The sequence below is a fragment of the Sturnus vulgaris genome, chromosome 23 (genome assembly GCF_052056855.1).
Source record: "Sturnus vulgaris isolate bStuVul1 chromosome 23, bStuVul1.hap1, whole genome shotgun sequence".
Lineage (NCBI taxonomy): Eukaryota > Metazoa > Chordata > Aves > Passeriformes > Sturnidae > Sturnus > Sturnus vulgaris.
The window spans coordinates 6930914-7072760 of record NC_142265.1 but is presented as its reverse complement, the minus strand read 5'-3'; the positions used below and the strand labels follow the sequence as shown (position 1 = coordinate 7072760).

The 141847-nt window shown below is 51.1% G+C and overlaps 1 protein-coding gene across 4 annotated transcripts; it reads right to left on the bottom strand.

Moving 5' to 3' along the window:
• Positions 1–41163: 41163 nt before the first annotated feature.
• On the bottom strand, positions 41164–135737 carry NECTIN1 (nectin cell adhesion molecule 1). Of its 4 annotated transcripts, XM_088177783.1 has the most exons (10): positions 135402–135737; positions 95439–95789; positions 94407–94709; positions 93818–93935; positions 91923–92074; positions 63073–63220; positions 61144–61231; positions 60588–60698; positions 55553–55737; positions 45561–49512 (listed from the first exon to the last, which is right to left on the bottom strand). In XM_088177783.1, exons 1-9 carry the CDS (start codon positions 135481–135483, stop codon positions 55597–55599), a joined length of 1494 nt encoding a protein of 497 aa, XP_088033909.1. In that variant the 5' UTR covers positions 135484–135737; the 3' UTR covers positions 45561–49512; positions 55553–55596. The 4 variants fall into 4 exon arrangements, with proteins under 4 accessions (XP_088033910.1, XP_088033909.1, XP_088033908.1 ...); XM_088177784.1 differs by lacking the exons at positions 45561–49512; positions 55553–55737 and adding an exon at positions 41164–41318 and having other exon boundaries at positions 135402–135734; XM_088177782.1 differs by lacking the exon at positions 55553–55737.
• Positions 135738–141847: the final 6110 nt, after the last annotated feature.

Below are 141847 nucleotides of genomic sequence, written 5' to 3'. Positions count from 1 at the left end.
GGCAAAAGGAGCAAGGTGATTTTCTGCAGGAGCAAGGGGGAAATTTAATCCCTCTGGGATTTAATGAAAGTAAATCCCCCCAGGATTCCCAGAATCCTGGCTGGGAAGCCCACACCTAAAAAAGTGCATGGCCAGCTGTGTTGTTCTGATCCAGGTGAGCCCTTCCCTTCCTGCTCCCTTCCTTCACTGCACATCCTGGAGCCATCCCTGTGTGTTTTCTCTGCCACTTATTCTCCACACCAATATTTCTCTATCCATTACTGTTTACAGCCACGTATTATCCACCTTTGCCTGGGGAACTCAAGCAAATGATTGCATTGCTGGGATCCCCAGCCCTGCAGGTAAATACAAACACAGCTTCCAGCCATGACCCAGCATTCATCAATTCAAGGGGATCAGACTGATGGCTTCTTTTGGGGGGTGTTGCTTAAAATGCTCCAGGAGTGCTGTATGTCATGAAAATGTTCATAGCAGGTCCATATTTACTGTCAGATGGCCTAATGAGAAGTTAAATAATATCCTTTTTGCTTTCCCTCTTTTCCTTTCTGTATACAATACTATAGTATTGGCAGTGCTATAGGTGGGTGCAGTAAAAAAAAAAAGAAAAAAGGTGTTTCAGAAATGTATAAACTTTAGGAATCAGATCTCCTTGGAGAAAAGCGACCTGCTAAGGGACATCACTGCAGTGATGAAATCGATCTCCTGTCTGTCTTTCAAAAGAGTTTTTCAGATTTCCCAGACCCATCCAGCCAAGGAAGGCAGATGTTTAAACCCTGATTTTGCTTGCCTCTTGCTGCATTCCATATTTAGCCCCAGAAATATCTGAAGTGGTCATGCTGCCTATCTCAAGAGGGAAGGAAGAAAATAAATCAGACAAAATAGAAGCTGGGTTGTTTGCTGCAGGCATGTTAAAGAAGAGTGTGTGTGGCCTTCTGCCTCAGCTGCAGGGCAGTGCCATGGCTCATCTCTGTTCCTGGCTCCCATGTGCCACAGGGCCCTTGGGGACAGCCAGCTTGCACTGTCTGAGGTCACTGAAGAGCCCTGTGTCACTGGCATTTCACTCACAGATGCACCATATATAGATTTAAATAAAAATATAAATGTATATATACATTCCACACATATATATATGTATATATTCCACATATATAGATATAGAAATGTATATATACTTCCACACATACCTATGTGTAGAATTCTCTGCATGCTCTGTAGCTCTATCTCTCCCCAGGCACATGTGCCTGTCCCATCCCATTATCCCATCCCATCCACCCCTTCCTGTTGGGATCAATGCAAAGGATGTTCCCCTTTCCCAGAGCCTTTCCCCGTGCTCTGGGCTCCATCCTCGCTGGCTCACCTGGTGCCTTTGCTCTGGCCCCTTGCACAAACAGCCCTTTGCCCTGTGCCTTTCAGGAATGATGTTTATGGAGTCTCACACGCAGCCACTCTCCTGCATTTTTCATGGGGCTGCTCCCTGGGGGCAGCACAGGCTGATAATCAAACAGCACCGGAGCAGGGATTGCTGCAGCTCCCTGCTGCAGCTGGTGATTACCCTCCTGTCCCTGCCAGCTGCCACCCCCTTGGTCCCCAGCCACTGATTTAATTGACCTGTGCTCTGTTTGTGGGCTCACACAGGCTCTGAGTGTCCCTGCCTGTCTCTGAGCTGTGTGCTGCACCCAGGGATGTGCCTTTGCTGGGATGGACCAGTGCTGCAGACACCTCACTCCTTGTGTTCCATCCTGCTCTTCCTCTGGTCACCCCAGGGCCTGGATTTTTTATTGCTGATCTCAGATAGAGGTGGAACAATCAGAAATATAAAACAAACAGTGGTGCCTTAGGGCTGACAGTGCCCTAGAGTGCAGAGCTGATGGTTATTTCTTGGTGTGTTTTCCTAGAACAAGGCAAAGCTGGGTCCAAGAACTTCTCACTTTCCAATTCCCTCCAAAACCACCTTTCCCAGTCCTTGCTGTGCTCCAAGCACAAACTGACACGGAGCATTCCGTGGTGTCTGTGCCAGGAATGCTGCTTGAACTCCTTCATCCCATGGGATAGAGAGTTTCTGGAATGCTGTGGGAGATCCCTGGGGCTGTGGTGTGAAGGAAGAAAGGAGCAGGCTGTGAGCTCTGAGAGCATCTGGTTTTCCCACCCCTTGCTAGAGAGTTGCCCTTCACTTTTTTGCTTTATTTTGTGATGAATTGAATTCTCTGGATGTAAAGAAATGAGTTCCCCGCTATGGAAAAGTGGTGAAATCTGAAAAATTGTATTCTTGGTTCTCACCCTGCCTGAACAAGGCATGGACCTGCACACCATCAGGGCTCTTGGTCATATCCCATCTCCTCATTCCTCCCCTGAAATAAAACAGGCAGTGACAAAGAGAGGTAATTTATGAGCACTGAATAATTCAAGGGACTTCCATGGCCTGCTCCTTTTTTTGTTGTTGTCCCTTGAGAGAATCCACTCCCTGCCACACACATGGGGCCTGGGAGAGGGGGAGCCTCTCCTGGGACACACAAACATTACAAATTTTCTTTTCATCCCTCCTTCCCCCTGGCCATCTCTCCCTCTGTATAAACATCTCCCTTCCCAGCCAGCCCTTTCCATACTTTGTTTTCCCTGCCTTGCACACACACCTCAGCCTTCCTGTGCCATCCTCCAGCCTCCCTCAAGAGCACTCCATTTCAATAGGAGATGGGACCTGGGAATTTGGCTTTAATATTTCATAAGCTTCCTTCTAAAATGTAAAGCATATTTATGTTATTTGCATCAACCACTAAGAAAAATACTGCCTTCGATTTTGCAGGCAGATCCTAACCTGCTGCCCACTTTTCCAGGGCAGAGCATAAAAACCACAATTTATTCAAAGGAACCCTTTCTCCTATTTACATTTATATTGAATAATTTAAAACAACTTTCTCTACTTCCATAAATTCTCCCTTGTAGGATGGGAGAACCTGTCCATGTCTAAGGAACTCGTTCCTAAGGAAACCTAACAGCACAGCACACAGACATGTCTGCAAACCTGATGGCATCTAAGAGATCATCATGCTGGCCCAAAAATGACCTGTCTTTCTAAATTCTGTCCCTGCCTCTTTTGATGTGTCTGGAGATGAGGTAGAAAGAGATCAGCACATGCTGATGGGGGAAACAAACCCACTTTCAACAATTTTAACTCTGAAAAACACTGGCAGGGCTCTGCCTGAGGAGTGTTGGAGCTGAGCTCCTCCCAGCAGCATCCAGGGAGGCAGCTCATCAGCCGTGCCAATCTGTGATAATCAGGGAGTTCATTTAAACCCACTGAACACCACTTCCCAATTTTCATTTCCTCTCTCCTTGGGCATGTTTAGGCCCTTTGTCTCTTATCTCTTTCTAGTCATTTATATTTTCATCACTTTCCCTTTCTGAGGGTTTATTTGGCAGCGTTTTCCAAAGTTTGGTTTTGGTTTTTTTTTTGCTGGATCCAGAGTTGGTGTCGTTATTCTGCACTGGTGTCCAGGTGCATTGTCCATCACTTAGGCATGACAGCAGGGAATTGAGCCAAAAATGAATCAAGCTCTCACACCCCAATGGATGGGTGAACATCCCTTGGAAGCCCAAACAGGAATAACCAGAGAGGAGCATCTCCAGTGAATCTCAGTATAGCAGTGAATCCAGATTAATTACCAACAGAGAGAGTGGAAGCTTAAATAATGTCTAATTTCCTAATTTCAAAACTGTCTCAATCACTCTCAAGGCTCCACGTTCTTTCCCAGCACAGAGAATGACTCAAATCTTCCCATGTGCCTGGGACAGCTGTTTTGTTTTTTCTTTTTTGCCACCCTATTTTAACAGATTGTTACTCTTATTTCTTTAATCAATGCCAATCGCAGCCTCTGTGTGCTGTGGAGCAGTAGCTGCATCTTCTGTGGCTGGAAAAACCTCCTGTGCTGAGTGGTGATTGTTAATTTGGCCAGGGGAAGCCAAGGGAGTGGAGGAGGGTGCTTGGAGCAGATAAAAAGGGGAGGTAACTCAGCCATGCACGATCCACAGCTCCTCTGTGGCAGAACCTGCTGGTTTCAGGCAGATATTATGTGTTATATATATTCCATAATCCAGATAAACGGCGGGGAATGCCGTCCTCAAATTGCTGTGAATTAGGAGCCATTCAAATGCAGCCCAAAGCACTCGTGAACTATTTGGGTAAATACTCTTTTAATCTGGTGCTGACTCCATTAGAAACACAAGAACCTAATTTCTGCTTGCAGTGAAACCAGAGCAAGATGTTGGCAAATCAAAGCTGATGGAGTAACAGAAGTGTTCATGTTTTAATTGAATGTGGAATAAATCCACCTGCATATGATACCTCCCCAGAACATTCTCCCTCAAAGATAGCTGACTTTTTTTTTTTTTCCAATCATTACTAGAATTTCAAGGTTAGAGATTAATTATAATGGTAATATTGCCATTTATTTTACTGCCAGCTGTAGCAGAAGAATAAATCTAGCTTGAAAATAAATTGTGAGCACTGTGTCCACACTTAAAAGCTTGTGATGCAGCCTCTGTGTTAATGAAACATTATTGACTGATTCTATTGAATTTGGCAAAAACCCCTCCCTTGCTGCTCCTACTGCACTGAGGCACAAATCTTGGAAAAACAAGAGCTTGTTTAAACTAGAGTTCAGCTCCTGGCATCTATCAAAGTGGAGCATCAGGAAAGAAAATGAACATCCCTTCCTTCCTTTATCTTAATCCAAAATTTTTCCATTCTTCCTTTTTTTTTTTTTTTTTGCCTTCTTTGTTTCTCTGAAACCCAACGAATGCTGCAGGTACCTCCTGACTGTGTTTTATGTTTAAGGGCACAGATACCCATTTAATTAACTCTCTAATTGTGTGGTTACTGCTGGCCTTGGCATTGCACAGTAAGCAGCAGAGGTAGATTAAGGCAGTAATTTCATGGCTGTTTCTGTCTTTCTCCACTGCTGGTCTCTTAGGGACAGGTTTAGATGTCCTTTAGGAAGCTTAAAATTAGGGAAAGCCTTTTTTTATTTTTTGGATCAAGGAGAGATCCAGCACCAGTTCTCCTGATGGAGGTGCAGAGGCTGGAAGGTGCCTGGTGCTCCCACAGGGCACAGGGATGGAGGGATATATCAGAGAAAGTTGGCAGAAAACTCCCCCAGCAAACCTAGGCCTAGGAAAAGGAAAAATAAGCTCTTTATTCCCTGTCTTAGCACCTCTTCTGCTTCTTGCAGGATCCCTGCTTGCATAATTGCCTGCTCACAATAGGCTAAATGGAATTATCTTCATCTGAAGCCATTCTCAGAACTAGAAGGAAATCTTTCCCATGAGCTGCTGGCATTTGGAACTGGGGTCTACAGGCAAGCTCAGCCTTTCTGCAGTGAACAAATCCCACACAGAAGGGCTGCAGAGCATGAAACTCTTGGCTTTATTAATTCCAACTGCTGATATTTGATGCCCACAGAACAAATTGCCCATTAATTGGGTAAATTGTGGTGGGAAATGACAACTTCTCCTCTCCCAGCTCTCCTGGTCCACCTCAACTGGTGCATCAGGACCTTGCTTGAAGTTTAAGTGGTGTCAGGACTTCAACCATGAGATCAAAACAAAAAACCAGCATCACTTGGCAAACGCTGCTCTTTGGATGAACCTGCAGCAAACCCAGGATGAGATTCAAAGCTGAGACCCACTGGTGGTTTCCCCTGGCTCCTCACTCTCTCCTCACTTGTGAGAACATCTGGGATCCATATGGCACCAATGGCACTTGCCACAGAGCTGGAAATTCTGTTTCAGGAACCAACATAAAATCTTCTTGCTGGATACTCTTCTCAAAGGCCCAAACTGTGATATCCTTCAAGCACCAAAGTGGGGCCCATTAGAGTGCTTGTGTTTGAGCATTTGAAGCAATTATTCATGTTCACCCAGCTCCAAACAGCTACCAAACACCATGTGTTTTTCCTCAGTGTTAATAAAATCCTAAATGATTCTTCATTAAGAAGCCCATTAAGACAACTGCAGTTTCCTCGAAGCTCATTAGAGGATATTCTCACCACTAAATTATCACACTGGAGTTTTATAGGAGGCTGAGGAAAGATGCCCTATTGTGATTAATTCATGATAGATTTTCCTCTCCTCAGCTTGCAGTCTGCTCCCCAGGCTCAGCTTTGCTGGTTTCCCAACTTTGGGAGGATAAAACTGATCCTTCAGCTTGGCTTTGTGGGAGAAACTATCCAGAGCTGAGCCTGCCATCCATATTTGGGGAACTTTCCTTCATCTCATGGCCTGTCCTCTGCACAGAGAGTTCCTGCCAGTCTGAGCTAGGATTAGGATCAAGGGCAGCCCTTGCAAGGCAAAAATCTGAAGACAAAGTGGTAAAAACAACAGCAGAAAACAGAATCATTGAGCCCACGCTGCATCAGTGCTCCCACTCCAGGTTCTCCTGAGCCCAGTGGGAAGCTCCAAGAGCTGGGGATCACTCAAGTGTGGGAACAGAGGCTGCTGTGACAAAACAGAGCTGCTCAGATCTCCCACTGAGTATTAAAATCTCATTTTATGGTACATTATACACTTGGCCTTTCCAACAATCAGTGGCCATAAACGGTGTTTGCATCCCAGAGCCAAATCTGGGGAAAGAACAAGAGATAATCCGTCTGGCTGGGGAGGATGGGGTGGGAAGGGCCAGCTCTGCACAATTATTTATGTCCACTCAGAGACACAGGGAAATGAAATGCATTCAGAGGGCTGCCAGGCCCTCCTCAGAATGGGGCTTTAAATGATATTGATGTGGTGCTAATGGGTGCACAGTTTGTCTTCTCTCTATTACATCCCAGAGCTTGGAGCTGGCACTTGGAGAGCCAGCTTAGGCATAGTTGGTCTCTTTAGGAGGATTTATTTCTGGGGATTTGGAGTCTCAAAGAGCTGCAGAACTCGTTTGACCCAACAAGAGGATCAGGGAGGTGTCAGGGGTACCCAGCCACAGTGCCACTGCTTTCACTCATGCCTCATTCACCAGCCGAGGGTCAGGAATCCTTAAATCGGGATTTTTTTCCCTGAATAAGAAATGAAGAATGAATCTGAATAGTATCCCTGTCTGAGGATGACCCTTGGCAAGGGGCTCTGAGGCTGGCAGGGTGTCACACACTGCCCCAGCAAGACTTAAAATCCCCAGGGTTTTGATCCAGACCTGCTTTAAGAAGCCACTTTTTTTTTTTCAAGTGACAGAGGAAATTTTGTCCACTCCTCCAGCCTGTGTGGCTGCCTTGGAAATGTCTCCCACCTATGGATAAAAACTCCTCATATGTGGCCTATTCCTTTCAGCTTTAATCTCCTCCAGAATCAGCTATTAAACCGAGAGCATGTGCGATTATCTCTGGAGGAAAAGGTGCAGGGTGCAGGGTTTGAAGGCAAGAGCTGTTTATTCATTCCTCCTGCAGTTCCAGCAGGGACGCTGATCCTGGCATGGAATTAAGGCAGGAAGGGCAGAGCTGCGATTTGTTGCCTTGATCTGACAGCCAATTTTCAGATCTGGATCAGAAAGTTATAAAGGAAGTTTTAAAAGTGCCTGCATTTGGGTTTAGCTCTGTTGAGGAGAGTGTTATTTTTCACTCTGCTTTCAGAGAAGAGTTTTTAATGTGTCAGGGCAGTTTTTAAGGATTTCTTCAGTTCATTGTGCCACCAACTAAAGCCAGCTGAGAGCAGAGACAAGTGCTGTGAAAACACAGTCCTTCCCCAGAGGGTTCAGAGATTCTGAGTAATTATTAAGAATAACTGAGGAAATCATGGAATCCCAGGATGAAAACCTGGCCTTGGACACTGCCAGGGATGGGGAAGCCACAGCTTCTCTGGGTAACCCGTGCCAGGGAAGAATTTCTTCCCAACATCTGATGTAAATCTCTCCTCTTTCGGTTTAAAACTGCTCCCCGTTGTCCTATCACAGTCTGCCTGTGTGAGAAGTCTCTTTTATATGAACCTGTGAGTAATGATTCACAGCAATGGATGTGTGGAATGCCATTATTTTCTAACTCACTTCCTTCTGGTGCAAACTCACTGCTGAGATCAGCCGAGTGAAGCTGCTGAGGTGTCAGAGGAGTTGTTGAGGTTTCCCCAGTGCACTGGGTAAAGGAATGCACTCCACTTGTGCCTGGAGGAGTTTCCAGCCTCTGCTTCTTCAGAGGAATCTTCTTCCAGGTGTCCTGGGCAAAACACAGCCAAGACTATTCGATGGCAACTCAGAAATGCAGGCAGGAGCAATCTGGGCAGTGCTCACTGTGGGGTATTTTTCTATTTTTTCCCCCATCTCTCTCTCCCTACAAGCAGAGATAATTATTTCTGTGGCTCCAAAGTGAACGTCCCTGATAGGAGCTTTGCCTCTGATCCCGAGGCAGCTGCAAAATTGCTTTCAAATTGTCCCACAGTTGGGTTTTGCTCATGAACTCCTTGAGTAAGACATGGGAAAAACATTAGGGAAGGAGGGAGCAGAGGGGATGCCAAGGGGTTGGGACTGGGGACAATGAGGAGGTGAAGAGTGGGGTGAAATATCCCATTTTCAGCAGAAGGATGGGTCCTTTGGCCTTCCAGAGTGAGAAGCAGGGCCTGGCATGGGGATGTGAAGCTCTACAGGAAGGGCAAAACCTTCCACATTTATGGTTAAAATAAGAATTTTTTTTTGTGGGGGCACACCCAGCCTTGGTGTTTTTTTTCCAGAAGTGAGAGTAAAAGAGGAATCACAGCCACTGTGCAAGTGTGGAACGGAGTAAGAAATGAAACCCTCCAGGTGAAATTGTGTCCTCTGAGAAGTGAAAAGTAATTTTTCTACTGACTGCATCTGACCACAGCTCTACTCTCCCCCATCAGCTGCCAGGCCTTGGTTAACTCTGATGCCAAAGCATCTCCTTGCAGTGCAATGAAAATCAAATACTCTGATCCAGATTTCCTGATAGCAGTGACTTTGTTTAAGCAACTTTATAATGAGCCCTAGCTCTCCTCCCAATAGATGCCTTTGCTATAATATCCTGGAGTAACAATGGACTAAAATAAATCAGCTTTTACAAACTCATAAACACAAAGCAGGGAATGTAAACCAATTTCTGATCTAGTTGAGGTGCACTGAGATTTCACAGAGTGGCATGAAGCTTGAGTGGATTCTGAAATTGCTCTCGAGCCTGAGAATTCATCTCTCCTTTCTCTCCTCTGCCAGATGCTCTTAACCCCTTGAAGGCTGGCCTTGAATTCCCTTTTTTTCCTGGTGTCCCTACCTATCTAAAATTCATTTGTATATTTGTCTTCAGGTGCTTAATGCTCAGAGCCCTTCACTGACCAAAAATTTAGCAGTTCGTGGGAGAAAGGGGCATCTGGGACAGAGACATTGTCACTGGTGTGAAACACCTCACCCACTGTTGGTGTGAGCCACCCAGGGCTGGGGACACAGCTGGCAGCCAGAACAACTGCTGGTGGCACTAGAGCTTGGGGGAAAACTGTTGGAAAATCAGAATTATTTAAAAAAAAATTAGAATTATTGTGAAAACTGGTGGCACTGTCTGGAAAATACAGGAAAATGCAGGTTCCTGAGCCCTGCTGGGAAAAAAGAGACTCATCCTCACCATCCTCCCTTCAACAAATGCCCATCCACTGTGTAATTAACCCAGTTAGCAGAGACACTGATGCATGCTAACTCCATAAAACCATTATTATCTGCACTGCTAATTAGCCATGGGAAAACAGGCACGAGGTTTATGAATATCTATTTAAGGGGGAGGAGGAAAGGAAAACCTGTTGAAATGGATTTTTTAACTCTGTTATTCCTTTGCTTTTCAAAGAGGGATGAAAGCAGGAACAAATTCAAGTGCACACACGGAGGAGGGATTGGTGTGGCAGGCTTGGGCAGGGGACAGGATGGAGGGGGAGAGTGGTTTTGGGAGATCAGGGTGAAAAGCTGTGGGGAAATGGATTTTACCATCAATTCCTGTGCACATTGGGGCCAGGGTGAGCTCTCTGCCTGCCTGGCCATGTTAACCACGAGATCTATGGAGACTGTAGCCTCACCTGGCTGCAGTGAGGCTGGAAACAGCCCTGAGCAAGGGCTGGGGATAACAACAGCAGCACTGCAGCATCAGGGATGTGCATCCAGTGCTGGCTCACCCAGCAGAGCTGTCACTCTCCCAGGAAGCTCCTTCTGGAGTTTGCTGCTGCATTTGGTATTCGGAGAAGAGTCCAATTCTCTGATTGTGCTGATGGGATATGAAAGGCAGGATGGAGTTTTATTGCAGAGCAGTTGACCTTGCTCCAGAGATATTACTGATACACAGCTGCTATTCAGCGTGGCAAAACACTGGAGTCATTATGTGAATCTGGCTGCTAAGAGAAGCAATTAGACTTCAGAGCTTTAGGATTTGCTTTAAAAAAAAAAATAAAATAAAATTCAGGCGTGTTCAGGTGGAAGGATGGGGCAGCCCACTCTCTGTGTCAGGTGGTGGGGTTGCTCTGGAGGAACACAGGGGTGCCTTGTGCTGTCACCGAGGGTCCAAGCAATGACCCTTCTCCATTTTAAAATCAGCTGAAGGCAGGTGAGAGAGCTGCTCTGTGGGATTAGTGAGGCTTTTCTCAAAGGCTCTGAGATATCACAGAATCACTGAGGTTGGAAAAAACCTCCAGCATCATTGAGCCCAAGCTGTGACTGATCCCCTGAGTGCCACATCCCCTAATTCCTTGAACACCTCCAGGGATTGGCACTCCAATCCCCCTTTGGGCAGCCTTTCCATGAAGAAATTCCTCCTGACGTCCAAACTGAACCTCCCCTGGGGCAGCCTGGGGCTGTTTCCTCTCTCTGAGGACACAGGATCTATAAAATACAGGACAGCCCAGGCGAGGGAGGGAGGCAGGGAAGGTTTCTGTGCCTGCTGGTGAGTTGTAATTATGCTCAGAGCCTGTGTCAGCGATTACACTTGTTCCACTTGTACAGCACAGGGCTGGTGCCTTGTTTAACAATGCACAGCTCATTGTTCTCACTGCAGCCCTCAACGCCACCAAATTGATATTGCTTTTCCACGGGCAGGCAGATAAGACACGTGCCCAGCACACTGTGAGAGCCACGATAGCATCGCTGTGCATGGGGAAATGAAAAACCACCTCTGGCAGCACAGCCCCTCTTCCTGCCCCAACAAAACCCCTCTTCCTGCCCCAACAAAACCCCTCTTCCTGCCCCAACAAAACCCCTCTTCCTGCCCCAACAAAACCCCTCTTCCTGCAGCAATTCCCAGCTGGAATTACGAAGAGGAGGGCAGGTGAGAGGGATGTGCCACGCTGAGGCTGTGGAGAAGGGAGAAAATCCTGCTGTAGGGGATGGGAGATGAGAGCAAACACTGGGGAGGCTGAAGTCACACCTGAGGTTATCCCTGTAAATTTCGGCTGGGCCTTTGAAAGAACTGATGGTTTTAATGCCCTTCCCATGCCAAAATACACTGCCTTCAGCTGGGGCACAGGGAAGGGTTGTTTCTATGGCAGAGGGTGGGAATCTGTCCTAAATCTGTCCCAAATCTGTCCCAAATCTCTCCCATGTTGCATTTGGGAATGAGGAGAGATTAAGAAGCAGGAGAGAACTGGAAGGAGAATGGTGAGCATGAGATTGCCTCTGACAGGCAGACACAGTGGCAATTTTTTTCCCCAAGATGCATTTTTGTCCTCCACTGAAAAGTGCTCATTTGTTGTAGCAGAGCTATACAAGATTTGGAAGCGTTCACGAGGAATTTTCTGGGTTGGAAAAACACGGTTTGAAATTATCAAGGCACCCCAGTCTCATGCAATCAGGACATAAAGTCTGGGAAAGTCTGAGTCAAAATTTACCCTTTCACTTGAAGTTTAAACTTGAATGCTTTAAAATACCCTAAAGCTTAAAATCAAAATGGAACAATCTAAAGTTATTGGAGGAAAGGAATAACCCAATCTAAACTGTATTTCTACTGGTCATCTGGGGAAAATTGGCAACACATCGACTTTTTGCTTCAATTTGAGACAGATTTCTGCCAGTCAGAAAAAATAGTTTTCTGCCCCACGCTTTTTTCTCTCTCTGTTTGGTGCAATGTGAGCACGCTGAGGGATGTCTGCAGGACCTGGGTGTGTGGGACCCTGTGATCTCTGCACCCAGAACCTCTCAGGGGAATCTCTCCCTGTGCCAGGCTGGGCAGCAGCTCTGGTGCTGGGCTCTGCTCACTCCAAAGGGAGAAAATTATCATTTTCTCTTGTGCCATCCTCACAGGATATCAGTTTTCTCCTCTTTTGAATTAAATTTACTCGGGTTTTTTGCACCTCCATCTTTCCCCCAGCCTGGAGGAGCTCTGAGAGGGCAGTGGGAAGGGGAATCTCCAGCATGGGAATGTGGGATGCTGTCCTGGCTGGATATAGGGACAGTGTCAGAGCTTTCCTCTCCTCAACCCAAGCCTCTTGGACAAGACAAGCAGTTTTCCAGAGCTTCTGCTTTATGCCAGTAACGACCCTCTGGAGTATTCCCATTTCCATAGATTTACTGGCTTAATGCTTTGTTAGAATGATAAAAGCCAGTTAATTATCCCTTCTGAGATTCTGCCTCCCCACCTGCCTTCCTCGGCCCCCCCAGCCCGGCCTCCCCACGGCTGTGTATTTATCTTTTGTTCATCCATTTGATTTGGAGGCGAATAAATTGGCAAAGCTGGAGTGATTCATGTACTGTGGATTGCATATTGATCTGGCACGCTCTCCTCCTTAAAGCCCCCATTAGTCACGGGGATCAATGGCTCCTTCTGGATGGGAATCCGTGCTTCTGGAGCCACGGGAAGGTCTCTGCACTTCACAGCCCCTGCCCAGCCCCTTTTATTATTCTTTTTGTTGTTGTTCTTGCCAGAAATTCGGATGCTTACAAGTTGGCAGAGGCAGGATGGCTCTGCTGCACTCCCAGCCCCTTTAAGACCCTTCCTGATGCAGTTTCTGAACACTTCAGGAGCTGCTGGTGGTTGTTTCTCTGCCAGTAAACTTTTTTTTTTGATGGGTATTAAAAGCCAGGAGGTGAAGGAACATGTTGTTTTGCAGGCTGCTGGAGAAAGATTTCTTCCTACGTGGAACAAACACAGGGTTTTCCTTCAAGAACAGGGTGCTATCAAATCAGTGTCGCTCCACACGAGCCTGGCATTAGCTGATCTTCCAGCAGAGCTCATAAAACACTTTACTGAGGCACAGCAGCATCATCTTCCTTGGAATGAGACACAGCCAACACCTCCACAGCTAAACGGGGCTATTTAAACACCCATCAGAGAACCATCAGCACCACTAAATCCACATCTCAGCCCCTGACTCCCTGCTTGTTTCCTTTCCTTACTCACTCGCACACGGGACTGGGAAATTCCGTGCAGGAATGTGGATCCATAGCACATTTCCCACCCCCTAGTGCAGGGGAAGCAGTTTTAAGGCCGCTGCTGGGGTGACACACACCCCAAAATGCTGCAGGGTCAGTGGTTTCCAACCTGCACTTTGAAGAATTTTGGGGATTAGCAGATTAAGGAGCTGCAAGAAGAAACTCAGAGAAGCCAAGTTGTTGTCAGCGGGTTTAATGAAGGTCTTCAGGGCTCAGGGAAATGATTCCTCCACGAGAAACTGAAAGGGATCAGAAATGAAAAAAGGAACTGAAATCTCAGTGTATGACCGGGCTAAGCACTGGAACATGAGCATAAGGCAGGAGGGCCTTTGGGGCTGTTTAATTTTAAGGGTTTTGATATTTCTTCCAGGCTTGGTTCTCCTCAAGAGGTTTTGTGTCCTGTGTCAGAAACCCTTCTGAGCCAGGCAACACGGCTGGAAAGAGCTGGGACAACATTCCTGCTGTCCTGGGTGTGCCCTGGGAGAGGGACAGATGTCCCTCAGGCTCCTCCAGTTGTCCCATGGCTATTCCAGAAGCAGGAGCAGTTCACCCCAGGCTCAAAGCCACACTTCTGCCACCACTAACAAAGCAAAATCAATTATTTGCTTTGGGAACCCTTCCTCTGCTGGTTTGGTTGAGCCATAAATCAATCTCTCTGTTCAGGATTGGTCCCAGCCTGTCTCTGCTGGGAGCAGCATCCCTGGGAGCAGCCAGGAGCATTTGCTGTGCATCACCAGCTGGGTCTGGCTCAAAGATCTCCCTGCATCTCCCATTTTCCCAAACCCAAAGGAGCCTGAGGCTGCCTGGACCTGGCTGTGCCCTTTCCACAGGGTTCTGCAGCAGAACAGGAGGGGAGCAGGGAGAGCCTGGTGCTGTCAGTGCCTCCTGAGATGTTTTTAACACGTTCTGCCTGCCAGGCTCAGGCTGATGGGGGCTCCTGACAGGCAGCAGATTCCCTGGATGTTAAACATTAATGGCTTTCCAGCTTTGCCTCTGGATTTTCCGTGTCTGAGGTGTGACAGGACAATTACTGCCCGAGCTGCACGCTCCTGGAGAGCCCTCAGGAAATGGATTGTCTGGGAGGGATTAAGGGGACTCAGTCCAGAGGGTGTCACACAGCAGGGGCACAGGACTCTGCTGGGGTGTGCAATCCATCCCCACTGAGGAAGAGGAGTGCAGATGTTCTACCCAATATCCTGTTAAAAGCCAGAGCCACGGTCCAAATCCAGCACCATTTTCCTCTGCTCCTCTGATTTTGGATGCCTCTCCCAGTCCCCATCTGCATCCTCACCTGATGCATCTCTGCAGTTTTGGCTCTCTGCTCTCCCCAGCAGTGGCTGCTTTTCAGGGCAGCTGATCAATGGCAATGTTGTATAAAGTTTCAGCTGCTTTTTCTCCCCTTTCCTTCCTTTCTATGTGATCCACAATTTTGTCTTTCAGGAAAGCTCATGTCAGTGAAATATGTCTCCTCTGTGAAATTTCGCCAAGCTGAGGGTTTTTCCTACTGAAAATATCTGAAACTGCAAGTGTTAGAGGTTTTGGTAGAAATCTGCCTTCATGAGACTCACCACTTGGAACAGATTCAAGATTTCCTTCATGGCCACATGATCTTTCACATAGGCTAGATTTGAAAACAAACTCGTTTGCTCTGCCAAAAAGGGAGGAATCCTTTCATGAAAACAGGATGAGTTCCAATTCAGCAATGATCCATGTAAACACAAAAATATAGGGTGCCATCTTTCGTAAAACCCTAGGCATTAAAAGATCAGCTAACAGAAAATGGCATGATTGCTTTCAAACTCACATCATTTGTGCTGCTGGATGGAAAAACACGGACACAGGAAATAGAAACGGCAGGACACAAATGTTAATTACTGGAGAAACAGTCCTTTCCTAAATTGTGTGTGTGCCTCGTGTCTCTGCCTCTCACTCTCTTCTGGCTGGAGGACTCCAGCTCAGAGTTTGGCCCAGCCCCACATGGATTGGGAAGAGTAGACACAACCCAAGCTGCAGCTTCAGATTTTTTTTGTAGTCCCATCCTGCTTGTGAGCATCCTGTGCTGTGTCTGGGGTGCTGAGCATCCCCTCCCTGCTCACCACTGGGACTATGTGAGGAGAACATCCCCCCATGACCCAGGAGATGAGTGTGAAATGAAACCCTGAACGTTTCTGCAGCTTTTTTTTTTTTTTTTTTTTTGCAGAAGACGTTGGAGCAGGGAGCTTGGAGAGGCAGGGGAAGCAGCCTGCCTGTTGCAGGCCTGTTGCTTTAATCTTTAATCTGCCTCCACTCTTTTCCCCCATACACATTTTATTAAAGTGCAAATGAAAGTGTCTGTTCATTCCCCAGCTGGCTGTTCATGTGGTGGAAGTGTTGGAAGGGGAGAGAAGAGAAAAATTCTGTTGGGAAGGGAAGGGAAGGGAAGGGAAGGGAAGGGAAGGGAAGGGAAGGGAAGGGAAGGGAAGGGAAGGGAAGGGAAGGGAAGGGAAGGGAAGGGAAGGGAAGGGAAGGGAAGGGAGGAAGGAAAGAAGGAAAGCTTTGATCCCACCCCTGCATGAACTGGCTTTGCATGAACACCTTCCCTTTTTCCATGGTCTCAATTAACAACTTATTTAACCTTCTCTGGTGGAAATAGCTTGGAGGAGATGAGAGCAGAGGGACAAAGAAATAAGGTTACAAATTTACCAGCCTGTTAATATTTATGAGGGCTATGAACCAGATTAATCTCCATGCACCGTTTCACCTGCAATGCTTCCCTTCCATATTTATATGAGGGGAAAATAAATAAACAAACAAAAAGAAATCCAAATATCTACTTGCTTTTAAGCAGTGCATGAGCCACCTGTCATTCAAACAGGATAAAAGAGTTTTCCTCTGGCTGTTTTTGGCCAGTGAGATAATATTCCAAGTTTCAGGCCAAGGGATGGGGTCACTGCTCTGTAGGAATTCAGGATTTGCCTGGGGTGTAGGATCTGGGGAATGGTGCTGTGCAGGTGTGTGGGATATTCAGGAATGGGTGGGAAAGGGGCAGAGAAATGCCAAAACCAGGGCTGGGGCTGGAGCCAGTGCACAGACAGAGCCTGCACTGTCACTCACCTGCACTGTCACTCACCTGCACAGTCACTCACCTGCACTGTCACTCACCTGCACTGTCACTCACCTGCACAGTCACTCACCTGCACTGTCACTCACCTGCACTGTCACTCACCTGCACTGCTCACTCACCTGCACAGTCACTCACCTGCACTGCTCACTCACCTGCACTGTTCACTCACCTGCACTGTCACTCACCTGCACTGTTCACTCACCTGCACTGCCTCAGCCCCAATCCCAGGTGCCTCCAGCTCTGTTCTTCACAAACTGCTGTGTTTGGGCACTCCCAATCCCCCAGGGAAACATCCCTGCCTTGTCTCCAGGAGAAACACTCAGTCTGTTTATGAAACTACTTATGGGGATGAATTAACATTTAAAACCCTGCACAGTTTACATTTCCATTTATAAATTCTCCTGTTAGGATTATTTGATAATGCAAATTCTCATCTACTGTCTTAATAGACCCTTCAGTGTTGGGGTGGGTTTGGATTTCAATTGCTTTTTTTTTTTTTTTTCTCCTCCTAGTAATAGGATCTGCCTCACATATGACAGATTTGTCAGCGAAATTTTAACAAATAATATTAAACGAACTTTAAATGCCATTTGTATCATCAGGTTTTAATTTCAAAAGTGTCATCCCATTGCATTTGGGGAATATGTAAATGAACAGTTCACCTACTAAATTTTATGGCAGCCCAACGTGTCTGGAATACTTTCTGCTGATATTCCTGTTTATTTAATCCTTGCAATATAAGGGAAGGATTAGCTCTCCGTATTTTCTGTATTTGCTTCATAATGACTTTTTTTTTTCTTTCATTAATGAAATGATTTAGAGTGGTGCAAAACAAGATACAAATTATATTGGAAGTTGACTATGAAATAAACAATTCTAGGGGGAAAAAACCACCCAGATTAAGCAAAAAGAAGGATAGTCCTGTGCTAGTGCATGTGATGAAAATATTTAAACCCCTGTGTTCACCTGGATTTACAATGAGATATGACAGAAAAGTAAAATGTTACACCTGAAGTGGAAGAAGGAGCTAATTTGGACACTCAGACTGCTCTGCTGCAGAGCTTAAAGTCTTGGCCAGCCACTGCTCCTCCTTGAGAATGAGAAATTCTCACATGGTCAATGCTTAACTTGCTTTTTAGAAATGTTTGAGGACATTAAAATGATGTTGTAGGGATTAAAACCACTTTTTGGTGGAAAACTACATTTTTTGCTTAGAATTAGGAAAAGGGGATGGGAAGGAAGGTCCTTGGAGGTGACAGGAATGACACAGGAACTTCAACAGAGCTCTGAAGGGGGAGGTGGGGATGGAAGAATTTCTGTGTCTGAAATGTGGGTGAAGCCTGATGCTGCTCTGCAGGAACACAGCTCCTTTAGAGCAGGACAAATAACATCCTCTGGATCATTTCCCTGCACCTTTGCACCACCCGTGGTGTGCTCTGAGACAGAACCAAGTGCTAATTGCAATCCCCTCGTTAAGCAAAGCCATCAGCAGCCCAGTGCCCTGTGCTGTCACCAGCAGCTGCAGCCACCCCATGCCCAGGGAAGCCAGGATGTGGCAGGGACAGCTCTGGGCAAGGCTCAGGCCTCGAGTCATTGCTGGGGTTGGTGGTTCTGGCTGGGCCAGTGTTTAATGATGAAGGAGAACAAAACCCTCTCCTGCAAAACCCCCTTTGCTGCTTGTTCAACAAATCTCAGTTTCCTCCTCTCCCACTGATGCCTCCTGAGCCCATAAATTCCTCATCATTACTGCCCACTGCCACCCTTGGAAGTTTTCAGGACCAAACTGGATCAAGTTTTAAAATCCCAGGATGGTTTGGGTTAGGAGGGACCTTAAATTCCTCCCCTCCCACTCCCTACCCGGGACACCTCCCATTGTCCCAGGCTGCTCCAACCTGGCCTTGGACACTCCAGAGCAGCCACAGCTGCTCTGGGCAACCTCTGCCAGGACCTCACCACCCTCACAGAGGAGAATTTATTCTGGATATCCAACCTAAATTCCTCCTCCTGGGTGACCTGCTCTGACCCCACAAAGCTTTGAGCAGAAGGTTGGGTAGAGTAGCCCTGGGGTCCCTTCCCACTTGAACACAGCTACTGCCTGTGGCTGAAGATGAAAGAAAAAGAGCCACAAAACCAACAAAAATTTGTTGAAAAGAGCCACTCCAAGGCTGCTGCAAAAATCCTCATTTTTGGCTCAGTGTTTATTTTCTGTTGTTGTTTATCTCAGAAGAACCGGAGGGTTTATTTGAGTAGAAACACACGAGTGGGATGAATTACACTTGTCTGTGGTGTTTTCCCGCCCCAGCACTGGTTTGTGATGGGGGTGGCATTCCCAGGAGGATGATTTGACTCCTGTAGGCAGCTTTTGATGTGCTGTGCTGGAAGGAGGAGGAGGAGGAGGAGGAGGAGGAGGAGGATGGAGCCCAAGCAGCCGCCTGTGACTGAGGGAAGCTCGGGCTCTGCTCTGCACTGCTGAGCTCATTCATTCCCAGCCAACTCGGGGCTCTGGGAGTGACACTGATATTAAGTAAGCAAAGTGCTCTGCTTAATCACAGCCTGTGTGTGCTCCTGAGAGAGATGGAGCCAGCAGAATTCCCCCTCACTCTCAGCACAGAGCATCCAGAGCGAGATAACTCTGTCAGGATCCTGGTCACAGCTCGTCTGAAGAGGACAAGCTCTGAGAACTGCCCCAACACGTAGGTAAATTTTGAAGAGAACACCTCTTGTTAACACAAAACAGCCTCTTCCAGCCCCTAAGTGACTCAGCTGAGCCCGTTGTGGTACCTGCTGTCACCTCTCATGAGGAATTGCCACTGCAAGAGCACTCTGGGAGAAAATAATAATACAGATTATTTATCCAGAGAGATGCCCCACTCTTGTATGCTGGGCAGAATGGTGCTCAGATGAGTCCTCTGGGTTTCAGCCAGAAGCTCTGGTCGAAATCCTGCCTGTGGCACAGTGTTAAGTGTCAGAATTGCTGGGGAAGTGGCAGGGCCAGCTCAGCAAGGCTGCATTTCAGTGCTCTCTTCATCTCTCGGCTCTCCAAAAGCGGTGGCATCCCAGAGAGATGTAGGAGAGACAATTCCCTCCTCCCCTGGTCCTCCCCTGCTCTCCCTGCCCATTTCCACCTGCATTTCTTGGTTTCTCCTTCCCTCCAAACCTCCCTCGTGCTTTGTCTTTAAGGCACCGTGGCAGCAGTCGGGTTGTGGGAGCTTCAATTTCCTATTCAGTTCATCATGGAGCAGTAATTTTCTGCACTTCCATAATTAGGGGAATTTTAAGCAAACTACCCTGTGGATGATTACGAGCCGGATTCAATCTCGGTTGCTTTGATCACCAAGAGGATGAAGACACTGCTGGAATATTTGGTGGGGTGCTCTGCCTGAAGAACCTCGTGCCAGCTGCTTCCTCCCTCTCAGCCCCCTCCTCCCCTCCCTGCCAATCCAGGGATTGTCTTTTCAGCTCAAGTGGAAGAAATAAATGCCCCTTCCTGGAAGATGAGGCTCTGTTAAAATCAGTTTTCCCAGTGAAGAAGCAGCGTGGCCTGATTGTTGGGAGCAGGGCCTAAGGCAGAGTCAGGGAATTAAATTTCCAGGCCTGTGCCTCGGTTTCCTCATCTATAAAATGATGGAATAAGGGACAGGGCCATTAATTTGCTGTTTTGCTTTGTAAGAGCTCCTGTAAGCAGCGTTCCAAGGGCAAATGCCTGACTCTGTGGGTGTCCAAGATGCTTTGGGAAGATCTGTGATAGAATCACAGCATAGTTTGGGTGGAAATGATCTTTAAAACTCATCCAGTGCCACCCCCTGCCATGGGCAGGGACACTTCCACTATCCCACACTGCTCCAAGCCCTGTCCAGCCTGGACTTGGACACTCCCTGGCCTTGGATATCACGGTGCCTTTGAAGTGATAATTGGTTTTTCCAGCTTTTATCAGCTTTAACACCCAGCACTGAACACAAGACCTTTCCCCATCACCTTTTTGCTTGGGCTGTGCTTTATCTATCTCCCTGATTATCTCCTTTCTGCTCCAGGGCTGGGAATCCAGCCAGGAGGGAAGGGCCCAGTGCAGTTTAATCACTTGTGGTTCTGGAGAGGGGACAGGGACAGAACTGGGCTGAAGTGGCCCAGGACACCCTGAGCCTGCAGGGATGTCTGGTGAGGGCTGGAGCGAGTGAAAGGTGAATTTCAGGATTGAGGAAAAGGGCAGAACAAAAATTTGGATGATCAGCAGAAGAGCTGGACCACAGCAGCTTTATTCTGATTTATCCACAAAGATTGTGGCAGGAGCTGTCCCAGCACGGGGAAAGGGCAGGATTTACCTGCCACAGGAACCTCTGCTCAATGGGAGGTCACGGGAGGAGCTTCCTGTTCCCAAATGTGAGCATGATGGGCTGTCAGCCCCAGTGTATTAATAGACTATTAATGCTTCCAAGTTTCCTGAGCCACGTGCATGGGTTTTCGATAGGTTAATTAGGCCATATTTCAGGATAATTACAGCTGTATATTTCTACACTAATTAAGTGGCTTTAAAACATACCCACAATGTGGCTCAGTGAATCATAATTAAACTTCCTCTGCCTCCTGCTATACACTATGGAACTAATACCCATAAAAGACCCGAGCACTGCTCCTTGCCAGCAGCAAATTGGAACTCTCAAAAAAAAAAAAAATCTTATGGAATGTCTGCCTTTTTTTTTTTTTTTTTTAATAGAATCATGTACAAACTAATTTAAAATGAATATTACATGAGTCATCAAAATGCTGCAGCTTCCCTCTCTTTATTTTTATTTATATTTATCCTCCCACGTGAGCTGTCACCTGGAGGAGACGGCGACGCTCCAGGGTGAGGGGAGAGTGATTCATTCTTGTGAAGTCTCCAACAGAAAAGACTTTGCTTTCCCCTCCCTTCCAGCTGGGGAAGGCTTAAAATCCATGAGGAATGATGCTGGAATCTCCCACTTCTGATAATCTCTGGCTGGTGGGGAAAAGCAGACAATTCCTGGCTGCTGCCTGCCTGTCACTGCCCCCTCCTTGGTCCTGTTGAGCTGAAATTCCTTTTTTCCTCTGCTTTTTCCTCCTCTTTTTCCCCCTGCTCTTTTGGCATCTGACACCCTTTCAGCCTCCACTTGACAAAAATACCAGTGCCTTGTCTTGTACTTTTGTCATTCCCTGGATGATCCCAGAAATCCTTTCCCTTGCATCCTTCTCGAGCTGATCTATCACTTTTCCCTGGGCCTTGTCCCCAGGTGTTATCACACCTCCTGAGCTGAGCTGCTCCACTCTTCTCCCTGGCTGTCCTGACATTGTTCTGGAGGCTCACAAACTCTCCTACAATAAAAATAATCACCAAACTCTTCTCCTTTCCATCAGATTTTCTCGTTTCTAATGAAATTTTGTCTGAACAAACTTAAATGTCTATTTCTCACCCCTTCCTGGATATGTGAATGTCGTTCAAAAGTTTAAAAGGGCTTGGAAAACTGGGATTAAGTGTAGGGAAATTCAGACTATATCTTCAACTGATTTACTCCAGTTGTATCTCCAAGCTTTTGATGGGAGCTTGCAGCAAGCATTCCAGTGGAGGAATTAATAATTAGATGGAGTAGTGATGGGTGCTGTGGAAATAAAATGATACAGATGGACACAGAGATAGATCAGCCTGACTGAGAGAAGCGAATTTTTAAGCAATGTTTTAGCACATTTATGGAAATCCAGTGTGATATTCACCCAGGAAACTCATTCCAGGGGTTGAGTTCAGCTGCTCAGGAGACAGCCAGAGCCATGTGAGCAGCATAACCAACACCAAGCAGCTCTCATTTCCCTGCTGGAATTTTCCCAGCTAATTCCTGATGCAAAGCAAAGCCAATTCTAAACTTCCACTCGGAGCAGGGCTTCACACCCGGGGTCCTTCTGCCATTTTTATGAGTTAGCTCACCTAATGAACAGATTCTGGGAGAGACAGAGCTCCCAGACAGGCAGGGAAGCCAAATTTGGAGGATTATTGATGAATTATTCAGCCCTCTCTGCCCTAACACTGACATGTGAGCCGGAGCTTAATGCCCTGAGGCACCATTTCATTGTGGGAGGACAGATCCAGGTTTATAATCAACACACTGCATAAAAGCCCCTTATTTACATGTGCAAAGCAATTTTTTCTGTGTCTCAGGCCTTAATCTCAAGTGTCTCTTGTTTGGGAACAAAAAATTAAGTTCTGGGTGAGGTTCATTTTCTATGGACCATGTCAAAAGCTCTTATGGAGCAAGGGAGGCAGGAAAACTGCTTGGTTCATCACTTATTTATTCCTACTGAATGGGAGAGGAAAAATGCAGCAAGACAATCCAGGTGAAGTTTAAGGGAAAGGTTTTTAATGAGAGGAGTGAGGAACAAGTTATCCAGGAGAGTCATTGAATCCCCTCCCTCAGAGGCTTGCAGGAGGTGTTGGATATGTGTGATTCTGCTCCAGTGAAAGGCAGAGGGATGCAACTGCACGGGTCTAAGAGAGAAAGGAAGAAAATTAAATTACAGGTCAGCTGAGACAGTTGTGATGAAGACATTTCAGAAGCATCACTGAGCGTGGGAGCCTTGGCAATGTGCAGATTCCTCAGGATGGATTAAAAAAACCCTGATTTAATTCCAGCCACAGGCACCTTGTCCTGCCTCAGCCATCAGTGCTGAAGGTGACTTTCTGTTGAAAAGCAGCAGGGAGAGAAGAGGAGGGAGTTCAGCAGATCTTAGGAGGCTTTCCCCTCTCTCCTGTCCTTGGAGTTCAAGTTGCAGGTCCAGCAATTGCTTTAGGGGCTGCTTCTCCCCTCAGCCAAATTAAATCTGCCCCAAGCCTTCCCCAAAGCCTCCTGGAATTATCACAGCAATGCCTTTAAAAAAACCCCAAACCAAAGCACTGAATTTGTGTCACTTTCAGACCTGCAAGTGAGGATTTTAAAGCTGTTTGAAATGCTCTGTTCCAGCTCAGAGAGAAGGGAGTCAACCTTCCCCTGTGCTTGCCCTCCCAGGTCCTGGACAAAGCTTCCCACATGCCACTAGTCCAGCTCAGGTTGCCCAGGGGACTCTTTTCCTGGCTCTGGAGGGACCCAGGGGCTGTGTTTTGATGCAGCCCCCGAAGTGCCCTGCAACACTTAGACTGGAAAGGCTCTGTATAAAACCTTAACCACTGTCATTAATCGCTCTGCTGTGCTGCTGCTGGATTTTCTGTGGTAGGAACTGCAGCCTGGAACAAGCTGCTGCCACTGGAAAAACAGGGAAAATATCCCTGTTGGGGCTGAGCTGGAAGGCAGAGCAGAAGGAAAATGAGGATCTGCAGCTGAGAGGGATGAAGGGGAGAGTCAAGGCTGGGTGAATCCTTGGGATGCACCAGGCAGTGCTTCCAGAGCTGCATTTGCTGCAATAACTCCATCCCTGAGTGCAAACACGGCAGGGTTGGCCCTGAATACAGATGGGCTTGGTGGCTGTGTGGGCAGGCTGAGAAAAAACCATCCCACCTTCACCTGCAGAAATCACCTCAGTCCCCAGCAGGCACCACAGGCACCTGTGGTGACATCGAGATAAATTCTGGGCAGGAGGGTAAAAGCAGGTGTGGGATACTTGGGTTTGAGGGCTGAAGGAATGGTGCCACATGTCCCCTGTTCTAGGGGAGAGGGGCAGGGCTCTGGGGCTGGGGGTGACAAAATGAGGTGCAGGGGCCCTTTGGGGTGCAGAAGGCAGAGAGTCCCTGCCAGGCAGGCTGAAACAGAGAGTTTCAAGCAGTCCCTACACGCTGCCAAAGAGCTCTTCAGGATGCAGGTGAGCTGAACAAATGGAAATTGAGTGTGCCCAAGGCTGAGGAGAGTGTGACAGCTACAACTGCTTTTGGGGACAGCCCTTCCTGGCTCCTCTGAGCTGCACAGCACGGGACACTGGCTTGGCTGCATCCCTGTGATGAAAGGGGGCATGATCCCCCCAAAAAAAGCCACAGCCACTCGTGTTTGTCTTGCCTGCAGAGCTGGTAACAGATTAAAGGATTTGTTCGAGGAGAAACGCTCTCACCCCTGGCAGTTTTAATAAACCAATAATCAAATAAAGAAGCGACTACAATAAATTAACATCTTTTACCAGAAGCCAGGCAAGACTATCCTTTTAAAGCCATTGTCAGACTTGTAACTGGTGAGACAAGGGAGGGAGGGGAGAAGAAGGAGCAGCGAAGGGAAAAGCAGGGAAAAAAGGGAAAAAAAAGCGTTTAACCCCGGTTGTTAGACATGCGAATCCCACGTCTAATTTCCAGCGGCCTTACAGCGTGTGTGAGTGCTGATAAGGCCTCTGTGAAATTGCCAGCTCGGGCCGAGGCGTGGATGTGCCATAAACCATTTCTTTATTGAGCAGATAAAGGAGTGAGGCCGGCTGAGCATGACTGAGCCATTAAACTGTGCAGCTGAGCAGGAGGGGTGAAGAAAGACACCCATTCCTATTAGGGACACCATTAGTTAATGAGAATTTGTGTGTGTGATCAGAGAGGGTTTTCACACACACGGGGAAAGGCAGGAGGGGTGGGGGGGGGACACTGTGGGACCCCTCGGAGAGGTGTGCAAGGAACTGAGGGTGAGGAGCAGCTAAATAGGGAGAAATCCAGGTGAAAAGCACGTTCCAGGTGAGTCTGTGAGGAGCTGGGAGACTGGACTATAGTGCTGCTGCTGCTGCCTGGTGGAGTGTCCAGGTGAGCTGGGCTGTGCTTTAGGTGCAGCTTTTTCAGCTTTGCTGGGTGTTTTTCCAATGCCTGGTGTGCTTCCTGCGTGTGTTATCCCTGCAGTTGTGACCACAGAATTGTACAATTATGGCATTGATTGGGATGGCATTGGAAGGGACCTTAAAGTCCATCTCCTTCCAGGCCCTGGGACAGCTTCCATTAGACCAGGTGGCTCCTTGGTCACTTCCAGGGATGGGGCAATGCCTGGCCACCCTCACAATAAAGAATTTGTCCCTAATATCTCATCTAAACCCGCTCTGTCTCAGTTTGATGCTGCTTTACATGCAGCTCTACCCCTGGTGCACTCACTGGTGATCAGCAGGGCGAGGAAAGGAGAGAGATGTGCAGCCCTCAGGCTCTTCCAGCTATGGATTTCTATCCTTCCCCAGCCAGGGAAGGTCCCATCCCAGCTCCTGGCAGGGTCCAACGTGGCACTGACAGCTCCTGGCCCTGTCCTCACTGCTAATGGGAACAGAGCAGGGAATGAGCGGCCGCAGGGCTTGGGCTGGAGCAGCCCAGTGAAATCAGAGCAGATGGCCACATTAGCCCTGCAAAAGAGCAGCCTCTCACTCCCTCTGCTCATCACTGGCCCCCCATCCAGTCTCAGCCTTCCAATTTTCTCAGCGAGCCTTTGACAGCTGCTCCGGGGAAATTGCCGGGGTGAGAGGAGCGGAGCCCTCACCTCCTTTCATCACCCACGAGCACAACTCCCTTTGTCTTCCGAAGCAATTTCATAGCGGGTGCACAAACACGGAGCCATCAAAGGAGCCTTTCACAGGGCTGGCACGGGAGACAATGGGAAGCAGATACACCTCCATCAACAAAGGGCTGCATTTCCATTTTGATAACAAACGTGCTGGCTCCCTGTCGAACACCCCCGTCTTGTTTTCCCTCTGTTTTCCCTCTCCTTCCCCCAGTCAGCCCCAGGATGGGGTGTACAATAGCATTTCCCTTCCCTCCCCTTGCCACTTGTGTGACAGATCTGATAGTCCTGCATGCCACACTCTGCTTTTCCTTCCAAACAGCAGAGGCAGGGAACAGCAGGCCCTGTTTTCTTCTCTTCCAGCCTTATCTCCCTCTTTCATGTCCTCAGCACCATGCCACAGCAGTGATGGGGCAGCAGGGATTTAGGAGCTGCTAGAAGGATGTTTTCCTGTGTGTGTGTGTGTGTGTGTGTGTGTGTGTGTGTGTTCTTCTCCTGGGTGTGTGCATTGGAGCATTGCCAGGCTTGCACCAGAGCTGAGTGGGGCTGCCCAGGGTTGTTATTTTAGCAGGATGCACAGAGGGGAGGAAGGAGAGGGCTGAACTGACCACGGGGCTCCCAACCAGCTGACACCTGCCAGGTACAGGGATGCTGTTCCTTTAGGATCCCTAAACGTGGCCCTAACCAAAACAAGCAGTCCACTATCATAATTAGAGCACTCCACCCATTTCTAAATTATTCGTTTTACCTCTTTCCTAAACTGATTATCTCAGGCAGATCTCAGCCAGGTTGAGGAGATGAACAATGCTGGTTCCTCTTGATTTGGCAAGAACCAGGCACTGAGTTTCCACCCCTCTGCCCACCTTGCCCTGTTGCTGCCCTGTGGTTGAGGTGTCTCCACCAAGACCAGCCCCTTGTGCCGGTCTGCACTGGTGATACTGGTGTTGGATGTTGTGTTAGAGGGGACTTAGCAGGGACAGCCCCCCTGGTTCACTGCTGGCTCCCAGGACCTGCAATAATGGCCAGGGAAAACGTGAGCACCTTCCCCTGGGAGCAGCTCCCAGCTGGGGTCTCCTGGCACTGGAATTCACCAGAGAGAAACTCAAAGCCAGTGGGGACAGGAGGAGGAGAAATGTGAGAAATCCTGCTCTGAGCACTCAGGCTCCAATCCAGCCCAGGGCATCTCAGCCACTGGGGATCCCAGGAAAGGCAGGAGAGGAGCAGAGAGCTCCAGCTCCATGTCCTGAGGGGCCCTCTGTGCCAAAGCACAGCTGGGAGAGGATCCTGAAACTCCTGTGGCTGCACAGATGTGGCACAGGCTCCTCCCTTTGCTGCTATCCTGTGGCAGTCAGGGAAGGGCTGCAGTGCCAGGAGCTGTCCAGAGCCCTGGGGCTCCCTCTCCTTTGTCTCAGTCTTTAACAAAACCCAGCAGTAGCAACTCCCTCTGGTGATGGTGAACACCACAGGCACTCGCTGCTGGTCCTCAGATGTGGGTGGGCTTCACTCCCCAGAGGTTTTTAGGGTCATTATTTCATCCACCAGCAACTGGCAAAATTTTCAGCCTCAGCAGAGGAGCAGTTTCCTTATCGGGCTGATCCTGGGAGGATGAGCAGATGCCTGGATTGCAGGACCTCCTGGTGCCAAGGCACGGAGCAGGCACTGGGAGAGGAGCAGGGGTGAGAGGTGAGGCTGATCTGGAACAAAAAAGAGAAAAAGGGTGAAAGACAAGCCAAAGAAACACCAAGTGGGGTGTGAAGAGGGTGAGGAAATACACAGGAGGCCTTTTGAAAGGAATGGGAAACAGAAAAGGAAAGAAGCCTCACATACAGTGGATTGTTCACCCAGACCAAAATGCCAACTAAATTAGGATATTATAGGTCACTGAACAGGGATTGCACAATGGCCGAGTCTCTAACAAAGGTTAAAACACGGAACAAAGACAAATAATGACAGAACCCAGAGCCAGTGACCATAAACTCCAAACAAAAAGGAGGGCAGCAAGCAGAGGATGTGAAAGCAGAAGAAATCGTTGTTTGCAATCAGTGCTCAGTGGGTCAGACTGAAAATAAAATGGCTTTGCAGAGCCAGAATCCTAGATGGGGACACAGAGGCAGCTTTGACAAGGTCTTCCAATAAAATTAATACACTTCAAGGTAGGAATGAGAAGCTGCCATCAGCTCACAGACAGACAGGAACATGTTTAAAATGTGCAATATATAAATGTCAGAATGAAGGGAAGAAACCCTGGTTTCTTTGAGCAGTTCTGTACAGCTGTCTGAGAATTCTTCTGTGAAATCTTTGGTTGGAAAAGCACTATTTAGCTAAATTGTAGCTATTTGCATTGAAAAGGGCAGTTTTGCTAAACTTCTGGGTTTGGAAACATTCACAGAAAAGCACTGAAATGAGCTGAGTGTGCCAGTTCTTGCCCGATTTTCCAAGGAAATGGAGGTATGGGATCACACCACGTATGGCATCAGTGAGAAAAGGCTTTTCTGTGCCCTTCTACAACTCCTGAACCCTCTGAGAGATTTTATTCTACTGTAACAAAGGGACAGGGGCTCTCAGTGTCATTAAACTCTACATTAGAGGGACTCATGGAGGAAAGATGTTGGAGAAGCTGCTGGGTTGTGACAGGAAACACCAGCACCCATTTTCAGAGCTGATTCCTCTTTTCTGTTCCCCACTGTCCTGCTTTGGTCCCTGGGCTCTCACAACTGCCAGCTGAGCCCAGAATCCCAGAAATTTTGACTTCTCCCTGATCTCATACAGAAACCATCCCTGCTCTCCCAGACAGGCAGCCCTCTAGGTGACTTTTGGGGTTGCTATGGCAGCAAAATTGATAACTCCCATCTAAAAAGGCAATTCAGTGTTGCAGAGGATGATCAGCAGCATCCATCACGCCCATACCCCATCGGTGCTGGGGTAAATGACCATCACAGCTGCTCAGATGTATTTTTCACAAGTCCTTGTGGCTCTGTGCTGTCACTTGGGCCATCCCAGCACGTGGAAAGTGAGTGAAAGACATGTTTTTCTTGGCCACAGATGTTTCATTTCCCCTCAAATAGGTGTGGGGAGAGGGTGGCTGCTGCTCTTTGGGGGATGCTTTGGGTGCTGTGTGCTCTGATAGATGCTCCCTATCTTGTTTTGCTGCGAGGCTGAGATAGCAAAGTCTTTGCCAGATTTCTTTAGGATCCTCTTTTTAATACCTCAGATCTGCCTGGCAGCCAGGGAGGTTGTACAAATTGGAGGAATGTGGGGATGCAGAGGATGGAAAAGGCAGGGCTTGTGGTCTGTGACATCAAACCAGTCTGTTATCTCTGCCTCCAGACTGAGGGCAGAGCTGGGAGCAATCCATCCTGCAACTGTCTCCAGCAGCTGGCTTCAGATCTGAACCTCACAGCTCTCCCTGCTCCTGCAGGGACACGGAATTTGTCCCTTCAGGCTGTTCCTTTTTCCTTGGCCCTTCCCACAGCCTTGGATCTGGGAGGCAAAGGTATGAGCACATGGCAAAGCTGAGAGCACAGCCTGGCTGTGAAACCTCCTGGCTCCAAGGAGCTCAGGTGACAACAGCACGGGCAAGACCCTGTTACTGCTCCAGAAATTTCTAGGGTCACCACATCCCACCTTTTTTTTTTTTTTTTTTGACACAGTCATAGCCCTGTGAAATAATGTTCAAATGTTCATTTTTGACAATCATGTTCAAAGCAAACACTGCTCCTTTCTCCTCTGAAATCCCAGCAAAAGGACAAGGATGAGATCCAGCTGCTTGCACTGCAGCACTTAATAAACGCTGCCATTTTTACAGGGAGCACCAAGGATTTTGTTGGTGTTAATGTGACCTACACAGGGTTAACAGGACCCCCAAAATCGCTCCCTCACCATGCAAACAAAGGCAGATTTCCTCTTGATCTTATTTTATTATTGATTGCACCTCTCTTTTCCTTTGAGCCTGACATGTTGCAACAGAGAAGGGACCAGCCCTCTGCAGCCCCCAGATTTGGGGAGCCCCTGTCCCCCTCCCTGGCATCAGGGCAATCACAGCAGTCACTGCTTCTGAGCTCTGCTCTCCCTCCCTTTTGACCTGCCTTTTTTTTTTTCTCTCTTTTTTTCCGGGCTGTTTTTCAGAGCTCTCTGAGCCTCACATTTCCTCAGCTTTGATTGTAGTGGCTGAGGTAGCAATAGCAAGTGCAATTTTCGAGCTGTGCTTCATGGATGGCTTAGAATAAAACCCTGCATTAGCCTGAGCAGGCTCCAGAATGCTCTCAAAGCCACTGCTTGTCACACACACCGTGCCCTGCATTCTGTCCCCTGCTGACAGGAGTGACACCATCAGCAGCACTGGCCCGGGGCTGCTCCTTCCCACCCCCATCATCTTCCTCAGTGGCCCCCCAAAGTGACAAAACAATTGATTTGTTGCTCCAGCGATGGAGATGAAGGCTCCCGCTCTCTGGTCCTCCATCCCACGTGGATGTCACACCCCCAGGTCCCGTGTGCCAGGTGCTACAGACTCCCTCCAGTGAGGGCATGAGCTCTAAATCATCACTCATCCCTCCCAGGATTTTCCAGCCCTCCTTTCTGATGGGAGGATAAATAAGCAGGACAAGCCCCAGGATGTTAAAGGCAGGCTCCCCTTCCCTCCCAGGACTCATCCATGCAGCTGCTGTCACCTTGCCTGCATTAATCCCAGCACTGGGAAATCTCTGCCTGGCTCACAGCTGTTTCATTCCTGGTTGGAGCAGCTGGGATTTGCAGCTCCATAAACATCTCTGAGCACCCCCGGGGCCCTGAGCACCCTCATGAATAACAGCACTCAGTATGGAAATGATCTGCCTGGGCAGGGGAGCAGGCACAGCCCCTGGGCTGCCACTGCTGTCTGCTGGCTGAGCCACCTCATCCCCCTGCTGTCCCTGTCACCCTCACCAGCGATTCCTGGGTGGAAAAGCTTCACAGGGATGAAGGGCAAATGTCCAGGCTCATGACAGGGTGCAGAGGGAGGGGATAACACAGCCCCCAGTCCCTGACTTCACTGCCTGCCCACAGCCCTGAGATGTTTCTGTGCCAGCCCTGCTCCTCTCCTGCTGTTCCCAACACATCCAGCACAACTTGTGCTGTTCCCAGTGACTCACTACCAAGATATCTGGTGAATACACAAAAAAAACCCTCTTGTCTCCCTGTGTCACCCTGAGCCTGGGGGAAAAGCTCTGGGAGAGAGAAGTTCCAGTCCATTCCTTCCAACGTGTCCTTGCTTCAGCAACTCAAGTTTCCTCAGCATTCTCGAGTGGGTGAGCAGGGAAGGATTTTTCCAGGACCCTGTCAAAGCTGGAGTCGGGGAAGCAGCGAGGTCTGCACCTCATTAAATGGACTTGGGAGATGTGATGGTGCTGGGTGAGCAGGGAAGGGTTTATCCAGGACCCCATCAAAGCTGCAGCGAGGTCTGCACCTCATTAAATGGACTTAGGGAGTGTGATGGTGCTGCTGGACAGCTGTGGTCTGCAGAAGGAAAAGTCTTGGGAGCAGAGAGAGAAGGGCTTTGTGTTGAGGAGTAGCAACAAAACCCAGAAAAAGAGCAAGGCCAGCTCTATCCACGGCCTCCAAAGATCTCTGTGAAATTGAGACAGCTGGGAGACTCTGGTCACAAAGCCGTGGAGCCATCCCAGAGGGCTGGTCCCAGTATCAGAATGGTTTATCCAGGAACTCTGCCCGCCTCGGGATCAGGCAGCTGAGCCTGAGATTAACTGGCCCCAGGGCTGCCTGTGCCCATTGCAAGAGCCCTGGCACCACACCTGCCTGCCTTGGCACCTGGGACAGCAGCACGGGCTGCTGGTGGTGCCACCAGGTCACACGTTTTGTGCAGAAAGGGACCCACCAACTGGTGAGGGGTTTGGGCCAGATGGTGGCCAGGATTAGGGGGTTTTCAGGATGCATCAGAAACCTCGATGATCTAATATTGCTCCAGATGTGAAATGCCTTAATCCACAGGGAGGAGGTCTTTTTTTTTTTAGGGGGGGGAAGAGACAGCCCCTGCCAAATGCCTTCCTGGAAAGGAATTCTTTGCCTGGCAGGGGGTGGTGGTCTGGGAGTGTATTAAAAAATGACAGAACATAGCTGGCTCACCACTCTTCTGTGGCAAGCCACACACAGAACCTCCCTGCACAGCAGCTCCCATAGCCCTCCACGCAGTCATTCGGGCTAAGGGATTTTTTTTTAAAATGCCTTTATTACAGGGATTGTTATCGTAAGTAGGTTAAACCATCATTGACAATGCCAGCTACCCTGAGGAGAAAAAAAATAGTGACTTGGAGGCTGGTGATTTTAAGCAGCTGCCCACCTCCCCTCCCAACCCCACTCTGACTAATTCAGACCTCAGGCAGATGCCTTTTGGCTATGATCTCCAATGCAGAAAAAAAGCCTTATAAATAACCACCATTGTCCCGAGATTGCCATCTCTGCCTCTCCTTTGTCCCCTCTCCCCGAGGCAGAGTCGGAGGCTCCCATTTGTGCTGAGGAGAAGCAGGGCAGGGCTGCTCTGAGCTCTCCTCTCTGCTCTGAGCTCTCCTCCCTGGGCTCTGGGGTTGTTCTGCAGCACAGAAAGGGGGGCTCAGATTTGGGAATCTTCACTTCCCTCCTGCGTGAATTGGCCCCTTTAATTTTTCCATGCTGGTGTCACACCTGGGTTGGGTTCATCTCTGTGCTCCTGAACACTCCCGAGTGAAGGAGGATTTTACCATGCAGGAAAACACATTCCTGAGCAGGGTTGGTAAATAAGGACTGAGAGCCTCAGATTGACTTTGGGTTCCCAGCTGGACTCCCAGAGGTTTTCCATGTGCTCCCCTGCAGCCCTCAGGACATTGATGTCCCCTTTTAGGATAAAAATGGGCAAAATGGAAAAAAACCTAACCCTAACACGAATCCCAAATGGTGGATTTTGAGAGAAACTGAATGTAAAATTCTGTACCTGAGCAGGGTGACAGCCAACCCTCTCCTTCCCATTTATTTGTGAGAGATTAGGCTGGGGCAACATCCCTGATATAGAGGATTTCCTCTCTTAGATAATACACCCAACCAATTAATTATTCCAAATTAACTTCATCCCTTCTGGCCTGAGGGGTTTGACACAGATGGAGACCCTGATTCCCTCTGGAGCTGGGAGGGAGGATGGAGCTGGATTCCCCCTGTGTGAGCTCCTCCCAGCCTGATGGGGAAACACCAATGCCAGGGGGTATTTTCCAAGAATAGATAAGGGAAGCAGAGCGTTTCCTGGAGCTGGTTTATGGTAGTTTTCACACTTACCAGCTGTTTGCACATGAAATTGTTTCACACGATTAGGCAGGTAACAGCACCTCTAAGCCCTGTGTCAAATATTATTACGCAATAAAATAAAACCCTGAGGGAAATCGTCTTGACACACACCCCTGATTTACACCCTGCACCGTGAAGATAATTACATTTCAGTGTAATATATAAAAGGCAGCAGAGGAAGCTGGTGGGGAAGGTGCAGCTCTCTGCAGTACCTGCTCAGTCAGAAGTGTCTTGTTAATCATTGTTTTACAGGAATCACAAAACCAGCTGGAACAAAGAGGGACTAACAGGCCTGATCCCCAGGGTGCCTGTGAGGAGGGCTGGAATTAGGGCTGGAATTAGGGCTGGAATTAGGGCTGATTGGGGAAGACAGCTCTTGCTGAACAGGTAACAGGGAGGGGGAGCAGCGTGACCTTTTCCTGCCTCTTCATTTCCTAAACAAGTGTAAAACTCTTATTATTACAATCTTCTCATCCTTGTTCCCAACAAGAACAAAAACATGGCTGAGGGTGAAGCTGTAAATATATCTGGAGATGTATGGAGCTGGTAGAGAGAGGGTAGAGGATGGATTTGGGAGGGAGTTTAATATCAATGAAAAGGGAATGTATCCCTATTCCCCATTCCCTATTCCCAGGATAAGGGCACTGGGCTGTCTGGAAGCTTTGTTCTGCCTCTGACCTTTGCATGGGAAGAAGAATTGGATTCAGTAGTCACTAGAACTTATCTGCAGTCCATCTTCACCTTGCCTGAGTGCAGACAGATTGTCCTTCTTTCCCAGTTCAGGGGAAGGCACTTCATTGGGAAATCCCAGGAAGGAGTGAGATTTAACCTGTCTCATTGCCAAAGTGATCATGCTGTGAGTTCAAGAATTTTAACTTCTTTTTTCCTTCTCTTTCTTGGAGGACGGTGAGACCAATCCTTTCAGAGGGTGAAAAAGGGACCTGAAAGTCTCAATCTCCACCACCTTTCCTGGTAAGAGAAATTGTGGCCTGAAAGTGCAGCCCTGAAGGTCTGGTGAAGCAGTGATACAGGTGAATTTCCAGGTGAACAGTGGATAAGTTGAGGGGAGCAGGCTGGAAACTGGGATTTACTGGACTTTGCAGTGTTGAATTGAATTCTGAGCCACCCTCACATCTTTGCCTTTCTGCTTGTCTGAGCATAGGTGAAATCAACACTCAGTGATTAGAAAAAGAAAAGAAAGAAATTAATTACTCCTAACAAACTTTTAAGATCATGGGTTCTGGCTTCTGAAAAGTCTCCAAATCCCCCTGAAAAGCCTGGTCCATGCAGTGCACTTTGCATGCGAGCAGAGTCTAATTCTCTGCCTGATAAAAGCAGAAGGAAAGATAAAAAAGCCAGCAGGCAAATAGGATTAATTGTGTGTCAGAGGTGCCTAATTAGAAAGAATGATGGGCTGGAAGGCAACACACAGGAGGCACGAGCCAGCCCAAGCTGCTCTCAGTGGCCTCTTCTGTTTCCAGGAGCAGCAGCAGCTCTGGGCACTGTCAATGCCCCAGCATCAGCAAGTCCCATTTTCCAGCTGTTCCCTCCATCAGGGATCTGGGAAGCCCTTCCCTGGTACCTCTCATGTACCAGCATGACCTTGGGATGATTTCATCCATCCACATGTTGATTTACTCCATCTACCTTTGCCCTGAAGAATCAATGTGTTGAAGAACTCATGTTCCTTCTCCCCTCTCCATTTCAGGGCTTGTCCTTCTGAGCCTTCTCTCCCGCAAGGATTTTGAGCATCTGGAATGTTTGAGGCAAGTGTTTCTCCTCACTTTCAACCTCAGGGAGCCTCGGGGGCCCTGGACACAGAGTTGGCTTCGTTTGGATTTCTCTGTGCCCAGGGATGGAGCCTGGGTTGCCATCCTGAATGGAAATGAATGGTCAGCAGTGTTGCACTGGAATTTTCCATAAAGAAGAGCAGCTGGAGGGGATCTGGTTATTACACGTGATGGGAGGGTGCCAGTCTCCTCTCCTGCTTGGAGGCTCAGAGAGCTTGAGTGGGACTAATTTCATTTCACCTAAAGCATTCAGCGAATCCTTTTCACCATGTAAAATCCATTGCAGTTTTCTCATTAATCCTCCAAAGTACAGACACTTACTCCAGGCCTAATCCCACTCTGCTATTGTGTTTCTCTACTGCAGCCTTCCCTCATCAGCTTAACAAATTCCCTGATTTCAATAGAAGATCCAAAGCTGAACATGCTGGGCATTAAACTGAAACCTTCTCCCAAGGGCTGCTGCACCTTCCTCATTCCCCTGAGCAGGGATGAATCCTGAAAGAAGGCAGGAGAGGTGGAGGTCATGAGCTGTGACATTTAAAAATTGCTTCTCCGAGCCCCTGTCAGGTGAGACAAAAAAATGTAACGTGTCCCAGGCAAATTAGAATTGATCACAGCCGGGTTTGGGGGCGAGATTCTCCTCTTCCCTTTGTGTCTCTTCTGGGAATGATCCCAATTCATGCGGGGAAATAGATGGAGAGTCCATGCTGGTGATAAGGAGCTGGATCTAATTAACAACTTTGTCAAAGGGCTTTGTTTGAGAGGCTCGGCTCCCTCTGCCAGCACCCCCATCCATCAATGCTGAGCATCCCTATCTGTGCACAGACAGTGAGCAGTGCTCAGGAGCTGCTGCACCCCAGCCCTGCTGCTGGACTAGCCACCCCCTCGGACACAGCTGTTCTTCCTCCAAACATTTGGATTTCTTCTCACTTTTGTGCCTGCTTTCTCTCCTTTGTGCTCATTTTGCTTTCCTCCCCTCTCTCCACACAGACTCCCTTTCCCTTTGCTATTGCTTCAGGACCAAGCCTTTCCTTTCCCTCTGTGAATTATTTTGCCACCTCTAAAAGGGGGAATGCTGACCCTTCCATCTGCTTGGGGCTCCTAAAGGAAAGGCTGAAAGATGGTTATAATAATATTTTCATCTCCAACTGCTCTGCTTTGCTCACCAGTGTCACTTCAACAGCTGTTTCCTTAATTTACACCATGAAATCCTGTTGTTTTCTCCCAGTCCAGGCTGAGGGTCCCCTCTCCAGTGTGAGTTGTGGCAGGGAAGTGTTGCTTTCTCTCCTGGGTGATTCCCTCACTAGGGTGGGGTTACAAAGGATTTCCAGCCAGGAAGAGCTCAAAATCTCCCTGCTCCGGGTGTCTGTCAAGTTTTAAGCTGCAAAATGCCTTCTCATGGCTGTTTATCTACAAACAAGTGAGTGCAAATAAATACCTGCAATTCCCACAAACCTGACCTTTCCCAACAATTCACCCACTCAGAGCCCATTCCCAGGGAGCTCAGTGACCTCCACAGCTCAGTTTTCCTCCTCCTCCTGGCCCTGATTTTGCTCTGAGGGTGCACCTAACACCTAAATAAATTCCTGAGACACATCTGCCCTTAGACCCCCTTGACACTAATCCAGGCTGATGCCATTTGCTCTCTTCCCATTTATAAGGTCTGATTCCCATGTAAATGTTTCATTTGCTTCCGAAATTACTTTGATCTCTTCTGAATTTTTTATCTCTTTTTATTGCATCCTGGGATCATAATCCTGCTTTATGTCCTGCTATCTTTTGGAGAGGCCAAATGCCTGCTCTGCATTTGTTTTTCAGTCTGGCATTTTCAATGTGCAATTGGCTACATGAGCACACTTCTGAGGGAGAGATTCACAGTGGAAATTAAGCATAAAAGACTAAATGCTCCTGTTGAGCTCTGAGCTGTTGCGTTGCTTTGTTAAATTTTTAAGAGTATTTGGATGGAAATGGTCCCTCTTTTTGGTTTAGTTTTTACAAATCTCCTCTGAGAAACCATAGCAGCCTTCTGGAATATGCAAGGAAGAGTTGTCTGTTTTAATAAAAGTGAGAAGGGGAATCAAAATAAACCCAGAAACAGTGATAGATCCTCTAAAATTAGCAGCCTCACAGGCATCCTAGGAGAACTAACTTGGGAATGATGGTGTGACATGCACAGAAATGGGGGAGAGGCTTTTTGATCTCCTCAGCCAGGCTCCAGGCACGATGTCTGTGGGAAAGCAATGTTCTGACTCGAGTCAAAGGTGTGATCTCCTGGGAGCAGAACCTGCAGCACCACCCTGAAGGAGCTCCTGCAGCCTGGGGGAAATGGGCACTGTTGGCACAGAGCTTGAGCCAAGAAGAAATACAAGGAGCAAGAGGGGTGGGAGGGGGAGTGTGGGTGAAAAGCAGGCTTGGAGGAGATGAGCAGGGTGCAGAAGGGAGGTTTTGTTGTGGGAGAACGAGGTTCTCCATCTTCAGCACATTCTGGTTTGCAAAGTGAGCTCATCCAGCTTCTGAACAAAAAGAAAACAACAAGACCTGTCCATAAAGCCCGAATTTCCCAGCATTAATTTGTTGGTGCCTCACATTTCCATTCAGGATCTCCTGTGGTTTATTCTCTTCCATTAGTGAGCCCTTTCTGCTGCCTGGGGTTCAGGAGGGGCAGTGCTGATGAGGTGGTGCCCTTGAATTTCCACATCCAGCCTCTGCTCAGCTGGCCCTGAGGCACTCCTGGAACACAAAGCACAGGCCAGGCCTGGGGAATCCTGAGAGCAAAAGCCTGGCTTGATCAAACCCTGTTACACTTCAATCCTGGCTGCCTGCAGATCTCCCAAAACAAAGTGCAGCCAACAAGACAATCATGGCCTGAGACACACGAGGCTGTCCCTGAACAAAAAGTTGGATGCTGATGCAATGTTTAAAGAGAAATCACTTTTCCTCAGCCCCAGCTGGATAAAAATCCACTGGCAGATGGGGTTTGTGCCAACCCCCTTTTTTCCCTTCACCCCCTCCTTTATCACTGCAGCAAGTGAGGTGTTTTCACTGTGAGTCCCAGAGTTATGGCTGTTATTAAGTTGGAATATTTTTATAGACTTCTCCACTTAGAATATACAGGCGTGTTTACACACACAGCCCTTTTGCTTTAATTTAGTCCTCTCCTTCCCTGCACCCCATCAAGTAACTTCTAATAAATGACCGAATAAATGCATTCAGATAGTGCTGTAATGGAGAAAAATTCAGTGTCTAATGAAGAGATTGTTCCTACCCCAGGACTGTAAAGATGAATGATGGTGGCTGTGGTTTGAAAACTCCTTTTAGTTTAAAATATTACTCCTTCGTAAGGAAAAGAAAAAAAAAGAAAGCACAAAGGGGAGGAAAAAAAAAAACAACAAAACAATTCTGTATAGTTTTTACCAGTCAGGATCTGCTTGCACACAGAACAGAAACTGTCGCAGCCAAAATTGCTTCATATATCATAGGCCAGCACCAGGCAGATAATGGCAAAGCCAGTTCTGATCAGGGAGTGATTATTGCTCCATGCTCCGAGCACTGATGTGCAGACAACTGACTGCAGCTTGATTTCCTTCCACTGGATTGATCTTTCCAGGCTGAAATTAAGAATGTGATCACCCTGATGAGGTGTTGACCTGAAGGAAAATTCCTAAAAGGAGCCAGCCCTTCCTCTGTTGCACTCAAATTTTCTGTTTGCAATAGGATTGTCTCTTTTCTGTAGCTCTGGGTGCTTAAAGGGAGGAAAAAAAGGCTTTTTATCTTCCTGACCTGTTACTGACAGACATCAAATTATCTCAAGATCATCTTGAACCTGATAGAAATCTGTGGTCAGAGCAGTTACCAGATTGCAGAAATAGACAGCAGAACAGAGGGAATTGTGATGAGATCATTCAGTTTGGTGTCATTTTGCTCTCCCCCAGCTCATCCAACGTGATCCTGGAGCCCCCACACTTTCCCAGGCTGTGTGTGTGTTTCTGATCCCACAGAATGTCCCTCTTCCCAACGTTTTTTGTCATTAGGAACTTCAAAACAGGGACATTTCCCACTGGTACAGCACCACCAGCCAGGGAAAGTCACAGCACAAACAGTGATAAGAGCAACAATGAAATCCTGGCCACTACAAGAACTGTGGCCACCTCTCCCCCTTGTTTATTTTAGACTCTCAGAAAGGACAGAAATTTGGGAGAACCCCAGGTTTGCCCACATCTGGCAATTCCTACGTGTCTGTTATGAACATTTCACTGCTGCAGAACCAGCCCCAAGCTGGGAAAGGCATCCAGTGGCCAAAGGATCAGAGGAGACAGCAAATAACACAAGGGGAAAAGCCATGCACTGATGAATCCCCTGCTGCTAAGACAACAACAAGTCAAACTCCCACCTTTCATGGCTAAAGCAGCACATTAAAATTAATTGAATGAGCCTCAACATCCATGAAAAGGATGTTCTGTGTCTGTTCATCTGAATCCTTGCTTCCCTCAGAGATGCTTTTTTATTTTTTTTTTTTTTTGGTGTGTCATGAATCCAAATTCTGGCTGTAAATTCTCCTTGTTGTAAAGCACAGTGAGACAGAGACTCAGGATCTGCCAGAGTTTGTTATTGAGTTTGTAATATGCAATTGTGGTGATGATTATAATATCAGCAACTGGATTTCATCTGTCCCCACACACTGAAACAGGCGAGCTGAAATGAGCAGTGACAGGAAAACGGTCTTGTTTGCACATAAATCCTTTAATAACCAGCAATTTCAGAAAGAGAATAGTAGGAGAAAGAAGAAGTTGAAGGACAAAAAACTCACATATTAAATCCTACATTGAAGTTAAGACTTAAAAAACGTATCATTAAGGCTTTCAATGTGCCTTGAAGAGTTGTAAAAGCAACCAAAAAGGGTTAATTCTCCCCTAAATCTCTCATCCAGCCACCACTATTTGCATGCCTTTTAAGGCAGCCAGGAAATTACATTAATTTCTCTAATGTGTGCAGTGCCATAAGTTCTTTTTTTAATTACAATGATCAAAATATTGCTTAAAATTAAAGGCAGCTGCATTTGTTTCTGACGGATATCATAATTGCAATTGTAAATTGGGAAATGTAATGTTTCCTGGTGCTGCTGTGAGCAATGGCTCTGAAATCATTATAGATAGGTAGATATAAATAAACCAGGAGATCTGTGAAAATAAAGCAAAAGCAAGCTAAAAGGGTAATTAGCTGAGCGAATGGGAACAGAGGAATCCGGTGCTCAGACAAAAAAAAAATCTAAATACTCAGAGAAGCTCTGTGACTGTATTCGTATCATGTTGGAAGAAAATTCCAAAAAGGGAGGGGAAAAAAAAAAAAAGAAGAAGAATGAACTCAGAAGGTTTTTTTTTTTTTTTCCTCTCTTTATAAATTCGTCCCCATGATGAGAATGGCACAGAGCCTGATCCCTGTGGGGTTTTTCCTGCCCTGGGGCTTGACTCGGAGCATTGCTCACATCTTGTGCTGATCCCTGAGGATCTGCAGGTGGGAAAGTGGATGGTCCTGGGGCTCTGAGGCTGCAAAGCCAAGTGACATCTTTAAACCAGCCCAGGGGAGCATCGGCTCCCCCTTCCCAGGGAATGTGAAGCCATTTTTGGGGCTCCTTGCCCCAGGGCTAACCCAAGCCAGGACGCTGCTGCCCTCCAGGAGAGGGATGGAGCTGTGCAAGAGCTGAAAATACCCAGAAAAAAAAACCCTGGAGCAGCCAGCAAGGTGCAGCTGAGCCCTTTTTGTGTGCCTGAAAGCCCTTCCAGAACAAAAGCCAATTTGGGATGGGTGTAAATCCAGAGAAATGTGCTGTCCATCCACTTAGGTGTTTTAGGGGAAAGAAAAATGAAGTTTTCTGGATCTGAGGCCTGGGCAGCTGGGAAATGGCCAGCTCAGCAGCACCATTTATCAGCAGGCCCTGAGATATAACAAGCAATCACACTCCAGCTGGTTTCCCATCAATAAGCAGGGATGGAATATTAGTAACTATTCCGTGGGATTCAGAAGGCAAACACTGAAATAAAAAGGAGGAGAAAAAAAAAAAAAGAGCAGTTGCAAACTGGAGAGCTCAGCTTGGGTTCCCTGCTCTGCTAAACTCCCTTCTCCAAGAGCTCCAGGTGGTGCTGCCATGCTGGGAATGGTGGAGTGGACAGATGAGTCAGGGAGGAGAGAAACAGATGGGAAAGAAGAGCAGTCAACAGCTGTACAAACCCCTGGAACATCCCCAGATGGAGCAGCTGACCACGGGGCTGGAATTGTTCCTAGCACAGGCAGGACACAGACATCCAACACTGGCTTGAGGATACTTCCTAGAGATAAAATTAGAGGCACAGGAAACAGAAGAAAAAAAATTTTAAAGTAAAAATTAATAATCATAAAATAAAAAAGATGTGGAGCTCTGGTGCTGTGGGACAGCCCAAACTTGGCTTTCAGTGTTGTGCCCACAAAATCTGCAAGCACAAATAGAGCTGAAATCATTGAACATCTGTGGAAGAAATGCATGTCCTTGCATGTGTGAGAAGGCACTTTGAGCTTAATTGGAGCTAAACCAAGCACCAGAATTTGACTATCCAGGCAAAATTCTGAGAAAAGGCAGTCCATCCCATAAAATTACCAAGCAACTCTTTGCCTCTGCTCTGGGCTAGAGCAGAAGCCTGGAGACTTCTCAGGCTTCATTAAAGACATGGGGATCATTATTTTCCTTCTTCAGCTCGTGGAATCACCTCCTGAAAGGATCTTTTGGCAGCCAGAAAGGAACCTAACGAGGACAGTGAGCGATGGGAGGGCCTTTGTGGGTTCCATAAACACTATTGATTTTCACATTCACAGAGAAATGAATTAGATGCCGATTGTGTGTGAACTGAGCCCCTGTCTCCCGGGCTGTGAGAACAGAACTGCAAAACACTGGGTGCCCCCGAGGAAAGAAAAGGTTGGGGAGGGAGGGAGGGAGTGCAGGTGTGGCATTGAAAAGGTTGTGTCCAGTTTAGTGCCCTGCTATTGTCAGCCAGTGCCTTAGGAAAGGCCATTTCCCAGGCTGATGTTAAACCGTGAGGAAATGGGTTTGAACTCCATCATCATACCTGCTTGCTGCCTAATCTCAGAATTCCTTCCTAAAGGTGACCAGAAGAGAGAGAAAATGGTGGGTGCTGAGTGAATTAAGTGAAAATGGGCTCCTCTCTGCTGCACTTTTCCACTTGCACAAATCCAGCTGCATATTTATATCCCCATGCTTGACAGATGACAAAACAGACATGCAGGCATCATCCCTGTGCCAGTCACAAGGAGCTCACCCTCCCAGAGCTGCGAGTCTACTGTTCAGACAGCCCTGCACCTCTGGGAGCTGCAGGGATGTGGAGGTCACAGGCAGTGACAGGATGCTGTGACCCCAGAGCCGTGACAAATGACACAGCCCCGTGTCACAGAGCTCTGCCTGCTGCTCTAACCCATCATCACCACCATGGAGAAGAGCTCAGACCCTGGAGATGGGGGTGGTTTAATCTTCTGCAGGGCTGTAACGACTCTGAACCCTGTGTCTAACATCACTCAGCGTGACTGCTTAATTACAGTAATTAGAGAGCGTGGTAGGAACCTGTGCAGTGTGAGAAGGAGGGACTGCACTCAGGAAATGCATTCCCTGGGGGTCAGGTCCTTTGGGAAGTGATCCTGCCCATCCTGGGCTCAGGGCTGGGAGCTGCTGAGCAGCCCCAGGCAGGGCATGTGCAGCTTCTCCTTTCCTCCTCCTTCCACTCCCTGCTCGGGTTTTACTCTCCAAAATCAATTACAAATTACTCCTGGCTGCTCTTTAGGAGAAGGGCAGGTGCTGGTTAATAGAGAGGTGTCCCTGGGAGGGGACGAGGTGACACCATCACCCCAGGAGGGTGGCAGTGCTCAGCACCTCCAGGGCTCAGGGATGTGCAGGTGGAGAAACCCTCCAGCCTGGCCAAGAGAACTGGCACACACCGTGCTGCCACCCCAAAGGCATGGCCAGGATGGCCCTCCCAGCCCTTGGCACTGGACGGAGTGGTTGGACACCCTCAAATTCTCTCTGGAGAACATCTCCCTCCTATTTCAGCCCCCTGGGCGTGTTGCCTTAGCTCAGGCAGAAAATCCTGTGTGTCCTGTGCTGGGAGCAGCTTCCAGAGGCTCAGGGCAGCTCTGCAGCAGACACGGAGCTGGATCTCCTGATGAACAAACCTTTTCCCACAGCTCCAGCACATCCTGCTGCCCCTTGGCTCCCTCTGCCTCGGGCACTCCCAGCTCTCTGCTCCTCACACCTGATCTCTCCTGAGCTGGAACAAACCACATTTCCCACCAGCAGTGCTGACCTTTCCAGTCCTCCCAGGCTTCAGAGCCACCCCCCTGCCTGCTGTGACATCCCTGTGGTGGCACACACGACTTTGGTCACACTTTAGCAGGCACTAAAGGGAGACACGGATTAGAACCTGCCCCCAGCCAGGACAGAAATAATCCTGACCCCACAACACTGCACCGAGGAAGAACCCTGCCTCTGACTTAATGAACCGTAAATTCCAGCTTAATGAGTTTTATGCTGAGGAGAATAATTAATGTAATTAGTACTGATATGAAAATGATGGCACTCGAGCCTGGATTCCGAGGGGGAGGGGAGGCTGGGGGTGGGAGGGAGCTTGGAGAAAGTTCATTCCCTCTATGGTGCTGTTCCGCCAGAGGAGCAGGGCTGGATGCATTCTTGGCAGCCTTTAAAACCTCACCTCCCATCTGCCATAAAGGGGAAGAAAATAGAGCATGACATTAGAGCAAAAGAAAAAAAAAAAAAAAGAAAGAGAAAAAAAAAAAAAAAAAAAAAAGAGCTCAGCTCTCTGCTCTGTTTGCAGGATGTGAAATCTTCAGTGCAGCCCTTTCCTGTGCTGACCTGGAATTTGCAGCTTCTCCCGCCCCACTCTGAACATCCTCCACCCTCCATGGGGCCCATTCTTTTAGTTCTAGGAGAAAATATCTTTATAAAGGTAATTAGATGGTAAAACAACAGCTTTTCACCTTACACTACATAAGTATCAATTTACTTATCCTATGTAAGTGTTTTGATAGGTTTGATATATTTAGTGCAGTCCAAGAGCTGTATTTTAGTTTTATCCATATGAATAGATGCATAAATTTCTACACAACCATAAAATGACCCAGCAGGAAGTTTTCTGTTCTGACTGTGGCAATGATCAGACATTCAGCACTTGAGAAAGGGACCACAAAACTCAGTGCTGACCCTGAGAGCCACGTGGAAATAAAAAAGGAGCTGGAATGGATGTGTTTCCCAGCATCTCTGTTGGAGTGGGCAGCTTTCACCTGTGCAAGGTGTTTCTGATGCCACACTGGGTGTTTTCAGCTCACTAGACCACGTTTAGATAGGCATTGGCAGCATTCTGTCTACAAATGTTTTAAAAACTGCCATGCAGGAGGTAAATCCAGATTCTTTTCCTCTTTCTGGGAAGTAAACCCAGTCCTGGGGGGAGATGCCAGGATCTAGAAATACAAGATAAACCTGTCTTTGTGCAGACTGAGCAGAGCATTGCCAGCTCTGCTCCCACCATCCTGTGTGAAATCCTGGCCCTGAGGAGAATTGTGTCTCTCCTTGGTATTTCTGAGAAACAGCCCAGAGAAACGCTGGAGTTCTCAGCAGAATTGTGTCAGCTTCTCTCCCACAGCCCAATAAACCCTTCCCAGTAATGAGCAGCTTTGGCTGCTGCTGGTGCAGCTGCATTCACACCCTCCCTCCATGAACCCTCCTGCCTCATCCCTCTGCCCCAAATCTGTGCCTGAATTATTCCAAAAGGCCTTTATCCTGAGGCACAGGCTCCGTCCTTGTGCAGTTAAAAAATACCCTGGGGCTCTTTCATTCTCAGAATTAGTGCTAAAAAATGCCATCAATAAATGGTTTATTGATCAATTGTGTCTGATAGGGAACATCCTGAGGAAGTTGTGAGTGTTCAGCTGGATTGGGCTCACAGCCTGTTCCCCCAGCAGTGCAGGTTCAGTGTTTCCCTGCCTCTGGAACCAGGACTGAGTGCCTGCACAGGGAAATCAGGCCATGAGAAGTGGGCTGGAGAGGAGGAGGAACCCCCCTTTTCTTTCCCTAAATAGCTGCTGGCCCTGAGGACTGGCTGTTTGTGATTGATTCTGTCCCACCCACGAGCAGGGGGAGGCTGGGAGGAGGATTCCCAAACAAAGTGAAGTGAGATTGGCATCTCTGGAGCAACCATAATTGCTCTGGGGGCAGAGCCAGGGCAGCAAAGTGCAGCAGACATCACCATGGAGGGCACTGAACTCCTCCTCTGCTTACCTTTGGTTCCTGTGTCCCCCGTGCTGCAGGCAGGGAGGGATGCAACAGGAAAAGTGAGTTATTCCAGTCCTGGGGAGCCTCTGGAACTCCTGGGAGAAGGCAGGAGTGCGTGTGGGAGCATTTTGGGGGTGCAGTGCAAGGGATGAGGGATGTGGGGGGGACAACTCAGCAAGAAGGCAGCCCTGGGAGCAAGGCAGACATCAAACACCCCACACAGGTCCCACAGGCAGGACAGAAGTTGCTGTAACTCTTCAGCTCACTTTTATTTAAGTTCTGTGATCAGTCTTTTCCATCTGCAAGAGCTCTGGTGTCAGTGCCACCAACACATGGAACAGAACCCGTGACATTTCACCCTGGTACCAGGAAGAACAGCTCCATCTTTGAGATTTTTTTCAACCTAAGTGACTCTCTATCCTACAATACCAGTTCCTGCCATGCACTGCCAGCCCACTGGATCCCACTCCACCAGTTTCCAGTTGGACTTGTTCAGCAATCCACGCCCAGCAGCACTGCTGGATGGCTCAGTCTCCAGAGCAGGGATCTTTGAAAGTCAATTGGCACCGTGTCAGCAGGAGAACACCTCCCCTTGGCCCTGATTTCAGCACCTGCAAGCTCCCCCAGCCAGGGGCAGCCTTATCGTGGAGCAAAGTGAGGATTAAGCCCCTGGCAGCAGGTGCAGGGAAGTTTGGAAAGAGCCATTGGGCAAACTCTGGGTGACAGTAGGGAAAGGGAGGGAGGAGTAAGAGCCCTGAATCAGAACCATTTCCAAGCAGAGATTTGTAAATCCAAAACAGTGGACTCACTGTTTCTTACTTCAGGGTTTTCCTTCAGGGTTTTCCCCCTTCCCTAGGGGCAAAGGAATTTGGTGGCGTGTGCCGAGTCCCTCTTGCCGTTTTTTTGAGATCAGCCCAGCTCTTCAGGAGAGACAGAGAGAACCAAGACATTCCTGGGCTAAATACCTGTGCTGGCATAAGTCAAACTAACAGCTTTGAACTGAGGCTTCTCCTGCCTTTTACCTTTTCCAGGAGGATTGAAATCCTTTTGCTTTGCTGCAAGCCCAGTAAAACCCTTTGTGGCAGACTTCTGTGGGCTGCTCAAATTCAAAGCTGCACAAGGCAAGCAGAGTTTTTCTGTAATGCTGCAGTTTGTATCCCTGCCTTCCCCTTCCTTATCAAAAGATCTTCATCCCAGACATGGGCAGCAGAGAAAAGCACCTCCAACATGTTCTCTGCCTCCTCTGGCAAGCAATCATTTTGTCTGGCTTCTTTCCTCTTGTATCTGAAGACCTGAACATATTCCACTTCTCATTTAAATTCCTGGATCTGTCTGAAACCACATCAGGTGAAGGCTCCAAATCAAAGCACAGAACAGGCAGCGCTCTGCTATTCCAGGCATGCAGGTAGGGAAGTTTGCAATGGATTTTTGCTTGCTTTTTCCTCATGGTCAGTGGTGCTGGGTTGATTTCAGGGCATCAGAGACCTGTGGGGCTTCCAGCACCTCCTCACCTTTCCAAAGACAGGGAGCAAAGGCAGATTTGGCAGATTCAGTGTGAGGTGACTGTGGTGGCTGTGCCTTCAGTTCAGAGCACACCCAGTTTCCAGCTCTGTGGTAACCAGAAAGTACCCAAGGTGTGTTGGGGAGAAAACCAGAGAGAAAAATGCATTTTCTGAATTGAGACGTGGAGCACTGGAGACTTTTGGTGTGAGGGAACAAGTGGCTGGATTCTCTGGAGAATGGCAGAGGAAACGTGAATACAAATAATTCCAGAAAGGTTTGCATCAGTCAGGACTGGCAGGATGGGACTGAAAAGTTGTGTGGAGCTCCAAAGCTGTGTCCTGACGATGCTCCCCCGATCCTTTGGGAATGAGGGTGCTCCATGCACCAGCACGTGGCAGAGCTGCTGCTGCCCATTCCAGCTTGGCCAAAAAATGCATCAAGAATTCCCCTTCATCCACTCCTCAGCCAGCCAGGCAGCCCCAGGTCACTCAGCTGATGCACCCACCTGTCATTTAGTGTGAGGCCACCTCCCAGCAGGAAAACACCTGTCCAGGTGCAGCAATTCCCCCCACAGACCTTGTCCTGGTGACCAGCCACCGTCCTGCCTCGAGCACCTGGTGGCAGCGTGCACTGGGGAAGGGCTGGGAAGAGCTGGGGGTGTTTTTTACCATTCAGGGGCCCAGGGGGATCCGTGGACGTGGTGCCATCCCCCACAGGGCTGTGCTGCCCGGCTGAGCAGGGTAGAAAGTCCTCTCCACATCCAGATGTGTTTGCCAGCCTGCAGGGAATCCACGAGGGAGAGTGACCCAGGTGTGGAGGGACAGGCAGGATGAGGCTCGAGGGGACAGGACACAGAGAACAAGCAGAGCTGCCGAGATCCAGGTGGACAAAAATGAACGAGTGCCTCAGTGCAGGAGCTGGGCTGGGACATCTGTGTGGTCACACCTCCCCTGACAGGAGCTGTCACCTGCTGGGAGTTTCATTTCTCACCTGTACGAGCAGCACTGACAGGTTTTGGGTGCCTGGGCAGCAGGATAAAGGTGTGGTGCCCACCTCTCCCTCCCACATGCCCTCAGCTCAAGCGTCCTCACTTTTTCCAGAGGGATTTTAGTGTCTGCAAAATGCCAAATTCCCGAGCTGAGCCAAAGCAAAGGAAATGCCCTCTGGCCACAAATCTTTATCCCCTTGTTCAGAACCGTCCCAGCCATCCCCTCCTCATGCCATGGGTGAAACAGAAGGAAGTTATCCCTGAAACCAAGCTCTTAGGCAGGATGCTCATTCCTTGTCCTCCTCTTCCTCTTCTTTGCTGTTATATACATTGAAGTGTATATCGATATATTTTTTTTTCTCTAATACAAGTGAACACAAATGTGATGTGGAGATAAATTCCCTTCTCTAAAACACTTTGTGGTCACAGGAATGTACACGTTTGGATTTACACACCCACACACATTCCAATATCAAAAAAAGGTGTAGTCCCAAAACTAAGATGCTTTTATAAAAGTTAAAAGGCCAGATTCCTCTATTGGCTTTTATCCTTCATTAAGAGCAAGGAGATTACCTGAAATCCTAATTTATTCTTCATATTCTGCCTGAGTTAATTTTAAAATTCCAATCAACAGATGTGAGGAAGAGAGGGGGGAAAAGCTCGTGGGGGGCCATGTTAGGCTTTGAAAGGAAAATTAGAGAGAATGTTTTCCTTTATAATTATTTTCTCCTTTGGGTTTCAGGTTATCAGACCTGTTATTTTAAGGATGCTTTCTCCAAATGTGTTGACTCCAAAATATGTCCCCTTTAAAAGAGTCAATCCAAGAGACTGGGAGTGGGAGCAGGAAGGGAAAAGGACAGAAACAAACCGCCTAAACCAAGTCCTGATCTCTATTTTTGGGCTGGTTTTGAGCATCTTTCGTTGTAAGCATCTTATGATTTGGTTCAGCAATCTTGGCTGTTCAGCTCTTCACAAATGGGGATTTGCTATCCCCACTTCCAAGGGGAAAAAGGAGCAGGAGGGGGGGGAAAAAAAAGCCACAGCCTCTGATTTGAGCACTGGCTGTGCTGTAAAACCTCACACAAGCTGCAGCGAGGGCTGTGAATAATCCACACCCGGTGCAAAGAGTGCAGGAATTGACACAGGGGAAAACCTACGGACACTGGACTGGGCTGGGCACATCCCATCCACCACAGGGCAGCTGTCACCCACAGGACACATGCACACACAGAGCCAGGAGGAGAAAAGAAAGATGCAGGGGCTGGAGAGGACGTGGGAGAAGGCAGAGTGTTCCCTTGAGCATTAGCAAAGCCAGGCAGACACTTGGAACTAATCATGGCAATTGCACCCGGATTTAAAAACCAATCAATAAAATGAGCGATGGCAAAGGGAGGGGGGGCTGGAAGGCCTTGGTTGTTGACAGGAGAGGTGAATACCATGAGTTTCTTCCTTTTTTTTTTGTTTTTTTTTTTGTCGTGTTGACACTTTAAACATACTGTTCCTTAGGACAGATGTAAGGAGCCCGGGAGCCGGGAGGTGGGCAGCAGAAGGAGATGTCGGAATGGTGAGGATAAAGATCTTGTGGGAGGTCTGACAAGGGGGCATAGACATGAGGGATCTTCTCCAGATATCGATCTTCATGTGAGTAACAGCGGGTCAGGTAATCACTCGCATTCGATATCTCTGAGTGACACTTTCCAAAGTTCTGCAAGTAGAGACAAAAGTCAGCGGGTGAAAACTCCGGGATCGCCGGCCAGAAAACACACACAGCTCTTCAGTTCCTCGCTGAGACACACAGACAGCAAGCAGGATGGAATATTAACTGCTTTACCAAGCTCGCTGCTTCAGGAAAATGGAACCCCGGGTGATAAATCCTCACGCTGCAAAGTTTTTGTCTCACTCCCTGAAATAGCCAGCTCGAGGATGAATATGTATGGATTGGGCATGGTTTGTCCCTTGTCTGTAAATACCCTGCTCTCTGGACAAAACAAGCAGCCAGCCAGAGGAAGGGCAGCTTATTTTCACGCTCTCTAACTCTTTCCACATCTGAGTTTTGGAAAAGCAAAGCTTGAAGGTATCATTAATCTAAGCCAGGGCCGTGCTCTTCCATTTAAAGGGCACCTGTGTCCTACCAGGGCTTGGGATGCAAAATAAGCTTACAGTGGCTGATGTTTACTGGGAGACAGGAGTGCTGGGCTTTACCTGTGTCAACAGCTCCCTGCCAGCCTCGGGGCCGGTTTTGTGAGTCAAATCAGCTACAGAAAACACAAAACCACTTTCAGACCCGAGGCCGCTGTTGGTCCTGTGCTTTTCCCTCTGCTGGGGTTGAGGGAGCATCTCTCCCACAGCCCAGGGCTGCGGCTCCCCAGAGGGTGGCAGCAGATGGGAAGGATTCCTCCCTGCTCCCAGACCCTTTCCTGCTCTGGAAACCCTGCGGGATGACCCAAGCACGATGGACATTTAGCCAGGATGTTTTTAAAACCAACCTGCGCTCAGGGGAGCTCACCAGGAGATAATTTCTTCTCCAAGAGGGAGCAAAGAGCGCTGGAAAACGCTTTGATACTTGTGGTTTGAAGCAAGCAGCTCGTCCTTGAGTCCTTCCTTGTTCCCTTTTAAAACCCCAGGAACAGTCAGTTTAGTGGAAAGGACAAGGCTTTGACCCTCAGGAGAAAATGCCTGAAGGAACAGAACAATCCACTCGGCTCATCTGCTGCCAGTTCCTGGATGAATATTTCACCAGGATGCTTTAAAAAAAAAAAAAAAAACTATGGAAAACAAAGTGTCAACACTAATTTATTGATGGCTCAGACCACTGGGAGAGGCACAAAGGCAATTTTGGGAAGAGCCTGGCTGAGCCCAATGAGGGAAAGTTTGCCTAAGCCCCAGGAAAACAGCAGCAATGCTGAGGTCAACCTCATTTTCATTTCCCTTCCACTGGCAAAACTGTTTATCCTACAGATCAAGCTTTTAAAAGTCAGTAGTGGAGTTGCTGTGCTGGGATCTTAAATTTGGGTGGGCCATTCCCCCAGTTTTGTCCACTTTAGCCTTTTATTTGCCAAGTGAAAATGTGTACAAGTGCAGCATTAGAGCTTTTTAACTGGAGAAACCCAAGCCAGGGCCATGAAAAAGCCTCACTAACTCAACCTTAAATAAATGTTTGCTGTTCTTCTGACGGCCCCAGCTGATAAAAAGAGGTAAAAAGGGGCTCACAGGTAGGGAAAATGGGATGTGCAAAGTCCTCTCCCTGTACGATCTACTCTTAAGAGCTGTCACACTCAACAGAATCCCTTTCCACACCTGCAAGGGGGAAAAAACTGTATTTAGCCATGCTCTCATCCTGATCCTTTATAGAGATCATTAATTTTCTGGGTTAAGCTAACCTGAAAGGGAAGTTGTCTTAATTACAGAAATTTAGTAAGATGAAGCAGGCAAGGGGGTTTCTTGTAATTTGTAATCAATTACGTGGGAGGGGAAGTCTGTGTGGGTTTTGGGGATTTGCTAGTGCTGTGTGCAGATCTGATGGACAGAAAGGTTTCCTAGGAGAGATGCTCAGTTAACATAAGTGGAAGTTGAGCTGGGTGTGATCAGGTGGCAGCAGAAGGGGCTGTAAGACACTCTTTTGTGGGCTGACTGTGACAATAGACAGGGTCAGGAAAGCATTTTTCTTCCTGCTTATCTCCCAGTTAATGTGGCCACAAGCCAGGAGCCCGTGAAGCATTGCCAAAGACACCAAGTGCACTTTTGTCAGCACTTCTGTCTGTACAGGTGAGTGCAAACAAATCCTTCTCTTCTTGCTGTGCCCTGTTTTGTGCTCCCTCCTCAAAGGTGGGGCCAGGGCAGGGCAGCTGGAGAATGGCAGGGCCAGAGGAAGAGAATTCCCTGTGCTTTTACCTTTCCTCAGCACCTGAACCAGGAGTTGCTTTGCTCCTCTTTTGTTCCCTGAACTCATTTAGAGAGTGGCAAAAGGGAGGAGAACAAAGCCAGCCTGGTGTTTTTTAACATATTTAGCAGCCGGTGCCCTTTGACTTCCTTCCCCAGTCCCACTGTGACTTTTCCCCAATCTAATTTATCTTTAACGAAGTTTGAAATTAAATTAGGGATAATGAACTAATTAAATTGAACTGGCACACGATTCTACCACCTTCCCCCACCTGACTTCTCCCACTTGCCTTTGTCTCCAGCATGACTCCATGCAATTCTTCATTATCTGGGTTACATCCTCCCCTCTCAGTTTTATTTCCAAGAGTTTGATTAAAGGGGATGTCAGCAATCTATCCATTTCAGACAGCCTGGCAGATTACCTTTAAACAGGTTTTATTTGATTGAATTAGGGAGCTTTCATTTCTGCCATGACTTTAACTCAACCCTTCTCCATCCCTCCACACCCAATTCCATCTTTTCTTCTATTTGCAGAACATCTCTTTGGGTAGCAGGAGGTGTGAGGCAGCTGACCATGTACTTTTAATCATCTTGGAATAATGAGTTCTTACTGGTCTGAAAGTGAAAAACTCCTTCTCAGTGACCTGAAGATTTCTCTGCTATGGCTTTTGGGAAATCTGAAGATTTTACAGGTGAGAGTTGGACAGGTAATGCTTTTCTCTGCTTGGCCAAGCTCACGGCAAACACATTTTTGCACTTATGGAATATGTTCACTTGTGTTTTCATGGCTGGGAAAAAGCCCTGCTGCTCAAAACTCCTGACATTTTGGGCTGCTACTACCCTAAACTTGCTCATCTGTCAGTTTTGAATTTTGGGCTGCAGCACAGGCTGATGGCCAGGAAGAAGCAGCTCTGTTGAGTGACAGCATCACCAAGTTACTGTCACACTGTGGACCAACCAGTGCAGAGGGGGTGGGGAGACAGAAAATAAACTGGGAACCAAAAATCTAAATATTTCCTCCCGGTGCTGGGAGCCTCACATCCTCTCCTCCCCTGGGTCTGAGCACCTTACTCAGGGTATTTGAGCTGTTTTTCCACTTTCAAGAATGGCCATGATTTTTGGTATCCCTGGGCAGGTTCCTGCTCTGCTTGATGCTTTATCTGTGAGGGAGTTCTTGGATAATCCCTGCCCTGAGTAAAGAACGAGCATTGATGTGTCAGGGATGAGCAGGAACCAGTGGTCCTGAGCTTGGATTTCTGTGAGGACAAACCTGAGGGCAAGTGGGACAGAGGGACTCACCCCTGGGTTCAGGAAATAAAAAGATTGAGCTGAAATTCCCAAAATACAGAGCAAGGACCTGTGGTGAGGGATGATGCATTCAGACACATGCAAGTATCAATTATGCAGAAAACTTGCTCAGAACGTTGCATTCCTTCTCACAGCATGCTTTTCTCTTCCCCTGCTGCCTCTGGTACCTACCTGGTCCATGTTCCTACAGCACCTCACACCATCAGTCATCCCAAACATTTCCCTCCTTGCTGTTTCTCCCCCAAATCCTCCTCTCCACCCTTTTGGAGGCAAGGCAGGGCTGATATCCTCATTTAAAAATGGGAAACTAATAAGGAGCCACCTCTTTGCTTTATTTCTCCTGCAATTTGGAAATGGGAATCTGAACCCTGGTCACTGATTTGCTGTGCTCTTGATCCAAGTCTGATGGTTTCCAGCTATTCTTGCTGCAACAGGGACAAGAAATTCCCAAGCAAAACCGAGAGCTGGAGTGTGGGGAGGTGAAGGGGGAGGAAATAATTTTAAAAAGCATAAAAAAAATTAAATTGCCCTGATCTATGGTGTGTCTTAGCAGGGAGATTACACCTTCAAAGCACCATATGACTGGCTTTATTTTTACTTCAGAGAGACTGGGAGGATTTCCAAATTTGGATTTGGAGGATTACTGTCCTTTTGCTGACAATAAAATTCCCCACCCTGGGGAGGACGAGGCGAGACCTCCCAAGATGGATTAGGGAGCTCTTGCCTTGTTTGGAACAGTGGGAGCAGCCCAAGAATCTGTTGGGAATGGGAGGTGAAGACACGAGGGAGAGCGACTGGCTTCAACCACCCCTTCCTCAGGGCTGGAATTCTCATCCCAGAGAGGATGCAGGAGGCTGGAAGTGCCTGGGAGTCCAGAGACAAACAAGCAAATGGAGAAAAGGAAGAACCAAACCCATCCCAAACTTACTGTCCACTCTCGCTCGTTACGTCTACGAAGACCTTGATCCTCATTCTGGGTGAGACACCGCAAGAGAGAGAGGTTATGGATCTGCTCCAGCCCTGCAGACACTCACCTAGGAGGGCTTTTGCTACAGCAGGGGAACTACAGGGCTGCTTCCAGCACGGGAAAACCAGGGAGCACAGGGATAGAGGCAAACTGGAGCACACCTTGCACCCAGGTGTGTGTGTGTGCTGCACCCTCACCCACAGAGCTCCTCATTCAGGGAGACACTGAGCAGCATTGTCCAGTGCTTTTGAAAAATGCCATTTTCCTCCTGCTTATCCTCCTTCCCTTCCTTGCCCATGATCCAATGTCCTTTATCCTCTCCAAGCCGTCCCTTTCCGTCCCCAAGCTGCCACTTCTCTTGAGCCTGCTCTGATCTCCCTGGGGTGACCAGGAGGGATTTAAGGACCTGAAAAGCACCTCTCCATTTGCTGTCTGCCTTTTCTCCTCTCCTTTCCCTTCCTTTAAGCCCACACGTCCTTCCTGCTGCTGGGAAAGGCAGCAAAATAAAGGGGAAGGAGCAAGGCAGAGTCACCACAGCCTCAGGAATACACAGGAGTGAGGGAGAGCTGGAGCCACGGAGAGGGGCACCAGTGGCATTCCCTTGGCCAAAAACTCTTGGAATAATGCAGCAAAGGTGGGAAAGGAGAGATCTCTCCCTTTTAGGGAGCTGGTGGCTTTAGTAACAGAGAAAAAGCTGCGATTATGGAAGAGCTGAAGTCATCCCAGTTTTTGTGCTTTTCCACTAAAAATTCATCATTCAAAGCGTTACTGGAGATAGTCCAGAACAACCAACCGAGTCCAAATCACTCCTTGCCACAGGACCTGAGCTAGAAAGGGTTTGGTGCCACTTGAAAACGTCAGGAGAGCAGGGCTCAATCTGTGTCTAGTTTTGAAAAGGAGAACACCAAGGAAAACAATCTCCCCCTCTCTCCCAAGCATCCAAACTTGCCACCTGCACCGACCTCATGCCACACCAGTCCTGTCATTGTCACATGCACAGTCCCTCTCTGCCTGTCCCTTATCCACGGAGTCTTTCAGCTGCAGGAACCTTTAGGTGTTCCCATATTCTCTCACGTCCTCTCCCACCTTGTTCTTTCACACATGCACATATGCTCCATCCTCTCTAGAGTTACTTCCACATGCACACAAGCCCTTCTTTTTTTAAATTTTCCTTTCAATCATTCTCTTTTCCTTTCCCTCCCCTCCTTGTCCTGGCCTGGAAAAGCCCTTTAGCATGTCTGACTTGTGATTCTAGGTGCTGCAGAAATTCCCTAAACCAGACCAGGAACTTCAAACCCGCCTGGAGCAGGGGCCAAACCCAAAGCCATGACCCCTTCTCCCAGTCTCCCACATGCCTGGCTGCAGGAAGCAAAGGGAAACACAGCAAGAAGAGCATGCAGAGAGGCAAGGCAAAAGCATTCTAGGACAGCACCCCCCAAAAAAAAAAAAAAAAAACAGGGCAGCAGAGAGACAGAGAGAGAGCAGGCAGGGAGGGACAGACGGGACGCAGAGGGAGCGCTCCACGGGGAGGGAGGAGTCCAGGGAGGTGACTTTGAGGGGTGCAGTGAGGAAGGCAGAGTGCCATGTGTACCTTGAGGCCAGAATCTGAGGGGAAAGGGCCTAGAGTGACATGCGCTAGCGTAAGTTGGGCTGGATGGTTGCATACTCGACTAGGTCTCCGCCTGCAGGGATGGAGGTCCGAGGGCTGGGTGACGCGGCCAGAGCCGACGTGTCCAGCTCTGCATACTGGACATCACAGTCCTTGTTGCCAGGGTTCTGGAGAGAAGAGAGCAGCAAGGCGGTGGGGGGGACACGAGGGAGGAGTTGGGGAGTGAGGACAGAGGGTCCGTGCAGATGGTGAAGGGTGAGACAGGACATGGAGGGAGTGAAGGGGGAGAAAGAAGAAAAGGGTGAGGAGGGAGGGGAGGAGGAAGAAAAAACAGTTAAAAAGAGGGAGGTAGGGAGGTGATGAATAATCAGTCAGGTAAAATCCCAAATCAAAGCAATAGTCCCAAAGGCACTGCTCCCCCAAATGCAGAGCTGAGTGACCCAGCACTCCCAGCCACTGTCCCTTTCACTGGGCTGCTCCCAGCAGCATCTCACTGCTCTGATCTTCCACTGAAACCCTCTGGGATCAGCATTTTCCTCAGCCGGGGCTGGATCCGTGAATCCAAACCTTATCGTGCACCTGAGCTGTCTGTTTTAACCCAAGAATTTGGGATTCATTGCAAACTCAGCTTTGGGGAACATGAGTGAAAATCATTGGTTTGGAATTTGGATTTTGGGAAGGACATACCCGGAGGGAATGGCTTTAAAGCCAAAACTCCAAAGGCATGGCCACAGGGGAATGACAGTGCTTGGCCACCACTGTTCTGCCCCAGTGGGGACTGTGGAGTTCTGAAGGGCCTCGTTTAACTCAAGGCTTGGCTGCACAGCTTGGCACTGCAGATTAACTTTTGTCATTGTAACACGGTCTAAGAGATGCTAAAAGCACCCTCCTTTGGCATGGAAATATTTATGGGTATTCCTTGACTAAGCTGGCTTATCAGCAAGGACTGCATGAATGGAATATCATCCAATTTGTCTGATCATTCCTACCCAGACATCTTTCATGCAGATAACAATGGGAGAAGCCTGGAAGGCAGGATGGCACGGAGAGCTTGTGGCTCAGCAGGGAGCATGGATCACCAGGAGGAGCCTTGGTGCCAGCCAAGCACCCTGTGAGTGGGATCCTGGCTTCTTGCCCCGTGGAGTTTCTTCAATCCTCACTTTTGGGGCTGGTTTCAGTGCCAGCATTAGCCAGGCAGCTGAACCTCTCTGAGAGGAGAGAGTTGTTTCTTCCAAACAAAACAGCTTCCCAGTCTCTCTCTCTCCCCTTTCCAAAATGGCTGTTCTGCATGGCAATGATGCAAAAGGTGTTTAATTTGAAATTGTTCCTCTTCTCTCTGTTTGGAAGTGTCCTCAGCCACCTACCAGCTGTAGCTGAGCCGTTTTCAGAAGTTTATAGCCCTGTACTGAGCTGGTTGAGTGCCTGTTGCTGGAAGGGGCTGTTCACTCAGTGATTATCTCTGCCTGCTGCGCTGGCCTGTGCCAGGGCTTGGCTCCCTGATCCTGCCCCTCAGCCACAGGAATGAGGGGAATGATGGGCAACGAGGCTGCAGAAGCATTTCCAGTGCTCAGCAAAGCTGGGGGCTGGAGGAACAGAGGGCTGGAGGTCACCTCTGTCCTGCCCTTGGTGGCCAGATGGCAGTGGCGAGTTGTTGGCATGAAAGCTGCACTTCCTATGGAGCCTCTGTTTTGTGTCTGGACCCAGAGTTTGGACATTTAGGAAAATTAGCGATGCCAACTCCAGCCTCAGACCTAAATCTAGGCCTTGCAGAGCTCTTTCCCCCTGAATTTTGTGTCTCTGTTCCTCCTCTACTCCTGGAGGAAGCCAGACTAAGTTTTACCTCCTCGTTCCTACCCTGTCTCCTTCACCTCACTCCTCTCCTGCTTCCTTCCCACAGGAGGTGTTTTCTCCATGGATTTCCTTTGCTTTCTCCCACTCCTGGGCTCGCTCCTGCTCCTTGCTGCCTGTTTGGAGCAGAATTTATTACAATATCAATAATGTGCCTTGTATACAAGGCCCAGCACTGCCTCACGCAAGCGCTCGGTGTAAATCATCACCACCAGCACCCCGGTAATTGCCCTGCAAACCCAGAGAAATTATTTTGCTGTCTGCAGCAATGAAACTTCCCCTTCTACCTGTGCAAATGGGCCCTGCTGACACGGACACTAATCACAGCTCTGCTCCTACACTCGCTCCTGCCTCCACCTCTCTCTGCCTCCTGCTGCCTCTCACACACGCACGGAGCATCCACCTGACACAAAAGCACTGCCAGAGCACACCTGCCTTCACCCACACACCTGAGACACACTCCATCCCCTTCTATCCTCACTGTTACCCCAAAACTGCCCAGAGAGGAACGCTGCAGGCAGCCCCCACACCCTCACACCCACCCCTGCAGCCTCAAGTGTCCACACTGCTGTCCTTGGGCATTTCGAGGCTGTCGGCTCTGTGTTGGCTTTCCCACAGCCTGCAACACCTAAAAATACATATTCATCCCCAGTTCTGCTCCCTCCTGCAGGTATCCTGACCCTGCAGACATGCCCCAGCCTCTCCCCTTGTCCTGGTCCCCTGCCAGCACACGTCCACACACACGTCCCTGCACACCCTCTTGGAGGTTCCTCCTCCACCTGCCTCTTTTATCTTCTCCTGGCACCTCTCCCCTTTCCCCCTCCCTCACTCTTTGCCATGTCTAATCACTCCCTGACTCCCATTCTAGTGCTGTGAAATCGCCAACCCCAGGCAGTGGCTTTCATGCTGCCTTGTGATAAATCTGGTTTATCCCAAATTACGAGGTTTTGCACAATTCATTTAAAGCTGAATGCACCCGCCCCATTTTCCTGCAGAATCTGCTCCCTTCCACTCTCATCTCCTTCACTCCCCTCCCAAGCCAAATCTGCAGATGAAGTACAGGCAGAACAAGAATATCCTGCCTTTCTGCTGTGCCTTTCCCTCTCAAGGATCCCAAAACCACGGATACCCCGGAGCAGCCGCCTGCATCTGCATTTTGAGCACGGTGGGAGCAGGGCTGCACCAAAGTCAGCTTGGCAGGGACCAGGGATGTGCTTCCCTCCTCATCCTCCAGCTGACCCAGCCCTCAGGTGAAGGACTGGGCAGGTCTTGCTCCATCCCACGGTGGTTTTGGTAACCACTGCTCTTCCCTGGGGGTTCCCACTCCTCAGAATCCCACTGTGACATGAAAAGGACGCTTCTGCAATGCTTTAAGGGTGAAAAAAAAAGTGATGCAAGCCACTTTTTTCCCTGCAGGGAGGAAGGCAAAGCTTGTTCCTTTGCAAAGCGTGGCCGGACAACACAACCCACCCCTGGCCTGCCTGTGTGATCTGGGAAGAATCCAGCAAAATCAGCACTCCTTGGCAGCCAAGGACATCCTTCTCTCCCTTGCCAGTCCCAAACTCGAGCAGCCAGCTGCCTGCCCGAAGGATGCAGCGATTTAGCAGGGAATGGGAGCAGGCTGCATCCTGCTGCTGGGGCAGAGAGCCAGAGCACGGCGCAGGTACGTGCTGGGTGAGCCTGACACGGCTCCCGGGGCTGCCAGGCAGGCTGGCCGGGCACTGGGCTCATCCACAGCTGTGCCAGGCCCGTGCCAAGAGCTGTGCCAGCAGCTGGAGTCCCCCAGACACCACGTCCTTGCTGCAGAGCCAGTTCTTCGTGGGCCAAGTGAAAGGAGAGCTCCGCAGTCCGTCAGCTCCTGGCGGAATCCACGGGCGAGGAGCAGCCGGTGCCAGGCGTGGGACATGGAAATGCATCTTCTCCGGCCAGGATTGAGAGCAGCAAACTCTGTTCCCATGGTTACGGAGCAGCAACCCATCAGGCCCCATCTCACATCACTAACTCTGCCACTTAATTAACTGACTGCTCGTTATTTCCCAAAATGAGCTCCTCCATCCTCCCGCTTGCCTGAAATGCAGCTTTCAGATGCTTTTCAAGCAGTGGTCTCGCTCCAACATCCTGTGTTTCATTTGAAACTCAGCAAGGATTAGAAAGAGCTGGGGACCAGCCCCAGGACTGAGGGAGGGCTCCAAGGGGAAGTTTTCCTTTAGGGATGAAGTAAATAGGATCACATCCATCCAGCTCAGCACCGAACTGTGGCTTTTGGTTTCCAACGCCCTTGGCGTCTGCCTCGCTTCAGACTTGTGCCAGCTAAAGGTCACTGGGCCCTGTCCCTCCATTATCTGCACAGGAACACACATGGCAGGGTCACACTGGGATGAACTGGGTTATAATTAGTGGTGTTCATAAAAAATTACTCCAGTCTGGGCTGATATTTATCCACCTTTCTCCAGCCAGGGAGTTCACTCTGCTGAGCACCGGGCTGGGTGTGCAGGGCTCTGAGCTCCTCGTGAGGAGGAGCATGCCCATGCCATGGGGTGAGAGAGGGAAAAGATTCTGTCCAAGGCTGGTTTTCTGTTTTCTCGTTAAAAACTCACTCTAATCTTACTTGTTTTCTGTTCCCTACACCTTCACATCTAACATTTCCTCACTTCTTGCAAACCAGCCTTTCCCATGTGACTGCCAGCATCTCTCCTGACCCTTAATCTCTCCCTGCTGCTGCTGCCTCACATTAACATCTCTCCATCTGAGGCTGAACAAATCCACACACCAGAAAAAAAAAAAAAAGAAAAAAAAAAAAAAAGAAGGGTTTAAAGAACTTGTTGTTGTCAAGTGAGAGTCAAACACTGGCATGCTCTGCCCTGCAGATAATTGCTTTGTGAAGCTCTCACTGCTGCTTCCCTCAGCTGCAAACTCTAACAGGGGCTCCTTGCAGGAGGTGAGGAGTGACCATGGTGGGGTAGGGGGACTGCAGGTAGAGAATTTGGGGTGGGCAGGGCATTCTAGCCATGAAGGCACAGCGCTGGGACCTCTGGAGTTAGGGTGAGCTGAGATCAGAGGGATAATCCCGGGCTGTGGGTGGTGGGGATCTTGCTCTGTTGGGTCCTGTGTGGCAGGGGAGGCTGGGCTGAGGTGCCAGGCAGTGCCACTGTCACCCTGTGCTCCTTACCAGTTTGTCACTGTAGGGAGAGGGCTCGGGGGCTGCCATGTCATAGTAGGGAGTCTGCAGAGGGAACTTCTGGATCTCCTCCTCGTGTTTCATGTTGTCCAAGTGAACAACCTGGAGTAGAGGGGAGAGAAGAGGGATGAGAAGAGCAAGGGTTGTCCTCTGGGATAGCCCCTGGGGCAAGCTCTGCTTCAGGTGACACCACAACCAAACCCAGCTCCTTGAGACTTCAATAGCCACCAAAGGGACAGAGCAGAATCCAAATTACAGCTATTAATTAGTGCCAGACTCGGGGAATTCTGGGAGGCACAAGTCACAGAGTCATAGAAAGTTGGGGTTGGAAGGGACCTTAAAGATAATTTAGTTTGAACCTCCCACTAGACCACGTTGCTCAGAGCCCCATCCAACCTGGCCTTGAAAAACCCTTACTTTCTGCCCCTTAAACTCAATGCCAGGAACTCTTTTGCTCTTGCAACCCCCATTTCCCAAAATCCAGGCACCGTGGGCACTGCTTGGAATCAGTTTTCCGTGCCAGAGGCAGGAATTTGCAGGTTTTTACCTGGATGTCCTCTGGAGTCAGGTGGCTTTTCATGTCCTGTTTCCTCTTTGGTGGAGGGGCAGGTTTGTGGGATGGAGGGAGGTCAATCCTGCAGGGAAAGAAGAGGCTGCTGAGTAGAAAGCAGGAGAAAATGTTCTGCTGCTTTGATGTGCCCGAGGATTTGATTGTGTTTGTCACCAGACTGCCAATACAATCACATAGATTATCCTCAGGAACTCCCCGGTGCCCTTTGTCTCACCTCAATTAGAATTGTTAATAGAAATAAACTCCCTCCTAGCATTCTGCCCTTATTCCAGGCAAATCCCCGTGTCACACTGCAGATCCCGAGGGACACCTGCTTGGGAACGGCTGCAAATCATCCCTTGGGATGTGCTTTGTGTCACGGCTGTGAGGTACCACAAAGTGATAACGGGGTCATGCCAGCCCCAGCCTGGAGCTCCTCTGGGATGGGAGCCCTGCCACGGCTTCCCAGGAGGAATCTGAATCCTCCTCATGGACGTGCTCTGCCAGGCAGGGACATTTATCCCTGACCCTCACCAAGGATCAGCTTTTACCCCAGAGCATAGGGACTGGCAGCCACGATAATCCCAGCCTAGAGACTGTCTCTGCACATTCTGTTCACATGCACAGATGTGTCTAATCCTTTTACGAAACTTATTAAAACTCTGATCCACTAATTAGCTGGCTCCCCCCTCCCTTCTCTCCGTGCAGACTCCACCAGATCTGACGGAGATGGGCGCCTTCCCTTGGATTCCAGCGTGGGACTGGAATGTGCTGGTGGCAGGGAGGGCAGAACGGGTCCCCGGGGCTCTGTAAAACATTGACTTCATGGCTCTGCAGAAAAGAAATGCCATTACCTTCGGGATCAGCCTCCACAATAGAGGCAGCACCTCTGCGGAGCTGGGCACGGCTGTGTTTCTATTCTCAGCTAAAGTGGCTCTTCCCTGAGCCTGGTGGAGGGCCATTGTGGGAAGTGGATTGTCAGAATGCATCTCCATCACAGGTCCGCTGCTGTTGATGCAATTTCACCTTGTGGTGCTGGGTTTTTTTGGTTTTTTTTGTTTGTGTGCCTTTCTGCCTCTCCTGCTGCTTCCCCCGCTCCTCTCCTCTCCCTTGCTATCCTCCAGTGCCCTCTCTCAAATGGGATTAAATGGAGCACAAAATGTGCCCAAGGTGTAACAACAATGAGCTGGGGGTGGGTGAACATAAAAGCAACCTCTGGGTGCTGGGCTTTTCGTGCCTCCCCTGCGAGGTGGGAAGGGAGGGAGGGGGTGAAGAGCTGTTCAAGATAGAGCTGTTCAGCAGAGCCCAGGGTAAATGCTCCTGAAGAGGTTCCTGCTGCATAAAGTGATCTCCACACCTCTCAATTCCCTGCCTGCCATCTCTGCTGCCCTGTGCTGGGCAGAGCAAAGCACGTCCTGCCCAAGAGGAGCCCCTGTTCCTGCTGTTGACAGAATTTATGTCACACATAGGTCCAAAACTGCAGTGCTGGTGGATGTGAACCCTTTCCAGACTCTTTGGGATGCATTCAGAGGTGCTCAGGGTCTATCAGAAACTCCTCTCTGATGGCAGGATGTGGTTCAGTCTGACTCAGGAGCCTGAAAACATTGAGGAAGGAGGAATAGGATCCTCTTCTACCCACGGAGGGGGACAGTGGCACTGATCCTCTGCCCCAGGGATGTGCCACAGCAAACCCAGCACCTGTGAGAGCATCCCTGACTGCAGCCTTGTGCTAAGAGCTCAGAAACAGGAGAGAGGCACCAGGAAGCCCAAGGGAAGGGAAGCGGCTCAGAGGAATGAGACAGAAACAGCAGGAAAATATTCTGCAGCCAAATTTTCATGTTGTGCAGGTGAAGGAAGGGCCAGAGGTGCTGTCCCCCATGCCCACAGCAGCTGCAGCCTGGGGGGGGCAGTGGTTTTGCTACTCACAGGTCGTTGTCAGTGTCAGAGCGACTCTTCTGCTGTCTCCTGTAGACGATGATGACGGTGACGGCCACGCCGATGATGAAGACGGCGGCAATGACGCCTCCCACGATCCCAATGATCCCTCCCGGGGCACTCTGAGGTAGTGGCTTGTCTGCAACACACAGGGCAGCACGGGGGAGGGGGTTAGAACACCAAAAATGCAGCTGGGGAGGCGCTGGTATCACCAGGAGGAAAAGGTGAGGGTGAATTCCGAAGCTTTCCCGAGTGTCCCTGTCCAGCAGCTCCATGGATCCTATTGAAATTCACCACTCAGAGGAGCAGGAATTGTGGCTCCAATTGTGTCTCCAAGAGTTAAACACTTCCTCACTCTGCTCTGCAATTTCATCTCCAGGTGTTTATTCCTGGATCCGCTTTTCTGCCTTTGTTCAGGCCTCAAAGGAAGAAGGGTTTAGGGAATAAAGGTGCTTCCAAGAATTCATGTGGACCTGCTTCTTGATACTGTTGAAGTATTTTGAAAGCTTTCTGCTGGGCTTTGTCACAGAGTCCTCCCTGAATTGCTGGTGCTGCTGGAATGTTCTTACAACGAGCTAAGGAGCAATGCTCAATTGATGGAGGTGGAACAAGGGTTTGTGCACCCCAAATAATTAAAAAAAAAAAAAAAAAAAAGATGTCCTGAGTGCAGGATTTAGGGGCAATCTTGCATTTCATCCCCTGCTCTGTGACCTGGGCCAGCTCCTTGGTGACAAACATGGGCCTCATCCAAAGGAAACCCATCCCGATGGGAAAGTGCTTTGAAACCTGCGATAAAAGGATTTAATTTGCTCTACCTTCCAACCTAATTAAACTTGAAAACTAGCTAATTGGTACTTTGTACTTACAACTCTGGCAGTGATGAAAGGAGGAGATAATTGGGATGGAGGAAGAAGGAGGAGGAGGAGGAGGAAGAAAATATATTCAGGGGAGGGGAGCAAGACAGGGATGGGTGAACAAGGGGCTTTGTAGAACTTGTCTGTCACATCCAATTTTTGTACTTTTCTTAATAGTACAGTATTTTCCTGGCTCCTGGCTGCTCTTAGAGACCAGATTGGGCTAATGGATCTCATTCTGCAACAATTTTGGCTTTGGGTACCAGTATCTCCCCTAAACTACCCATCCCCAAGGCCTCACAATTAGGCCCACTTTCCATGTGCAAAGTAATAAAACGAAATGTATGTGGCTATAAAACATCTGCACACGTTCCCAAACCACACAGGACGACGAATCCAGGACTTTTCAGGGTGAAAAACCTGCCTTTAACTCCCACTTTAGCTCCATGCATTCAGCATTTGCTTATCCTGCAACCCCACGTGCCAGGTGCAGTCACAAAGGGCTGTGCTGGATCATTTCCAGGAGAGAAATCCCAGATCTCTGCTCCCAGCCAGCCTTCCCCAGCTCTCAGATTTGCTGCTGTCATGCAGGAGTGAACTGAGGTGTGCAAACATCTCCCTGGGAACCCTCCCCTGCTCTGGCAGATCCCAAATTGCACAAAGCACTCGAGCTCCCAGCCCCATACTGAGGAATTTGCCCTGGGAATTGTTGTGACATCGATGCCCCATTCACTTTCTCACAAAATCCTGCTTTTCTCCTGCCAAACTGTGACACTCTGGAGCATCCATCGGTCACATCCCACCCTCCCCCTGCCTTTCCCTGCTCCCTAATGAAGAGCTCCGAGCTGTGTCTCTGGTGGCAGGATGCTGGAGTCATCAGAACCCTCGGTGGCAGCCACTTCTCCTCCTCTTCCCTCCTCCCTAAGCCACAACACCTTGTAAATAATATCTGTGCCTCCAGACAGCTCTCTCACAGCTGACATCTCTGCCATCCAAACCCCCCCCAGCCCAGCATTCGGGATTGTGGCTGTAAAGAATGTCCCAGTCACTTTGGCTGGGGCATTTCTGTGATGGATTGGCCCCTAATGGCTCTGGGGACGGCAGGGACCGAGCAGAGAACGAGCAGAGAACATCAGCCTCCTGCTGCTGCTGTAAATCAGGTGTGTGTTTGGGGGGGGAAGAAGGTGGAAGGAGAAAGAAGGAAAGGAAATAAATAAATAAAATGGATCTCCAGGAGCTCAGGTGAGGCTGGGTAACAGCAGGAAGGGGCTGAGAAAATTTAGAAAATTTTGCAGGAGAGGGAGAGGTGAGGACAGGGCAGTGGGCAAGGGAGCAGGGGAGTGGCAGAATGAAGGAGCACAGGGAGAATTCAGATATTTGGGGTGTTTATGAGAGTCCCTCCTCTTCCCAGACATCCCGGTGTCAGAGCCCATCCCAGGGCTGGGTAGGGACAAGCACCAGACCGTGACACAGCCCTGTGCCAGCAAACCCTGCCCCTACACTGCAGCTCTCCTTGCTGAGGCCAATCGGAGCCTCTCCAAAGTGCTGGGCACGGCTTTGCAGGGGTGCAGGCAGGGAGATGTCAGAGGTGACAGTGCTAATTGCTGGCAAGGAGAAGAAACCCCAGGAGGTGAGGAAGATAAATGAGAGAAGAAGGTCCTGAGAGAGCAAGAAAGTGCCCAGGATAGAAGAAAATGAGAATTAGCGAGAAACCTTCCTTTATGCTTGCTTTTCCCTCTTACTTTTTTTTTTTTTTTTTTTCCCTTTTAAACCTATTTTTTCATCTATATCCACTGTTTATTTCCCCCTGGGGAAGAGTTGTGGCTGGTACAGTTTGGAGGGTACCACCAAGGCTTTTCTGGAGGGGAGGGGGGCTGCAAAAAAGGGGCGTTTCAAAAGAGAAGAACACCAAAAAATCACCTCGGGGGATGCCCAGAAGTGCCAGATGAGGATTCAGTTCCACTGACAGGGCTTTTGGGCAGCCCTGGGAAGATATTTGCAAGGCTTGTGAATCAGGATCAGAATAAATTGGCAGGACAGCTCAGGGGCCTCAGATGGGAGTGGGAAAAGGCTTTGCCAATTAAGAATGCAAACCCCTGTGCTCTGTGTCACGCTTGAACAATTTAAAATTCTTTTAAAAAATAAATAAAAAAAAGTTTGTGTGAAGCAGTTGGCAGTGAGGCAGGTACCAGAGAACCCAGAGGGGCTCAACAAACAGCTCAGCCTTATCTGGATGTCTGAGGGCTGCTGGGAAACTCCTCGTTGCTGCTGGAAGCTGAATTAATTCACAGTATTACAATTAAGGAGAAAAGAAGGGCGTCCCACCCCCAGTCTGTTTCAGAGCTGTTTTGTTCATTACTTTGTTCTCCCACGGCTCTTGTGGAGATGGAGGCAGGCACAGGAAGGCAGGGAAGTGGTTATCTCTGCACAAAACATCATTCCCAGTCACCTGATGGGGTGTGTGTGTGCCTTTCCCAAAAGGAACAGCCAGCACAGGAAGATCTTTGCACCAACCACACCAATCCAAGCATTCTGAGAGGTGCTGACACTGGGATTCACCAGCCCCAGAGCTCAGTTAAATCACATTCCAACGCTGCCAGGAGCTCCCAGGGCACTGAGGGATGCCCACTAGACACGGCTGTGGATCCTGGTGGGGTCCCAGCTCGTGTGGGAATGTTTTTAGAAAAAAAATGGACATGTAGAGAACAAGCCAGGGAAAGGTTATGAAAGCTTTTATGAACCTGAGCTAGGCCTGTGGCTTTACCCTTGAAAAAGAGATTAGGAGAAGAACAGCTGCAGCTTAACAAGAAAACAAGGGGCAAGACAAGAAGAGCTGAATGTGATAAGTGAATGCCAACGAACTCTGAAACCAATGAAAAGCAGAAAAGATGTTTGCCTCTTGCAAGGAGGCTTCTACTAATGATAAGTTGAGGGATCACATGCAGGGGGAGAGAAATTGTATATTAGGGTTAGAAGACAACAATAAAGTGACATTTGCTTGATTCATTTTGAACCGTGCAGTGTCCAGCTCTTTATCTTCTCAGGCTGGGCCACAGCACCGAGCTCATGGCACTGGCTGTGACAAACCCTTTGTCCAGCAGCCCAAAGTGGGGCTGGTGGCTCTGTGGGTGACTCCTGCCAAGAGCCAGGCCAGCGTTTCCCAGCAGAGGGACAAAGGGACAGAGCCATGCCCGTGGTGACACAGCTCAGCTGCAGGGAGCAGCACTCAATGATCACCGAGGCACAGCGGGACAAGCAGCTTGCAGGAGAGAGAGAAAGATGTTCCCCAAGGCAGGGTGCAGCCAGGCAGAGATGGATCCACTGGAAAGCATCCAGGGAAGGCTGTGGCACAGTGGGAATGATTCACTGGCTCCTGGGGTGGAGGAATTTGTGAAAGGAATGGGGACATGGGCGTCTGTCACACTTTGGGAAGTGAGGTCTCTTTCCTCAGAGCTACTGGAGTGGCTGGGATGTTTACTGGGACATTTACTGGGACATTTACTGGGTCATTTGGATCATGAAGCAGCCTGGCTGTTCTTGGGATCAGGACTTGAGACTGGGATATGCTGCATCCCCACCAAGGGCCTGGATCTGTCTGGGATTGGCTTTGTAAAGCTGGGCTCTCACAGCTCGTTCTGCACTTTGTGCATCCACAGTGACATCCTGAGCACTGGGGAGGAGCAGAGCTGTGGGATGGAGTCTGGGCAGGCAGGAAGGCTTTATGGGGGAGACAACTCTATCTCACAGTGGCATTTTTTCTATTTTGACTGCCCTGAATTCAGCTGCCCCAAGGAGAGCCTGAGCCCCATCTCATTGCTGAGGCACTGAACTGGATCCCCCAGGTGAATCTGGAAGCTGGGCCAGTCTCAGGGCTGGTTTGCAGCAGTTCTGAGTGGAGCTAATTTGTTCCAAGAGAGCTGAACACTTTTCTCCTGTCTTTGCCCCCTCCTAAATCCAACCTGATCCCTCTTTGCTTCCCAGCAAACCACCACCACAACACACACCACCTCTGATAAACCCTCTGCTCTGAGATCTGCCTGCACCCATAACCAGTTCCAGAGCAGGGTTCCCTTTCCATTTATCACCTCCCCACGACCACCAAACCCCCATTTATTTCATGGCTGGCTGGCCAAGGCACTCAGCACGGGGCTGAGCTGATGTTGTACAGCCATGGGAAGGGATTGGGATCCTTCTCTTTTGTGCTGGCAGCTCTGGAGCTCCTGTAGCAGCCAGCCTTGCTGGATTTAATGCAGCATCAGTGCTCCATCCATCCCTGCTCACAGCATTTACAGCCCCCAGCCAGTGCCAGCCCAAACTAAGCCTGTCCCCAGCCTGGATTGTCACCATGACCTGGAGGAAGGAGACATTTGCTGGACTCTTTCTGCCTGCTGGTCCTTTGAGCAAGACAATGAGCTCAGATGATGCATATTTATAATACACCCCACCTGACACATTCCAGGGAGCCTGAGACAAGTTCACAGAGCTAAATTAAACCGAGCTGAAAAGCTTGGCAGAACAAATACTTCCCTGGTTTGGTTCTGAAGGCAGGAGCAGGATTGGCTAATTTGAGACACGCTCCAGTAGAACACACACCCCCAGGCACAAGCTGGCTCCCAGCCTTGTTGTGATGCCTTTTGTTTGCAAAGGGTTAATGGGAAGCTGTTCCCAGGAGAGCCCGAGCCCGAGCTGGTGAAGCTGACAGGGCAAAGGGGAGGATAAACAGCGGGGCTTGAAAGGCACTGGGGGTTTTACAGGGATCTGAAGTCTGAGGGAGGAGAGGTGGGGAGGGTTTCTCTGGGCTGTGTGCATTCAGTGAATCCCTTCCAGGGACAGCCAAGCATGCAGAGGATGAAAGGGATTAAGGAGGGCAAGACAGTGCTGGGACACCAGTGGCTCTGGAGCATGAGTGAGTGAGGCTGAAGTGCCTTCAGCCCTTCATTCCCTGAGTCCAAAACCTTCACAGCCCCTGGTTGGACCCTGGTTTGAAGGGCAGAGGAGAAGGGGAACACAGCAGCTCATTCTGCTCTCACCCAGGCCCCCTCAGCCCCTGCTCCAGCTCAGATCCTTCCCTCAGTGCAGGTGGAGGTCACCAGGCTGCACTTCACGGTGAAATTCTGTCCTGTGCAAACACAAACCCACGTTCCACATCAATTCATGGTTTGCAGCACCACTTAACCCCTGGCAGGACCCAGACCCAGCTCTGTCAGCAGGTGCTGCTCATCTGGTGGCAGAAATAGGGGCAGCTGGACCTCAGCTCTGGGAACAGGAGTGATTTGGTTTGGAAAGGGGGCTGGCAGGGTTTTCTGAGCAGGAAGAGTGTCTGGGCTTCACTTGGAGACAAAAGCATTATGTTAGTAATTCCCATGCGAGTTATGTAACCCCAGCAAACTTCTACACGTGCTCAGGGGAAGAATTTTCACCCGGGCAGGGTATTTTTGATGTGATTTTCAATAAGATAATGAAGATAGTTCAACTACAAGATGCACAGACCTTGAATGTTTTGCCAAGTGTAGCAATGTACACATAGACATCCATCAACATCTTGATTTAACACATCCTTAAGGCTTGTTAGTTCCAGGAGGTCCTGGAGTAAGGGATGCTAACTGCTGTCTGTTCCAGTGATAGACAACAACATCTTCATTTACCACATCCTTAAAATTTGTTAGTTCCAGGATGTCCTTGGCTGAGGGATGCTGCCTGTTCCCCTGATTAGGTCTCCTTTCTTCCTGATTAGGCTTGAAAGCCTACAAAGACCTGACAGCAGGGAACATCCTGGCTCGAGATAATCTTGACCTATCCCACATTTTGTGGCACAGCCACCTAAAGGTTAAACACCAAAATGAAGGCAGAGCTGCTCTTCTGCCTCCGTGCCCTGATATAAGTCAGATGGAATTTTCAGAGCCGTCACAGCCTCTCCCATCGGGGTGTTTGTTGATGTAACTCTCACTTACACAATCAGCCACCACACAGGCGAGTGCCAAGGCATGGCTGTGATCCTGACAATGCCTCATTTCCCTGGAAATCCCCCTCTGCACAGGCTGGGCCCCCAAAATGTGCTGCTCACCTCCCACACGGCGCTGCTGTTCCCTGCAAAGGGGTGCAGGGAGTGTCCTGGTTTTACTGTGTGTGTGATGGGGGCAAAACCAGTGTCCCCAAGGGTGGTTGAACAAATGCCCCGACCTCTCTGCACTGTCCTCTCTCTCCCCCCTACAAGTAGGAATCCCTCTATCCCCCTCTAATTTCCCTGCACTGAAGCCCAGAGATCTGGGTATCCCCTGGGTGCTCAGCTCATTCCCAGCACGGCCATTCCCTTGTCTGGGTACTCATCCCTTGAAGATCCCTGACCACTTTCCTTCCCTCTGTCATTTTTGCCAGCCCAACTGGCACTTTGAGGCTTTCCAAGGCTCTCTCCAGCCTCTGATGAGGTTTTGGGAGAGCCTGGAAGTGCAATGTGTGGATCCAGCCCTCCTTGGGGTGCCTGCTTTGAAGTGGACACTGGGATGTGCTTGGGGATTTCACACACATTGCAGCCAGGGAATGGCTTTGCCATGCAAGGCTCTCTCCAGTAATGACCAGTTTGTCCCTGTCCTCCCCTCCCCTGCAGGAAGCACCATCCTTGATTAAATAACATCTGGTTAAAGAGCTGCTGGCCACAGAAACATGTCTGGAATGTGGCCCTAGCCCTCGGTGACCTCTCTCTTTGTGCTGCCAGTGGCCACCGAGCAGGATGGGGTTTGGATGCAGCGGGGGGAGCAGGGTGTTAACCCCACGGGATCCAGCAGGGATGAGGATTCTGCACAGCTCTGCTGGGAACTCCACCACAGATTCCTCTTCCTGGGCCGGCTTTTTCTTCTCTGTGCCACTCTAGCAAAGAGGGGGCAAACACGACCTTGCTGCCACTAACCCACCCCAAACTCACCTGTCCTCTCCCCACTTTGCTTGGCCAGACCCCTCCTGCCTCCCACAACTTGCAGGATGAGGAGCATCCCAGCCTGTTTTAGGGAAAAAGATGAGCCCTGGAGAAGAAGGGAAATGTTCTCTGGCATTTCCTCTGCCTTGCAGCCCTTAATTTTAGTTCTGCTTCATTTCCTTGCAGCTTGGCAGAGTAATGAACAATCAAATCCCTTTAGTAATTTATTTCTTCTGCCGCACAGTTTCGAGGAGGTGATGACACTTGAAATTGCCTCTCCTGGAGGGATGGAGGGGCCGGATCCTGCAGCCCATTACACCAGAATGTGCCTGTCCTGCTCTCAGCATCCTGCCCAGAGCACAGCGTGCTCCCAAACCCATGTTCAGCCAGAGATACAGCCCTGCTCCCTTGATGAGTCCATTAAGGTCACGCTATTACAAGCAGCCACCAGATGAATTCTGTCAGATAGAAGGCACAGGAACTGCAGCTCAGACTCTCATCATTTGTGTTAATGGAGTTAATTTGCTCAACAATCCCCAGCAGCACTCCTGGGGACGTCTCACTCTGCCTGGCCGTGTGCCCCCGGGCCGTGTTTGTCTCCTGTTGCTGTGGGGGGTGTTTACAGCACCGGGCAGCTGTGTCCTGATGTCCCCAGAGGATGAGCTCACCTCCCGTTTGGAGTCCAGGGACCCAGGCAGGGTGAGGAGGAGCTGTCACCTGGCCAAAGTGCCTGGGCAGGGACAGGGGGACAGGGAGGGCTCCAGGCTGCTCCTCACACCCCTTCCTTCTCTCCTGTCCCCAAAAGCCCTGAGAGCTGCAGCAATCCAGACCAAAAGTGACTCTCCAGTCTCCTGGAGCAGGGAGGGAGCTGCCAGATGTGTGAGGATGGGGTTGCTGGATGCTCCTGTGCCTCTGGTGCTGCTGCCTCCCCTCCTGCCCCTCACACACCTCCCAGGACTGTCACCATCCCTGTCCTGGTGTCCCCAGCTGTCCCCACCCAACTCTGCTCCAGGAAACAGAAAACAGCTCGGACTTCACATTCCCGACCCTTTTCCTGATTTCTCCCTCCTGTTGATGGCAGTGAAAGGCTTCTCACACACTTGCCCAGCTCACCCAAATTCTGAAATGATGGAAGCACCAAGAATTAACCATGCAGCCTCTTTCAGCCTCATTCCTCAGCTTGGACACAGAGAGTTTCCCCCTTCTCCAGTGTGGATCAAATGGAAAAGCAGGAAAGGGAGCAACCAGCAGGACAGAGGGGCTGAAGGACAGGCCATGGATAGAAAATCCAGCCTTACCCTGGGGATACAACAGGAATAAACAACATCCCTGCACTGCTCCACAGGCACTCAGCAGGTGGGTATGGTCAAGAGGGCTGTAATGATTCAGAAAAGGCAGAAGATTTGCAAAACTGCTCGTGATCTGTCTCTGGAGACTGAAGCACATTTGTTTGTGGCTTCTGAGATGACAAAACAATTTCCCTGTGTTTAAGGATGACAAGGCTGAGGAGCTTGCTGGACACCATCTCCTTGGATACTCCACTTATTATTAGCAAACAGAGGGGTTGAAAGACTCAGCTGAGGAGATTCCTCACTCACTGCTGTTGGTTTTTTACTATTTGTTAAAATAGTTAAATTTGAGAAGGTTAAATTCCAGCAGAATGGAGGAGGGCACAGAGAATGACTCGAATCCTACAGGGTGATTTCCTGGCACCACAGAAAAAGCAAACACAGGCTCCAGTTAATAAAGAATTAGAAGGCAGGAATATAATCAATGCCAGTTTGTGAGGTTCATGGGAAATGGGCCTTGTCAGTCAAACACAATGTCATTTTTTTGCCTACTAAACCAGTCATGTCATCAAAGCATGTGTAGAGACAGGATGGAAAATAGATTTAGGATGACTGACAGGATTTGGGAGTTGAACAGAGAGGCTGCCAGAGCTGGTCAGTCACAAGGTCACCCCCTAACCCAGGACAAACCCACCCAAATCTCCAGATCTCCTCCTCCCCACCCCACTCCCCTGCTGGGTGTCAGCCTCGGGGCTCAGCTGGGTGCCAGGAGAGGGGAGGTGACCCCTCTGTGACACAGGGCCTTGAGGACAGGCCATTCCAGGGCTGGGACAGGGGAATCAGAGCCTCTGTGGAGGCTGCAGAGCTGCCTGGGCACATCCCTCCTTCTGGGGACAGGCTCCAGCATCCTCCTCTTCGCCTCCCCCCGTTCTGTTGCTCAGGTAACACTTTCAAGGCAGGTCCTCCAAGCAAATTTTTAGGTCAGTTATAATTGGAGAAGCTCACATGGAGCTATAAAACATCAGTTAATATGCTGGAACTATCTAGTTAAATGCCAATTATAAAACCCCATAAGCTCCTCAACTCAAATATATTAATAACATAATTAAACATTTACTGCTTATGCAAATTAAAAGTTCAGTTAATCGGACGTCAACGAAACCCCAGGAAGTGACCATTTAAATAACTAATTTCTGTTTAATTACGATTCCTCCCCTTTGCAAAGCCCCCCATGCCATTATTCCTGGGCAGTGTTTACTTGAGCCACTCTGACTTGGCATTCCCACCCCATTCATAACCCCGGACAGCTGCAGCATTCAGAGCACAGCTGGCAGCAGCTGGACTGGGCACACTGGGGGAATTATGTGAGATGATCTTTTTGGGGTGGGATCAGCTCGCTGGGTGGACAGATCTGTGTGCCAGCAGAGAGCCACTGTCCATTGTTATGGTGACACTGTCACTGGCAAGGAGCGGGAGCTGCAGCAGAGGGGTGAGGCAGGAAATGAAGCATTTATTCCTTGAGGAATGGAGGAATTTCCCCTGCAGAGCCATAAGGATGGAGTCCCTCCTCCCCTCCCTCCCTCCCTCCAAGCCACGGGCAATCAGTTAAACCTGACAGGTGTGAAGTTGGCAAATTTCTTTTCCAAACCGTGAGGAAAATGGGCTGGCAGGAGTTTTAGGCGGGGGGACAGGGAATGAGGGAGAGGTGGGAACATTCCCACAGCCTCTCTCCATGGGGTGAGCAGTGGCTCAGGGTGGGTGGAGGGAGGGAAGGTGCACCTGGGACTAAGGGGTGAGGCTGGAAAAGGACTTGAAAACCAAGAAAATCAGAACCCCCCTCCTCTCCCAGCTCCCTTTGATCCCTTAGGATTTGATCCCGAATCACCTCCCGGGGTTTAGCCAGCTCTGAGCTCCCCAGCAAACCACAGGACAGTGTCTTGTGCACAGAGCCAGGAAAAGACCATTTACTGCTCACATTCAAACCATTCTCCTCCCAAAATTCACAGCCATTCCAACAAAACCCTCTGCCTGCTTCTAGCAGGGCTTGGGTTTGTTCCAGCAGTTGTGAGGGAGGGAGCATCCCTAACTCACCTTGAGCCTGGCTTAGTCACATGAGGCCACATCACCTCAGCTGCCAAGGTGAAGGGAGCAGCTCTGATGGCAGGTATCCATAAATCACTGCCTTTCAATAATTCAGCCCCTGGAGGGTGATACAACATTTCTAACCTACATTTCAGGTGAAAATATCAGCCTGGCTCTCTGATTTCTGCTCGCTAGGATGCAAAATTCCAGCAGTGCAATGCACATCCATTTTTTATTCCTTTTTTTTTTTTTTTTTGCAGGCTGAGCCTTGTTCTGCAAATACTTTCTAAAGCCAGGCTGCATCTAAACACGGCTGGGAAGGCTGTGAAATGCCTTGCTTGGAGGAGGAGGAGGAGGAGGAGGAGGAGGAGGAGAGAACCAACCCCCCTTGCCTTCTGCCAGGCACCACTGAGGGCATCTGAGGCTCAACAGCACTTCTGGTGTCACAGGTCCCTCAGCTGGAATCCATTTGCATAAAGCAATTTCCTCCAACAAATACGCTCACACAAATCAAACTCGAGATTGCAAATAATTTGAAAGTGAAAAACAAAAAAAAAAAGGAAAAAACAAACCCAACCCTAATCAAACATATTTGTTGCTACAAGTAATTCAGCCTGTGAGAAACCCTGAGTTTCTCTCGGTTCCATTTATCCAGCAGTAGCTGGAGGAGATGTAATGGGCTGTGTGTGACCTTGAGTGCTCTGAGCTGAACTGGAGCAGGACTTGCCTCTCACCTCACAAGGAATTTGGGATTGAAGGTCACACATTTCAGCAACCTGAGCTGTTTCCAGTGCCCCCTCAGTGGTTTAACATCTCCCAGTCCCTGCCTTCCCCTCTGTCTGCTGGAGCCCTTTGGCTCCTGCACTTCCAGTTCTGATTCTGTGGATCCCTGGTTTTGGGTGTTGTGCAAGGTGTTAATCCCAGGTGTCTGTTCCAGGGATATTGGGCAGGTTCTCTGGAAATTCCCTGATTGCCCTGAGCTGTGTCTCACCACAAATCCTACTCCAACTCACTTGCTCGGGCAGAAATAAAACCCCATTGCAGCCAGGCAAGGAGATGGAACACAGGGGATGGGAACCTGGCTCTGCACCTCCACCAGGGGCATCCCAGCCCTGAATTCCACGTGCATCTCCCACTGCCGGGGAGGTGAATCCCACTCTGCTCTGGACCACGCTCAGCGCCGTGCACACAAAACTCTCCTGCTGCCCTGATGCAGCTCCTGCCTCACCCCTCTGCCCTCCTCAGGGCTCTGCAGCCCCTTTTTGGGGCTCTCCTGCAGAGCTGTGCCTTGGAGAAGGCATCCAAACCACTCTGCCATTTCTCCATGGGCTGCAGGCACTGCTGGCCCTCCCAGCCCAATGTGTTTCTGTTTGGTTCCGAAGAAACCCAATCCTCGGGGGCGCTGCATGGGGGGCTGCTCCTGCTGCCTTCAGCCCCCTGCAACCCGAGCTGCTGGGGAGAGGCCCCAGCCATGGGTTTTATCCATCATCACTGAACTCTTAGGAAACCAGAGCAGCATTTCCCAAGGGCTCATCCAAGGCAAGACAGCCCCTCCTGTCCTTCTTCCCGTCTCAGCCCCAGCTCTCCAGTGCTCCTTTTGTTCCTCCCCACCCCCAGACTTGGCTGGAGTGGCTGAGGCAGCTGCTGGGAGCTGGCTCTGTAGGTTCTGGTCACTCCTGAAGGAAAGCTGCACTTCCAGCAGTTGCCATGGCTAATGGGGGAAAACGAGAGGGGGGAAATGGGTGGAGAGAGATACACAGCCCAGAGAGTGGGCACAAGTCTCCTTGGCCACCTTGAAGCCTGGCTTTTCCTCCTCTTCCACAAGGAAAGCTTTCCCAGGGCTCTCTCTAACCCCTCCCAGAGCAGAATGACTGAGACCCGGCTCCATGAGCAGCACAGGATTTTGGGGGATTCCAGGCTGCACACAGGGCACTGATCACCAGCCTGGTGCCAGCCCCAGGGACCAAACCACTCCTTCCCAGCCTAACCCTGAGCATTCCCTGTGGGAAACAGAAAAGATCCCTCCAGCTCGGATCCGAATTTGGGTCGGCATCCCTGTCCCCCTGTGCTGGGGTTTGGGCCAGGTTCAGGTTCAGGTTCAGGTTCAGGTTCAGGTTCAGGTTCAGGTTCAGGTTCAGGTTCAGGTTCAGGTTCAGCACATCAGCCATGTGCTGAGGTTGGGTGCAAAATCCCTTCCCAGGGAGCATCCCACACCCCAGAGGAATGGCAGAGGAATTCTGATACCAGTGCAAGGACAGCACTGACCCCTCTCATCTCCTGCCTGCCTTGTCTCTCCCTCCCTGGCCTTGATCTTTGGGAACAAGGCTTCCTTTGTAGCCTCTGTTCACAGGAAAGCAAAGTGTCCTTCCCAAGGCAATGACAGGGACATGGGGACATGGGGACATGGGGACATGCCCTGGCTCAGCTCACCCTGAGCACCCCTGAGCCTGCAGAGGGTTTGGAAGCACCATTGCCATGGCAGGCACGTGTGGCACTAGAAAACATCCTGCAGTGTCCCTGCAGCCTGGCCCTGACACCAGCTAATTCCACATTTCTAGGGAAATATTGACATTTTTCCAATAGCCTGTCCCATCTGCTACAGCCAGCAGTGAGAACTTCCTCAGCCACAGACACTTGTTTTAACTTCTCACAGATTTCTGGATGGATTTTTCTGCCCTATGTTTTTCTAGCAATTTATTTTTAAGCTCAGGTTAACTTTGGGTCTCAGCCAAGGAATTTCACTGTTTACATCAACAAAGGGAAGCACTCCCAGCCTCCTTTAGCCTCTAGTGGCTCTGCTGTCCAAGAATTCCACACCAAACCACCCAGGCAGTGGCAAACCCAGTCATTCCCAGTCCACCTTCACCAGCCCACTGCTGATTTGGAGATCTCTTAACCCTCAGCCTGCAAGCAATTCCCCTTCCAAAATACAAATACAAATAATTGGAATTTCCAAAAAATGCTGCATATCCTGGGATATTTCCAACCCAAACCTGCTGCTGTGTCTTCCCTCCCAGCTCCCAGTCACCGAGTGCATGACGACGCAGCCATGGATGCCCCAAAAAGGAGAAGGTCTCTTTTTTTAAAATTCTTTATTTATAAAAAAGTACATTTTTTTTTTCCACAGCTCAGCCACTATTGGTTTTTTTATACAAGTAAAAGGAAGGGTGATGCAACACCCCACCCACACAAATTATAACCATGAAAATACTCCCCCCCCCACCCACCCCAGGACTCAAAATGAACAAATTACAACGGATGGAAAAAAAAAACAAAACAAAACAAAAGGAAAAAAAACCCAAAAAACAACCAAACAAAAAAACCCAAATAAAAACAAAAACAGAGGAAAAAAAAAAACAAACCAAAATCATAAAAGTCCATTACATTATTATTATTATTTTTATTTTTTATTTTTTACAAAAGCACTTACAACACAGATTACAAAATTAAAAAAAAATAAAAGAAAAAAAAGTGGGGTTGGGGTTGTTTGTTTGTCTGTCTGCAGTTTGAATTCCACAATGATCATTACAGCCAGAGGACAAAGAAAAAGAGAGATAAAATCACTGGAGCTGAGGAATCATGTTTTAAAAAAAAAAGAGAGAAAGGCCAAAGAAAAGAAAATCCAGATCCTCCACCACGAGCAGTGTCTGCCAGTGGAGGATCTGACTCCGTGTGCTCCTTACATTCACTCCAGGGAATCACACCTGGAAAATCCCCCTGGCCCCAAATCCAAGCTCAGCCAAGCTCTGAGCCTTGGCTCTCCTTGTCCCCTGCTCTCCCCCAGCCCCTGAGTGCCACTCCGGACTGAGTTTGGGAGGGATGGGAAGGACCCGAGACCTTCACGCCCTCCCCTGTCCAAGAATTCCCCTGCTCATCCCAAGGAAAAGCTGGGGCTGGCAGCAGATTTCCTTGGGGATGAAGGGGATGGAAGGAGAGCAGGGTGGGGAGGGTGAGGGGCTGGTTCACACCTCACCAGTAAAGAACAGGCAGCAGCCACACGGTGCTGGCAGTGTCCCTGTCCCCACACTCCCCAAAACTCCAGTGTGACAACAGCAGAGGTTGAGGGGAACTTAAAAGTCCAAAAATGGGATCCCCCATTTCCACACTGGGAAACCTCAGAGCCTGCAGGAGTGACACATCTGACCCCCACAAGGGCAATGGGGTTTTTCCCTCCATCTCATCTGGTACCCAAACCCCAAAATTCTCTGCGTGTGCGTGTGTGTGCTTGTGCAGGGCAAAGGGAAAGGGCCAAGCAGAGCAGCAGCCCCCGTTCCTATCACACCCCTTCTCTAATTGCCTCGAGATCAATCTTTGGAATCTCTCTCTCCCTAACCCTCCGTGATTTTTCTCTGAACTGTTGTTGTGTTTCTTTCTGACTCAACATCAGGAAAATGGCTCCCTTTGTCCCTCATGTCTTTGCAATCAATTTGGTGCAACCAGCTCAGTTGGTTGATTTATTTCATGAGGAAATCTTCAGGTTGTTTTTTTTCTTCTTATTTTTTTTTTCCCTGCTTGAATGAAAATGATTTAACAGGGGAAAAAAAAACCCAACAAACCTGGTAATTAAATAAGGGAAAATAACATCACTAGGGTGAATTGCAATGAATAATCCTAGAGAAAAGCCCCAGCAGGGAAACAGCTGGGGTGTCTTTGTGCATAAAGCACAGGCTCGTTGTGGGTTGTGACACAGACCTGTTTACTTGTACAGCTCCCTGCATCCAAACTGGGAAGGAAATGGGGGATTGGCCAAATTCACCTGAATTTTGGGACACTGACCTCTCTCTCTGCCTGCTCAGCTTCCCCACCCACCCTGAAGTACCACAAGATTTGCCATCCAGGCTGAGGGTTTGGAAAAGGGAAAAGCACCAGCTGCTGCCTCTGTTCCCTCCTGGACCACGATCCCTGCCCAGGGAGGTGATGGATGAGGGGATGGATGAGGCACTGACACCCAGCCCCGAGCAGGGTGAAGGTGTTCCCAGGCAGAAACCCAGCCCAGGCACAGCCAGGGGAGCCACACCAGTTCGGGACTGGTGTGAAATGGAACTTTTCCTGCAGAGCAGCAGCTCCCTAGCACCAGGATTGAGGGGAGGAGGCCCATGAGCAGCTTCCCACTGGAGAAAATCCCACTCGCTCTTTGCCAGGTCCCACAGGGGCATTTTCCACCTCCTTAGCACCTCTGATGAAAGGGGGGTGGAGAAGCAGGGGATTTTTCACTGGAGGCAGCCTGAGGTGACCCAGAGAGGTGACCCAGCCCCTGAGCCCACGTGTGGCACTGCAGCCTGACAGAACCTGCCCACTGCAGGAAATTGGGCACAAAGGGACAAGTGACACCATCACCAGAGCAAAGAACAGCCCAGGCTGGCCCTGCTGCTGAGCCCTGCACAGCCCCAGCACATTCCCTCCCTGCAGAAGCCCCCAGCAGCAGGATGAATGTGATTCTTCACTTTGACCTCTCTCCTGAGCTCAGCCCTGCACTCAGGTAGGAACAGGTATCACTTTCTGCTTGATGGTGGTGGAAAAACTCATCTAATTCCCTTCAGGGGCCCCCTCAGAGCAGTTTAACCCAGAGAAGGCAGTGATGCTATTACTGGACCAAAACAGCTCTCAGATGAAGCATCAATCTGATTTTCTTCCCCCACACTTCTTTTTTTCTTCCACCTTGCTATGGATTAATGGCTAATCACTTGGCTAATTACCACCCCAAGAGTCTCTTGGCCGTCTAGCTGACCTTGCAAGGGACAGCAAGAAGCAAATGACAGCACAGAGGTGGCATTTCTCCATGGCTGTGGTGATAATTGCACCAGGGGAGCAATGCTGAAGAGCTCAAGGATGAGAGAAATGCAGCACTGAACCCTGAACTCGCAGGGTGCCTCGCTGCTGTGCCAGGCAACGCTGTCTAAGGATCTTCCACTCCAGGTTCTGGATGAAAAATGATCATTTGACCCCTTTTCTGAACCACTCTGAGGAGGTAAGTGGCTGAGCTAAGTCCTACATTTGGGCTGGTGCAAAAAGGGCAGGAGAAAGTGTGGGAATTGTGTACAGGAATTGGAGATTTCACATTGCTCCACTCTCTCCTTTCCTTTCCTTTCCCTGGGTCTCACTGGGTTTTTGAGCCCTCACTCACTGTGTGAATGGGGAATAAATAAGCCAAGGAGGCAACAGCTCCAAAAAATGACACCTTCAAAGGGAAACTAATAACTCCCAAAGCAGATTTCCTTTGAACCTGGAAACAGCCCTGATCTCTCCCAAACCCTTCTGCCCCACTTGCCAGGATTTGCACCTTTGTTCTTTAGGACACAGAGCGTGGGGTCAGTGTGGTGGGAACGTGCCAGACCTGAGGCCTCTGCCCGAATCACTGCTGGGCCTTGCAGATTTTATAAAAGATTGTTTTCTTCCAAAGCCACCTCCCCACGGGGTGTAGCTGCAGGGGGAAATCTGCAGGGCAGGGTCTGTGCCACTGATCTCACTCAGTGCCCAGAGTTTGGTGGTGGAGGCACTGTCACCATCCCGTTCTGAGCCTGGCTGTGGCATTCAGATCTACAGGATTACTCACTCAAGAGATGGAATTTGTTGGGAATTCTCCCTGCACCACACACTGTGCAGGCTCTGCCCTGATCCAGATTACAGGCTCTCCCTTTGGGGAAATCAAAGTGTGTGCTGCTCTGCCAAGGCACTGGAGGGAAGTCATTCCCACCACTAATCATCAGCAATCAGAGATTTGGAGAGATGTTAAAAGGTTTGATTTCCTTTATTGGGGGCTTTCTTGCTAACAGGGTGCTCCTGGTGACATGGACGGAGCTGGGACAGTTCAGCCTAAGGGATCCCGAGGGAATTTCTGCCTGTCCTGGCTCTGTGAGGACACAAAGCAGCCTTCCTGTGGCATGTGGCTGTCATGCCAGAAGCCAGGAAGCCTGAGGGGCTGGCAGGAACAGCAGGGAGATTACAGCCCTACAATTGGATTGCCCACTGCCCTACCCCACTAATGCAATCAGAGCACGCTGGGGATGGCTCAGGCTGAGCTCCCTGTGGTCTGCACCGAGCACCTCACAGGAAAGAAAAGCTTTGGAGGCTGCCTGGACCAGAGATCTGACCTTGACTCATCTGTGTGGCTCTGCCTCTCCACCCTCCTCCCTTTTTGCAGCAGGATAACCGCTGTGGAACAAAACCCAGCGGGTAAGGCAGGAGGAGAATTAGTCCTGCTATTTTTAGATGTGCATGATAATACAGCTCAGAAAACTGGGGATTTCTTTTCAAACAAAAGATTTATTTATACATCAAATTAAAAAAAAAAAATTATAACCCACAAGAAGAAAAATAAGCCCCAACCCAGTGAATCTAATTGGGAGATGGTCGGTGTGAGACAGAGGGCCCTGAAGTCTGGAATCCCATTTATTCACAGAGCAGAGATAGCAGCAATCCAAACCTCCCCAGCACAACACCGGCTCAAGGCAAGGAGGGCGAGATCAATACCCCAGGCTCAATCCCTCCTACCCTGTCTGCCAAGCCTGTGCTCAGGAGAGGGATGTGATATTGGAAAAGTGGCAATCAATGCCAGCTACGTGGTGCAGCCACGGGCTGGGGTTGTTGCTAGGAGAGAGAGAAAAAGAGAGAGAGAGAGAAAGAGAGAGAAACACCCCCGTGCTCTGACCACAAGAAAAAATAAAGTGTAAACACATGACAATTAAGTCTTAGTGGTATAATAAAATAAAATTCAGGGGCTGGTCCTGCCCTGCCTGGGTGTGCAGAGCAGAGCTGAAGGCAGTGAATGTGTGGAAGCAAAGTGTCCTCAGTTGGTCCCTTCCCCAGTGGATGTGCCCCAGTGAACTGCTCTGTGGCTGGTACCAGCGACAACAACAGCAACAAGAACAAGAAGAGCCAGCCTTTCTCTGAGCCATCACGGGGGCAAAAGTGTCAGCAATAAATACTCCTTTTCTTTCTTTTAAAAGAACACTCAAACAAAGACAGAAAAATGAAAAGCCAAGCAATAATAAATTGTAGGAGGAAAATGGCAGTTTTGTTTCCCTGCTCTGCTATCAGCCCCTGCACCTGGGGTTTGGTCCAGGGCTTTTTTTTCCCCCCTTTCTCCTCATTTTCCTTTTATTGAGTCATTAAAAACTGGGTGTGGTTCTCTCCAGGTGTGCAGCAGGCAATGGGAATGTCACCCAGACCCCACCAAAAAAACAAACAAACAAACAAACGATTAGGGGGGAAAAAAAAACCCCCAAAATCCATTCACCTGATAATGGCACCTATGTTTCCATTGCCATAAAACTCTCCTGGCCTCTGTCCTAGGGACAGCCCACCTGCCCCCCTCCCAAGGTTAAAAAACAAACAGAGAAGACAACATACAAACAAATTTCCAGTGTTTCAGGGGGGTGGGAGTGGGAGGAGGGAAGGGCACTCTGAGACATGAAGACACAAACAGAGTGTAATATACAGGCTGGGCAACAGTCGTTAAAGCAAAGAGTAACACCTAAGCCACCGACCAATACAAACACCACAGAAGGGGACGAAAGTCGTCGAAGAGAGAAATTAAAAAGCCAAACCAAAACCGAGAGAAAATAATTACCCGACCTCCCTCCCTCCCGCACGAGCCCCGCCCCAAACACCCCCCCCCAAAAAAAAAAAAAAGATCATTAAGCAAAGCTGCCCTCCCTCCCTGCTCGCCTCTGCTGGGAGCATCCAAAAAGTCTGTGCAGGGCAGCCGGGGCGTGTGGAGGGATGCAGGGGAGGGAAGAGCATCGCTCGTGAGCGTGGTCGTGTTTGTGTGTTTGTGTGTGTGTGTGTGTGAGTGTAGCAGAGGGGCGTGGAGCTACACGTACCACTCCTTTTTGGAAATAAAAGACCCGTCGTTCTGCGACACCATGTTCTCGGCCAGGTCGAGCTGCTCGGGGTCGTACTGGAAGCCGAGTGTCCTCTCGTCGTAAGGTTCGGGGTGGGCCTCGCCCTCGTCCACGGTGAAGTAAGGCCTCTTGGCATCCTCCTCGTAGGCTTTGGGGCCGCCCAGCTTGCGCTCTCCTCCCGCATCCTCATCCTCATCCTCGTAGGTGCTGCCGCCCAAGGGGCCCGGCTTCTTCTCGTCGTCCGAGTCGTCGGGGTACTGCAGGTTCTGGGCCATGGGGGGGTGGTGCTGTGGGATGCCAGCCTTGCTGTAGCCGTTGCCGTACACGTGCTTCTTTGTGCTGTAGTCACCCTTGAAGGTGTGACGCCGGCGCCGGAGTACCACAAAGAGCACCACGGCCACCAGCAGGACCAGCGAGACGCCTCCCACTATGCCCCCAATCACCGGTGTGGGGATGTTCGGCTGCACCATGGATTTGTGATCATCGATTGGAGACGGGGTGTAGGGAAATTCTGGGTAGGAAAAGACAGATGGAAGGGGGAACAGTGTCAAACCATGCGGAAACGCGCCCTCCCTCCATGCTCTCATTGCCACTTTGGGGCGGGGGGTGACGGGGTGGGAAGATGAGGGTAAGGAACAGGGAAGGGAAAAAGTGGGGAAAGGGGAAGAGGGGCGTCCTCACAGGGGTCAGCTGTGCCTCAGCGAGGGGAAGGTGCCGTGCCAAGCTGGCCAAGCCTCATGCAGGAGCCCAGCAGGCTGGAAGCTGTGATTTCCCCTCCCCAGCCCTCCGGGCGTGCTCAGATCCCACCTGCCCCGTGTCTTGAGTCCGGATGCCTCCGTTTGACCAGAGAACACAATTCCACTTTCCCAGAGAGTGCTCCTGACAGGGGAGCGAGACCCCAAAGCCCAGCTGAGGGTGGGCACCGAGCTGCTCAGAGGTGCCACTAGCTCTGCATCCCTCTCCTCACATCCCAGCCCCGAGCAGAACCAGTTTGGGGCCAGAAGGCAGCAGCACCTTGTGATCCCCCACGCACCCACAGGTGCCCCGTGGCTGCTCAGAGCCCTGCTGGTTCCTGACCCCCTGTGCTGACCCTGCAGCACAAGGACACAGCCCTCCCACTGCCTCTCCCCCTTCCCTGGCCAGCACAGTGCCACTCCTCCTGCTAATCTTGCTCCTATAGTTACCCTGACCTATTTAAAAAAAAAAAAAAAATAAAAACCTCAAAAAGAAGAAAGAGATGAGAAAGCAGCTCTCTTCTCTTTCATGCAGTACAACACCTACACTTTGGCACAGATAAAGTTTGAGCCAGGACTTCAATCAACCTTGCTGGGCACAGTTACAGCCCCTGGCCGAGCTCAGAGCCTGTTGAACACCCCTGTCCATGAGCCATTAAACACCACGTGGTTGTCTCAGCCCTTCACCTGCCTCCCCATTCAGGCAGCAGGTGCCTGGTTAATGCCCTGTGGCAGCTTTGTCTTTGCACATGAGACTTCTCCCAGTGCTTTTCCCACCCCCAAAGCTTGTCTGCCAACCCTGGAGCCTCCTGGCCTTCATTTTCCCCCCAGCAGCCAAGGAGAGGTGCAGACCCAGCAGCAAACTCAGCATCCCTGAGCACAGCCAGGGTGGGGTGATGGGGAAAGAGGAGCTCAAAGGCAGCAGATTCCAAAGGGATGTGAGACAGTGACTGTGCCCACCCCCTTGGTGGCATAGCTTAGCTCAGCCATGAGTGAGAGGGGAGGACAGAGCTTCCCCCAAGTGAAGGCACAGCAACAGCTGCAGGTTTTGGACAAGGGCATTGAATTCAAGCAATTTCTGGCCTGAGCCATAAATGTTTTGGGGGTTTTTTTTGTGCCTGGAAGATGATTAATTCCTGCCTTTGCTGAAACATCAACCCAGCAACAGTGTCTTGGTTCCTGCAGACTTGCCTGGAGCGAAGCCTCCTGAGGCTGAACCCACACAGAGAGCAGCCCCGTGGGCAGAGTGGGCTGGGGGACAGATGGAGGGTCCCTGCTGCAGCCAGAATGAGGAGCAAGACGTTGTGCAGGCAGGAGCCAGCATTTTTTTCTCCAAAGACAGCCTCGGAGAAGCAGCAAGGGCATGTCTTGCAGCCCAGGGAGCCGGGGTTGGGTTGTGGGAAGCCAAAGCCATGTGTTGCATCAACAGAAGGCCTGTCCCAGGCAGCTGGGTATGGCAGAACCTCTCTGCAGGGACACCAGGGACAGTCACGTCCATCCCCTCGTGGTCCTGCCTGCTGAGGGCTCAGCTTCAACCACACAAAATCCTCACAGTTCCCTCTGCCCCTGCCCAGCCACTCCCGGGGCTGCTCCTGGCTGTCCCAGCCTCTGTGGTGCCCAATTCCCAAAGCTGTGCACGAAGCAGGGGAGCACCTGGAGCATGAGTGGGAGCAGGGGAAGCTCAGCAAGCTGGGCCCAGTCCCCAGGGAAAACTCAATCTTTCATTTTCCCACAGCTCTGAAGCCTCCTCACACCCTGCTGTTCTCTACAGCAAGGCTGACTCTGTGCCCCACAGGTCCCAAAACCCAGCCTGAAATGCCCCAGACGTGGTGAGCAGACCCCTCACACCCCACTGATCCCTCACACCCCACTGATCCCTCACACCCCACTGATCCCTCACACCCCACTGATCCATCTGCCTCCCAGCTCTGGAGAGCAGATCTGACAGGGGAAGTCTGTGCCTGATTTCTAAAGGAGCTTGGCCCACTTTCCTGGTAAAAGCCTCATTAACAGTCCAGCTTAGACACGTGAAGAGAAAAGGGAGGATGTTTTCCTACCTTTCTCAGGAGATTTTTATTTTTTCCCTGCCCTTTGCGCTGCCCACCCTTGATGTAGCACTTGCCACCCCCTGGCACTGCCAGTGCTGTGGACATGAGCAGGAACACATCCATCCATCCATCCATCCATCCATCCATCCATCCATCCATCCATCCATCCATCCTTGCATCCCTCCATCCATCCCTCCATCCATCCCTCCATCCATCCCTGGAGGATTTCACACCTCGCTCATGCAAGGAACTATTTTTTTCCCCTCATCCCATCCCCATCCTCCTCACCATGGCCCCGTTCCCATGCCAGAGAAAACAAACCCAGACTGTGGGAAGGGAGAAAGAAAGAAAGAAAGAAGATGAGGGAATATCACACAGCAGCCCCAAATCACCCAGAGAGCTTCCTCCCTCCTCCTCCTCCCTCCAGAGCTGGGACAGGGGGGGCTCTGGGGGGGTGTGGGTGACCCTGGGGTGGGCTCAGTGTCCGGGGACAAGGGGGTCTGGCCACTCCAGAGCCCGGCACTGCCACTGGATGGCGGCACAGCCCAGCGCTGGCTCCGGAGCAGGGTGGGACTGCTGCCACCCTCGAGGACTGTCGCTGGTGTTCCCTGTGACAAGGTGTCTCGGCTCTGGCAGGTGGTGAGCAGGGACCAGCGTGTCACCTGTGCCTCCATCCAGGTCCGTTAACCACCAGGACATCTGCCAATCCCACCCAATGGGATCCACCCCTCTGCCCACCCCAAACAGAGCCAGCACCAAGGAGAGAGGGGGAAGTGTGGGAAAAGGATCCCCTTTTTTTTGTGTCCGAGGGGGGCGTGAAATTTCTGGGAACCGGTGTGATGCCTGAGCGTGCTCGGGGGCCCCATGTGAAAAATCCATTAGGAAGAGTCTGGAGAGAATTAAAGCGGCTGTGAAAAGCAGCCTGGAGAAACAGGAGACAGCGGAGCCGAGGGAGGGGGAACAAGCCAGGCTTTAATGCCAGCATGAAAAGCCTCCCCCCGCCTGCCACCCCCCAGCCCTTATAAAAAGAGGGAGTGCTGTATGAATAGGAATTAAAGCAGCAATACTATCTGCCCGTGCCCGGCTCTGCCAGCTGTTGCATTCAGCCCAGCTTCCTGTCCCTGTGCCAGCAGCCAGACCTCTGGGACAGCAGCTGGGAGAGCAGGGGGACAGGAGGTCACCCTGGGCTCAGCCTGGCACCTGGCCCAGCCCACAGGTTCTCTTTGATCCCTTTGCAAGGCTCCAGGCACCTCCTGCCCTCTTCCTGCAGCACCCCAGGGCTCAACAGTGAGGCCACAAACTTCCCCCAAACTTTCCTCATCACAAGAGTGGCTTCAAAAGTACAGGTTTGAAAAAAATCCCATCTTTCTCTTAATGGCTGTTTTTCAATAAAAATGAGGTGCATGCAAATCATCCCACCTGTCCATCAATCCTTTATCTGCTGCTTTTTTGAGCCTGCTGGCCAATTTTAGTGCTATGTGACAGAAGGAGCTGAAATTATTCCTATGAGAAAGCTCCTGGGGATGGCTGGAGTGGGATCCTTGGCAGAGGTGGGAGCTAAACCTCATTAGACATCAGAAAACCCAGAGGGACAGGAGGCTGCTCCCAGGGGCAGGAAGGGCCCAGATCAGAAAAAGGGTATTTTTAGACACCCAGTAATTCTTCTGTGATATGCAGATCCACGGGAAATCAGCTTTCAAAAGCCCTTCTGCTCATCTGCTGGGATATTTTAAAAGACTACTTCCTGTGGACATGTTTTTCCTTTAAGTCCCATTGCCATCATTTTCTCCTCAATTCTAAGAACCAAGGGAAAAGCCAGCACCAGCCCAAATTCCCCCTGTAGCCATGGGCACTGAAGAAAATGTCAAACTCCATGTTGGACACGTGTCAGCCCAAGCTCTTCAGAGGAAGACTCTGGATTTCCTTCTGTCTTGGAAAACCAAACATCCACACAATGTGAACAGCAGCTCCAGGGAGGAACGGGAACCTGAATTCCAACGTATTCACGGGGCTCCCCAGTTCCCAGATGGCCTCAGCAAATACAGAAATGACCCTGTAGGGTTTGTTTAGGAGCCAGATTGCTGATGGCAAACTTTCCCTGCCAGAACAGTCCGTGCCAAATTATCCCAGGACTTTACTCCCGTGTTAAGTTATGTACACCAGGGAAGATAAGGAGAAACCTCGGGACAAAGCTGCAATTTGAGAAGCCCAGAGCACTGCTGACCTCCTCGCTCCCCCCTGCACCTCTGCATGTCCATCTCCAGCTTTCCTCTCCCTCCCAGGGGTTCCTGCAGGGCGGGTGGGGGGGTGGAAAAACCACTGGCAAACTAATCCAGGAGTTCAGCAGCTGCCCCTGGCGTTTCAGAGTGTGACAGCTTTCAGGCCAGATGCCAAACGTGTCTTAGGTTTTAATCTCTCTCTCAGGTCACCTATCCCCTGTCAATCAAGCCCTGCTCCCGTGGGGGATGCTGGCACAGATGCCACCAGACAGGATGCACTGCCACTCTGGAAGATTAGCATCAGCCAGACCCCCCCTCCTCGGGGCTTGCTCCTCTTTGGCCCCCCCAGCCCGACATCCTCCCACCTAAATCTGGTTTTGGGAGCACCTGCTGCAGGGTTTGGGATTTAGGGCTTCCCAGGAAGGGCTTTCCTGAGTGTGGTGGCAGCAGCTCCAGCCAGCCCCAGGGGCTGTTTGCAGTGACCTTGCTGGGACAGGAGCACTGCTGGTGTGTAAATAACTCCCTGCTGGAAGCCAAGAGAGCAGGGGGGGTCAGAAACCCCTGCCAGCTTTTCCTCCCCCCCAGCCTGTAGCACATCCAAGGCCAGAGCTGCAAAGCTGCTGGCACAGGCTCTCCCTGCTCCCCCAGCTCTGTGAGTCTCCTTCAAAGATCCATTTGCCATTTTTTTCCCTTTCTCCTTGTGCTTCCTCTGGCTGGAGCCAGTGCACAAGTGGGTGAATGTGTCCTGCACAGGGCCAGGGCATGCCCATGGTCATGGATCCAATGTAAATGCTTTATTCCTGTCCTGTGCAGCAGGGCATCCCTGTGCATACAGGTTTGGGGAAACCATTCCCACAGCCAGGATGAAAACTGGGAGTCACAGGTGTGAATGTCAATGGGAAGGGTAAAAATGGGATCCCACAGGTGTGAATGTCAATGACCAGGATACAAATGGGATCACACCTGTGAATGTCCATGGCCAGGACACAAATGGGATCACACCTGTGAATATCCATGGCCAGGACACAAATGGGATCACACACATGAATATCCATGGCCAGGACACAAATGGGATCACACACATGAATATCCATGGTCAGTTCTCTGTGCAGCACCACCACACACATGCAGTCCCTAAGCACAGCCTTTTATTCTGTCACCCACCTGCCTGTAATAAATAGTTACATGTCACACTACATGGCTTGCCTGCGACTGACAAAGGTCCTGCAAGGCAGGAGAAGCTATTATGGGAACAGATTGCTGGAATAAAATATTAAATTTCCACTTATCAATCTCTTTAATGCGCCATAACTCTCATAGAAGCATTCAGCCTTCTCCCTCTGAACAAATTGCCCTCCCCATCAGGGGGCTGAATCAGCCCTGCACTCTTCCTCTCTGGGGCCTGGAGGGAAGATTTTGGGTGGCAAAAGGGGGGAGAACAGGGAGACAATAGGGGGAAAAGCTGCTGCAGGATTTTCTCTGCATCAGCCTTCTGTGTTGTGGTTTTTTTTCTCCCAAGGCTGGCTGCTCACTAGATTGAACTCCATTTATTGCATGCAGCTCTTGAAAGAGGTTTCGTGGTCCACTGACAATCCCTAAATTGCCTGCAAGACCCAAACAAATGTACCTGTAATAGCTGAGTGAGGAGGGCTGAGCCCTCCCCAGCACCGGCCTAATCGCTCCTTAGGGAGAGCTGGATAAACATATTCAGATCCTATGAATTATTTAAGGATTTTTTTTTTTTTAATGTGGCCTGGCCTGTGGGGTTGGCTGTTAATCCCTCCTAGCAGGGCAGCTGTGGGTGTGCCCTTCATTCCCTCTCATTTAACCTCAACCCCACAGCCAGGACCTTTGGGAACCAGCTGAGATTCCAGGCAGGCAGACACCAACCCAACCCCAGAAATCCTGCCAGCCCCCACTTCCTCTGCCAGCCCTGTGCTGGGGGAGCGTGAGAACCAGTCCTCTGAAAAAAACACCAGGAAAAGAGACAATTCCAAATCCCAGAGGGCTCCTCCTGCACAGCCCCTGGTCTCTAGAGGTGTCTGTGCCTGGTGTCCTGACACCTGCAGTGGTGTGGGGTGGTTGGGCAGGCAGAATGACAGCAAGAAATGGGCACAGAGGCTATGGAGGAATGGGAAGGGAGAGTCAAAGTCTTCTTCAGTCCCTGTCCCACCTCCTCGTCTGTGTCTGAGGGCTGAGCTTGGAGGATTTTAAGCTCTGCTCGCTGTTTCAAACGTGCCCCAATGTTCTGGACACTGAGTGGGATGGATTTCTATTGCCAAAGGGAGTCAGCTCAGTCTGTACCAGGCACTGCCCCAGGGACACTGAGGTGACAGCTCCTGTGGAATGGCCAGAGCTGATTTTGGCCATGACCTTGCCCTGGTTTTGGGTGGTTGGGCAGGGCTGGGCACAAAGGGCTTTGTTCTTCCAATGCCTTTCCCTGGCAAAAGAAACAGCCCCCAGAGAAATGCAGGAACAACTCAGCAGGCAGGGATCCAGGACAGGAGGTGTGAATGAAAGGCCTGCTACAGTGATAATGATCATAAATAAATACCGGGTAATTAGCATCTCATTAGCACATCCCATCCATTGACCTCCAAGCACTTGGATAGAGCAAGATTAGCCTGGTTTGCCCACGTTACAGAGAGGGGAGTTGAGGTGCTGAGGGTGCCAAACACAGAGTTATTGCTAATTTTAGCTGCCCCAGACTCAGCTCTAGGCTTGCTCAGCATTTTCCACCAGACAAAGCTGGTGGAGGGGGCTGGAGTTCCATCACTCTCAGGTCAGACAAGGACTGGGATGGCAGCAGAGGCTCTGCCTGCCTTGGGCAGGACAGAGGGAGAGGTAACAGCCCTGGGAGCCTGTCCTGTGTTGTCCATGCCTTGGCAGCCCCCAGTGCACCTCACTCCCCTCATTGCCCATCCTGGCCCGGGTGTTTGCAGCCCAGAGCTCACTGCAGCGTGCCTGTGCTCCGCCTCACTGCTCCCAGAGGCACTTCCAGCCCTCCTGAGACCCACCAGTCACTGCCTGATTACCCAAATTGCTCCTTTCACCCCCAAAAGAATAGGATAAATCTCCCTTTCCTGCTCTCAAAGCACTCACAGCCACTTTTCCCCCTTGGTGATGTCTCACAATGTCACTCTGACTTTCAGAAATCAGGCTATTGCCATATGTTATTTCTTCTCTTGAAGCTATTTCTTGACATGACTTTCTCTCCCTGACACTACCTAAGTTTGCCCACACGTCTTTCCCTCCTCCTGTGGCCACACTGCTTTGCAGGCCGTCACATTCCTTCTGTCTCCTGTGACATCACAGCATCACTTCCCACTGCCTGCATCCTGGGATGTTCTTCCTTCCTGGAGCCCAGACAAAGCCCCTCAAGCACTCACAGGAATCCATGGCAGGCAGGTGAGCGAGTTCACAGAGCTCAAATGAAGAATCATGAGGATTGCCCAACACCAGAAGCACCAAACACCATCCTGAACAAGTGACTCATCCATCTCCTGCCTTTCTGGCAGTCCACATCCCCATCCTGCCCCTTGTTCTGATCAATATCTCCCTGATGTGTCTTTGCTGTTAACACAACGATCTCTCTGAATCCAAAGCAGAAGACAAGGGGGGAACAAATTGAGTCGGTGTAAGAAAGGAAAAGACCACGAGAGGAAAGGAGAGAAAAAAAAAAATCCAAAGCAAACCAGTGCAACACCAGTACAAAGCCAAGAACTCGGCTGCCCCACCTGCACCACGAGATTCCCAGCCCCGAAAGGAGACACTGGAGACTGAGGAGAGCTGGCAGATATCAGCTGCTCACACCTTTGTGTCCCTCCCCACCCTCTTTCCCCCGTCCCAGGTGCTGTCCTACCTGTGACATTGACTTCCACCAGGCCCGAGCGTGTCCCGATGGCGTTGGTGGCCTCGCAGACGTAGGTGCCAGCCACGCTGTAGGACACGGGCCCTTTGAAGTAGATGGTGTTGTTCTGGATTTCCACACTCCCTGGCAGGGTCCCGTTTGGCCTGGGGGGGACAGAGACCGTGGCTGACCCCAGAGGTGACACCAATGTTTTGGGTCAGGTGAAGAAGCTGGAGGTGCTGGCTGGAAAATCCCCATTAATGTAGGCAGGAAAGGGACACAGCCTGACTCTGTTTTACCCCAATTTCCTGCCCATTTAACTCTCCTGATCAGCCAGTGTTAATTTCTATTCAAACTCAAGGACAGCAGTGTTGATTTAGAGCCCTGCCCATGTCAGAACAGTCAGGTAAGTGTGAAACTGGAATAATGCAAAAGTAAACCCAGAGATACAGAAAAAAAAAAAAAGAACAAAGGCAGATGAAAAAATAAAAAAAAAAGCCCCTGTGTGTTAGGAAAAGACACACATGGCCTGGTTATTCTTAATTACTGAAGCAAAGTAAAGTAATTACTTCTCTTAGGCAATTAAAAATTACTCAAGTAATTCCTTCCCCTCCTCCCAACCCAAATGTGCACATATTGTCAGCAATTTGTAAGAAACAAAAGGGAATAACGGGGGTATAATTAGGATTGTAGAGAAGTGCCTAGATGCATGTATTTTGTGTATGTCTACATATACACTCATGTACAGAAAACACAGTTTTTCCAGCTGCATCAAGCCAATGACCCCAAGCTGATGGAAAAACACCTTAACTGTGGTCCTATAGAGCCCTGAACCTACAAAACCAAAAGGGTGCTGTGGGATTTCCAGGAGGCTGCTGCCTCCTCTGACAGCTCCCCTGGCTGCTGCTCAAACTCATCCAAATGGGAGGAGAAGAAAAGCACTGCTGGGTTTTACATTCCAGGCAAGAGCAAAACAGCAGCAGCCCCCAGGAAGGGGAGGAGGCACAGCAAGAGCCTCAAGTGACATTTCTTCTGCCTTGGGAGCATTTCTGCCTCTGAGGCTTTCTTGGAAATGTGAGGAACCCAGAGAGATCCTCAGAGTCTAAGTCAGAGTGGCAGAACCAACAGATGGAGAGAGCTGGGGATGGAGAACTAGGGAAAAAGGCAAGAAAAACAATCCTCTCCAGACTTTCACTTTGAGCATTTTGATCTGGGAAGTGGAATGAGAGAGAATGTGCTCCTTGCAAAGCCATGTTGAGAGCCTCTCTCCTGATGACAAATGCCAGCTGAAAAGAAGAAAGGATCCATTTGATCTTCCTCTTTTAAAGCTACATGAGTGCTTACAGAGAAGAAAGAACAGCAGAGAACCACATCAGGCTGTATCAATTCCCACCTGACTGCCCAGACACCCCTCACTCACTTTTCAAGTCCCTTTTCCAAAAGCTGGAAACCTGAGGACAAGGAATTGTTGCTGTTTAATGTCAGTCACGTGAGGGGCTGCTGGAGCTGATTCCAGGGAAAGGTTGTTCACATACAGACAAATTTTATGTTATTTTGTGCCCCTTCAAAGCAGGGAAATCCTGGGCTCTTTCCCAGCTCTGCTACTGAGGCTCTTGGTGGTGCTGGGCACATGAATCACCTTGTCACATCCCAGCTGCCTCACGTCACCAGGGCAGAAAATTATCCCAGTGAGGTGAGAACAGGAAGTTTTCCCTGGATATTGAGGCTGTGCTGTGCTGGCAGCCACCTCCACCACAGGCACAGGCTGTACCTTGGAGTGACACCTGTGACACTAATGGCACTGGGCCCTGAGTGACCAGAGGGTGAGTGAGGTGTCTGCAGAGACTCCTTGTCCCTGGTGGGAAGTGACATTTGCTGCTGGCAGCAGGGGCTCTGGGGACACTTACAGCTTCCACTCGTAGGTGTGAGCTGGGGGGTTGGCATCAGATTTGCAGATCAGCTTCACATCCTTGCGGTTCAGGTACCAGTTACCATCAAAGCCCTCGATGGTGACTTCTGGCTCATCTGCAGGGGAGGAGAGCGGGAGGGGAAAAGGACAGAGGAAAGGGTTGTGGGAAATGAAAGGGGAGGAAATGAAATGGGAAGAGATGAGGAGGCATGGGTGGGAAGAGGAGAGAGATTAAAAGAAGAGGAAAGGGTTGTGGAAAATGGAATAGGAAGAGATGAGAGGGTAGGAGTGGGAGAAGGAAAGATATTGCAAGGAGGGAAAGATGATGGGACAAGGAAAGTGAGGGAGTGCAAAAGAGAGAGAGAAGGGGAGCAAAAGGGACATGGCAGAGGCAGAGAAAGAAGGCAAGAAAAAGGGAAAACCCACAGTTATTCCAAATGATCCTTTCCATTTTCACTCTCACAAACAAGACCACAGCCCCTCCACCAGCCCAACGCCTCCCCCCACAAACCCCATTTTTTCCCAGAGCATCTCCCCCAGCCAGCCCTGAGCAGGGAGCCCTCCCAGCTGTTCCCAGGCCCCCTTACACTGCACGTTGAGGGTGATGCTGTCAGTGAACCTCTCCAGCTGGTAGTTGACCACGCACACGAGCTGCTGGCGGTGCGCCTCGCGGCTCGGCACCAGCCGGTACCGGCTGATCACCGTCACCGTGCCGTTGCTGTTCCGGATCTCCTGGAATTCTGCTTCCCCCTTCAGCTTCGTGTCCCAGGTGACCGTGCTGGGGGGTTTCCCGTTGGAGGAGGTGCAGGTGGCTACCAAGATCTTTTCTGTCCTGCCCGACTTGGCGATTAGTGGCCTCTTGGTGCCCTCCATCCAATTCGTGGGCTTGGCTGCAGGGGAGTGCAGAGAGGAGGAGAAAAGGGTGCAAAGGGATGGTTAGAAAACAATGCTGCTCTGTTTGCTACATCCCAAGAGCCATCTAACACCACTGAGCTTGTGGGGAGCCCAGAGCTGTGCAAATTGCCAGCAATAATTCCCATGTAATAGCTGCTTTATGGCAGTGCCTATGAGCCCTGCACCATCTACCTGCATCATTTGTGGGGAAACAATGGGGGAAGTGCCCAAAATGCACAGATATATGAAAGTGATCCTCTCCTCCCAGAGGTTTTTCTGTGTTAAAAAGGAACTGAAATCAGAGAGAAAATGACTCATGTAGACCTTGGGTGGGGTCTGTTCACTCACACCCCTGAGCTCCAGGGACGAGCTCTGCTTGAGTTTAGGATCAATCTGTTGTTTCTTCTCTCTTGACAGCCCCCAGCTCATTAAAACTCACCACTCCCACAGGGACCTGTCACTGTTACTGCACCTACATTAGGAGTGCAGGTGGAGGGAAAAGGGGAACTGAGACCTGGAAAGAAGAAGAGGTGTGACAGCTCAGCTGTCTCAGAACCACCTGCTCTGTGCTCCCTGCTCTTCACCTCTTCCCAGTCAATTTAAAAATCCATTCCAGGTACAATTGACACCCCAAATTTTCCCTGAGCCCCCAGGACGTGAATCTGAAGTTCCTCCAGCTCTGCTGGACTGGAAGTTCCCCCTGCAGAGCCTGCCCAGAGCCTTACCCAGCACGGTGAGGTTCAGCTGCCCTTCCCGGTTGCCAGTTGGGAAAGTGGCAAACTCACAGATGTAAACCCCCTCATCCTCCAGCTCCAGCCGGGACAGCTGGATGGTGCCATCCTTGAAGGAAGGGTTCCGGAAAATCACCCTCTCCTTGTAGGGGGACAGGATGGACACGCCCATGGCGGGGTTGTAGATGGCCACATTCTGCTTGGTGCCGTTGGTGGCCTTCTGCCACGTCACCTGCGTGATCTTCACATTGGGCAGCGGGTTGGTGAAGCTGCAGTGCAGCACCACGTCCGTGCCAATGAACCCCGACACCGAGTCATTGACCAAGACAGTCTGAGCTTGCAGCCCTGCAACGAAAAGGCAACATGTGAACACTTGGGTACTTCCCACAGGAGGTGTGGTTATTGGGCATCAGGCTCAGGAATTCCTCTATTTATTCCTCTTATTGTTTCTTATTGGCGTGGCTGATACAAGAGCAATTTGTGGCTACAGGCACCTTCTGCATCCACCTGCAGCTTCAGTCTTGGTCGTCAACACCTTCCTCCCACTATGACCAGCCCAGCCCAGAGCTCATCATCATCATCACCCAAAGCACAGGTCTGGATCAATAACACCTTCCTCCCACTATGACCAGCCCAGCTTAGGGCTCATCATCATCATCACCCAAAGTACAAGGCTGTGTCAATAACACCTTCACCCTTTCGTTTTCAGCTCCGGGTGACACTGAATCAGTTCTGGTAAATATGCAGGGCATGTGTGTCTGCAGGCATGTGAAAGCCCTGATGTTTATCAGCACAGGACATCCCAACACATGCTAACACACACTCAGACATCCATTTAATCCCATTGGAGCTGCAGCAGTAATTAGAGGAGCTGCAAAGACTCAGCCCTGTTTCAGGGCAGCAATAATTCCCACACAAGAACAGCTTTAAGGCACTGCCTCTACACCCTGCATGATCTCCCTGTATCATCCAGATTGTTTCTGTAGGCTTTTTATAAGCCCAGAAGTGGCTGAATTTAGGAACCTTCCACCTTGATTTTGTGGAAGGTGCTCATGAAAAGTGGGAGCTGCAGTTCATGACAGCTTTTCTGTCTCAGTTGATTCCTCCCCTGACAGATGGAGAAAAGTATCTCCCACCAGACTGACCCTGAAATTCATCTTTGCTGCCACTGTGTCTTTTCCTAATCTGTGTGTTTAGAGATAATGCTCTGGTAATTACACAGCCAGTATTTGTATGATAAATACAATAGAGAGGCAAGGTGGTAAGAACGAGAAAAGCGGGTTTTGCTCCCTGCTTCTGGGCCAATCTGTGATTGGATGGATTCTGGGAACCAGGGAGGAAAGGGAAGAAAGGGATCATAAAAAAAAAGAGATGCACAGAGAGTGAGGAACACGAAAAAGTGGTGGAACAGAGAGAGGGGCTGGGGAAAGAAAAATGCAGAGCAAGAGAAACCAGACAGCACCTCCTAACAGAAATGTCACCCTACTCTGTTCTTCCAGGGATGAATGGCTCCCTGTCCAAGGCTAAAATGAACTCCTCAGTGTTGGTCCCCGTGGCAGATGTGCCCTGGGACTTCTCCAAGAGTCTCCTTCCTGCAGTTTCACACACACACAAGTGCAGGCACACAAAACTCTCCTCCACCCACACTCCACATTGCCCCCTCACTCCCTGCCTGCTGTTCCCAACCTTATCCCAATCCCCACACCTCATCCACGCCTCTTCTTTCTCCCTTCTCCTTCCTGTGACCCTGAGGACAAGCCCCAACAACCCCCCCTGGCCACAAGACGCCACCAGCTGACCACAGCCATCAGCAGTTCCGACCGAAACTCGGCCTCCAGAGCTTTGTGTGAACTTGCCCCCTGCTCCCCGAGCCAAGCCCCACACCCCAGCACTGCAGCTGGGTGCTCAGGAATGTTTTCCAGAGCTTCTCACAGCCACAGCAAAGCGCTGGTGCCCTCATGTGCCTGCACACACGAAGCCACTGCATCCTCTGGGGCTGGCAGGGTGCACCCTTCCCCTGCCAGCACAGCCAGGGACATTTTCCCCACGGTTTTCCCTCCACAAAGCAGAGGGTAGGGATGCCCCCACTCTGGGAAAGTCACATCTGGACCATGTTTCCCCTCTGGAGAAGGCAGCAGGACACTGAAGGACTTTTGTGCCACCAGTGCCCACAACATCCTCCCTGAAGAAACGAGGGCACAGGCTGGGTTTAGATGAGGCCACGCTGGGATCTGAGGGAAGAATGGGTGGACAGGGGAGGGGGAGATGTCTCCAGCACGCTGTGCAGCATATGCTGCTCCTTCCACCCCGGAGGTGAGAGAGCCTCTTGCAGCATTGCCCACACCCGCCGAGGTGAGGAACAGCTTTGCCAAGCAGTCTGGCTCAGAAGGCTCCAGAGCCTCCCAGAGCGTGTGGGAGCTTGCTGGGGAGCACTTCAATCACGTACCCGGGCCTTGGGAACGGCCCAGCCCGGGTGGGTGTGCTCAGCTCTCCCTCCTTCTCCCAGGGCTGGGGGAGTCATCAGCGCCTCTTGCACCAAGGGCTTGTGCCCCCAGCAGCTCTGCCTGGGGCTGGCTGCTGGCACAGCTGGCTGTGCTCCCCACAACAGCTGGCTGTGCTCCCCACAAGCTCCCTGACCCCCCATGGGCCCCCTTTGACACCCCAACCAAGTGGCCCCAAACGCCACCACAGGCTCCTCGCGGTGCCCGGCAGCAGCAGAGGAGCCGAAGTGCAGAGAGGAGAGGGTGCAAGGCCACCAGCTCCTCCCCAGGCCACCCCTGCAGGGCTGGCAGTCCCCCGTGGCACTGGATGAGCACTGCCAGGCTGAAGGCTGCCACTGATGGGCAGCCGAGATGTGCCCCTGGAATGAAGATAAAGTCAATCCAGCTACAGCCATTCCAGCAGGGAATGTGATGGATGGCACAGGGGAGGTCAGTCCAGTCCCTCACTCCATCCATCATTACTGTGCCCTTCCTTTATGCTGTGATTTCCCTGCAGATTAATGAACTGACCCTTTTAAAAATCAAGTTATTTATCTTGACCTTGAGCAGCAGCAACAATTCCCAGTCCTACCCTCCCCCTGCCATGGGATCCATGCATCAATACAGGCTGGGCTTGGACATAAACTGGAGAAAAAGTGGATTTTGGAGCTGATAAACCTGATCCTGAACCTGGAATGGTCCTGCAGAGCCCTCCAGTGCCCAGGTGTAAAGAGCCAGACTTCTGACCAGGGAAAAGGCTGGTGCCAGTTGAGTGAGGACAGTTTGCCAACAACCAAATGCTGCCAAAGCTGGGATTCAGGCCCTTACACGCAGCAGCTTTGACAAAAACACATTCCAAACTTTCTCGAGGCTCCAGGGGAAAAGGGAAAACAAAAAAATAACACCCGGCAGAAGGAATAACAAAACAAAACAAACAAAAAAACACCCTGAAAAACCCCAAACACAGCGCGGAAATCGCGTTTCCTTTCCAGGTGACTGAACAACTCTTTTGCAAGACAGGAAAAACTCTTTCTGTTCCACTCCTCCAAGCCTTAAATCAGGAAAATAACGCACCCAACTCTGCTCCAGGAGCACCCACACCTCAATGCAGTGGGACAGATGGAGGAAAGGGGTTTGAGAATTTGCTGGATCAGCTCCCCATCCTAAATCAGAAGGCAGAGGGCAAACGTGGCTGCTGGCACGCTCTGGGGAGCGCTTGTTTGCAAGGTGACTGAGCTGGGCTGGCGAGCCTTCCCTCACCCCGTTACACACTCAATAATTCATCAGGGCAAATGCATGGATAATTGATGGCAATGAGCACGCACGGCCGGCAGAGGAGGAGAAAATAAAATCACTAATCAGCCTCTGGAGAGGTTTGAACATATTCAACTGGATGTGTGTGTGTGTGTGTGTGTGTGTGAAGTGCTGGGATTCACTGCGTTTCTCCTTTGCTGAATGATCTGTGTGGTTGGTAGGGCAGGGAAAAAGCTTGGGATGAATCCTGCTGTTTTCACAGCCCAGATCTCCCAGCGCCCACCAATCCGTGCTGACACCTCCCAGGGGCAGCCAGCACCTCAGCAAGGATTAGCTGGATAGGTTGCAGCTTGCCCATTTGCGTTTTATTCATTAGTTTTGCGGTGTTATTTTTTGTCAGGGACCAAAAAGGGCCCAGCCGTGTGCCAAAGACATGTAGGTGCCAAGAGCTCATTAGTGCAGACCTTGGAGATCCTACTCCTCCAGCTTGGCCTCTGAAGTGGTTTGTGTCGATGCCTTTCCCCACGATCCCAAGCCCAGATATCCACCGAGCCCTCGGGGGGCACCGTGCACGGCTCGGGGTGCCCTGGGGCACACGGGCTGGGAGGGAAGGGCTGCACTCCCTGGGGGTCAGGGGACAGAGCAGAAGTGGCAGAGGGTGGCTCTTGGACCTTTCTCCTAAAAGCCCAGGAGGGGCTGTTCCAGTGAGACTCCCACACTCACAAATCAGGTTCTTGCTCCCCCGTATAGAAAGCTCTGGAAATGATCTCCAGGCTCTGGCTGAGCTCTGTCACAACCTCACTCAATGCCTCTTTGTTAAGAGCCATGTGAACTCCACTCTGCTTTGCACAACCTTGCCTCTGCTGAGCCTCTCACCGGTTTCTCTCCCTCCTGTTCCCTGATACTCATCTCCCCCCAAGGGCACTGAAACAGCCCTTGGCAGGAGTGTGATGAGCCACCCTTTGGTGTGGCAATATCATGACTGATGCAGATGTCACAGGGATGGCTCCTGACAGCCTTAGTCACAGCAGCTGGGATCTTACACAAGGACAAATCAATGCACCACACTTCAACCTGCACAAACTCCCACAAAAAGCACCTGATTTTGTGACAGCACCGTGGCCATGGGCAATGATGTGCCATCCGTGATCCTGTATCTCGCACAGACACTGAAAATTTTCCCTGAAGGAAAACTGGGATGGAACAGGAGCCCAAAACCTTCCATTTGGTGGCACTTAAAAATTTCTCTCCTGGTGTTTCTGAACTCATCTTTCCAAAGGAAAACAAGGTCTGAAATGCAACTCCTGTAGGGCAGAGCCTCCAACAGCCCAAAAGGAACACGCCAGGTGTGTGTGGCAGGGTGGGAAACACGGGTAAGAAGATCCTAAATCCCAGCAGGGGAATTTCAGGTGGCAAGAAGCAAAGGTGTGAGGTGGCACTTGGCCAAGAAGTTGGGGTTAGTACCTCTGCTCTTGCCAGGGAGGCTTTGCATTGATTGCCAGGCATTTAAATCAGGATTCTGCTGCTCTTCCAAGAGCACAGGGCCTGCCTCGCCCTGCTGGGAGCCCGTTGCAATGAAGGAGTGGGCTCCAGTGAGTCAGTGGGCTCCTGTGAGTCACCCCAGGCCCTTCCTGTGGCAGCAAACTTTCACTGGAGGTCTCTCTGTCATCCACTGATTCACTCCTGCAGAGCTCGAGCACCACAGGGATTGTAAAACTTGAGTTTCCAACACAAGGGGAGGGGGAGCCTTAGAAGGGAGATGAGAGAGAGATGTGGCAAGATTATAGCTCCAGGTGACATGGCTGCACATGAAAGGCCTGAGATAACACTGGGATGGGGTGGGGGCACCCCAAGAGAGAAACTGCACGCCCAGGCATCCCTTCCCCCTTCCCAGTGGGAGCTGGGAGAGATTTATGGGAGCTGTCGGGAAATGGCAGCGTTGTACAATGGCCTGCCTGGCCCTCAGCCAGATAAATCCTTCTCAAACTAGAAAGGGCTGGGCTGGGCTTTGGCTTGAAATGGGAAACACGGGGCCCTCTCCTCGAGGTCACTGGTTCAGCCCCAGATCCAGCCCATGGCAGCAGGGCAGAGATGGTTTTTATCCCAGCACCAGTCAATGGCTTGTATTGAGCGAGGTCTCCAGCCAGGCCATCACTGGTGCCTTTGGGCTAAAGCCTTCTCCTGCCTGGGCAGGATTTCCTCTTTGGATAAATGGAGCACAAAGCAGCCTCAGGAGCCCCTTGAATGAAAGCTCTTCCCCAAAGGGCCTGATCCATCGATGCTCCACTTATTCCCTGTCACACTTTGGGAAAACTGGTCACTGAGCCACAGCTGGGACTCACACACAGAGCAAGGCCATGCTTGTCCCAGTGCTCCTCGTAGAAAGAGATGAAAGAAAAGCAGAGGCCAAGGTGGGATGGGCCACAGATTGAAGAGACAGAGATGACCACCAGACTAGACCACGAGGTTTTTCAACTTTGCAAACATCCCCAGTTGCATCCAGCCAGGAAAAGGGCTACAAAGCAGAGGAGTGGGATGGGAACAGCAGCCTGCCTCTGTTCCCAGCTCTCCCTCCCTGCCCTTCCTTCCCTGCCTTTCTCACAGCTGCTTTGCTTCACCCCCCAAGTCACGGGGAGGGGAACATGCCCCATGGCAAAAGCAGCGAGGCTGGCAGAGCAGAAAGAGCTGACACAGCACTGGGAAAGGCCTTCCTGCAATAAAGCTCAGCTTGGAAAGCCCGTGCTCAGCAACAAAGCACAAAGGCTCCCGTCCCGTCCCCGCCGCGCAGCGCCCGGCGCGCCCCAGCCGCACGCAGCTCCTGCTGGCACCCACCTGCAGCTCCCACACACCTGGGCACACACCTGGCTGCCCTGTGCCCCTGCCTGCTGTGCCCCAGTGCACATTTCCCCCTCTCCTTCTGGGCTGGATGCGACTCCAGCTCCTTCCTCAGCTCTTTTCCCACTGTGCGTCCTTGCCCAGGTTCACGACTCCAATCTCCTTTCTCCTGCAATCTCCACCTCACATCTCCTTCTCTCCCCACTGCCTGTGGCCAGAATTGCCAGCTGATCAACGCTTGTGCCTTGCTTTGATTTGCCCTCCTTCCATTGTAGCCTTAAAAATCTTCCCATTCCTCTTGTGTCTCTCCACCACTGTCACCACACCCCAGCCCACTCATCCCCAGCCACTATTCCACCAGTGGATATGTCCAGGATGACAATTCTGCACTAGGAAAAGCAGGCAAAGACAAAGAACCAAAAATCCAAGACTCTCCTCTCCGGAGTCATCTTATTGCCTGCCAGCAAGGAAAAAACCAAGGTCTTTTTGCTTACCAATTCTAACCTGTAAGCAAAAGAAAGGGGACCACAAGCAGAGCCAATGCTTATTTGGTGGTTGGGTGGGGAAGAAAAGCTGGAAAATCAAGTGTGGAGGAAGGGAAAGAAGCTGGAGCTTTGAGAAGAGGGAAGCTAATTAAGCTGAGACTGTCCTGAGACTTTATCTCGATGGGCTGAGTCCCCAAATGCACACGAGTGTTTTCTCTGCTCTGCCTCTTTCTTGGACTTCCTTGTTGCCTTGGATGTTGTTCAAGGAGTTCTGGTCCAATGCTAAATCTCCTCGCTTTTGGAGCTCTCCAGGTGCTAAGGAGGAGGGATTTAATGAGGAGCTTGAAGAGGGGATCAAGATAGTAACCCATGGAGAGCCTCATTTCCTAAACGAGGGAACTTGATGCTGAAGAGATTCAATAAAAACAAAAATAAACTCGATGGCACAGAAAAATGAGAGAACATCAGAGCCTTCCTTCCCTCGCTGGTCTGTGGGCTCGGAGCTGGAGCAGGAAATGGGGGAGCTCTCAGGGCTGGAGCAGGGAATGACTCACTCGCCTCCACAATGGGAACGGGACAAAGCCGAAACTCTGCTGACTCAGGCGTGACTCCAGCCCAGGGTTAATAACTGGAATTGGCCCCACCAGCCAATTCCCTCTGTCCCCACTCAAAGCAAGCCTCTTTCATCAGGATAGATGCCCGGTCACAGGAAATTATCAAAGATCCAAACGCTGGTCTTCTGTCCAAAACGTGGTGAAAAAAGCACCTCTGCCAAACCACGCTGGTGCTGGCCAGCCCTGTAATTTTCATGGAGAAGATCAAAACTCCGACTTTCCTATAGCTGAAATGCATGTTTAACAGTCACAGCTTTCTGCCTGTGGTTTTGCTTTCCTCCCATTATCTCTCAGGATATAACATATTGCTGATATCTCACTATCTCCTGAAGTTAAAAAGAAAATGTTTCCTCCTCTCTCGAGCAGGAATGCCACGCTCTGTTCTTCTGTAATTTGTTTCGAAAGATGGAAACAAGCAAGTTGTTTTTTTTTTTTTTATCCAGGAGAATGTGATATATGTTCTGGTGGCTGACAAGTAGGGAAAAGCTTTGCAAACAAGACAAATGCAAACATGGCACCAACAGATGCAATGGACAGACACCCTTCGCTGGCTCCCTGCCTGTGATTTCTCTTTTAATGTGTTTTTATCTTGCCCTAGAGACATCTCTGCAGGGAAGTGGGAAAGGCTCAGACCTCCCAACTTTCTCTGGGTTGTTTAAGGATTCCTGCCCGTGAACAACAGCCCAGAAAGAGCAGTGAGTACAAATAACCCCAAATTCAGTGCTCTGCTTGATTTCCAGCCTGTTGCTGCTCAGCTTTCTTATCATCAAGCCCCTGTCCAAGGAATTTTTACAAATTTCACTATTTCCCCGGTTTAAGAACGCCACAGAGTAGAGGCAGACACAGCTCCAGTCCTACCTGGGCCCCATCTGCAGGAATCGCTCTGCATATTTATGGAAAAAGCTTTGCATCTTCAAAAGGTTTTTCAAACAGCAACTAATTAATCCTCCAACACCCCGAGAGGCAGGAAAGCGTTATTACCCCTGCTTTCAGGGGTGGGGAAATCAGAGGTGCTGAATGACAAAGAGATGTGCCCAAGGCCACCCAGGCAAGCACCGACAATCTCACCTGGTTGGAGGCGGGGATGTGCAGGGGATGGTGGCAATTCTCACCCCAGAAGCAGGGATGGAGACATTTGTGGGGAGCCCCACAGCCCCACCCACCACTCATGCAAATGGCAAAGCCACCCTCATTTCCATGGCTGAGGAAACCGAGGGAGATGAAGTGGAAAATCCATTTAATAGGCAGAGCATGGAAAACGAAACATTTCCCAGTCAAGAGCTCCACTAAAGGCTCCCAAAATGTGGCTCATGTTATTCCCAACCATGAGCTAACTCCTTGCAACCAAATCTCCTGAGCTTTTGTGCTAAGGACATGCCAGAAATTAGGAGAGACTTTGAGGCTGGGGGAGAGTGTCCCATTCACCTAAAAACCAGCCCCACATTTCTGAAATATTCCACATACTGGAAAAGAGTGGGGTTAGATTAGATTTTAGGAAGAAATTCTTTACTCTGAGAGACTGGCACAGGTTGCCCAGAGAAGCTGTGGCTGTCCCATCCCTGGAAGTGACCAAGGATGGTTTGGATGCAGCTCTGGACAACCTGGGATCATGAAAAGTGCTCCTGGCTATGGCGAGGGGGTGAAATGGGATGATTCTGTGACCCCCCCCCCCCCCATGCTGGGTGGAGATGCAGGTCTCACATGCATTAAGGTCACAACCTCCATCCAGGCTGTCTGGGAATGATTGCTGGACTGTAAACAAGTGACAAGACCACCCATTAAAGGCAGGCTGAGCATGGCACGGGGGAAGGAAAGCAGGGAGGGAGGGTCAGAGACCTCCCAGCACGGGTCACACTCCCTGCCCCATCCTCTGGAGTGCCTGGGCTTTGCTTTCCTGGGAGACCAGCACAGGCACAGCCACTCATCCCTGCCCAGAAAGCTCAGAGAGACCAGGGCAGAGGGCAAGGCAGGAGGAGAAGGGAGTTCTGCACAAAAAAGGTGATTTGTCCTGCAGAGAGGAGTTCACAAACTCCCATTTCCCTTTGGACACCTCTCAGTGGGAGCATTACTCCTTCTGCTGAGCTAACCGGGGTCTTGGACTCAAAAGCTGTGTCTGCTCAGTGACTGTAACGCCATGAGGGACACGGGAGAACTTCCAGGAAGAGGAATTAAGGATTTCTCCATGTCTGATTATCCCATGCTCCAACAAGGTGGCTTTGTGCTTCCAGGTAGCCCCAGGGAGGAGCTGGGTTGTGCTGGGACACTGAGGGGAATTTGATGACAAATGTCCCTCAGGAGGGGGAGTGACACCGGTGCTGAGTGACACCAGTGCCCAGGGACAAAGGAGTCCCTTCAAACACAACCCTCTACACTGGGCTGCTTTTGGGGGCCTCTCTCACTTTTATCCCACATCTGCCTGAGCAGCAAGGTTGGGATCCCAACATCTCTGACAGGCCTGGATCCCTGTGGCAGGCTGGAATCCCACATTTGCCCTAAAAATGTTCCCCAAGTCTCGATTCACAAGAGACAGGCCAGGAACAAAGAGCAATCAGCTCCCCATGGGGATCCATGAACAGGCAGCAGGATGGAGCAAGCCAAGAGCCACCACCCCACTCCCAGCCTCGTGCTGGGATTCTCAGGGTTAAACAGCTCCGTTGGCCTTAATTGACAGATTTTATTGACTTTCATGGTGATTTCATTGACTTTTGTTCAACTACATCAGCAGCAGGATCCCTGTTTTCTTCTCAGGGAGCAACAAGCCACGTGCAGAAGGATGTGGATGCCAGATGGATTTTCCTGTGCCACTGGGGAGAGCTCCAGGGAGTCATCCTGGCCTTCTAAAGACCAGGAGGTCAAGTGCTCTCAGGGGACTCCTGTGTGCTCTGTCCCAGCTCAGACTGGTGGCTGCCACAAAAATGGAAAGCATGCTATGAAAAAATAACCAGAGCTAGTGGAAAATTTTCCAGCACAGCATATTTTTCTGATGGAAAGTGTCACTTAGTCCAAGCCAAAACCATCTACTGGAACGTGCTGATTTTGGCAAAACTCGATTTAGAGGGAAAAAAAAAAAAAAAAAAGCCCTTTTGGTAAGTTTGAAATGGTTTTGCCTTGTGGACTCTCATTTCTTTTAAATGGCATTATGGTAAAACACTGACCAGGAGTGCAGCCAGGATGGGATGCTTTGCTTGCCATGGAATGGGGGCATTTTGAACGAAGCCAGGCCAAAGTTTTCTTTTGAAATTTCCTTTCTGTGGAATTTTTTTCAAATGACAGCCTCAAAGCAGAAGGAGAACTCCCTCTGAAACGCCCAACATCCCCACTCTGCCATCCTGTCCTGCATTAGTCATCCCCAGAGCTGCCCTTTCCAACAGCTCTCACCCCCAAACACAAATCACCTCCCTGTGCCTCTCCCCACCTTCACTTCCCACAGCCCACTCCAGGCTCTGATCCATCTGGATTCATCCTCTGCTGGGGCTCATCCCACCCTGCCCCTGGGTTAGGAGTTTTTTTGGGGGGCTTGGGCCAGCCCTCCAAGCTGTGTGGGACCCAGAGCCCTGCTCCTCTCCCTGTGGATTCCCTGTCTATTCCTCCTTCCTGGCAGACGGATTTGCTCCCACCCTGCACCTGCCTGGTGTGCCAACCTCCTCCTCCTCCGTCTGCTGCTTGTGCCTTTCCACTCTCTAACAACTCCAGGGGAGGCTGGCTGAGAGAACTCTTGTTCCTTTCAGATTTGGGGGCAAAAAAGAGGGAGAGAGAAAGAGAGAGAACGCAGACTATTACATTTTTTAGCAGACGTGACAATATGGACACAGTTCCTCCAGAACGTTGTGCATATTTTAAGACAAACTTTACCCCAAAAATGTCAGCCAGCTCTCCTGGTGGGAGGAAGAATGAAGGAATGAAAGGGTCCTCCAGGCTTCCAGCAAAACTTTATCTTGGAAAAGCTGGAAACTCCTGAGCACCTTCCCCAACACAGCATGCTGCTTGCCTGCTGCCTCCCCCAAGGGCTGGAGCGAGGATGGATGCTCCAAAACATCACGTTTCCCACAGGAGCAGTTCTGTCCTCCCTCAGGGGAGTGCCCAGGATGGGGGAAATGGCTCTGGAGACAAAACACTGGAGGCAGAAGCAGGGAGGGGAGATGGGCTGGGCTTTGCCCAGAGAGTTGAGGATTCTCCATCCCTGGAAGTGTCCAAGGCGAGGTTGGGACTTAGGAGAAGCTGTGCCTGCCCATGGCAGGGGGTGGAATTAAATGTTTTTAATTCCCTTCCAACCCAAAGCATGCTGTGACTCCATGCCTTGTCCTCCCATGCCAGGACCATCACCCAGGAGAGGAGGAACTGTGCAGAGAGAATCCCTGGGAGACAAAAACTCCTCCACAAAGGGATGGGACCAGCCTGGCTGTGGCTCCCCTGGGTGCTCCACCACCCCTGGATGTGGCAGCTGGGCTGGGGCTGCTCCCAGGCTGCACAGCAGCTCCTGTGTCACTTGTTTGCCATCCCTGAACTGCTCAGAACCATCTCTACTTGTTGCTTAGGGACCAGAGTGACAGAGAGAACACAGCTGGATGCCTGGCTACCTAAGGAGATGGATGGGAGGTTATAAATAGCTAATGGCAACAGGAAAGAGGACAAAAAGTCCCATTTCCAATTTGGTAAAAAACTGACCAGAATAGTAGTGGAGGAAGACTTCCAGAAATAAGCACATGGATATTTAATGAATGAAAAATGAATTAAAAGAGAAGACAGGGAAAAGAGACTAAAAGGAGATTCTGAACCTGTTTGAACAGTAATTGTCCCATTCTGGAAAAAGAGTTTACGTCACCTGTGTGCCACAAATCGTTACTGGAGGCAACTTCAGAGTGACAAGAAGCAGTGGAGAAGGAAGATAAGTATGTAGATAAATGCCATTAACCCCTGTTAGTGCAGGGCTTAGAGAGTTCAAAGGCTCAATTTGCAGTGAAGGGTGGAGGTCTCAGGGACTGTGTCTGTAAAAACTGTGACAGGAGGAAGTAAATAAAGCACAAGTTTCTTCCAGGCTTGAGAACCTCCTGTTGGTGATGCTGTCACAACAGCAGGGCTGTGACAGCCACGGGGAGCTCTCAGCAGATCAACAAGGGGGAGAGGAGATCAGCCCAAGTGTGCCAAGGTGAGTTCTGCATCCGAGGTCATCCCGTGCCCTGACCCACGGGGATGGAGCACACAGAGCACAGAGGATGAGAAGGATGTGCCCCAAAGGGAAAGGAAGAGCCTTCATTTAGGGGAGGGACACACCTTCCTCAGGAGAGATCCCATCAGAGAGAAACAACAGCCCCGGAAAGGAAAATAACAGGCTCTTGTCAGGGTGAGCTGAGAGGGAGCCCAGTGTGCTCCCCACGGCTCTTCCCAGCCCTGTGGGCCACCCAGGCTCAACAAACACTCAGACAAGGACTGGGATATTTTGCTGTGGATGTCCCCAAGCCAAGGACTCAGACAGGGAAACAACACAAAGCCCAAGAGGAAGAGGAAGTTTACAGCTGTCCTCAGAAAAGGCAGCGTGGCCCTTTCCTCTCAGAGCTTCCACATCCCTTGGGAAAGCACAAACTCATCTGCAAGTCTGCACAGAGCCCTCTGGGAGTCAGAACCTCGGGCCTGACAACTCAGTGCCAAAGTGTGAATCCAAAGTAATTGCACTGTTTGCTCTGGGAATACTCCAGATACACTTGGCATAACAGAGAAACACTCAGAATTCTCTCCTTGTAGCATCTACAAACCCCCTGTTCTTTCACATCCCTAGGATTTTCTCTTCTCCCATGCCTTCTTTCTTTCCATTGCCCTGATTTTAGAAAAAGGCATTTGAGTTTCTGCCTTCACTCTCTGCCTGTGTAATGAAATCTTTCTGTCCTAGCAGAGAGGGGCTTCTGTGGAGCAGACAGTGAGGGCAGGGTCCCTTGGGCATCAAGACAAACGATCTGCAGGCAGCTGCTGGGGCTGCAGGGTTAAACCATTTTAATCACCTGCAAGCAGAGCACCAGCCCAGGAATGGCCAATGTGCAAAGCAAGGGCTGGGATGTCTCACCAGGCTCCTGCTGATCCTCTGGTAGATTAAATTCTTGGGTGAGAGCTGCCCTACAGTTTTATGGCAGTGGGGATAACTTGCCTGCACCCATGCTTGGGTTGGGGCAATGCCTGTGATCCCAGAGCTGTGCAACTGCAAAATTCCCACCTGGATGACATCCAGGAAATCCAAGGAACTTTAGCAGGGCTTGAAGTTGCTGCTTTTCCATTCCTAACACAGCAGAGAGGCAGATCCCTCATCTTTATCTCCCCATTCTACCAAGCCCTTCCCAGCTCCCAGCAGCTCCCCATGGTCCTCTCATATCCCTACATCTTCCTCAGATGCCCACAGCAAACCCAAGGGAAGGAAAATGGTGTTTGGGTGTGTTTATATGTGGGCAGAGGGAAGGGAAGGAACAGATCTTTCCCAAGGGACCCAGATGGGAGCCAGGGCTGAGCAGCCACCCTGGCTTTGTGTGAAGGCATCAGGGCTCCTTCCCACCTGAAACTGTGCTGTCAAAAACTCCTGCACGTGCCTCATTCCCCTCTGCCTCCTTCCCAAGCACTCCACAGGGCAGCTCAAGCTGACCCAGCTGTCCCCTCCCAGCTAGCAGTGGCTCTGCTGCCCAGCCCTTGGTTCCCTGCCTCCATCCCTTCTCCCCCATAGCCACAGCCCCTGGGAAAGCCACAGCTGTGTCCCACGGCACTCAGGGTCCCCATTCCTCCTGTTTCCCTTGCCCTGGTTCAGGGGAAGCCGCACCCTGACCTCTTCCAGCTCTGACTTGCTTTCCCAAATTGAGCTGGTTTTGGGCAGGACGTGCCCGGACCTGCTGCCTCCTCCCTGAGCCTTTGAAGGCAGCCACGTAGGCAGCTGCACCCACAGACTTTCGTGTGGAAAAGCCACAAATCCCTGAGTCACCTGGCTCCAGCCTGTGGAGGTTCCTGTTCCCTCTCTTGGTGGGACAGACAGGCCCAGGACAACAGGACTCCCTTCCCAATAACTCCTGGGAAAGCAGGACTCTGTGCCAGCTTTGGGAGCAGCAATTTGGACCTCAGGGTGGGAAAAGGGGAGACCTTTGTGCAGGAATTTGGACCTCAGGGTGGGAGAAGGGGAGACCTTTGTGCAGCCTGCTGTGAGAAGGGGAAGGGATGGTGATTCCACAGCAGATAACCAGAGCAGGGGAAGCCCCAAATCAGGGGGGTCTGGTGTTCTTGAGCCTTCAGTTCCTCAGCAAAGGAATCTGCCTGGTTGGGGGATTCTCTGTGCTCAGCACTGAGCCAGTTCCCCTTTCCCAGAGAGCCTCTCTCCCTCTCAAACCCATTTTCATCCCATTCACCCTCTCTCCTTCTCCCCCAGTGCTCCCCAGGGAGGGCTGAGGGTGAGCTGGGTGTGGGAAGGAGGCACCTGGCAGGCAGGGCACGGAGCAGGGTGTGTGCCCAGGGAACATTTGGGGGAAGAGGAAACACGTGCTGTATTCCAAGCACACACGGCTGCTTCCAGAACAAAACACTCCTGGTTTCCGCAGCCCCGGCTCCAAAGCCCCTACCAAGGCCATTTTCTCAGCCAAAAGGACAATGGAGACCTGACATAAACAATCCCATAGGATCAGCACATGGATACCCAGCCCGCCCCCACTGCTGCCTCGCCTCCCCCTCACCCAGCTGAGGCCAGCAAGACACAATGTGTAATTAGGTTAATGAGCTAAGCATGGATTTTAATTGGGATTCCCCGATTTACTGGTCTATCTCCTCCTTTTGTTTTACTGCTGGTGCAGGTTCCTAAAAGCTGCCCTTGCTAAAGGCTCTGATATTAGAAAGGTCTTATGGATCTTTAATTGTATTTAATCATCGAGGTAATTAATGATCCTTGAGCAAAATGGAGATTGCATCTAGAGTAGTTCCAGTCTTGCCCTTCAGCATCTGTTGTGTCTGGGCACAGGAATTCTGCAGGCATGCAGGAGAGGGGCTCACACAGAGCGAGACAAAAGGATGGAAGAGAGAGGAAAGGACTGGGGGGAAAAAGAGCACATTAGAAATGGAGAAGGAGCTGAGTGGAAGAGAGGGAAGTGGGGAAAGGGAAACAATGCCATTCCTTCTCCTCACAGACAGGAGCCATTCAATCCCACAGCCTGGAATGTTGGCTCAGGGAGGATGGCTGGTTGTTCCCTGTGTCCCCAGACTGGACAGCCCTGACCAGCACTCAGTGCTCAGGCGACTCCCACGAGACAACCACCTGCTCCTGCTGCTCCCCTGCTCCATTCCTTGCTTCCCTCTGGCACCGTTTCACACCCCTTTTTTTCTCAGGGAGACATTCCCAAAGTTCAAAACCTTGAGCCTGGAACAGGGGAGAGGGGGAGTGATGGGCAGCAAGTCCCAGCACGTCCCCTCTCTCCCAGGCCACAAACCATGCGCCTCCCATCCCTGCTCCCAACCCCTCCGCTTCTCCCAGAGCACAAACAAAGCCTGTCCAACCAGAAACGGGGCTGCCTGCTCCAGCTTGCCCCAGAAAGGCAGATTTAGTGAGAAATGTCACAGGCAAAGCAGCAGGGACGTGGAATCAGTCCCTGTGTCTTGGGACGTGCCAGAGCTGTCCTGAGCGCAGGGATGTGTGAGCAGGGAGCTGGAGGGGCTGTGCTGGCTTGTTGAGGAATGTCCCCTGGCTCCCAGCCCCAGTGACAAGGGATGGTTCAGCCCAGGAAAAGCACTGCCCTCCCCTCCTCCAGCCCCAGCCAGGCTGAACGCAGGACAGTGGCACAAACTGCACATGAAGCAGTGCAGCCTGGTAGTGGGGTGATATTTGGGACCGCACGAGTCCTCCCCAAAGGAAAAATCCAGCTGCCACAGCAGATCCACCCTTCTCATTCCCATTCTGTCTGTGCTAAGCACGAGTGAAAGGTCCTGGCATGGTGCTGGAATGAGCCTGCTTTTATTCTGTCACTGTAAATGAGCCCCAGCGTGGCTCCAGATTGGGCCCAGATAAGCTCTGTGAGTTGGGACTTGCACAGAGGAGTTGTTGGGCTGGGCTGGCATTTCCAACTGCCCATAAACCGAGCTTGGGGCAGCCTGGAGCCAGGGTTAAGGGTTGGGGGCAGAGTTCCCCTTCAGATCCTGAAAGCCCAGTTTTTCCTGGAAACCTGGGGCCCTGTTACCATGGGAAAGGCACCGTGCAGAGCCAGTCCTGACTGGGAATCTGCCCCTTCCCACTCTGGAACAAGCTGCCTTCCCAGGCAGGTTTCAGCTTGCTTGGGCCGTCAGCTTGGCGGATCTCATTTCTGGTGTTTTCTTCTCCTTTATTGCCTCCTTATCTGCCCCAGGGCTTGAGAGAGGGCTGCCTCCTCCTTTAGAGCATTAGCAAATCCTGCCAGTTTTGCCCACTTGGAATATTTAATGCACAAGCCCTTCTTTCTCCCACGCTCCCTCCCCATCCACCTTGCCCATCCCACGTCCGGCTGTGGCTCCTGTGGCAGCTCCTGGTGTCTCCAGGTGTGGCACAGCTCAGGTGGTGTCCCTGCTCCCTGGCCTTCACCCCTGCAGCCACAGCAGCACGGAGCAAATGGCAACACGAGATCCAGGGAGAGGCAGAGGAGCTGCAGAGGAAGGAGTGACACCCGAAAATGGGGGACACGGAGCGAGCCAGCACAGGGGGGACAGCAGGGGAGGAAGTCACAGGGATGGGCCTTGAAAAGGGGGATTGCAGTGGGGAATAAAGGGCTGGAAGATTGGGAAACCTGGCTGGGTTTGGTCCTGCTCCCACAAAAGCCTCACACTGGCAGAGCAGGGTCCAGCCTCCCTCCCAAGGCTGATCTCCACAGCCCCTGATCCTGGGAATGCCTAAGCTGATTGCAACAGCCCCGGAGATCTGCATCAAGCCTCTCCTCCCTCCCAGCACACAAGATCAGGCCGCCTGATTGTGTCATTTATTCCCCCATAAACAAAGCAGCCAAAGGAGAAACCCAGCCCAGAAATGAGAAACCTTCCTGGAGACACAGCTGGGCCAGGCAGGAGTTCAGGGATGAGGCTCCCTGGCCTGACCTCACTTGTGCTGGAGCTGCCTTGGGCTGGAGGCACAGCAAAATCATCTACAGCCGGTGCCCGAGGGGCAAAGACCCCTGGTGGGTCCATCCTGCCCCAAAAAAGCACCTGGAAGAGAACACAGCCTGCCCTCGTGCTTCAGGGCAGGAGCTGATCCTGGCTGGCCACAGCAGGGAGGAGCTGCCCCTTCCAGGCATGTTCCCTGCTGTCCATTCTTCCCTGCTGCCACTACCGAGAAATTTCCCTGGGCTGAACAGCAGGCCTGAGGTCCAAAACCAAAATCTGCATCAGTGGGGCTCAAATTCTGCTGCCTGCTTGCAGGAGTTGTGTTATATCCCATCAGGGAGTGACTTCCTACAGCTCACATCCTCCTGTGGGGATGCAGGCTGCTGGACTCCAGGATTCCTGCAGGTCCCTCCCAGCTCGGGATATTCTGTGATTGCAGGACTGCTGTGCAGCGTCACTTGGTGAGCAGCACAGCTGGGACCCCACAGAGACACTGAGAGCTGTCCCAGTGCCACCAGGCCATTGTGTCCTGCCCTGGAGGAGATGCTGGGCAACACCAGCATCCCCGGAGCTGGAGCAGGGCAGGAGCAGAGACCCCACCCTGTGCCTCAGCTGTTTTGGGGAGCTCCCCCCCAGCCAGGGCTGCCCCAAGGGGAGGCTGGAGCTGTCCCTGGAGCTGTCAGCCTGGCTGTGCTGCTTCTCCTGGGGCTGGGGCTGCTCCCGAGGGTGATTTCCCTCTCGTGTCAAGGGCAAAGCACTGGCTCTGTCTCAGCTCTGCCTTCCCAGGAGGAAGGGGAAGAGGCAGAGTGGCAGGCTCAGAGACAGCACACAGGCACCTGACTCACACTTCCTCTGTCTTTTCCCTTTCTCCCACCCTCCCCACCACCTCTGGCTCTGCCTTTCTGGCACCTCTGCACGCAAGAGCAGCGCTCTGCTGTGCCAGCAAGAGCAGCCTGACAAATTCACAGCAGTGAAATTCAGTGTACAGGGAGCCAGGGGTGTGGGAAGGGGAGGGCAGGGGACACTCACACTGCAGGAACACTTCCCTGTCACCCCTGCCTCGAAAGCTCTGCACTTCACACACACGAGTGCAAAGACTGGAAGCACCACAACAGGAGTTTTTAGCCACAAAACAGCAGAAACCCCCCCCCCACTGTCCTTGGCACTGCCAGACGAGGAAGGATCAGGCCAAAGCATGCACAGAGATTGTCTGAAAACTTCTCTTGATCCACTGCCTTTGTTTTTTTTACAGAGGTGGAAACAGAGCAAAGGATTGGAGGGAGGCAGAGAAGTCAGTGGCTGAATGCACAGCCTATGAAACCTCGCCAAGTCACTGAGAAACCTCTGAACCACTGCTCAAATAGATTTTAAATGGAGTCTCAGGCCTTCCTACACTGAGGGTGATGAAGAATAAAATGAACTGAGAGCTTTTAATGCACACACTGAGGACAAATGACTTTTTAATTGATAATGCCAGGAGCTGGAGCCAGGGGATTCATCAGCATGTTTTGGCACCTCTCAAGAGTGCAGGATTCTGCCCAAATCTTGTGTTAAATGACACATTAACAGGAGCAGGAGTGCAAGAGGAGTGCAAGGAACTCCAGAAGCTGCTGCCAGAATTCATCTCTCAGAGTCCACCTATGGAGAGCAGCTCCTGCAGTGCAGAGAGCAGCTCCCAGCCAGATCATTTGGCTTGGACTGTCCCCTGCCACACCACAGCTGTCCCAGGATTGTCCCCTGGAACACCACAGCTGTCCCAGGGGTGCCCTGGGCTGGGGTTACCTGCAGTGAGCACAGGACATGATGGTTCAGCTCCAGCCCAGTCATCCCTGCCGTGTCTCAGCCCCAGCTTTGTCCTGTCCACCCTGGCTGTGTGTTCTGCTCTCCATTCCCCTCAGGAAGCTCTTCCCAGCCTTGCTGTCACAGTTATGTGGCTCCTGGGACTATGTGAGAACCCAGGCAAGGAGATAAATCTTGGAGAGACAGTAATTACTTCTGTCAGATTAATAAATTAATGAATCTCCCATTTATTCTCCAGATTTAATTTCCAGTCCTTGCGTTTTCACTTCCTGTCAGGCAAACACACCGTGGAAAAATATGGGAAGGCACAAGAGAAGCAGGAAAGGGGAGAAGGAGGCTCCAAGAAAGGGCCACCCTTCCCCACTGTGAAGCTGCTAAGCACCTCCAGGCCACAGAAACGGCTCCTAAAGCTGCAGAAAGGTGAGAGGAGGAGGAGGAGGAGAAACTCTGCCTGCACAAGAGCAGCCCCCCTTGATGGAAAAACCCAGCTCACAGTGCAGACACCTTCATCTTGGCTCTCTGTCTGCACTCACTGCAAAGTCAATGAAGAGAAATTCCTAATTCAGGCACTCTGCATAAGAAATCTACCTTGGGCTGGTTAAATCTGGAAGTGCCCATTTTTTTCTTTGGACAAAAGGGAGTCTGGATGATTTGCTCCATTTTCCTCTTTTGTTTCAAAGCAGGGTCTTGCAGGGAACTCTCTCACTGCCCTGGACCAGAGCTCTGCTCATCCAGAGACTTCCCCAACCACTGCTAAAATCTCTTGTCCAGGAAACCTCAGCCTCTGTTTGCTCAAGGAGCTGCTGAGCTGGAGAACCCATTTCAGGAGAGCCTTTTCTCTTTAGCAATGACTTCTGGAGTGCTGCTCTCCTTAGCGGGGGTTTTAACCAGGACAGCCACAAGGGGAACATCAGCTGAGCCTGCCTCCTCCTCCTCCTCCTCCTCCTTGGCACCACTGGTTCTTGCCCAAATTTCTGAGCAGAACTTGTCTTTCCCCTCCTCCCTTTGCAAATTCCCGCTCTGAGAAAAGTGACACCGGCCTCACTGGATCAGATTTCGGAGCCATCACTTAAAGATGAAGCATTTTCTCCCAATGCTCAGTCCAGCCTTGGTAAAATGATGCTTGGTCCCACCCCGTCCTGCCCTCCTGGACCAGTCTGAGGCAGAGGCAGTGAAAACCCAGCTGGGTTTGTTGCAGAGGAGGAGGAACTGCAAGGACCTGCCCCCGTTTCCCAGCTCAGCAGAGCTCAAGTGGAGCATCCATGTAGAAATAATAGGAAGGGGAGGAAAATTAGGATCCTACTGTGGGCCATCAGGCCTTTTCCATTCCTTTCCCACTCACACATCCCTGGATGACCCTGGATTCCCTGCCTTGCTTGCAATTTCTTGCTGGCAAGCACACAAGCAGGAGGATGAGAGGCTTCTTGCCAACAAAGAGGTGGTCAGGGCAGGAACAGGAGCAGAGACATCAGAGAAGCCAATCGAATCCACTCTCCTGCTCCAAGAATTCCTCTCGTGTGCATCCCAGACAGCAGGATGCTCACCTGGGCAGGTGCAGGGCTAAGCCAGCGCTTTTCCCTGTTATTTTGGGGAGGCAGGAAGCAAATCCCCCAAGGATGGCCGCAACCCATGGCCACATTCCGGGCACAGAAGGTAAAAAAAAAAAAAAAAAAGCAAAAAAAACCCCAGAACAAAAGGCAGCAGCGGCTCCCTGCCCCCTCCCTGCAGATGTCCTCTGGCTGCTGCCTAATCCGCCCGGGCAGGCAGTGTCACCCTGCGGGGGGACAGCGCTGTCCCCTCCCCAGCCCCGCACCAAGGGGGGGCTCATTGGGGCCGGGGGCGGCTCATCCCCGCTCGGCCGAGAGCAGGAACAAAGCGCCGGGGCCGGGAATTCAGCGCATCCAGCAGCATTTCCATGCTAATGAGCGCTCCCGGTTCCATCCTGCCGCCCGTGGCAAATTGGAGCGAAAATCCAGGCTTGAGAGGATGCAACTTTTATGTCCGATGAGCGTCGCTGGGTTCCAACACCAATCCTCTCCCTCGGTTTATTTTTAATTGACTCCTACTAAGCCGGAGTGCATTTTCATCCGTTCCAAATGGAGCAGCTGTTGAAACTGAAAATCAGCAGCAGAAGTGCGGACGTTTCTATTTTGCGGTGCTCACTCCTCAGCGCTCCATTTCCAAACCTCAGCAGCCTGCCCAGAACAAAGGATGCCTTGGTGCAGAGCGTTAACCCCATCGTGAAACCTCCGAATCCCCGTCCTTGCAATCCTCACATTCCACTCTGAAACCCTCACATTCCATCCTGAAACCGCTGCCTTCTCATCCTGCATCCCTCGTGTCCCCGTCCTGCATTCCTGATATCCCCATCCTGTGCCCCTTTATATCCCCATCCTGCAACCTCTGTATCCCCAAACTGCAACCCCTGCATCCCAATTCTGCATCCCTCACCTCCCCATCCTGAATTCCTCCTGTCCCCATCCTATACCTCATCCTAAACCCTCCTATATCCCCATCCCGCACCCCTAACACCCCATCCTGCATCTCTCATGTCCCTATTTTGCAAAATCTGTATCCTCATCCTGCACCCCCGTCTTCCATTGTTCACATCCGCATCCTTCATTCCTCAAATCCTCATCCTGCACCCCTCAAATCTCCACCCTTCAACCCCTGCATCCCCATTCTACAATCCCTGCACCCCCAAACTGCATCCTTTCCATCCTCATCCTTCAAAACCTGCATCCTTCACATCTCCATCCTGCACTGCCAGCTCTCTGGATTATTATCCCTCCCTGGATCCTGCTCTGAGTGCCACCAGCACGGTGACAACGTGCAGTGCAAGGTGAGCCCGGAAAAGCTCCCCAGGCACGGAGTGCTTCAATCAGCAGGGTCAGCACAGTTATCCTGTGCACAACTGACCACACACAAACCCCAGCAACTCACACAAGCCCTGGCAAGGCTCTGGGCCCTGGAGTGGACAGCTGGACACCAGGAGCTCATCCCAAGGCTGGGATTTAGCAGGCAGGATGTTGGGATCAGGCAGCAGAGCTGACAAGCTGGGGCTTGGTCCTGCTCACAAATAAGCTGTGCCTTCCTCCACAAGGCAAACACCAGCTGGCCAAGCCATGACCATCCCAAAGGATAATAATCCACAGTCCCAAGGGATAATAATCCACAGACCTGGCACTACAGAATGCTCTGGAGAACCCTGGGCATTGCCCAATCCTTGCACCAAGCCAGAGTCAACAAGGAAATGCTGCAAATGGGAGCACCTGGAATGAGGCCCAGGAGCTGGGACAGGATCCCTCAAGCAGGGATTGAGCTGTGGGGTCTGGCTGGCTCTGAGGACACCCAGAATTCACTCCCTGCAAAGAGGGAAACAGCCAACTCCTACAGATGTGTGCCAGTGTTTGTGCAGGTAGCCTGGCCATGGATCCAGCTGCAGGTGCCTGCTGGAGAGGTTTCTGTACATGGCAAGAATTGCTAATGGAGGAATAAAAGCTCAGCTTCCCTCCCTCACCAGGGTTTCTACAGGAGCAGCTGTCCAGGGCCTGGATCCCAAATCCCAACAAAGCCAGAGGGAAGCTGGACCCTGGTGTAGGAAGGATATCCTCCTCTCCTTGTCTTCCTTGGAGAGCAGAATCCAAACCCCAAGAAGGAGCAGGAGGAGGGGGAGTGGATACAGGTAACACTTCGCTGGCACATGCCAGCAGGGTTTTCTCTGTAAATAATATTTCACACCAGGGGCATGCTGAGTGCCAGCCAGTTCAGGTGCTTTGGCATGTATGAGGTTTGCTGGGAGCTGAGGTGTTTAGAAAATCTGTCACTGACCAGTTCGCTCCAATCTTAAAATAATTGATTAATTATAAGCTGACCCTGAGCTGTTTTTTTGAAGGTCTGTCCTTAGCTCTAAACCCCAAAAAAGCCATTTTTATCTTTTGCCAACCAAACAAATCCAGCTTCAGACCTCTGATTAAATATTAACAGCTTTGCACAGACCACAAGCAACTCCACAGCTATTTATTGCTCCAAAGGCAGCTGCAGCAAGAAACACAAAACAAAACAAACAAAAACCAGCCAGGAACGAACAGTGTCATCCACATCAACAAGTTTCCCTTGAGTGCTTGAGTCAGCTCGGAGCCAGGGGGCATTTCAAGCACGTTTCACTGGGCTCAGAGCTCGGGGACCTGGTGCTGTTGGAGCTCTCCCAGCTCCAGATGCCTCCCAGCTCCCCTTTCTGGAGTGCTCCATGTGCTGTGATGTCAGTGGTCCTCACTTTGGATCCCACTTCAAAATCCCTGTGATGCCTGAAGGGCTTGGTGAGGGTGAACCGGATTTGCCAGCCTTTCATCCCCACTTCCAAGCCCAGTTTGGGGCTGGCAGAGGCCTGGCAGTGACATTTAGGGACACAGGGATGAGATGAGGGCGTGCAGGAGGCACTGAGCCCACCAGCAGCCACGGGGGTCAATGTTTGTCCCTGTGCAGTCACAGCCAGGGCCAGGTGAGGGACACCACTGGAACCAAGGTCGAAACAACATCCCTGTGCCCAAAGTGCCCAGTGTGACCCCCTTTGTGCATCCCATACATCCACCAAAGCTTTTCCCCATTATCATTTCATCCCTTTGTGCACCCCATACATCCACCAAAGCTTTTCCCCAGTGTTATTCCATCCCTTTGTGCACCCCATACATCCACCAAAGCTTTTCCCCAGTGTTATTCCATCCCCTGGAGCAACAGCACAGAAGGGGATTGTTCCCCATCGTACTCCTCATCATTATTGGAAATTAAAAAGCAGCAGTGCCTGTGTTTGGGCACTGAGCCAGGCTGGGATCCCCCTCCCCACCTGATTTCCCAGGCACAGGCTCAGGTTTCTGACGCACAGGATCAAATAACCCATCACTCAGGGCAAGTTATTATCCCCTATTACCAATTCCATGCAAACAGCTCTGCTCTTCCCAGGATTAAAAGCCAATTAAAGAACCTTGCTTTTCAAGGGTAGAGGAAGATGAGAGGAGGGGTTTTTGTGGGGTTTTTGTTGGTGTCTGGCTGGTAGGAAATATTCCCCAGAAGGACTATTGATGAGTTCTTTTCAGATCACATTGATTTTTGCTCAGAACCATTTGGGATTCGTGTCTCCAGAGGAAAAAGAGAAACACAAAGAGGACAACAACAAAATCCCCACAAGCCATGTCCTAAAAAGGAAAAAGAAAGAAATTTTATTTGCAGGAGGATCAATGGTGTTTGCTGAAGTCAGCAATTGGTGTTTTGGGTTTCAAAGCTTTCTCAGGGCAAGGAAGCTTTACTCTCAAGGTGAAGAGCAAGCTCATAAATCTGGGAGAAGCTTCAAGCCCAGGATCTGCTGATTCCCCACTGCAGGGAGGGCAGAGCCGGCAGGAAAAGGGCATTTGCTCTGCAAACAAGGAGCAGGATGAGCGCTTGTAAATCGCTGCTCACGAGGGAACAGGTGACATTCAGCCCTGCTGCACTCAGATCGGGATAAAGGGGAACACAAAGGTGACTTTAAGCCAGCTCTGCACTCACAAGGGCCATGTGAGCACCTGGTTCCTTATCTCAGTTCCCAGTGCGAGCCTCAGGCCTGATGCTGGGAAAACAAAGCTCATCTTCAACACTTGACCCTGGCCCCAAAGCCTAAAATCATGGAATGGGTTGGAAGGGAACTTAAAGATCAACCTCCCACTCCCTTCCATGGACAGGGACAATTTCCAGGGCTATCCAAACTGAAATGCCTCCCATTGCCCTCTGCCCTGGGAGCAGACATGTCCAGGGACGTGTCCAGGGCAGGGGGAAAGCCAGAGATGGGAAAATCTCCAGCTGGGACTGCAGCCAGCAGAGCCAGACTCCACCACAAAAGAGCACAGGGAGAACTCAGCCCATCGATCCCGCTGCCCCGGATTTAGGAGGAACAAACAAAAAGCCTCGTCATCAAAACCCCCAGACTGCCTTTGCAGCAAGTGTCCCACCCAAAAGGAGCCCTGGCTTTAGGATCACAGCATCATTAGGGTTGGAAAAGCCCTCCAGGACCACCGAGCCCAATCTTTGCCCAAACACCCCCTTATCGCTAAACCACAGAGCTTCCCCCAGCCTGCTCCTGCTGCCCCCCTGCCTCTCCCAGGCTCGCACTGCTCCCAGCCCCAGTACCACCAGTTTGGAACCAGCTCCTGCACTCTGGTGCCAGGGGAAGGGGGACCAGGGGTGTGGAGCTCTTGGCAGTGTTTAGCACACCCACCCGCCTCAGCAGGCAGGTATGTGACCCCTCAAGGTCCCCTGCAGATCTGAATTGTCTCCTGTTTCTATCAGGATGCTAAACTAGCACAAAAACATGTCTGTCTTTCTGTCAATCTGTCACTTCGCGTTCGCTTCACTTTCGTCTGTCAAACATTAGCCCAGATCTCACTGTCAACGAGCAGATATTTATTTGTTGTTTCCTCTTTTGTTTGCTTTTTTTTTCCAGGTCATTTCCACTTGAGATACACCCAGGCAGGCAGAGCCATACGCACACAAATAGCAGGGCACCATTTTCACTCCATTCCAGGCTTTTTTTTTACTGGAAACACTGGGAGTAACTCGCCCTGACAAGTGACTCTTTGCATTAAAACCAAGCTGCCAGGCTCCTCTTGGGCACACACCTGGGCAAGGTGAGGGGATCTGGGCTGGGCAGTGACGATCTGGAAGGTCCTCCCAACTCAAACCAGTCTGACATTCCATGGGAATGGCTCCAGGGCTGGGGGAAGAGGCAGAACCCCCTGTCAGAGCATCCTCAGTGCTTGTAGCCGTGCCAGGGGGGCAGGAGAGCTCCCAGACCTCACCTGAACAGCTCCAATCCTCACCTGAACAGATCTAGACCTCACCTGAACAGCTCCAGACATCACCTGCAGACCTCACCCAACCCTCACCTGGCTGCTGCCCCATACCTGGATGGGACACCCACCCTGGAAGGGAAGGGAGAGGCAGAGAGCAGGAGGAGCCTGGGGACAGCCCAGCCCTAACGGGGGGACACAGGGAGGGGCCAGAAGGATCCCCTCCCTCTCCCCTCCATTTCCACCCAGGATATAAAAAAAAAAAAAAGGAACATTTTTCCTGCCTGGATTCTTTTTCCCGGCGTCCCCCAGCCCATCTCAAGCCACCCTGTAGCCATGGCAACGGGCCGAAGGAACAGATGGGCCTGGCAGGCAAATCCCCCTTGGAGGAGAATGCTCAGGGCCACATGCCTCGGGGACAGGGAGCTCACCCCTGGCACCCCTTCCCTCAGCACCCCCAGACCTTGGTGGCACCTCAGGGTGGCTTTGCAGGAAGAAGGGACAGGGATGCTCCCCTCCCAAGGGGTCTGGACCATCTGAGATGCAGCTGGCGAAGGGAAAATCCACATTTTCTCAGACATCTGGAGCATCTCCCTGCCCGCCTCCAGCGAACCTCACCCCTAAACCAGGGCATTGCACAACAGGACGGGCACAGGGGACACAATTCCCGTCCCTGCAGTGAGTGGGCACAGGGCTCAGCTGTCCCAGCCTCGGATTCATCCGACCAGACCGGGATGAGGAGCGGGGTGGGTGAAGATAAAACTCAGCCTCTAATCTCCCTGTGGATTAACCATCCACGTGGGGCCGTGGTGTGGGGCTTTGGAGCAGACAAACAACAGCTGAGCCCTCCTGGAGCTGCCACAGCTCCTCTGGGACACCTGAGAGGAGCAGCCAGGGAGAAGGGGGTGTTCTTCCTTGCACCTCATCTTTCACCTCCTCTTTCCTCACCCTGTTTGCAAAGCTGAGGCAGCTTGTTGTGCTCAGCCCCAGAACTGGTTCCTTTTTTGGGGGAAAACAGCAAGTGTGAGGCTACACTTCAAAGCCTCCAAAGCTGTCTGGGCCTGCACAGGTGAAGGACTCTGTGGGGCAACACGGGCTGAGGGCATCAAGAAACTCTGCTGCAAGAAAAGGAAAAACACAAAGAAACGGCTGTTCCTTTAGGAACTTCAGCACAGGCTAAAGCTGCTGGAGCTCGTTTTCTCCTGAAAAACCCAAAGCAACACCTGCTCTCCAGAGCCAGTTTTGGAGGTGTTACCTCCATTATCCCAACTTCCTTGGCTGCACACAAACCCCTACGGATCGTGGCTGCGTTCTGCAGCCTTGTCCCCATTCCCACAGCTTTTCCTTGCCCACGGGAGATTTTGGGAAGCACCTTCCTCGTGGCTCAGGAGCTGGGGATGCAGGCTGGGAGATGATGGGGCTGGGAGGCTGCAGGGAGCCGAACCCCTCCTGCCTTCCCTTCCTTCCCTTTCCCTTCCCTTCCTTCCCCACAGCCCTGGCACGCTCTCAGGGGTGCTGGGTGCTGGCCTGGGGGCCCAGCCCGGCCCAACCTGCTCGCAGCCCACACCCGTGGGAAGCTCAGCAGCCCGTCCTGCCTCTCTCAGGTGTGGCCTTGGCCCGCGGGCTCCCGCCCGGAGAGCGCTGCGTGCCAGCTTGGGAAGGGCAGCAGAGCCTCCCGGGGTGGATGGCAGCACCAGAACACCTTTCTGGGGCTTCTCCTTCACAGGGGGTTCCCAGGTGGTTTTTTTTTTATTTTTTTTTTCTGCTGGTGTCTGGAATGCCAGGGCTTTTCTGTGCAGAATGGGTTGGGGGAAAGAGCAGCCTGCCCCCACACCCTCCCCTGCCCCACCAGCCCACCTCTTTCCTTCCCTCTGCTCCCTTTCCCGGATCAAAGCTGCCTCCCCTCCCTGTATTGCAAACATTATTCAGCTCTGAGATAAGAAGCTCTCCAGCAGCACTTTATTAATCCCACAGGAGGCAGAAAGAAGCAGAGTGAAAGGGTTTAGTGTGGCCAGGACGGAGACTAATGTTCCACGAAACACCTTAGCAAGAGAGAGCCACGTCTTTTTCCCAGCAAGTCTCTTGGGCAGCTTGGGTAATAATTAACAATTATCGAACTTTAAACCCTCCATCTCTCTCTCTGTGTCCTGAGCAGGATTCTGTCATCACTCCCCCAGTCTGGAACGCTCCCAGCCTGGAGTGCTGGGGTGCACTGGGGCTGCAGGGTGAGGAGGAGGAGGATGCAGACAGACTCTGTGGGCAGGCAGGAGGCAGCTGCTGACTCTGCTGCTTCCCTGCTTCTCCACTGAGCTTGGACGTGAACCTCCCTTCCTTCCTCCAATGAATCCTGCAGCTCCTTTGGCCACAGAATGAAGTGGCTCTTTGTGGTTCTTCCCAGGGAAGTTTCTCCCAGCCGTGGAATGCCCTAGACTTGCATATGGCTGAAATCATCATCTACCCAGGAGAGAGACTCGAGAGCTCCTCTAGCACAGAGACACTTGTTCAGACCCATCTGCTGTCTGAGGCAGCCACAATCAGTGCCATGTGAGGCTCACACTGGGATAAACTGGGTGCCTCAGCGGGCCTGGGTTCCACCCCTACCTGGTGGAAAAGACCACAGAGTTTTGGAAGTGCTGGCTCATGCAATAAAGGATGTTTCTGTTATCTGCATCCCACCACGGGGCAACTCAAGTGTCAGGAATGCTGCCCACAGCTGTGTGGGGAGATTTTGGGAAAAGCAAAACTCGCTGCATGTGTCTGGAGACTCTCACTGGGGTCATGGTAGGACATCCTTGCTGCCTCACACACAAGGACAGGGCTCAGTGTGAGCCCCTGACAGTCATTGCTGGTGCACTGTCCAGCAAAGAGCCAGGGAGTGCGTGGGGAGGAGCAGGGAAATTCAGAGATGTTCAGCCCACAGCTCTCACCCACCTACAACCTCTCTTCTGGAAACCAGAGGTGACCCAAATGCAAAACCAGCAGAGCAAGAAATCAAGAGACCTTTGAATTCAAGCAGGCAGGGAAGCCAATGGGCCGTGTTCACCTAATTCCATGATGTCAACCTCACATTCCACACCCAGAGCTGCCAGAAACTGGGCCCAGTGTTTGCAGTGACAGAATATTTGTACTTGGATCCATGCAAAAGCATTTCCTGCCTTCTAAACTCCCCGGGCAAAGAGCCTCCTGCTTCTGGCCGCTGTGATAAAATGACCAAATAAAGGGGAGTCACCTTTCCCTGTGCTCTGCAAATGTCTCCTGCTTGGACTGGGGAGGATCAGGTGTGCAAGGCACCCTGCAGGCACGGGGCAACGTGAGCAGAGCAGAGAGGGACAGCTCCCAGCAGCTCCTGACAAGGAAAGGCACACGGAGGTGAAGGGAGCTGGCCAAGGATATTCCAGGGAGCTCGTGGCAAAGCCAGGAAACGCTGCCAGCCCTTCTGAGCTCAGCCTGCCTTTGCCATCACCTCCAGGCCATTCTTTCCCTGTAAGTAAAAGCTGATTCACGCCTGGTAGGAGTCGGTGTGAGGCAGCAGATATTCCCATTTCCAGTGAGGTACTGTAAGGTACTCCATGGGCACGGCAGCATTTGAAATGTCAAGAATACAAAAAAATATATGTACTTAAGGAGAATGATTTGAGCCTTTTATTTCCAAAGTGAGTTTAGAGGCAGCGAAAGGTCTCAGATCAATACCAGCAAAACTGCAAATTGGAGTCCTCCCCTTTGCCACGGAGAGGGTACAGCTGAGCCAGCATCTGCACAAACAGCCTGCCCACAGCCCCTGCCAGCCTGCCTCTGCTCTGACCTTGAGGAGCTGCCTTCAGGCAGGACAGGGCAAACTCCCCCTTCCCTTGCAGCCCTGGGCTTTTGTTCCCTGGATGCTGATTTATTTAATTTGGGTACATTCTGTCTAGGGAAGAACCTGAGTCTTGATAAACTCACTCCAGGAGGAGAAGCCTGCTTCATCCTGCAGGTGGAGAGGAACCCCAAGGGGGTTTTGCAGCACAGATTTGGAGGTAAATCCAGAAGAGAGCTCAAGTGCCAGGCTGGCTGTGGTATTTCGGAAGGTGAAATGCAGTTGCCTGTTCAAGTGCCCCATTGCAAACAGGCTTTTCTTCCCCTCCCTGCCCCACAGCTGTCCTTGTGCTCAGCCCTGTGCCCCAGGGACCCCTGGAAAGGTTGTCCCCATCCAAAGTTGGGATCAATACAGCTGTCAGGCTCTGGCCACATTACCCCTGCTAATTGGAATTACAATAGGCACACTGCAGCTTTCACTCCATCTCTCTGTCGCTTGTCATAATGTAATCAAAATCTCTCTCTCTCTTTATCACTGAGCGTGACAGCAGCAGAGGCAGCCAGGAGACTACAGATTCCTTCACATCTCACTGGGGCTGGGGAGCTTTGCCACAGGGCTGGGAAAAAAACCCTCCGTGCCAAACCTCCAGCTTTTGGATGAGCAGGATAACGGGAGAGGACCCTGAGCCCCCCAAGGGGCTGGGAAAAGAACCTCTCAGTGCCAAACCTCCAGCTTTTGGATAAGCAGGATAACAGGACAGGACCCTGAGCCCCCCAAGGGGCTGGACAGAGCAGGGAGAAGATCTGAGGTGCTGTGGGCAGGGGGTGCAGCACCAGGGTGTGACCAGAGGCAGCCACAGGTTGGTTGTGCAGGTGGGCAGAGCCCAGGAAGGAGCCTCCCTCCTCTTCCTCGCTGCCTCCCCCCATCCCAGGCTCCTGCCTCGCCCCAGCCACAGGTTCCCACCGGCTGCCAGAGCCAAAAGTGAGCAGGGGATGAGTGGATAAGGCACGAGGCAGCTTGGCACGGGGCACTGAGCACAGAACAAAGCTCTGTGCTCACACAGGAGCCCGTGCACGTCTCACTCCCCCTGCTCTGAGGGCTTGGCCAATTTACAGACCCGGGGTGATCCATCCTGGGCAAATGGTGCAGCATCAGTGATTTGTTGGTCATTATTAAGCAGCACTAATGCAGGGCTGAATTACCCAGAGGAGGGAAGGATCAGCAGCCTGGACGTACCCAGCTCCCCTGAGAGTGGCCATAAACAAAACTTAAATAATTAGAGTGCTTGGGTGGAGATGCAGCCTCTAAGTATTCTTAGGCTTGTGCAAATGCAGGAAATAAATTCTTGGAAGGTGCCAGGCTGGATGGGGCAGAGGGAGGCTCATTTTCCAGATCACTTGAGAGCAGCCGTTATAAATCTCAGTGAAAGATGCACCTCCCCAGGCTGGCGATATTTTTAAACTCCAAGGGAGAGAGAGAGAGGGGGAGAGAAAAAGCACATTTTAGTATTTACACCACAGGCGAAATGGGTATTTAAAAATCAGGGTACATTTTCCAAAGTCTGTTCCTGCCACACCAACAAATAAAGAATTTTCTTTCTATAGTGTGCTAGCTGGCAATATTAGCCCCAGAGAATTCACTGCTACCACCATCATTCTGTTGTGAGCTGAGAAATCAAACTCCCAGAAGGACTGGGGGAGTCAGGGGATAAAGGTTCTTTCACTGGCAAATTGCTACTCCAGCTCCCAACTGAATCAGCAGCAAATGCAAATCCTTGGAATCCGGAGGGTGACTCCTGCCCTGTCCTGGGATGATGTCCCAGGGGATGTCCCAGCCCTGCTGAGGCCACCTGAGCTCTGGAGCTGGGAATCCATGGATCAGCACGGGCAGGATTGCCAGCCCAGTTTTCCTTGCTGATCCTTTGCCGTGCTCCAGTTGGTCAATGCTGGGGTGGGCATCCAGGAAATCTTGTCAGGAGCTGACTGATCATGGATTGAATGAGGCTGCAGGTGACAGCATGTGAGAGTTCCCAGCCTGGAGAACCCCAAATAAGAACTGCCAGGCACTGCCTTTCCCTGCAGCCACTGCAGCCTTCCTTCTCCTCAGTCCTGCTCCTCATGAGCACTGAGAATATTTCCCCTTTTACAATCTCTGCTCTGTCCAAGCTTTTCTCCCTCCCTCCCCTCCCCAGCACTGCTGCCATCCTGTAAAGGATCCCATCCAGCTCCTGTCAAAGGGATACACCAGCACACCCATCAGGCATCAGAGCATTCAGCAAATCCCCAAAGAAAAGATCAGAGCACTGTAATCACTCTCTGTGCGAGGAGATCCCAGCAAGCCCTCCCCCACTTTGCCTGGGTTCTCACTGAACCCGAGCACGAGGTAAATTTGGCAAAGCTCAGCCCCATCACTGGGAAAAGTCTCTCCAAAAAACTCACACACACAGAGAGCTCCTGGCCTCTCCTGCTCCCACATACTGGGGGGCTGAACTGGAGCAGAAAGATCCAAGACTGCCCTTTCCCCTCAGCACCTTGCACATGAAAATGAACTCACCATTCCCAAGTAAAATATCCAGCACTCCATCGAGCCTAGCAGAGCCAAGAGGGGTCCTGTATCCAATGGAAACTGGCAGCTGATATGAATTACAGCATGGCAGGGATGCTGCTATGCAACACATCCCTGATCCTCAGCAGCCAGAAACGGGCACTGCCTTGGTTCTGCCCCACATCCAGAGATGTCCTTTCCTCCAGCACAGTCCCCAGACACTCTGGTGGTGCAGCTGACCAGGGGAAGAGCCCAAAGATGCCCAGGAATGAGCAGCTTGTGCAGTTAGGCACCACCAAACCTGCTGCTGCCTCCTGTTCCAGCCATTAAAACACATTGCCTTGGTTAAATGAGGAGACAGTTGAGAAAAAGGAAATAGAACCCCTTCAGAATGGGGGAGATCTTCTTCTTGTGTGTTCTTACAGCCCCTAAACTGACCTGGATTATCCATCCTTAATGTTTCCTCTAGTTTTGGCACCTCCAGGTTAGGAAAGCCATCAGCACTGGTGGGAACAAGACTCTGGGCTTGCCTCCAAGGGGTCTCTGCTGATATTGTGTAGCCCAAGAAAAGTCAGAGTAAAGCCCCTTGGATGCCTCTTCCTAAGAAGAATGTAGCCAGAGCTTGATGCAGCTAATTCTCCAGTGACAAGTGTCCTCCTGACTGCAGGCTTTGTAGGCTGTTATTTCTAGGAGAGGTTTCAAGGCAAGAGGAGCCTCAATCAGGGCCGTGGGTTTGGGTGAGTTATGTCTCCCCAGAACTGATAACTCCGAACTGATAACTCATCTGGCACCAGGCTCATGCTGGGCTGCTCAAGGACAGGCCAGGCTTCATCCCTCCCTTGCTGCTCTGTCCTGCCCTGAGTGCCACAGTTCCTCACTCAGGGCAGCAAAACCATCCCACGTCAAGCTGTTCTGCACAGAAATCAGGAACTGAGAGTGACGGAAACTCTGACCTTTCTCCTCCCCTACTTCTCCTATCAAACTCTCTCCTGGGTCTGTGACTTCTGCCCATCAGGGACTATTTGTAACCCTCGGTTTTGCCAGGACACTCAGCACAACGACCTCTAATTACAGCCCTTGAGTCACACCAGCCTCTTGTACACATCAGCATCAGACCCTGAGCCCACAGCCAGAACTCTGCCCCCAAACTGTGCCCTTGGGCGGTGAAAATGGTCAGTGGAAAGCTGCTCAAGCAGCATTTCCCTTGGTCCAGAGGCTGTCCTGCCAGGGAATAAGAAATGGAACCTGTTTTTGCCACATGTGAGAACCTCAATGCAGAGAGCAGACACCAGGTGAAATCCCTGGACCCACATGACACAGCTACAGACCCTGCACTGCAGCAGCCTCACTGCCTGGAGCCTCACACAGAGCACTCAGGTGGCCACAGAGCTCTTCACTGCAGCCCCTCAGGTCCCTCACAGACAGGCCTTTGTGCTGGAATGGCTCTGGGAAGGCTGGATGTTAGCCCTGGCTGCGAGCTGCACAGACCCTCTGTCACTCCAGGCTGTGCCTCTCTCCAGTACAGGGGGAGAGAGGGATGGATCTTCCATGAGAGAAGCAAAATAGCCTCAAAATCAGCCTGATTATAGGCAGGGAGAGAACTGCAGGGAGGAGAGGTGGAGGCTGAGTCCTCTTGCCTAACCAGGCTTGGGAGTACCTGCTGTCTCTCAGCCAGGTGGTCCATCTGGTGCCTGCCTCTGCTCCAAGGCAGGGATGTGATTTGCAGGTCCTGGACCACATCTGGAGCATCCCTGCATGGTCGGGAGCAGATGGAAGCACTTTGCTGTTTCCTGCAGCTACAAAGGCAAATAGGCTGGGATGGAGGACAGAAAAACCCTTCAGTGTGCTTTAACTCCCAGGGAGGAGAATCACACTGATCCTGCCTCTCTTAGGCTCTTCTCCCTGCACACCTGGAGGCTGAAGTGCTGTCCACCAGTCCCCAACTGGTCTGGCTCAGAGCCAGGGAGGGCAGGCCTGCAGCAGAGAGAGGCAGAGTTGGGTGGACAACGCTCTTAGAAATGCTTCCCTCTTGCATCACACCCAATAATGTCAAGGCAGGATTATAAACCTCCTGCAGGGACTGCTTGGTGGTGGGGGAATGGAGAAGAGATGGTTCATCAGGTTGGGTCAGTTCCTCCCACCCGTCCCCAGGGCCCCACGAAGCTGCTGACATGACAAGAGACCTCTGTGCCTCCCTAACCTGGGCCCTGCTGTCCCTTGGTGCTGGGGACAGCAAGGGACTGAAGGTGGCTCCCCTTTCCATGGCTAGGAGCTGCTGTCTGTGTGCCCTGGCACTGCAGCAGAGCTCCGTGGGAAGGGCTGCAGTCAGTGCCCAGATGGGCACAAACACTCAATGGGCAGCAGGAGTTGAGCTCCACACATCCCCAAGTGCCTTGGAGCTTGGGACACAGCACAGAGTGCAGAAAATTTCACTTCCCATTTCTCCATGTGACAGAGAAGGGATGTTAAACCCAGTGTTGTGACAGAGGAGAAACTCTCCTTCCACCCATGAGTGGCACTTGAGCATTTGAGGAGATTTTTTTCCTGCTACAGAGCCAAAGGGCTCCCCTTGAAATCCCCGTGTGTGTGCTGGGATGTGCCTCAATCCAGCCTGGACTAATCCTTCACTGGGAGAAGGCAGAGGAAATCTGCACCTGGGAGAACATCCACGGCTTAACAGCAGCCAGGAGGAACCGTGTCTCATTTCTGAGTGAAACAAACCTTCACCTGAAACGCTGCTGTGGGTTCAGGAGCTCGGAATTCTCCGTGCTGGGATGGCTGAGCTGTGGTAATTAACACAAAAAGGTGTCTCCAATGCAAACTGGGTCCCTGCTCCAGTGGCTGGCGGCACCAGCTCACCCTTCAGCAGAGCTGCCCTGATTTAATCTGACGTTATTTGAAAAAGCAAGCTCTCCAGGGGCTGTGAGACTGGAGTACCTTTCTTTGTCCCTCCCTCATTTGTTTCTGCTTTTTTGCACTGATAAGCCTGGCTGGCCTGTGAAAGGGACTGAGCAAGAGTCATCAGCACCTCGGGCAAGGATGTTGCAAGACTCACACCCTGTGGCCATCCTCCTGAGCACTGGCCAGCTCACCCCTGCAGCTCTCACACACAGCCCAACTCCAGCTCTTCCAAAAATTTTTGGCTTGGAGCAACCCAGTCTGGTGGAAGGTGTCCCTGCCCAAGGCAGGGGGTTGGAAGATGATCTTTAAGGTGCCTTCCAATCCAAATCATTCCGGATGATCAAAATCCACTTTTCCTGCAGTGCTTGCCCCTGTCCCTGTCTGCTGGCACTGCTGTGTAACTCCCCAGGGCACTGGAGGTGGGAAAGAGCCTCCTCTTGCTGCTGTCCCCCCAGGCTGTCCCCAGCCTGAGTGGCACTAGAAGAGGGCACGAGGTGCCAGTGGCAGCCAGGCCTGGGAAGCAGGTCAGGGACAACCGGCTCTTCTGGTTCCTGCCGTGATTCAGCCGAGGTGTGAGCCCTGCTCAAAGGAGCCCTGTGGTGCCTCCCTTTAAGCCTGGCTTTTGTGGCTGGTCCAGCTGCGGCCCAGAGCAGGGGTGATGCAAGGACAGATGTGCCAGGCTCTGCCAGCATCTCCTCGGCCACCAGCTCATCCCAAGCACTGGAGGTGCTGCTGGATGTGCCCTTGGAATCTCCCTGCTGATGGGACGGGGCTGGGAGCTCCTGCCTGGTGAACGCTGCTGGTTCAGGGGGCAAAGAGCATCAGCCATGGGGCAGACACCCTCCTGCTCGTGGGCTGAGCTGCCTCTCCCCCAGCCTGGCGCCTCACCCACGCTGACACACTCAGCAGATCCTCAATTCACGCCAGGGTAAAACCCGACCGGTCGGTTTAAGTGAGGTTTAATGAGAAAAAAAAAATCAGCCAAAGACACGCTTTGGCTTCCTGAAATAGCCTGATGCTGCTGTTTGTGAGTTTTGGGAGGAGGCAGGTGGCGGGGGAAGAAAAAGTAACAACCAAGAACTCAACCCAAAGGCTGGCAACTTTTTTGCATTTTGGAAGCTACTTTGGGATATTAAAGCAGCTCTAGAAAGTACAAGATGGAGCAGATCCTGCAGTGACATGCTTTGGCTCTTCCCAGCGCTCCAGAGAGCTGCTGTACCTCCCCAAAATGAACCCTCCCTGCAGCTGCAGCCAAGTTTGACCTCAGCCCTGCAGGTCACCACGGCTCACTCAATGCTCCTTTCAAGCGCCGCGATGGAAAAACCCTGTGTCAAAGCAGCTCCAGCCACCTCTGCAGCTCTCCCCTGTGGAGCATCTCAAAGCACTTTGCAAAGTGTTGCCAGGCCCCTCTGGGAGATCAGGAGGTAGCCCAGCAATGGCAGAGAGGAATTTGTCTGCAGTCAGCGTTTGGGAGCAGAGCCCCAGATGTGCAGAGGCAGGACCAGGCACAGATGATGCCTCTGCTCTGTGTGCCTGCATCTCAAGCTGCAGGAGCTCCACGGCAGGGATAAACAGACAGATTGTTAAGGCTTGTAAAGCATAAATTTAACTGCAAGTGTTCTTAACCTCTGCAGATCAGCTGCCTGGGATCTCTCCTCCCTTCCCCCATGGCATTCCAGTAAGCCCTGTTGATATCAATGTCTTGAATGGAGCGTGAGTTGATACCTGGTTCCAAATGGATGGGCTGCAGGAACCATGAATTGAATCTGTTCTGGACGATTGAACTGCTCACATTAAAGATAATTTGTAAAGCAGATTTTTATACGAGACTCCTTACAGCTTTTACAGCGGCGGAACTTTTATTTCCTTATCAGAGGAAGAAAAAAAAAGCTAACATTGTCTGAAGGGGGAGGTGGGTGGGAACAGAATGAAATGACATTGATCAGCTGGACATGAAAGGTTTTCCAGAGAGCAGGCACTGAGGCACTGCTCTGATCCTTCTCCAGTATTGGGTATGAAACCACATTTTCCAACAAGTCCACAGCTACTAATTCACTTGTAGTAGAGGATCCTGAGTTTCCTCTCCTTGTTAAGCAAGCTTGCCTGTATTCAAAGCTTAAATACAGCTTTATGTATGTTTATATATATGATTTTGGCAAAATGCATCCTGAACTCAAGGAACTACGTGCCTCAGGAAGGCATCCAGACCTGGGGTCTGGTAAAGACTCAGCTTTGTGCAGCACTGTGCTGGTCCTTCCCTGCAGCTCTGGGTCCATCCACAACACCCTAATGAATGAAATAAATGGATGAATAAATATTTAATGTACAGGATCAGACACTCCTGCAGCTGTGGTGCATCCACCACCGAACTGGTCGGGCCGAGAGTCTCGCCCACACAGGCTGCAGGGCACGGGTGCTCAGGGCCAGGCTTTGGGAAGGATTATCCTCCTGGAACACTGCGGAGCTGGCTCTACCCTGGGCTTGGCAAGGCACCACGAGATGCACCACTGGCTTATCCTGGCAGAGCTGTCAGTGGGACAGTGCAAGACAAACTGCCACGCTACTGCAGTGGCAGGAGACGAGCCCGCCTGACTGCTGGCAGCACAGCCACAGGAACAGCCAGAAATAGGAGATGTGCAGGGGAAAAAAGGCTCTCTTGGCAGGACAAGGTGAGATGCCAGGCTGTGTCAGGGTCACTGCGTGTCTCCTTGGTGAAAGCAATTCCCAGGGGAGCACAAAGTCCTTTTGGTTCAGGCAGCACAGTCACCACAGCATTACTGCCCCTCCAGTGCCTTTCCCCGGGGCTGTGGGGAGGGGGGGTTCCTGCACGGGGGGAGGACGAGGAGGGAAGGCCGGGTGAAGAACAGCATGGAAAGTTCTGAGACTCCTTGAGAGGAGGCAGAGCTCAGCCAGGCACCTGCCTGCCAGCGCAGAGGAGCGCAGGGAGCCCGAGGCTGTCCCTTCCGTCACCTCTTTTTGCAATGCACAGCAGATCCCTTTGTCCTGGGAATACTGAGGTGCACCCAGCCCTGCTTTCTCATTGCCCTGTTAACCTTTTCCCTCTCACAGCCTCCCCGGTTTCTGGATCACCACCCACTCCCATTTCATCTCTGTCCTCATCCATTTTAACCAGACCATCCAGTCGCCGTGATCTGTTGATCTCCCACGTCCTGATGTTATCACACCCCTGTGTTTGCCAGCGCCAGGGAACTCTGGGCCCTGGCGTTTGCTCTTGATGGCCCAGAGCTCACATCTCAGTCACAGCCCAGCCAGCCTGGCTGCTCCTCTGGGACGCTGCCCCAGCCTCAAATACGGAGGAGTGGACGCAATTCCACCCTGCCCTCACCGCAACTTCTCTCTTTCCAGCTGCAGATCCCAGCGCTGCTGCAGGCACAGGCTGGATCGCTCCTGTGCCCGCTGCCAGCGCTCCAGCCCCAGCCACCAGCAGCCGAGCCCCAAAAAGGCAAAACATCGCCTCTGTTTGCATCTCTCACTTCATTCACAAGCTGTAAACGCAGACTGCCGATCCCCTTTCCGCGGCTCCGACTCCCGGAAAGCCCTCCAGGATGGCATTAACCCGTTCTGCACTGGAGCAGAATAAATGAGTCCCCGCAGGGCACTCGCCAAAGTGGGTCACTCTCCGCTTCCCAGCGCTGTGCCGGAGCCCCGGGCAGGTCCTAGCCCGGGCAAGGGACACACGGACTGCTCTGCCACCGCCCGGGTGGCTCCAAAGAGCTGCGGAGCAGTCGATGCACATCTCTGCCCGTTCCCCAGATCCCCAGATGGATCAGAACCCAAGGGATGGATCGGAACCAAAGCGATGAATAAGATGCCATCAGGCAGCCAAGCTCAAAGGCACTGAAAGGAAGCGCTGAAAGCTGGGAGCGGTCCAGCCCCTCCGCAAGAGAGCCCGTGGGAAGTGTGTGCGGAGGGGAGCGGGGATTTTGGGGATGCTGGAGAGCCGAAACCTCCATCCCTCCTCCCGAAACATCTGCGCTCCGTGCCCAGCCTCGTGGCTGCCTTTCCGGGGAAGCCTGGCTGCTGCACCTCGCTAGACGCTGCTCGATCCAAAAAGCAAACAAACGGCCTCAGCTCGCAGGGCTCCGGAGCCCGCTGCCTGCAGCTGCTTCCAAAACAAACGAGCGTGTTGTTCCGAGCCGAGCGGGCGCTCAAACCGGCCCCGGCTCTCTCCCACCCTCGCACAGATGCACCCACACCTGCTCCAGACCCGGGCGCGCACCCCAAAACGCCGATCCCACCCTTCCCCCGCACCCTCTTTCCCCCACGGGCACCCCGCAAATCCCCTCCGGGGCTGCCTCCAGCCCCGCAGCGGAGCCCAGCGCCCTCCGGGGACCGGCTCACCTGGTAGGAGCGCGGCTGCCAGGATGCAAACTCCGATAGTCCACCACGATGCACGGCAACTTGTCTGCAGCCGTGAAGCCATGAGAGTTCCTTAAGAGCGATGGGCAAGGGTCGGTCTGGCAGCGCCGCGGGGCCCCCCACCCTCCCAGCCCCCGGTGATGCTCAGGTCTGCTTGAAAAAAAAAAAAAAATTCAAAAAAAAAATACTAAAAAAAAGATCGTAGGTGCGTGAGGACAAAGAGGTGGCGGGAGGGCGGGAGGGCTCCGGGGGGAGCTCCGCACATCCGAGGGGCCCCTCTGGGCGGGCGCTGGGCGCTCCGGCCGCGGGGCAGCGCGGGCTCTTCCTTCCGCAGAGCCCGGGGCGAGTGACGAGGGAAGGGCGAGAAGACGAGGGCGGGTGGGGGGGGGGGGGTTGGAAAATGCGATTTAAAAAAAAAAAAAAAAAAGGAAAAAAAAATCGAGGGGGAGAAAAAAAAAAATCAACCAAAAGAAACCCCAGACAAAAAAGAAAGAGGGGAGGCAAAACAAATAAAGAGCGGCGAGGCAGAGCCCTCGGCGGGCTGCGGCGGTGCCGTGGCTCCGGCGGCGGGGCTCGGCAGCCCCCGCCCGCTGCCCGCCCTGCGCTGGGGCCCCGGCGGCGCTCAGGCGGTGCCGGTGCCGGGCCGGGCGCGGCGCTCCATGGCCGGGCGGGGGGCGCGGGGCCGGGCCGGCCGCAGGTGCCCGGGTGCGGTGCCCGGGTGCGGTGCCCGGTGCGGGGCTCGGCGGCCGCGCTCGCACTCACGCACACACTGGCGGGCGGGGCCTGCCCCGTGATGTCAGCGCTCCGAGAAGGAGGGCGCAGCGTTAACCCTTCGGCCGGCGGCTCCCGGGGATGCGCGGCGAGGGCGGGACGGGGTGGTCGGGCTCGCCGCCCGCCCCTCCGGATGTTGGCAGCTGGCGGCAGCTGGGCTTTGTTCGCCGTGTCCGGCCGCGCCGCGCAGCACAGGGCGCCTCGCCGTGGGCTGGCGGAGGTGCTCCTGTCCTCGCCACCCCGGGGCTCGTGGACTTGAGGTTGTTGCTGAATTCCCTCCGGACGCCGGAGCGCCCCGGCCGCGGCTCCGGCGGTGCCCGACACCCTCCTCCCAGACCGAGCATGTTTTTCACCCTGCACGATGTGAAAATACGTTGGAGCCTGAACCGGCAATCCGGAGCGCCTGGGATGTGGATACCACAGCGTTTTCCTGGGGCCTGCTGAAAGAAGGAGCTTGTTCTGGCCACCCTCTGTGTGCGCTGATAAGCGAGGGGATTCAGAACTGGCACAAGAGCTGATGCGCAGGAGGAGGGGGCAGCGGTTTCGCTGCGCTTTGTAGCAGCCTTTATTATGTGGACACAGACACAGCCTTTGTGGATCTCTCGCTAAGGAGGTGTTTAGCCTGCTAATGCCGGCCCCTGAGCTGCCCTGGCCTCTGCAAGGATGCTGAACCCCAAACAAAGATGTGAACAACAATGACAACAACCAACAACAAAGTCATGTTGATTTCAAGCTCCATTAGAACAACACGGGAACAAATCAATGCCTGGCAGGCAGAAAAGGATGGAATCAGTGGGGAAGGATACCACACATAGTGGGAAAGGAAAAGGGGGGGGGGGGGCAGCCAGCAGCTATAAAAAGATACCCCTAAGGACCCCTTCAGCAGTCTCCTCCTCCTTTTAATTCCTTTAGAAGTTAATTCCTGTTCAAGGGAAGGATGGGCAGCTCTGTAACAAAGCGGATTAGCCAGATACAAGGTTTGTTCAGAAATAACAAAAGTTATTACGTAGTAATGAGGTTTAGTTAATAGATTTGCAGACTGTAAGGCCGCTGGGATTCCTTTGGACATCCTGCCTGTGGAGCTGAGCCTGCTGAACTGATGAACGCTGCCTCCTGCCTCTTCTCTAAAGCTGCAGACCTGAGCTCAGGAGTGCCAGTCCCCATCCTCGTGGACAGGCAGCCTATGGGGAGTTCCCAGCGTCCTTGTTGCTGGTTGGTTTTCCTGCCCGTGGAGTGTTTATCTGTCTAATTTCAGTTTTAATCCATAAAATCTCATTATTTCCTTTCCCAACTCCATTAAAGAGATACCTCCGATGAGACATTGCTCCCCTGGGCAGGTCTCTCTGAGTTACCATGGAGTTCCCCACATTAACAACTTCCAGCTTCCATTATTCCCAGTGTCACACTCCCCTTTCTCCCATTTATTCTGTTGTCACTGCACCTGAGATCTGTGGGGCAGCCACACCTCAACACTCCTCCTTTCAGCTTCCTGCATTTCAGGTGGGGGAAAAAAATTCACATTTCTCTTCAAGAATCTGGGGAGATTTGATGGAGCCTCGAGGCCTTGGCCTCCCAAATCACAGACCTCAACCATGTGAGACAAAAATGTAAATCCATTTAGCAGCAGCAGCAGCAGCAGCAGTGGACCATTAGCCCTGGTGCATCAGGCCTGACTTACTGAGCCAGAATGTATTATTTTCATGATCCTGCACAAAGCAGAACCCATCACATTTGGCACAGTTCTGGCTGTTAACTTCTAAGATTTATTACACAGTGCCATGGGGCCTCTGTTCTGCAGCATTTTGTGAGTCCAAAATTTCCGTGAAGCCCAAGGGGGCTCGTGCATGAGCAGGAGAGGCAGGAGCAGAATGCTTTGGTTTGGCAGTTTTTTGTTATTTCTGGGGGAGGAAGACCATAATATGTAACATATTTAATTGCATCATACTTAATATTTTTTTTTAATTTGAGGAGGTGTCTGTATGCATGTCCTCTGAGGGGCAGGGGGAGCTGCCTTCTGCTTTGCTAGATCTGCTGGTTTAGCCCATTTTTTACTTCCTTGTTCTACCCCTCGCAACAGTGGGTTCCTAAAACTCATTCCAGCCAGAGATGTGGAAAAGGAGCCCTGACTGTGCCTGTAATGACAAGACAGGGGATTTCAAGGTTCCTACTGCAGGAACACAGGAACCACTGTGAGACACAGAAATCCCTTCCATATATCTATAAATGTGTTCTACTAGAAACAAAGAGAGAAAAAAACAACCCACCTGGTGCCTCAGATAGGCTGTGAGGAATCCCACCTTCTCCAAGGAAAATAATTTCTAATTCTGCAATATTTACCCTCCCTTGGGTTTTAGGGGTGGTAAAAGTCCCATTTTAGGTGGCAAGTAGCCACCAAAACAGAGATCCAAAACCTTTCCTGTGCACCCCTGTGAAATCTGGTTTAGGCACAGACCCTGGAAGTGGTGTAGGAACTTGGCCCACACTTACATAAGTTGTCACGCCAATATTGCTCTTGAAAATTGCCATTAGAGCATGAAACAACATTTGGCTGGGAAAAAAAATAAAAAAAGGAAAAAAAACAACAGGCTTGCAGTGTTTTGTCCTCCCAGCATTTTGGCTGTTCTGCCAGCACTGGGGTTTTCTGCTGATGCTGCCGTGTGAGGTAACGTCTCCTCAGCAACCTGCTGGAATGGGACCTCCCCAAACCTTTCCCACTGGCAAACGTGGTCTTTGGGCAGTGGGCAGGAGTTGGGATGGGGTTGGGATGGGATTGGCACTGGGACACCTCCCTTGGATGGGATCTTTCCTGGCGAGCTGATGCACATCCTTCCCCAGGGTGGAACAGTTCCTGGAGTCAGGCTTGTCCAAATCTTTCTGAAGCACCTCCTGTCTGCTGTGGAATGAGCACAAAACCAGGGCTGGGCTGATGGATGGCCCTCAGGGGAGCCAGGAATTCCCCCAGTGTCTTCCCAAGCAGTGGCCTCTTCTCAGGGGCTCCCTGCCGCTTGAAAGGCTCGGTGGGGACAGCCACCTTCTCGGAGATTTTCACAGTTATAACTACCAGAAAGTCTTGGAAGGAGGGGAGGAGGAGGAGGGGGGTAGGGATTGCTCTTTAAAGCATTCCTCGGTAGGGTTTTTCAGCTGCTTTTGTTTGCTGCAGAGCCCACAGCAGAGAGCTGTCACTCCGAGCTGGGAGCGCGTTTGACACTCCTGTCTCTGCCGTGTACCTGGTGTGTATTTGCTGCAGTGCTGATTACATTAACTCCTGTGTTTATAAACATTTGGAATCAGTGCAGAAGGCTGCGCTCGACGGAATTTTAAAGCCGGCATCAGTTTTATTTTTGCTTTTTTCATCTGTAAACACACATAATGCATCTGCAGCACAGCCAGCAATGGGGGATCAGAGGTGCAAAGGTTTTCCTGAGCTGATCCCGTGCTTGGCTTCACATCTGAGCTCTCCTGCTACAGCCTCCCCCATGAACTCACATATACACACCCCACATGCACTGCACAGGCAGCTCACACTCCCTCAGACCCCCATGCACCATCCTATTCTAAAAGGCAATTCAGCACTGATAGCCGCTCTGCCCTGCTGTTCTCTGCATAGAGCCGGCAGTTAGAGGAGGAATTAAGTCTGAACTGGGGAGAAAATTGCCTCCCAGTTAATGGGAGCTGATGTGAGCCGCGAGCAGGCTGCAAACAGCAGTGGGGTGTTTTTTTTTTCTGAGCCCCTCTGCTGAAGGTTTTGTAAGAGACTCGCTGCTGTGCTGTCTGAGTGCCTGAACCCTGGCAATCCCCACAGCACCCCCTTGTGAGGCAGGAATTAAACCGTAATCCTCATTGTACATGGAGAAAAGAAGCCCGGGGAGATTAGGAATCCCAGCCTTGCAGGAAGCAGGATGAGTTCTGCTGCGGATTTCCAGCGGAAAGCAGCTGGAATTGCAAGGCTGGTGGGCTTGGGGGCAGCCACGGTTTGGAAATGCCCTACAAGGGCTGGAGTGAGTGGCTTTCAATCCAGCCAGCCACACGCTGGGGAGGAATTTGGGCTGGAATCTGGGGTCTTGATTTCAATCCAGCCAGCCACACGCTGGGAAGGAATTCGTGCTGGAATTTGGAGTCTTGCATGGATAAGAGTGATGCAATCAACAACCATGTCCGGCTCAGACCACTGAGCAGGGCGCTCCAGTGCTTTGTGTGGGCTCTGTGTCAGCCTGTTCCCATCAGCAGAGAATAATTCCATCATCAAAGCTATGAAATGCCTCCGAGAAGGAGCTGCTGTCTTCCCAGAAGGAGCTGATACGGAAGAAGGGATGAAAAGTCTCTGTTGCATGCACCAAAGCACTGGGGATGGTGTTTGTGTGTCCGTGGAGGGCCAGAGCCAGGCAGGAGATGAGGCACAGCATCCACAGGGACCCTGTGGCACAGGGGATGGCAAACCAGAGGAGAAATAAGGAATGAAGGCAGCAGAAACACTTCAAAGGGCATTGCTGATGAGGTCCAGCAAGGGGAATTCTCTCTCAGCTCCAAGATCTGAACCGAGGCACGGACACAGCTCGTTCAGAGCCGGTCTCTGTATTAAAAAATAACATTTATTATTGAACAGCCCTGTGCCCTGCCATCCCCAGGGCCTTGGCAGTGCCCATGCAGGGAAGGCAGGACACAGAGTCCCAAACCAGGCTGGGAGGATGCTAAAAACCACCCTGACAGAGGGTGTTAGGAGCTGCTGTGCAGCCATCCATGAGGGAGAGCTCACAGAGAGGATTTCTCGTGCTCTGGAAATTCACTGACACGCTCTGCTTCGGGTTTGAATCGGGATCAGGACTTGCTGTAAATTTACAAGTGGAAATAAGCCTTTTGCTTTTAGTGGTTGGACAAATAGGCTTCTCTTCCTGCCTAAGCTCTTCTGGGCCTGATCTCTGGGTCACACGGGGCCTGTCTCATTTGCAGGCTGTCATGGCAGTGCCACAAAAGGGTGAATTTGATGCTGTGGCAGCAGAGCTGCAGTGAGCTGTGCTCCTGCAGCCATCCCAAATGTGAGGGGCACGTTGCCACCAGCAGGGTAAAGCCACTGTCACCCTCTAGAGACTTTGAAGTGGGACCAAATCCACGTCAAGGTGTAATTCTGCAGCAACTCCAATGCATCAAGTTTAGCAAATCCATGCCAGACATGGGAATTTTTGGTGTAATCCTGATCACAATCACTGCTGTGAACATGGAACAGCTCCAGTGACAGGGAAGGGACTGCCCCACTCAATCCTTGCCATTGTTTCTGAGGCACATCCAGCAAAGATTATCTTTCATCTTCCTTTCTTTCAGCCATGTCATTAATTTCTGGCTGTCCCAAAAAACCAGAACCCTCTGCCCCAATCCACCAGGCCAGGTGGGACACAGGAATCAGCACATCCCAGAGATGCTGATTTATCATCCCTGAGGTTGTCAGCCTCGATAAACAGAGATATGAATGCTAAAGGCTGAGTTTACCTTGTCTGCATGCATGGATCTCCTGGGGGGAGGCTCTGGAGGTTTCCTGTGCACGTTCCTGCTGCAGCCCAGGAAGGGAAGGGGTTTTACTCTGAACAATGCAGGGTGAGCCCACAGTAATCCCCTCCCAGCCTGTTTTGTAAGTGCCAACCAGGCCTGCCTGATGTCTATTCAGA

Bases quoted from the DNA above. Each gene is read 5' to 3' on its own strand.
- NECTIN1 (XM_088177782.1), bottom strand. From the start codon at position 135,483: ATGGCTTCACGGCTGCAGACAAGTTGCCGTGCATCGTGGTGGACTATC. The intron at 61,232-63,072 runs GTGAGTAGCAAA...CTTTCCCTGCAG, and splicing joins TCTGACACTGACAACGACCT to GATTGACCTCCCTCCATCCC. The intron at 49,513-60,587 runs GTAAGGAGCACA...CTCTACTTGCAG, and splicing joins CTCCCTACAGTGACAAACTG to AACTTTGGAAAGTGTCACTC.